Source organism: Branchiostoma belcheri, unplaced genomic scaffold, assembly GCF_001625305.1.
Source record: "Branchiostoma belcheri isolate BF01 breed outbred unplaced genomic scaffold, Haploidv18h27 scaffold1, whole genome shotgun sequence".
Classification (NCBI taxonomy): Eukaryota; Metazoa; Chordata; class Leptocardii; order Amphioxiformes; family Branchiostomatidae; genus Branchiostoma; species Branchiostoma belcheri.
The window spans coordinates 6,932,646-7,073,577 of NW_017802379.1; the positions used below are offsets into that span (position 1 = coordinate 6,932,646).

At 41.2% G+C, this 140,932-nt stretch overlaps 14 protein-coding genes and 1 long non-coding RNA gene across 19 annotated transcripts in view; 7 read left to right on the top strand and 8 right to left on the bottom strand.

Annotated features, from left to right (window-relative positions):
• LOC109462741 (serine/threonine-protein kinase 36-like) overlaps nt 1-17,311 on the top strand; it is an 18,003-nt gene extending 692 nt beyond the window's left edge. For both annotated transcript variants that reach the window (XM_019759310.1, XM_019759319.1), the window contains exons 3-35: nt 138-278; nt 2,262-2,339; nt 2,540-2,670; nt 2,785-2,833; nt 2,972-3,039; nt 3,149-3,281; nt 3,379-3,472; nt 3,817-3,995; nt 4,317-4,504; nt 4,839-4,965; nt 5,341-5,484; nt 5,877-5,956; nt 6,204-6,303; nt 6,434-6,531; nt 7,336-7,441; nt 8,002-8,152; nt 8,620-8,735; nt 8,956-9,063; nt 9,646-9,744; nt 10,224-10,382; nt 10,933-11,043; nt 11,348-11,422; nt 11,645-11,872; nt 12,655-12,758; nt 13,129-13,251; nt 13,818-13,903; nt 14,126-14,199; nt 14,315-14,456; nt 14,774-14,897; nt 15,322-15,382; nt 15,503-15,632; nt 16,068-16,140; nt 16,313-17,311. In XM_019759310.1, coding sequence (XP_019614869.1) covers nt 138-278; nt 2,262-2,339; nt 2,540-2,670; nt 2,785-2,833; nt 2,972-3,039; nt 3,149-3,281; nt 3,379-3,472; nt 3,817-3,995; nt 4,317-4,504; nt 4,839-4,965; nt 5,341-5,484; nt 5,877-5,956; nt 6,204-6,303; nt 6,434-6,531; nt 7,336-7,441; nt 8,002-8,152; nt 8,620-8,735; nt 8,956-9,063; nt 9,646-9,744; nt 10,224-10,382; nt 10,933-11,043; nt 11,348-11,422; nt 11,645-11,872; nt 12,655-12,758; nt 13,129-13,251; nt 13,818-13,903; nt 14,126-14,199; nt 14,315-14,456; nt 14,774-14,897; nt 15,322-15,382; nt 15,503-15,632; nt 16,068-16,140; nt 16,313-16,580 — 3,948 coding nt within the window. In that variant the 3' untranslated portion in view covers nt 16,581-17,311. The remainder of the gene's footprint in view (nt 1-137; nt 279-2,261; nt 2,340-2,539; nt 2,671-2,784; nt 2,834-2,971; nt 3,040-3,148; nt 3,282-3,378; nt 3,473-3,816; nt 3,996-4,316; nt 4,505-4,838; nt 4,966-5,340; nt 5,485-5,876; nt 5,957-6,203; nt 6,304-6,433; nt 6,532-7,335; nt 7,442-8,001; nt 8,153-8,619; nt 8,736-8,955; nt 9,064-9,645; nt 9,745-10,223; nt 10,383-10,932; nt 11,044-11,347; nt 11,423-11,644; nt 11,873-12,654; nt 12,759-13,128; nt 13,252-13,817; nt 13,904-14,125; nt 14,200-14,314; nt 14,457-14,773; nt 14,898-15,321; nt 15,383-15,502; nt 15,633-16,067; nt 16,141-16,312) is intronic.
• Nucleotides 17,312-18,359: 1,048 nt separating this feature from the next.
• Nucleotides 18,360-21,683, bottom strand: LOC109463077 (neurotrypsin-like). The gene is made up of 7 exons (XM_019759789.1): nt 21,568-21,683; nt 21,177-21,400; nt 20,797-20,888; nt 20,284-20,439; nt 19,725-19,849; nt 19,073-19,221; nt 18,360-18,533 (listed from the first exon to the last, which is right to left on the bottom strand). The coding sequence occupies exons 2-7, from the start codon at nt 21,231-21,233 to the stop codon at nt 18,360-18,362; spliced, it is 753 nt and encodes a 250-aa protein (XP_019615348.1). The 5' UTR covers nt 21,234-21,400; nt 21,568-21,683.
• LOC109468708 lies at nt 21,544-29,286 on the bottom strand. The gene is made up of 16 exons (XM_019767062.1): nt 29,160-29,286; nt 28,716-28,908; nt 28,125-28,265; nt 27,552-27,730; nt 26,738-26,882; nt 26,421-26,563; nt 26,103-26,216; nt 25,540-25,665; nt 25,336-25,387; nt 25,140-25,210; nt 24,788-24,971; nt 23,728-23,810; nt 23,333-23,464; nt 22,960-23,116; nt 22,290-22,479; nt 21,544-21,687 (listed from the first exon to the last, which is right to left on the bottom strand). Exons 1-16 carry the CDS (start codon nt 29,284-29,286, stop codon nt 21,544-21,546), a joined length of 2,181 nt encoding a protein of 726 aa, XP_019622621.1.
• A 1,115-nt stretch (nt 29,287-30,401) lies between these two features.
• Nucleotides 30,402-32,664, bottom strand: LOC109462969 (XK-related protein 6-like). 2 transcript variants are annotated; one of them, XM_019759618.1, is made up of 2 exons: nt 32,611-32,664; nt 30,402-31,643 (listed from the first exon to the last, which is right to left on the bottom strand). In XM_019759618.1, the coding sequence occupies exon 2, from the start codon at nt 31,563-31,565 to the stop codon at nt 30,411-30,413; it is 1,155 nt and encodes a 384-aa protein (XP_019615177.1). In that variant the 5' UTR covers nt 31,566-31,643; nt 32,611-32,664; the 3' UTR covers nt 30,402-30,410. The 2 variants fall into 2 exon arrangements, with proteins under 2 accessions (XP_019615177.1, XP_019615185.1); XM_019759626.1 differs by lacking the exon at nt 32,611-32,664 and adding an exon at nt 31,870-31,899.
• Nucleotides 32,665-34,529: 1,865 nt separating this feature from the next.
• On the bottom strand, nt 34,530-37,893 carry LOC109468797 (protein rolling stone-like). Its single transcript, XM_019767170.1, has 3 exons — nt 37,813-37,893; nt 35,127-35,375; nt 34,530-35,048 (listed from the first exon to the last, which is right to left on the bottom strand). The coding sequence occupies exons 1-3, from the start codon at nt 37,891-37,893 to the stop codon at nt 34,530-34,532; spliced, it is 849 nt and encodes a 282-aa protein (XP_019622729.1).
• Nucleotides 37,894-40,718: 2,825 nt separating this feature from the next.
• Nucleotides 40,719-46,882, bottom strand: LOC109462909 (alpha-2,8-sialyltransferase 8E-like). The gene is made up of 8 exons (XM_019759545.1): nt 46,510-46,882; nt 45,415-45,597; nt 44,623-44,770; nt 44,097-44,209; nt 43,686-43,826; nt 43,149-43,272; nt 42,258-42,408; nt 40,719-41,610 (listed from the first exon to the last, which is right to left on the bottom strand). Exons 1-8 carry the CDS (start codon nt 46,728-46,730, stop codon nt 41,375-41,377), a joined length of 1,317 nt encoding a protein of 438 aa, XP_019615104.1. The 5' UTR covers nt 46,731-46,882; the 3' UTR covers nt 40,719-41,374.
• A 1,220-nt stretch (nt 46,883-48,102) lies between these two features.
• Nucleotides 48,103-51,129, top strand: LOC109463203. Its single transcript, XM_019759926.1, has 3 exons — nt 48,103-48,191; nt 49,922-50,141; nt 50,570-51,129. Exons 2-3 carry the CDS (start codon nt 49,951-49,953, stop codon nt 50,790-50,792), a joined length of 414 nt encoding a protein of 137 aa, XP_019615485.1. The 5' UTR covers nt 48,103-48,191; nt 49,922-49,950; the 3' UTR covers nt 50,793-51,129.
• Nucleotides 51,130-51,933: 804 nt separating this feature from the next.
• Nucleotides 51,934-57,410, top strand: LOC109462949 (peroxisomal sarcosine oxidase-like). Its single transcript, XM_019759584.1, has 8 exons — nt 51,934-52,082; nt 52,367-52,515; nt 52,987-53,200; nt 53,644-53,826; nt 54,187-54,327; nt 55,815-55,976; nt 56,485-56,560; nt 57,097-57,410. The coding sequence occupies exons 1-8, from the start codon at nt 51,978-51,980 to the stop codon at nt 57,231-57,233; spliced, it is 1,167 nt and encodes a 388-aa protein (XP_019615143.1). The 5' UTR covers nt 51,934-51,977; the 3' UTR covers nt 57,234-57,410.
• Nucleotides 57,411-59,204: 1,794 nt separating this feature from the next.
• LOC109462960 (peroxisomal sarcosine oxidase-like) lies at nt 59,205-63,409 on the bottom strand. 2 transcript variants are annotated; one of them, XM_019759596.1, is made up of 8 exons: nt 63,305-63,409; nt 62,701-62,849; nt 61,969-62,182; nt 61,317-61,499; nt 60,998-61,132; nt 60,423-60,584; nt 59,986-60,061; nt 59,205-59,786 (listed from the first exon to the last, which is right to left on the bottom strand). In XM_019759596.1, exons 1-8 carry the CDS (start codon nt 63,407-63,409, stop codon nt 59,650-59,652), a joined length of 1,161 nt encoding a protein of 386 aa, XP_019615155.1. In that variant the 3' UTR covers nt 59,205-59,649. The 2 variants fall into 2 exon arrangements, with proteins under 2 accessions (XP_019615155.1, XP_019615165.1); XM_019759606.1 differs by lacking the exon at nt 60,998-61,132.
• A 1,198-nt stretch (nt 63,410-64,607) lies between these two features.
• LOC109463273 lies at nt 64,608-69,005 on the top strand. The gene is made up of 5 exons (XR_002139818.1): nt 64,608-64,643; nt 66,390-66,502; nt 67,033-67,139; nt 67,373-67,538; nt 67,771-69,005. It is a non-coding gene; the product is annotated as an uncharacterized LOC109463273 (long non-coding RNA).
• A 7,699-nt stretch (nt 69,006-76,704) lies between these two features.
• On the top strand, nt 76,705-77,688 carry LOC109468878. Its single transcript, XM_019767289.1, has one exon. The coding sequence runs from the start codon at nt 76,705-76,707 to the stop codon at nt 77,686-77,688; it is 984 nt and encodes a 327-aa protein (XP_019622848.1).
• A 134-nt stretch (nt 77,689-77,822) lies between these two features.
• LOC109462941 (peroxisomal sarcosine oxidase-like) lies at nt 77,823-84,557 on the top strand. The gene is made up of 8 exons (XM_019759572.1): nt 77,823-78,065; nt 79,487-79,641; nt 80,222-80,435; nt 80,824-81,006; nt 81,694-81,834; nt 82,269-82,439; nt 82,649-82,724; nt 83,209-84,557. Exons 1-8 carry the CDS (start codon nt 77,949-77,951, stop codon nt 83,334-83,336), a joined length of 1,185 nt encoding a protein of 394 aa, XP_019615131.1. The 5' UTR covers nt 77,823-77,948; the 3' UTR covers nt 83,337-84,557.
• A 1,148-nt stretch (nt 84,558-85,705) lies between these two features.
• LOC109463040 (neuferricin-like) lies at nt 85,706-89,431 on the bottom strand. Of its 2 annotated transcripts, none has more exons than XM_019759732.1 (6): nt 89,321-89,431; nt 88,893-89,026; nt 88,243-88,411; nt 87,581-87,721; nt 86,826-87,012; nt 85,706-86,340 (listed from the first exon to the last, which is right to left on the bottom strand). In XM_019759732.1, exons 2-6 carry the CDS (start codon nt 89,022-89,024, stop codon nt 86,133-86,135), a joined length of 837 nt encoding a protein of 278 aa, XP_019615291.1. In that variant the 5' UTR covers nt 89,025-89,026; nt 89,321-89,431; the 3' UTR covers nt 85,706-86,132. The 2 variants fall into 2 exon arrangements, with proteins under 2 accessions (XP_019615291.1, XP_019615299.1); XM_019759740.1 differs by having other exon boundaries at nt 88,893-89,029.
• A 3,419-nt stretch (nt 89,432-92,850) lies between these two features.
• Nucleotides 92,851-110,024, bottom strand: LOC109462931 (nucleoredoxin-like). The gene is made up of 7 exons (XM_019759563.1): nt 109,576-110,024; nt 97,804-98,064; nt 97,006-97,210; nt 94,519-94,613; nt 94,229-94,319; nt 93,976-94,097; nt 92,851-93,672 (listed from the first exon to the last, which is right to left on the bottom strand). Exons 1-7 carry the CDS (start codon nt 109,882-109,884, stop codon nt 93,484-93,486), a joined length of 1,272 nt encoding a protein of 423 aa, XP_019615122.1. The 5' UTR covers nt 109,885-110,024; the 3' UTR covers nt 92,851-93,483.
• A 21,596-nt stretch (nt 110,025-131,620) lies between these two features.
• Nucleotides 131,621-140,932, top strand: part of LOC109462842 (uncharacterized protein CG3556-like) — a 71,979-nt gene continuing 62,667 nt past the window's right edge. Inside the window, exon 1 of the mRNA XM_019759481.1 lies at nt 131,621-131,919. Within this exon, the coding sequence (XP_019615040.1) occupies nt 131,688-131,919 (232 nt within the window). The 5' untranslated portion in view covers nt 131,621-131,687. The remainder of the gene's footprint in view (nt 131,920-140,932) is intronic.

The window sequence follows — 140,932 nt, forward strand, 5'->3', positions numbered from 1 at the left end:
CGTAACCCAACATACTAACCACTAGGCCAAAAGGTCCGGACGGTGACGCTTATACCCACTCATAGTTATGTATGGATATAGTTGCATCTCAAGTTTATTATTATTTGTGTTTACTTCACACTTCCCACGTCCTACAGGTGGTTGCCCTGAAGTTCATCCCCAAGGTGGGCCGTCCTGAGAAGGAGTTACGGAACCTTCGTCGTGAGATTGAGATCATGCAGCACCTCCACCACCCTAACATCATTGAGATGCTCGACAGCTTCGAAACACCTAAAGAGGTACTTTTAGTATTATTAGGATATCAAGAATGAAAAAAAAAATCCTGTTATATGAACAATAGCCATGACGTCATGGTCTGGAAGTGGTAGGCAAAAGGTACTAATACATGTGTACATGTAGTTGGGTGATTTCCCTCCCAATAATTTGCATGTGCCTACCAATAATTTGCCTACCAGTAAAAAGCAGTAATTGATGTAAACGAAAACAGCGATTGCCCATAATTCCAGCATTTATAAAAGTGAATTTAACAGTTCATTTTGGATGTTTTTAATCTTAGATTAGAAGTTAGAATTCTAATAATTTATTCAATTTTTTTAACAAGTAGTTACAAGTCTGCATCCTTACAATGGTTATTAGAACCTTAAGATAAGTCTTGCCTTAGGAAAACAATGTCGTCATTACACCAGGGCCCACCTTTCCCAAAAGAGAGAAAGATTATCGTAAAATATATACTAGTACAGTAATTGAATGTAACCTTCCCACAAACTAACAAACACCCTTAAAGCATAAAACCTCTTTGGCAGAAGTAAGAAGAGAGACAAAAAAAAAAGAAATTTTTTTTATAAAAGAGGGGTCAAGCTTTGGGCGTGGGTGGTGATAGCAGCCATTACAGGATAAGCCTATCTGATGTCAACACAACACAGTTAGGTTTTTATTGAAGTGAACGTCTATCGCTAATCAGCCACGATTAGACACCGCACGCCCTCCGGACCCCTCCGACTGTACACCGCTTCTACATACACTTTTAAACACGGGAGAGGTCTGGGTAACACGGTTTATGGTATCATAGCATGTGTCACAAGCTGCGAATAACATTCCCATTTTAGTCTTTGTATCTGGCAGATCTGATAAAATGCGTAACCGTTGTTGCTAAGAATAATATGCCAATACTTTGTTTGTAGCAAGCAAGGAAACTCACTTAAAATGGTAAAAACCAAAGGGAACACTGCTTGATGCATAAATTATGGCATGAAATTGGCATATACTGTATGTATTTTTATTGTAGCAGGGTCAAACTCAATGTTCCAAATACACTGTAAATGGTGAAAGAAAGAATTGAAAGAAAATTTCATGACTTATTATGTAAATCTCGACATATAAATAAGTGTTAGATTGGAAAAAAAGTTGATACCCAAAATATTAAAAAAGAGATCTATGCAATAGTATAATGATTGGCCTTCAATATGCAGATAACATTTTACTCATAAGAAGAAATTCAATTTTATTACTGTAACAGTTATACTCTTTAGATACATATATTTTTACCATATGCTTCACTGGTAGCTATATATTGCTTTTATTCAATGGAAATTTCAAAATGATAAGAAAATTCATAGGCAGTAGTCATAGATAGAGTGATAAACTACATGTAAGTCTGCCAAAGATAACAGTGCAGTTTATGGGCTAGAATGACCCCAGTGCCTGATTACACCATACATATTTGCATGAGCAGTAATCCCTAGTTACAGTTAAACATGCCTGGTTTGGATTCCTGTAACTCTGCCCCTGGTCCCCATTCACTTAGGGTTACAACAGGTCAACCTTATCTCCATATGCTGCACAACTGTATACTATATAGTATATAGGGTTGGCACACAGTGTTTCATGTTCTGTATCGGTATAGCCGGTACAAGTGCCCTTTGGCATAACACATCAGCTTTTCAGGCACACCGTGCCGCGGTAAGTAGATTATATTACAAGGTCTTACACCCAATCTTTGCAAATTTAATTGCAGAAGATGTTGTCTTGTGTATCAGAAAAAGAGTTTAAAAATTAGCAGTATGACAACAATGTTTTGTGTGATTTTGATTAGAAGAAAATGGTTACCTGAAATAATGACTAATATGACTTTTGGTAAATGTTGTCAAATTTAAACCAAATTTTGAAATTACTCTCATCAGTCTTTAGTTTGGCAAAGGTATACATACAATTGTTTCATCTACATGTATGTCAGCTATTTTTTTTTAAATTGCAATTTTCAGGTTGTAGCTGTCACAGAGTATGCAGAGGGAGAACTGTTCCAAATCCTAGAGGATGATGGGAACTTACCGGAGGAACAGGTAATACATGTACAATAGCATCTTTCTGTGGATAAAAATCATGAGAAACAGGAATCATATAACTGTGTTTCCTAAACTTTGAAGCAGAAATGTTTGTAATAATTTGATTTGATCAATTAAGATACTATTCAGGCTGTACAGTGGTGAAGGAAGAGTGAATACAGTATCTAAGCAGGTTTTGAACTATTTTTTTCCTATAGGTCCAATCCATTGCTAGTCAGCTGATCTCAGCCCTGTACTACCTGCATGCCCACCGTATCCTACACAGAGACATGAAGCCTCAGAACATACTACTGGGGAAAGGAGGGGTGGTCAAGCTCTGTGACTTTGGGTAAGTGACTAACTTTTTGACGGTAACTTTGATACTTTACCTGAGGTGTATTGAGAGTAATACATGTATGATTCCCTCTAGATGTAACAATATATGTCTATTGTTTTGTTGCAGATTTGCACGAGCTATGAGTATCAACACACTTGTTCTGACATCGATAAAGGTAATATATTTTCATATCTCTATCCTGCTTACAGTGCATCTTGAAATGTCTTTGAACTCTAAGGGCTTCATAATACTTCATGTACATGAAGAATCTAAATATCATGTAAGTTTCCCTCCTTTTGTTTCTCTGTTCCAGGGTACACCACTGTACATGTCTCCTGAACTTGTTGAAGAAAAGCCATACGACCACAATGCTGACTTATGGTAGGGAGATCGCTGGCAATTGCACTGCAGAAAGTTGAAATTTCAATCAACATATTTCGTTATTTTAGTATTATTGGTAATGACATCATCTTTATTCTTTCCCCCCCAGGGCTCTTGGCTGTATCCTGTATGAGCTGTTTGTGGGCCAACCCCCCTTCTACACCAATAGTATCTTCCAGCTTGTCAGTCTCATTATCAAGGACCCCGTCAAGTGGCCTAAAAACATGAGCCCAGAGTTCAAGGTAAGTCCCATCTGTTACAGAAAGTCCTTGTCCTAATTTAGTATGTTGTGTCACTGTTTTCTTTTGTAACATTGTGAATTATGTTTTCTGTTTTCAGAATTTTTTGCAGGGACTCCTGGTTAAGGACCCCAAGAAGCGCCTTACCTGGCCTGCGCTGCTGCACCATCCCTTTGTGAAGGAGGGAGTTGTTGGTGAGTTTATAAAGAGTCGTAAACTTTAAGTTAAAGGTCTCCAGTGCAATTTCAGGACAGCAAAATTGGATTAAATCCATTTTTGCTGCACTGTGTTCTTGTAAAATGCAATGCTGATGACATAAAACAGCTGCTTGTTTTGTATTATAGGCTGGTTCTAGATACTTCATTGGTTTTCACAGGTCTTTTGTTACATGACCTCCTTGACAGCTGGTGTTCCATTGCACGTTAAAGAAAGACTTGTAGACATGATCGTGAATGAGAAGAGGACAAAGTCACCATACAAGATATTTCATGGAGATCTGAGATCTCTGAAGTCTTAAAATTCTTGTTTTCTTCATCAGTTCTTGATGAAACCAAGAAGCTGACAGCTGCTGAGATGCCCTTTACTGAGGAGCCCCCACCAGAAGTCCAGGCTGCCAAGGCCAAGGCTGTGAAGGAGCAGACTAAGAAGACTGGGCAGTCTAAGATCCTCAGCAAGGCCAGGGAGAAACGCAGAGAGGAGAAGGCCAAACCTGCCGCTGTAAGTTATGATGTCAGATGGCTGAAGGTAGTAGTTTTGCCAGCTATTCAACACTTTGGTAGCAAGATAGCAAGGATGAAAGAATAGTGTCAAGGAGAGTTCAACTGTAGAAGTTATCTTAAACTGTGGAGGTACAGGTATATCAAATACCTAGTGTAACAGTACATATTCTGTAAAGCCTTTTGTCTAGTACTGTACATAGATTGTAGTCTCAGATTTTCCATTTGAAGACTCACTCTTTGTTTCTCTCTGAATGACTCTTTATGCAATAACGAATAGAAACATACTGTCAAGGAAATGCAGTCTGAGATTTTTGTTCAGGACAAGCCCAATGGTAAGGGAGAGGCCTGGAACAAACACCAAGGACCTGAAAAGGGTGCGGGGAGCACTCCTACAAAAATCCCACGTGCTACGCCTGCTAACCCTGCAGTGGTGGCAAAGATGAAAGGTCAGGCACAAGCAGAAGATGACTGGGAAACTGAGGGCAAGGGCAAGCCTGTCACCCCAAGGTCAGTGTCAATGTCACACAAGTGAATAAAGAGACTCTTTTTACACAACCAAGGGTTTCATTCAGCAGACATTTTAGTGACTGTCTGTCACCTTTTTGAGGGCAATTCTAATTGGTTCACATTACACAGCACAGGTGTTGCTGCTATAGATGCATTCCCAAGCGCAAAGTATACAGTTACAGGAAACAGTATCTACAATGCGGTCTCCTTATTCAGTGACTTACCAACCTGATGAAACTATTCAAGGATGCCACACAAAAATTTGGTTTTTACAACAGTGACTCTGTGTAACAGCTGCAACAAAGTAGTCATCAATATTTCTACATCCCTGCAGGTCAGACAGGATCAGCCATGACTATGCCAGGGAGGAGGATGTGGCTACACAGAAGGCAGCTGCAGCAGCCAAGGAGAAGGAAAGGAAGGCAAAGAAGAGCTTTGAGAACGTCAACTTGGAGAGCGAGGTGTGATAACGTTCCTCTTTTGTTGTAAAAAAAAACAAATTCAGGCTCTGAATTAACTCCAAAATGCTCATACATTGGACCCAGAATGTAGGAAGATCCTTCTCCTTGTAACAGTTTCTTTCTATCAATGCAGTGGTTTGATTAAAAGTTTGAAATTCATTGTTTGAATTACAAACCAGCCTTCAGTCACAGTTTGTCCACAAATCCTATCCACAGTTACCATACATACATGTATGTTACAAAAACAAAATACAAAGTTACAAATTTATGCCTTCCATTTAGATTTTGTACGTGGACAATTGTAATAAAGAAATAAGTACATTGAGATAAAAACACTTCCCATAGGTCTGAAATCCCTGCTTTCTTGTTTGCCAGGAGCTGGACAGTGATGATGAGTGGCAACAGTTCATTGAGGCGACGGAGCCGTCCAACATGCAGCTGACGGCGCCCATGACCCTGCTACAGGACGAACACTTCGCCTCCAGGATATCTGCACGGCTGCAGGCATCAGGACAACAGGTGGGTCAAACCTGTATCCTTTTCAGAAATGTTTTTTTGAAATGTGAAAAAAGAATATACAGTTGACAAATGCTGAAATTGTGTACATGTCTGTGTTTCTGGTAATATCCGCATGGCCGTTAGGTCAGATTGTAGTGGATATGGTTGGGTTCATTCTGTTCCAGAGGGAGAAAGTCATTAATCACATCTACATCTATCACAACTGTTTTTTGTTACATGACCTCCTTGACAGCTGACAACAGGTGTTGTTTCCCTTGCTTGTTAACAAAAGACGCAGTGATGGTGAACGATAAGAGGACACAATTGTCATCACACAAAATCTAAATGTTTCATGGAGGTCTGACATCTCCAAAATTCATTGTATCGACTAAATTAAATATATTTTCTTCCAGGTTTTAGAAGGGATGTTGGAGGGAGCATCCAGACTCAGGCCTGTACTCAGGGTCATCTGTAACCTCCTGGCCACTAAATGGTAGGTAATCAATGTATAAAGACATGGGCTTTTGCCTATTTGATGCTAGGTTGTATTTAGCAATTTTGTACACATTTTGTTGTGACCTTAGCCCAGTGTGTAAAAATGTGAAATAATGGTTGTCATTCAATGGAGTATAATAGCATATTGTTCAATGCTAAGACAGTTTCAATCTGTTGCACAGAATTGTATCTTGTCCCATGAATGTTCAGAGTACTAAACGTATGTTTGTGTACCCCCCTCCCAGTGACAATGAGCTGCTGTATAAGTTGTGTCAGCAGATGGAGGTTCCCTCCTTCACTCTCCACCTCACTAAACAACTGCTGGAGAAAACAAACATCAAGAAGGTACTGCCAACTGATTTCATATTTCTTAAATGCCAAAGATTTGATTTCTCCATTCAAAGACATGTATATCATGTAAGCACCAGGGACCTTTCTTGATGATGTCTTAAAGAATATTGGATGTCTTTTTCAGCTTCCATGGTGTCTTCAGGTTCTTGGTGACTTGGTCAGTCTTCTCACTGCATACTTTTCCAGTGACTTCAACATCTCAGAGATCAAGGGGACAAAAAGGTGCACTAACACTATTAGATAACCTTCTGTGCAAAGTACATGTAATTAAACCATAATTATGTTTATTTACTAATTGTTTTAAAGGTATTAAAATAAAGAATTCTTCAACTTATTATGACATTTCATCTGTGTTCATTTTGGTAGTTACATGTTTCAAGTTTGACTTTATTCCAACACAAAGGATAATGTTTTCACCTAGAGCTTTTTACCAGTAACTCTGGTCTTCTTCTGAATCAGTAGACTAACCCGGTGAGACTTGTCACGTGGCTTCTCTGAAGTGTGACGTCAACACTGGGTAAAAGGTACATGTATGTGGCAACTTGACTACCAGTTAACTTTTCTACTGTTAGGCCACACCAAGTAAATTTTATGGATGACGTCCTTTGGAGACCCTAAATCTAATGCGAGAGGGCGAAAAAAAAACAAGAAGGGCCCTAAAAAACAAGATGCCTAGATAAGAAATATACTAAGAGACGACAAATGTTTGGGCACAATTTGAATGAGGTGACACAGTGTAACAAGCAAGAAGTCTTTTATTCATAATCAAAACAGCAATAAATCAGGTGGAACAGCAGTTGTCGTCCTGCCCTGTTCTCGCGTTACGGGTTTCACGTCAATCTGACGATTTGTGGCACTGTCGTGACTCTTTGGTCATAGTTACAGGAAGTGGAATTTCTTGTTTTTTTTTCTAGGAACAGGCTGAAATCAATGCGCGCGCGGACGTCATCCATAAAATTTACTTGGTGTGGCCTTACCTTCAACAAGCCACACTAAACAAGTATACAACCTCATTCTTCCCTGCAGCTTCGAAGTGTTTGAGAAATCTGCCCTGTCATTTGTTGAGGTTTTACCTCTGGTCATCAAGGAACCGACTGACCACGATCTCAAACTGAGAGAACAGGGACTGCTGGTAAGTACATGATTGTATAGGATGGTCTCTGCTTTGGAGAAATGCGTCCACCCCTGAGGCATTGCCAAAAAAGCTGTGTACTTTTAGTGATAGAAATGGATGTGGGTCAAAATGTCTGGAAGTAGCCTCCATATTTTATCCAGTTGTAGAGATCAATTTGATATCTGTAGATCATTGCTTACCTAGGTGAGTATCCAACTTTTATCAAACAAGCCTTCAATGCAATTACCATTTTCAGAGGTTGAAATACCACCTGCAGATGGTGTTAAGTACAGGCAAAATTGGAGCTGTGCAGATATTTGTGATGTCTGCCTGCACTGGTCCATGTACTGGGTTTATATATACCTTGAGGTATCAGTAGATATCTATTCGCTGCATTAATTGTTACCAAATATTAGCATATTAGAGAAATAATGGTAATTTTACTGTGACCCATACTGTCTGGTGCAGGTAACTTTCAATGTTACCTGCAGCAGTGCAGGTATGCAGAAAATGGTATTTTTATCCCTGATTATAATGTAACCTTATGGATGTTCTGTAATGTTCTGTAATTCCCCCAGTGCCTGATGTTCCTGTGTGATGCCATGGACCATAACCAGACAGACATCCCCAAGAGGTTCTACAGTCGGTTAGTAGAACAGAACCGTACCGTGCTCAACTCACTGGTCACCATGGCCAGGATAGAACCAGGGCTGCTCAGGAAACTGGAAAGTAAGTGTTTAATCCTGCTGCCTGTGTCTAGTGCTGTGTGCTAGTTTGCTGGACCGGTTCCGGACTTGTAAAAATGTTAAGGTTCAAGTAAAAAAAAACCTAACACACAGTAACAGTCAAGAACCAATTCCGGACTTATTACAATATCACATGCCCCTTTTCTTTCCAAACCACCTAAAACCTACCCTAGATTGCAAAATCTCTGCTGCAAAATGAAGAAAACATTGCCATCGGGCATCGTCAAGTGTCTGCCTCCATGTTATGTGGACAAACAACATTGTAAGGTTGCCAACATGCAATTTTGTATATGCCATGGGTTTGAGCCAAAACAATCTACAAACTTACATCTAATATACATTGCATAACACACAGCAAAACAAATTACCATACTATAAAAAAACTGACACAAATAACAAATGAAGAAGGTATCAGATTTTTTACCTCTACTAACTTTAATTTTTTTCCAGTTGTGCTTCCCAGCCCAGTAGAGGCCTCAGCACGGGTGGAACAGATGTTCACTATGACTACATCCGTCCTGGCCTCAATGATTCATATTGGGGGAAAAGACAATGGAAAGAAGATGGTAAAATAATCATCACTTAACAAAAGAACTAGAGCCCAAATTAAACTGATACATCAACAGCAAAAGAAATCTCATAGTTTATATTTTTTTCCTTCATGCCATGGCTCATAAATGATTTGTATATTGTAAAAACAAAAGCATGTGTGCTGTATACAGTAGTAAATTCAAACTTGTACAGGTAGTTGTGATGTAATGGTGCAATACCTTGTTTGGCTGCTAGGTGGCCTCGTACATCACCGACCAATTGCTGAGCTCCCAAAATGAGTACATCCTGAAGGAACTGATGGAGAGAATTATCGACCCAAACAACTGTGTCAGTGTTATCAAGGTACGTGCACACTTCGAGTCTATGTCAGGATGTGGGCTCTGTAGAATTTACCGTAGATATTTTATCAAGTATAGCATGATACAAAGCTCCAATGTGCATTTTTTATGCAAATACGGCTGTCCATGTAGAATAGATATCAGCTTGGTTTTTTTTATGGAAGCATCAAACAATCCCAGTTGTCTGGTTTTTGTGTCTGATTTTTGCTAGCCTGAAATGTTGTCAAGACTTTGTGTAAGTGCTCTAGCTTAAGTTAGTCTTTCTGTCTTCTGAAGGAATTTTGCTGCTCATGGCAGACAAAATTTTGCCCAATCTGTAATCATTGACAGACAAAAATCAGTATGTAAAAATATGGAAAGAGATGTCATGAAAGTAAGCTTACAATTTAGTCCACCAGCAAAATGTGCCCCTCAAAATACAAGAAATAGCATTTCGAAATTCAGAGAGTCGAAATTTTAATTTTCAAGAATTGCCATGCCTCGACCAAACAAAGTATGCAAACAAAGTGACAGAGAAAAAATTCAGGCTGGCTAGAACATTGCATCAAGTACAAATGATAAAAATGTATCTTGTTGTTCTGCCCAGGTCCTGTACACCACCTCTCAGGTGTCGAGGAAGATGTGTCGACTGGTGACGTCCCAGGAACAGCCCATGGCTGCACTACTGGCCATCCTGGAGGGACAGGTCTGTACTGTTTGATTTGAAGACTTTGAAGAGTTCTTACAAACTGCCTCTTCCTGCAAACAAGCAAATTGTTTGGAGTTAAAACTTAACATCCAACAGAAAGAAGTTCTCTCAGCCACTCTGGTCTTCCTCAGTAGACTGACCCAGTTAGGCTTGTCACATGGCATCTTCAAACTGTAACATCAACACTGGGTCAAAGCAAATTGTCCTGAACAGATGACTAACAGTGATTTAAAAAACAGTAAAGCTTGAAAATTTTTCTTCGGAATTTGAACATGCACTCACTGTATTGTCAACTTGACATTGAGTTGAAGGGACCAAGCAACAGGTGGTAATGATCAGATCAACCACTCTGTACCCTCAAAATGTCCCCCATTCATGTGAATGGGGGGAGATCTGTAAGCTTAAGTATGGTCTAGTAATATGAATTTCTTCTACTTTCAGTCATGGCTATTTCCATTGTTTGTTTCCCCTCGCAGGTTCCCCTGGAGGAGTCAGTTCTGCTGCAGGGGTTTGAGATGACCCTGCAGCTGCTGAGTGTGTTCCTGCTGCAGCTGAACAAGGTGCCCCAGGTGCTGGCAGACGCAGCTGGCCTGATTGTGGATATCTATGTCCAGTCACAGGTGCCAAGCCACGGGGTGAGTTATGTCTAGTTTTCAAATGATGTTGACGAATTGTAATTTAAAAACAAATTTGTATAAACTGCAAATAGAACATTTTTCCTGATCTGTGAACTCGAAATAGCAAAATTTATAAGATATTATGTCTTAGAGATGACACTGAGCTAGTTGTTTTACTCCTTCCTTTAACACTGATTCCTTAACTGTTCCCAGTCTGAATGATCTTAATCTTATGAAATCTTTCTTCCAGAAAAGAAAACGTTACCCATCGATAGAGGTGAAATATACCAGTCTTTTGTGTATGGCATAAGGGGAAAACTGTTAATGAGTTGCAATATTTTTTTACTCCAGGTGTGTAGAGAATATAGAGTCACTCATTCACCATATGAATTTTCAACCACCTGTCTCGATTGGTTTGAAAATTTGTATGATAAATGCTTCTTTTGGTGTTGGATTGACAGCATAAAAATCCTTCAGTATGTATTCTACCAACACATGTACAGATGAGCTTTCATTCTGATGTATACTTGTGATGTCCTTGTTTGACCTTGACGCCCCCCTCCCCCAGGCTGCTGCTGCCCTCCTCCTGAGTCAGATGAGTAACTACGGAGTGGAGATAGAGATGCAGATAGACGAGGTTCTGATGGCCTGCAGACATGTTCTGTCAGAACTCTCTGAGGTTTGTTTGTTTGCACCTTTGTTTATAGTTTTTTTATACATAAAATTGTCCCGTCGGATGCTTTTCATTGAGGTCATGAAGGTTATAATATAGGATCAGACAAAATATAACCAAAAATACACATAGAAATTTCAAATTCTACATGTTACATGATTGAAGTCCTAAGATATACATTAACATAATTATATGAAGCACATGGTTATATATTGGGGATTGGTATAACTGTCTTTTTTTTAAAACTGGTACTCACCCGATTTTTTTTACATGGATGGATGTTCTGATGTTCTTCCCACCCCATTCCTAGGTGACCGTGCCCTGTCCCCTGCAGCATGGAATCCTGGATGGCATGCTGGAACTACTGCTACAACTGGTGCATGAGGTAACTCCTAGAACCATTATGAAATCTACTGGTAAATACTATTTGGGTTCCCCCAAAAAACACTTGAACAAATCTCATGCATTTTGCTACAGGAAGATCTTAAGTGCAGATTTTTTAAAACTTCTGCTCAGCACTTTATTGTGCCAATAACTATGCACCGAATCTGGGTACTAAGTCTTATCCTGTTAGTTTAGCTTACTCCTAACATTCTCCTGGCCACAGGGTGATGTATCCGTGGTGCGACTGTTTATCGAGTGTGGCGTGTGGAACCTCCTGTGGCACCGCCTGGTCCAGGTCCTCCACATCAACTCCCAGACAGAGATGGCTGTGTACGACGTGGAGGGGGAGGAGAAGATCCTGTCACCACGGCGACCGCCGCCTGATTGGTCGGCCATGTCCCCCTCAGGACTGATGGTGATGATGCAGATGAGTACCATTGTGTTCACAAAGGTGAGTTAGAGGCAAATTATTGTCATGTTTGGATTTGATTTTGATTTGATTTATTGAAATTGCAACAGTGCAATACACATGAGACACAGGCAGCTGTTGTTGTTGTTGTGTCCCACACACAGAAACAAATACAGGACAGACAATACTCAATTTCACTTGAGTTAAGTGGGGAAAGTTGTATTAAGTCCCTGTCCCAAGGGCACAAGATCGGTGGCATGACAGGCCTCAAACCCAGGACCACTTGGTTCCAAGTCGAGTACTCTGGTGTTGCGCCACACGACCCCATTGAGATCTGACTATTTTGTGATCATATGCAGATCTTGCACCATCACATAGTACTTGGACTAGAAAGTTCGCCAATCAGAATACAGTATGAAACATAAATTGTTTTTTAGTTACAGAGTATAAAATGGAATTGTTTACACTATTTTTGTAACCTTAGAAACCTTTCTAACCATAAAATATTACAGTTTAACACAATGCCCATAAGGACACACCACTCCTGCCATACCCACTCGGAAAAACACACATTTCATTGGGAAATGTGCCAAAATTTGTGTCCCTAAACAAAAAAACTGTAACAAGACTTATCAATTCCATCATGGAACATTTGGAAGCCTGTGTGATAACCAAATAGAACCTTGTGTGATACAGTTATCACATGGGCCAGGACATCAGTATTGAACATTATCGCTGCCCAGGTATTACAATGAAATAAATGATAAATCTACAACCGTACCATTATATTATTATTAAAGACACTTTGTTTCCATGTATAACAGGAACCCCATCAGTGTGTGCCCCTGCTGGCCAGTGCTGACAGCGTGGTAGTGCTGTGCCTGGCCACTATGCTGTCTGACTTCTTCTTAGCTGAGCTGGCACAAAGGTAAAGACAGCTTTTATTTCTAATTATTCCTGTAAATTACTGAACTGGAAATACTGGGTGCACTATGCACCTTAGTACAGGTAAAATTGGAGTAGGTATTTCTGATGTCTACCTGTACCTTATTTGCCATAATCCATGTACATGTATTGGGTTTACATAGTACTAAAATGTAGGTGTACAGTGTTGACTGTTGACTGTATTGACTGTTACCACCTACATGTATGAGGTGTAAGAAAACAATGGAAATGGTTTCTGAACAGTTTTTAATGTGATCCATACTTCATCAATTCTGAGTGCTGCAGGTAAAACTTGCAGTAAAAGTATTTTGAGCTGTGATTATTATTTAAATAAAATGTTTTTATTTTGCCAGCCCTGGTGACGAAGACTCCAGCCCCTCGGAGAGGGTGATTGACCTGATCCTGCAGGTGACCCAGCTGTTCTGTTTCCCCTTCGCTGTGGACACCAACGACACCATTCTGTCAGAAACACTCAGGTGGGGAGATCTTCAGTGATCTTAGCACAAATACATTGTACGGTGTTGATGGCAAAACAATGCTAATGTATACTTTATTTCCTAGACCTACATTTTTGTAGAGAATAAATCATGTAAGTCAGAAAAAAGGGTCATTTTCATAAAGGCAAATACCGGTATGTTTACAATATTTACTGTGTAAAAATTCACAAGATCTACATGTATGTGAAATACTTACTACGAATGTTTGCTATCTTGCTGCTATTACATAATATTCCTCTGGATGGATAGCGAGTGAGTATTGAGAAAGCTTTATATGGGTTTTCTATGGTTGAGTTGGGGAATTTTGACAATCATCATTTTGGCTCATCTTCAAATGTTTTGAGATGTGGGGCAACACTTTGTGTGGTATACAGTACATGTACATGTATGTAACAGGAATCCTGCAACACAGCTTTTCCAGAACCTTAAAAATCAAGTATTTATTTTGTACATGTGCACTACACGTACTAAGAAAATTATTACTATCTGATCAAAACTGTAAAAGTTGAAGTCAAATCTTGACATCGACTTTTCACATGTTTCAGGTGCGTACGTGAGGTACAGCTGGTCCCGCAGCTGTTGTTGGTGTCCAGGCGCTACCTCAAGCTGCACTTACTGGAGATGCCAATAGGTGGGGCTTGAGAACATTTTACAAACAGTTACATTGTATTTGTTTGTGCTAACCTGTTTACATTTTCCTTTCCACAATGGTTATTGACTGAAGCGGATGAAACATACAGTCAGGATAAAGCTAGACAAGTCTTTGTCATCCTATTACATAATGTCCAGCATACAATCATGGGAAGCCACCTTTGGGTATCTTGATTGAGTATATGTATGTTTTAATTTACAGGGCTTGTAAGCAGGCTGATTCTGGGGGACTCTCAACTCATTCCACAGTTTGTCATCATGGTGCAAAATACAGAGGTAGGCGGACCATGTCATTCTGATTTGTAGCATGACAATTAGCTAAAACTGCTATACAGGATTGAATAGCATTGCCAGGAACAGCTAATTATGTCCATCGCTCTTCTGCCTTCAGTCCACAGGTTTCCTGGCACAGCTGCTGTCCCCAGAGGCTCCAGTGGCAGTGACAGCTGACGTGCTGTCTGTGTGCTGTCACATTGCCAGGAACTCAGCTGATCACATGGGCTTCCTGAAGACGCTGCTTATGGGACAGAAAGGTACTGATGTGCCAATATTGCACTTTTTTTGTTGTGCCTTTATGACTAGTATTCACTTGACAGCAGTGAAAAGGTGTTATTTTACTTTAAATTTGCTGACGTCAAGTAAAAATAAGATGAAAATTATTTCTATGATTATACAGGTATGTACAAATATGTAACTTAGCAAATCTTTCTCAAAACATCCTGTCTTTGACCCTTTGCTGGAGTCATATGCTTGTAAGGTCTCATGTTTGAAGTTATTGGTCATTTGCCTTGAAGATAGGCATAGCTATGGTTTGTAGTTGAATGAAAGGATGGCTCCACTTCTTCCCCAGGTGACTATGGCACTCTGCTGTCCCTCCTGAACCACACCTCTCCAGTGGTACAGTCCAGAGCCTGCAGCCTTATGGGTAATCTTCTCAGACACTCAGACGACTTCTACAAGGTCTTAAAAGCCAGGTAATGTTTTCTTAGCTTTTCCATGATACAACAGGTATGGAATTGGAAAGAAAGTTTTCACCACTGTATCTCCTGGTGATGAAGTACATGTACTTGTGACTACTTACAATTTGTATAAAGCAATTCGGAATTTCTCACCAACTTTTAAGTTAGATACATGTATAAAAGTTTTGACAGAATAGATTTCACAATACAAAAGGAAATTGTACACTTGCATTTAACAAACTTACAAGTTGCAAGACAATGTAGTGTCTTATCAGGGTGATCAGACTCTCCTAATCACCAGTGAGTGTTTTTTTTAACTTCCAGGTGAGCAGTGTTACATCATTCTGTATATATAACATCATATGTTCTATAGCTGTTGCCATACATTGTACCATGTGCAATTGTCTTGCAATGAAGTTCTTCTATATATTTTCTGCAGAAAGCAGTTGGTGGAACGACTGCTGACACTTCTTAAAGATAATGACACAAACGTCAGAAAGGTTGGTATGCACTTTAGTACATCTCCAAACTTCTGTAAATCCCCCCCCCCCCAAAAAAAAAGTATCAAAACAAATTATGGACATTTGTACAAAATACATTGATGTATGATTGTGTTGCAGTGTGCTTGCTTGGCTGTTGGGAATGCAGCCCATCACAATGGAACCCTGTACAGTGTACTGGGTACAGCTGTGCCACAGTTAGTCAGCCTGCTGAATGACAATCTGGCCAGGACCAGGGCAAATGCTGCAGGTTAGTAAAGCTATGTTTTCCAAAAACATACATCCACAGAGTCCACAATCTGCATTTTGCTTGTAGACTAAGCTTAGTTTAATGATATCTCTTTCCCTATCTTAACACACCAAATTTTGACCATGAAAGATGGCAACATTTTTCCATCATTCTGTCAAATGATGAAAAGACAGATGCTGGCTAGAACACTGTACAGTACCTTAGTTTTCAGTGTCTTATATCTCTCAAATGATGTGTAGTTTGAAGGTAATGACAATAGTTGTCAGAAGACAAGTTTGTTTTTCATACAGAATTTTAGTGGAGATATGGAGCATACATCATAGCATACAGTCACACCTTTGCATGGTATTGAGTTAAATACAGGCAGATGAATAATACATGTATGTCTTGTAATTCTTTCAAAGAACACATAATGACATGACAGATATTTTACAGCTGCACTTGGCAACCTGTCCAGACATTCCTCTACGCTCTGTGTGCCTCTCATCAAGAACAAGGCTCCACACAGGTAAGTACATGCAATTATCATACATGTATTTCCAAACTTTTATGCAATGTTTGGAGTTTAAATTAGATGTTCAGAGGTTAGGTGTTATTCGGTGTAATATATAGCCAGCTGCCACCAAGCCGCTTGCCTGGGAAGCCGTGTAAATTATATATTATGTTCTATCTCTTTCCAGACTTCTAGAAGCTGTTCTGCATGACAACCAGGTGACAGTACAGGAGTCAGCAGCCATGTCCCTCCGAACCATGTGTCACCGCAGGGAGCTGAAGGAAGTCCTCGTCTCTCTCAAAGCTGCGGACAAGCTCTCCTCCACGGTGCAAGGAGCGCGCACGTCCACCGTGTCCACCCCGGGAAGCCGCTACTCCGTCAGCTCTGGCAGCCACAGGAGCGCAAGCGCCGTGGCACAACACTGTCTGAAATTACAGAGACTGCTAACTTCTTAAACACATCCAATGCAATTTGCAAAACTGGATTTTCAAAATTTTCTGGTCATTCTTTTAATGTAGTAAGTTTGATCACACTGATATCTGTGAGGCAAAAATGCCCGGGAAGGCAGTACTCTGTCAGCTCTGGCAGCCACAGGAGCGCGAGCGCCGTGGCACAACACTGTCTGAAACTACAGAGACTTCTCAGTTCTTAGAGACATCCAATGCAATTTCAGGGTGGCAAAACTGGATTTTCAAACTTTTCTGGTCATTCTTTTAATGTAGTAAGTTGGATCAACCCTATCCCATATCGCACTGATATCTGTGAGGCAAAAATGCGACGTCACTGATTGTTTTCTATCCTAGGCTCGTACTAGCGATTTACATGTATAGGCAGTACCCAAAAATTTCCAGCCAAAGGGGCTTCTCATGTGGTCTATTATTTGACTATTTCCAATGCTTTAGTTATGAAATAATGATGATAATGTGAAAAGATATGGCAGTTAATGTCAATATCAGATAGATTTCCTCATCCAAAATATTGTTTTTATTTTGCTGCCCTGAAATTGCAATGGATACAATATCATTTGTAGAATACATAATATTATCGCATGTAACAGCATATCAAATGCAAGGCAGCTAGATATCACCACTTGCACCTTAATGTGTCTTTAGAAATGATTAGACCTGAAAAGTGATGGCTATACTTCTCAACAGAACAATCTATTAGCAACATTGTCTGATTGGTAAGAAAGCAGTCTTGAAACCAAAGTTTCTGTCCACTTTAGCATTATAACTTACAATGCTTTAGATTTATAGATTCAAGTACTTGACAGTATTCTTCGCGTAAGACAATCACAGCTCAGAATTACCATACCACTTGAAAGTCAGCATCATTGTGCTGAGTGTTGTGTATTTTGGGGTGCTAGCTAGGTATGCACTTTAAGTGTGATTTTTTCAAGCAATTCTAATGTGGAAAACAGAATTGAAGAATGTTTGGTGTTCTGAATTCACAAAAAATATTTGACTAAGTTATTTGGTGTGTACTTTGCTGTAAATATTGGTCGACACATTCAAGGAATAATATGTGCATATTATACAGGAATTTTGATGTTTTACCTAAGTTTGAAAAAATTACTTAAAAAGTGAATGCTATTATTTCTGTAATATCATAAGACTAGTGTGGATGTGTGTGGTTCCAGTATTCCACAAATGAGCTTATATGTATTGCTTGCAGCTACAATGTAAGCTAAACACGGTGTAAACATGAATTTCTTCCCAAAAATTTGATCCGCCTGAAATGCACCAGGATTTAAAATCACAGTTGTTATGGTCCAATTCAAGAACTCCTCTTCTTACAAACTTATTCTTACTTGTGTAACTTCTTCTGACAAAAATCTTTGGCTTCCTTTGGGATCTGTTTTTCTGGTCTTATAACCTGTTACAGATAGTAAACGTCTCAATTACTGAAGAAAAGGTGTTTACTAAAATGATGAAAGTCTGGTGAGCTGATGAGAAGCTAGCTCTACATCCCCGCACAGGGAAGCCCCCTAAGGTAGCTGTACAATTTTTCCGATTATGTTGTTACTGAGGAAAAGGATTTTACTTAGATGATAAAAGACCAATAATGACTCGTCTGACAAGAAGCTCTACATTCCCCCATAGGCAAGTCCCCCAAGCCACAGTCAGGTTTCCTCAATAACGTTACTGAGGAAAAGGATTTTACAAAAAATGATAAAAGACCAATAATGACTGTGGTCTGACGATAAGCTCCACATCCCCGCACAGGCAAGCCCCCTAAGGTAGCTGTACGATTTCCCCGATGATATTGTTGATCCAGGGTAGGAACTCGGTCACGCGGGTGTAGATGCCTGGGAAACCCGGGGAGGCGCAGCCGAAGCCGAAGGAGGTGATGCCCCACACCGTCCACCTGCCGTCCCGCTCACAGACCAGAGGCCCGCCGGAGTCTCCCTGGATTAAACATCGGTGATTTAAAAGTACGTTACGGTGGGTTTACATCTCTACCTCCAATAGATGTTTTGGTGTTATTTATACGTGAATGTTAATAAGGCCACACTGATTTTATTTTATGAATGACATCTGGGCGCGCATTGATTTTCGCTTATTCTCAAAGAAAAATCAGCTCAAAGGAGGCTCTGACCTGGGTGCCATCCTCTGTAGTCCATGTAAAGAATGGCACCCAGGCAGCCGAAGCTCCACTAACGAACTAAAAAAAACTCGCAAAAGGCCAGCATGTGCCAGCTTGTCGTAAAAGTCGCTATGTACTACCGCGAAGTCACAATACCAGCTTTGGCAGGATTTTTTTTTATATTACTTGCCCGTACGCACTTGTTTGGGGGATTTTCAGAGGATGCCATCTCTAAAATTAAGTCAATATTATGTCAGAAGGCCACATCAGCGGTGCTGCCTTGGTGGCCTTTGACGTTGCAATAAAAAAACACTTAATAGAAAACGAAAACTGTCCGTTAAGAGCATTACAGGTGACGTACGTTACAGGTGTCAACACCGCCCGTCTGCAGGTAGCCGGCGCACAGCATCCTGGGCGTCATCTTCTTCCTGTACCGACGGCTGCAATCCGCATGGGGGAGCAGCGGCACACGGGCTTTCATCAACGTGCTGGGGCTGAACTCATCTGAGTCTGATGGGGAAGAGGATAGGAAAGCATGGCAAGTTTATCATACCTCCGTTTCTCCACATGCATTATTATGATACTGTTGGTATCATATTGCTTTACAGAAAAGCCCTTGATCCTATATCTGCAATTGATTCAACAATCTGGCGTGAAAGGAGGACAAAACCTGATTTTTTAATATAGTACCGTAACCACTGTAGGTTTCTATATTTTAATTTGTCAGTGGGCATCGTATGGTGTGCAGCACTATCACGGTATCAATGACCACACCATGGGCATCTGTATAACAGTAGTAATGCCCTACAGGCATTTCAGCACCAAGGAGAGGGATAGGCACCGCCCGTAACCCTGTTACTAAGACATAGAGTACGGCTCCTTTTGTTGTTTTCTTTCCTTTTTCGTGACTCGATGAGTTTGCATTCTTCGTATGTTGAACACACACACACACACACACACACACAAACAAACAAACAAATAGATAGATAAACAAACAGATAAACAAGGCGTACTGGTGTTCCCCCATCCGCTGATGGCACACATGTACCCGTCTGGGAACTGGTTAGGAGAGGTTGGCAGACAGGCCGTGCGCACATGGTCGGTCAGCCGGGCGCAGCGCCAGTTCTTTGTACGGAGCCTGCGTGAAAATGTACAATTTCAGGAACAATATTTTTATAATATTCATAAGAAACCTCATAGAATGTATCAGTTTTTGTACATAGCGAAATATATCCTTTCGTTGAGTGAAATCATTCTTTTATTTATTTATTTCTAGCTAAACATGAAAATGTACAGTACAAAGTGGTGGACAACTCTTAAGGCTACAGATATTGGCCTCACCACGAAAACAAAGAAAATATAACTGACAGAGTTATAGAAGTTCCAAAACGAATAAGGTTTGGCAGTCCGCGATGCAAAGGCAACATGTATAACTAGATCGCTGTACATGGTAAAATTATAATATTGGTGGCAATCATGACCATAACTACAACAGACAACAGGCATCGTGTCCTTACGAAATGATTTCATTGGATGTACATAGTAGTAGGGGAAAATGGAAGAAAGCCCTACCGTAACAGAGCGATGTCATAATCATTGGAGTCTGCCACATCCTCTGTGTAATTCTCGTGAACATGGACCTCAAGAATGTCAAACTCCTGTTCTGTTCCCTCTTCCACCTTACTGTTCATCTCTCCAACCACAATGCTGTATGTCTTGTTGGGGTATCTAAAAGGAAAACATTAAAGCTGTGTCATCAGGAGGATACAGAAGCATAAATTATAGCCATTTACAAAGTAAGTTGAATCAACCGTACTCCATGGCAAACAAGTGTTATTCCGGGAGTGTATGTGCTAATATATGATGCATTACAAGTGTAAATGTCAGAGATGTGACAAAATTGCACAAATATGTTGAAACGTGAAAGTAAATTACAATCACATGAATGCTCCATTAAAATTTAAATTTTCGGTGCAAACTGCTGGATAATGCCCCTTTGAAAACTGACAACGTAATTGATCAAACGTAACGGACGAAATACAGTCACACAAAATATAACAGAACAAAATGATGAAGTCAGCTTACTGTTCAAAACAATGCGCGGCCGTCAGAACCCAGCACTTGTCGATCAGGACACCCCCACATGAGTGGTACTTTCCGTCTTCCCGTATTGCCACCTGTGTGAGAAAAAGAAAAGAAAATGTAGAGCAGAATGCCATTTGCGTTGCACCGTGAATTATCATCTTCTACTAAAATTGTTACAAATTTAAAGGAAAAACTCATAGGATATCAGGGTTTTCTTTTACACAATCAGACCTGCTTATGATTCGATGCCTTTCAGACATCTTCTGACTGGAGTACTGTTTCTTGTCGCTATAAGTAGCAGAGGTAGGTGGCGCTTTTGCGGCTAGAACACGATACTAAACGGGGGTGAAAACTCGTTTTTCTATACTCTAGTTACTGACCTGCCACGGGAACTCCCCTTTCCTTGCGGGCCAACCCCCCACGATGGAGGCCAGCATGGGCCCGCCTGTTTCCTGGCCGCCGGTTGGCTCAACAAACTCCCAGTCACGTGATCGTTTGACGCGCAGCCCCTGGTCTAGGCCCGGGAGGTGGGCCGTGATGCCGCACGGAAGGTCCTGGGAACGAGGTTCTGCTGGAGTGGGCTTCGGTGTAGTTGGTGAGAACCCTGCGATTCAATTTGTAACATCTCTTTATGATAAGAAAGCAACAACAAATCATTTAAGAAATCAAGAGGAATGATAATAAGTTGCATAGTACCACACATGCGACTTGAAGGCATTTCAGCACTAAGGAGAGGTATAACCGTCACTATGTTCTGGGAACGAGCCTCACCGCAGAATCTTTCGTCACTTCCGTCTCCGCAGTCCGCCTCTCCGTCACACAGAAACGACCTGGGAACACAGCCGCCGAGGATGCCGGGAACTGTGCATTCAAACTCATAATGAAGACAGCCTGCAAAAATTGAGATATTCAGATAACCACACGTCTAACTAACACTAAGAAGACAGAGCGCTCATCAGCACAGTCAGGTACAAACTGTGAAAAACTGTACGTTTGAAAGAGGGCCTACATGACTGAATAAAATGTACCTCAGTCGCGTATGCAGGGCTCGAAATTAAAGGTGGTCCAGTGGCCACTGACCACTAAAATTTAGGCTAGGACAACTAAAAAGACACTTTGGTACATTTTTGGGACAATAGAAAAATAATCAAAGTCAGAATGTCTGAGCCCTTCTTTTGTTTATCAGGCACACTTCCCGGCTTTTTTGGATCCGGAAAAGTCCTCTCGAATTTCCTGTCTACACTGTTATTATAGTGCACCTGGGAGTGAACATAAGCAACATAAAGCTGATTTCAAGTTGAAGTCCTACAATTCTTAAAAAAACGGGTTGGGACAGTTTATCCTCACTTCGGGACAATTGAAATTTATTTTTGGTACAGATCTAGAGTTGGGACAATAGTAAGAAAATAAATTTCGAGGCCTGGTATGACACCTTGCTGGGCATCAAATCCTCACACTAATCGACCGTCCGACTTCCCCAGCCAACCCCTGACCTTACCTTCCGGCTCCCCGATCCGACACCTGACCCCTGCCACCTCGAAGAAGCTGCAGTCGTGCTGTCCCCAGGGTCCGTGCTCACACTGTGTGAGGGACGACTCGGTCCCGTCACACACCACTTCATCCAGCAGGAACCCCAGGCTGTTCCCGCCAAACCGGGACCGTGTGTCCGTCCATTCCGCTCCTCTACAAATATCAAATTTTAAATGTGCACCAACGAATATTCTAACGGGCAGAAAACAGGCTTAAAGAGGGGGGGGGGCTACATGTGTGTGTTGGTGGGGGGGGTGTTCGACAACACTCTAGGCGGAATTCGGAAACCTCTCGCTTTCGCTTTACGATAAATTCCAAGTGGCTATAACAACGCATTACGTAGAATTAAAATGGCAAATACGCTCGACGCAAAATGCGCCAATTACCCTCTACGTTGATTTAGAGCAGTCCGTCTACGCTCTACGTAGAATTAAAATGGACCATTACGATCTACGGAAAAGGGTATGCGGGTCCCCTTAAAGACCTTAAACGGAAAGGTGCAGCGAAACCTCAAATTGATATTTTTTGAGTAAAATTTGCGTCTACATTAACACAATTGCAATGATACAAAGAAACAAAGCCATTGTGAGAAGAAACTTCGACAGAAAAAGTTGTTACTTCGGGAGTTCTTACAGAGGATAGCCCAGCTCTCGGCACACCACGTGACCGTCCTGGATATCCCATGAATCATCACAGATCAGTCCCCAGGTCCCGTTGTACCTGACCTCTACACGACCTTGCCAAGGCGCGAACCCTCCCGACAGACGGACTTCAAACGGTGCCTGCTCACCTTCAGGGAAAGAGTTTATTTTTGGTGGGATTGTTTCGACAAGAAAAGTTCTAGAAACTGAGAATAAGTCACAGAAAATTTGTCGTCCTTAAATAGGCTTTGTCTCATTTCCTTTTCAAGAAAACTTGAAGAAAAAATTATATAAAATTTTACAAAAATATTCACATGTACATACCATTTTGGTTTAGTGTACATCAGTGCATTTTGTTTTCTTACCACAAGTTTCCTCGTCGGTAAAATCGCCACAGTCGTCGTTCCCATCGCACACTAGGCGCTCCTGTATGCACTTCTCGTTCCCACACTGAAAATATGGTCCGTCGGGCAACAACGTGCAGTTGAAGTTACCAACTAAAAAGAAATAGAGTGTATTTTCGTTACAACTCTCAAAGGTGACAAAGATGCAAGTTGTAAATGTAGGACATTAGTTACGTTATCTGCTATGATACCTCAGAACGTTGTCTGTTGCATTGGTCCTACTTTACAGTGTCTGCAGTGTACTATGGTTTTCTTTTACCAATACGAAATCATACTTTCTACCTGATTTTAATACTAGTACACAGACTTCGGTCTGAAGAATAATTATAAAATCAAACAAAAAGCCGTTGCATCACCGTGTTCCAGCCGTTCGTAGTGGTCAAACTTGTCGAAGTCCGCGCCTCTATTCAACCCACCAGCAGCATCTGTGTTAAAGGCCCTGAAAAGGAAATGTACAGATTTTGGGGCCTACTGTTATGGCACTGTAACGAAATTTACACACTCACACACAACTCTCAGCGCCGTGCGTTGAGAATCATCTTGAGTGAGGATTTCACCTCTTACCACAAGGCATGCGCACAGTTCAACCTTCCAACACTCAAGTCACGCCGTGACAAACTGACAACGAACTTCGCTAGATCACTTGAACGATCTAAGCTGCACAGACACTTATTGCCACCTCCAAGAGTTGAAATCAGTGGTAGGACGACCCGCTCATCCCTTAAACTGGACACTGTCTTCTGTAGAACTGAAAGATACCGAACAAGTGCAATTCCTCACATGATACGGATGCTGAATTTGTAGCTACTCTTTACTTCGTTGCCCTACTTATAACTTAATGCTGCCATCTATTTGTATGTACGTGTACTCAAATGTTATTTAATATCCCCAGAAATTTTATTCAAATGTACATACTAGAATCTACTCGTTGCGCCACACCTAATCATTTTATCCCGATATGCTTTTAACTTAAATGTTCAATGTTTTAACCAACCACTTGTTATCAATTGTTTTTATTCAATGCGCTACCTACATACCTCGATTTTAAATATTATACGTTAGACTGCTTACTTGCGTAAATCTATTAATCAATTGTAAATGTATCACATAATTCAGCCATTGGCTGCGAGGTGTTACTTGAATTTGAAATAAACCATTATATATAACTTGAAGTCCCCCTAATTTAGGGTCGCCCGAATTTACGAATTTAGGGTCGCGTAAATTATGTTTAACGAAGGAAAGCATAATGTGCTTGCTCTGTTTCCTCTTCTTCTTTTTCTTCTTCTCTAAACCAATAAGGTCAATGACCTAAACCAGACGTCTGTCACCATGGTAACTAGTTTGTTGTTGAACTTTGTGGAACGGTAAAACGTGTGTCATGAACTCCATACGTCGAAGGTATAGAATTTTGCTCACGACAGTGCGCATGACCGGTGCTCCTTGTCGTAGTCGAAGGACCGACAGGTGAAGATGACGTCATTGGCGGCTGCGCAGTGCTGCATGCACGTCTCGGGATCCACGTGATGGTACACGTGCACCTGCGGACGGACCCGCAGCGCCGCCTGGCGGTACAGCCGGTAACCGCCAACCGTGCCGTCGTCTGGGCGAGGGGAAGGGAATAAGACGCTTTACTAAGAGCATGGAGGTAAAAGAGCATTTATTTACCGTCCTGCCATGCAGTGTTGTTCTAAATCTCTAGAACGCATCAAAAGGATGAATAAAAATTTGGGAAAAAATTGGAAGTTCTAGAGTTTAGGATATCACTTACCGCACCCATCTTCGTCGCTGGCATCCTCACAGTCTACGTCATGATCGCACCTGAACAGTGTAGGGATGCACCTAGCGGCCAACACAGGAACAGCAGTCAGTAATTACGACCATTTAACTGAATCAATGGAATGAAGATACATGTATATGATTAAGATGTATGCAATATACGAGTGAAATATATCAAAACTGCTTACACGTTGTCGGATACGCATCTGAACCGGTCTCCCTTGCAGCTCCCTATTTTGGCTGCCCAGAGAGAAAATAAATGGTCAGATTAACATTGCAATATAATTAACATAACTAATGCACGGGACATGTAATTTAGCCTTCGGGCGGCGAAATATTCTTCGAATAAAACCGATATAAAACCAATATATTGTATAAATCCCACTCATGACCTTCGTAATCCGGGTTACTGCACTTCGTGAGGCCGCAGGGCGAAGGGCGGAAGTCGTCATCACCCTGCCGGATGTAGCACCAGGGCTCCGCCGCACCGGTGGGGTTACGGCACTTCTTATGGTTACCTGTGTGTGGTCGGGGAGGGGGTGGATAGATAGATATAGATAAGAGGAAGATAAAAAAACAAGGTTTTTGTGAAGCAATTTCAGGGCGACAAGACAATATTCTTAATGAGGAATCTGCCTGATATTCACATTTACTGCAATGTCGTAGCACATTTTCGTCAGCATTTCATACTTTTAAGTAAAGCGTTTGTTTTGGGGCTATTTCAAACGCTTCAAGTATGAAATGATGACGAAAAGGTGCTAGCTACATGAGGCGTCTCTTTTTTTTCTTCGATATCGGCCACAAATCACTAGAATACGATACTAAACAAGCAGCCGTTTTCTGAGATATTATACCACACTGCTAGATGTAATATCATCAACACAAATCAACATACACATATCAACATGTAGAGCAACTTTGAAACCAGTCAGCCTGGTTCTCATGTGACCCTTACCTGGACTGCCGTGTGACGTGGCGCCCACCTGGTCCCACCTGACGCACAGGTTACCGTCCCTGTCGGTTCTCTTGTCTCCCTGGTACTCTCCTCCATCCCCGGTGTAACAGTCAACTGTGGAACAGATATGTGGAAAAGTTGAAGAGTTGAAGTAAATTACAATCACACGAAGATTTTTGTCAATTAATATATTTACGTTTTGCTTCTAAAAATGTTCCATAATGCCCTTTATTAAGGTTATTTTTAAAGCATTGACCTACTAGACGTTACATGGTACTGAAGTGCCTTCCACACGGTTGACTAACAAGTAACACTCACCGTTACATTGGAGTAGGTCACAATAGGCGAAACGCTCCTCTCCGGCCACGTAACACCAAAGGCGCGAGTCCCCGTCAGGGTTGCGGCAGTAGTTGTGATCACCTATTCCACGTTGTCCTTGGCCAAAACGGCGAGTATTAAATCTAAATGAAAAAAAAAAAAACACAACAGACGAATCGTTAGATACAGAGTTAAAAGAAACGTATTTTATGATTTTCATTATTATGATATACTAGCTAAATTACGTAAATAAGATGTTAATACTTATAAAGAATATTATGTACTTAACAAAAATGTATAAAAAATTGAATGGTTACGGCCTGTCATGTGTTTCACTCCATTTCAGACAGGGGGCGCCACTTTCCGTTGAGCTGTGGCTGCCACGATACGACTCCCCGTTTCCAACGTAACAGAAGTCGTAACTTGGCTGTGGAACCTCCGGACCTTCGTCTATCAGATCAACTGGAACAGAAAACAAGTTAATAACATGGCATTATTTGCTGATATAGTAGCTAATACATATAGTAGCTAATACCGTAGTACATGTACCTGTAAACTTGTAATGATAGACCATCCCCATATATGGTTTCCAAGTCGAGATGTTTTAATGTCAAATACTGTAAGCATCTTCAGTTCTGAGGTGAATGCATCGTCCAGCAGTCGATGCAAACTGGCTGGTTTCTCCATGATTTCTCATTAGTTATCATCAATAATCAACATGATCGAAAATGATGTGGTCGCCATGGGCAGGCATCGGGCCCAACTCACGGTGGTCACGGTCACGTTGGCCAGGTGGTCACCTTAGACAGGTCTCTTAATGCTAGCCAATGGGGAAATTTTTGGGGACCGAGTAAAAGCGGTCACCATGGCCAGCTTGAAGAGGTGGTCACCTTGGCAGGTTTGACTGCACATCTACGTGTACTCGTAACAATAGACCAACTACAACCGCTGTATGAATAACTCTATTCTTCCTTGGTTTTCATGTTTTAAGTTTTCGTGTTTTAGGCACTGTTACTAATTCACACACGCGCGCGCGCGCGCGCGCAAACACACACACACACACACACACACACACACACACACACACACACACACACACACACACACACACACACACACACACACACACACCTTCTTCCCGCAGACAGATGACTCCCGCCACTTCTCTCGGGTCACAGTCCGACCCCCACCAGTTGCCATGGCGACACTCCAGAAGACTGGTCTCGTTCCCAAGGCAGAAGACGTCGTCTGTGATGAAGTTGAGATCTCCGTGGCCAAAACGTGAGTTTTTGGTCGCTCGCTTCGCCTCGCTAAAACATCATTAACAATATCAATGATATTTACAAAAAACGCATCTTTGGGTACTGCATTAATTATGTTTACCTTCCGAGAAGGAAACATATTGTTTTTGCTCTGTTTCTTCTCTTCTCCAAAGGCAGAGGTCAATGACGTCGATCTGCACCAGACGTCTGTCACCATGGTAACTGGTGCTGTAGCAGACAGCCTGTGGTGTTGGGTTACATTATGTTGCCTCTCATCATATATCTGAATGTGTTTGAGTAGAGTAATAAACAGTAGTTTGTGGCATGTGAAGGTTAACATTATGCCTTTGCTTAGCAAATACTACCTTTCTAGTTAAATTCTATTTAGTGTAGTCGTGTAGAGAGACCTGTGTGATGCCTCTGAAGTGGAACGATGACGTACCTGTATCCTAGCAACCTACAGACGACATCTGCCTCCCGCTTGTCCCAGCCGTCGTCACAGATAACCCCCCAGTCTGTGACCTCTGACCCGAGCACCTTCAACTCCACACGGCCTCTGTGAGCCGCCTCGCCCCCGCGCAGTCTGACGTCACAGAAACAAGAGAGATATTCTATGACGAAAAGGCTAAATATGTTTTGATGTAATACAGATGAACTTTCATGCCTAGAGAGATATTCACTCACGGTTTCAAACTTCTGTGAATGCTCGATTTTATTTCTTATTTACCTTGCAACAAATACACACGAGGATACGTGAGCACGTTGGCAGAAGGTACTGCATCTGTGCGAAACCCGTAATGTATTGTGCATTGCACTTCGACAATTCGTCTTATTTAAGGTGGAATTCGCGTATTTAAGAATGGCATTCCGCCTATAGTTTTCTAACTTGTGTTGGAAAATATATCTTCTGAAAGCGGAAAAAGTGTAATCCAATGATGACTAAATATCCAGCAAAAACCGTGGAAAATCAGGGTTTTGCACATAATCAGTACGTTCTGTTGACGTGCTAGATGGATTGATACCACGGAAATACCTGAGTTCAAATCCTGGACCCTTGGTTTCCGCCCCCTCTTCCGTTCGGATGATCTGTACGGATGGAGGTCTGTCTGCCTCCTGTCGGCTTTCTGGTTGCTGTGCGACCAACAGGCGAGTAAGTTGTGCATTCTCCTCCTTGAGAACCCTGTTCAGCTCTCTCTGGCGATTTAGTTCCGCACTGCAGTCCTGAGCTGAGAGGACAGTACATGTCAGAACAACGTATACAAATGCTACGACGAATTCGAAGACAAAGAAACCGATTTACTAGCAAATTCAATTCTGTCTATTTCAGGCCCTACAACCATCTTGAGGAACGGTTGCTGAATTTATGATCATAAAAATATTATATATATGGTTGATATACGGGCGCTATGCATAGCATACATTTTGGATATAGAATGGCGAGAATGTTTCCGTGCTATTTTGATCAGCCCCTACGTACCGGTGTCGGTCACTTCCCGGCGGTATCTTGCCGCACCTTCCCCGGCTCTCGCCAGCCCTCCCACCACCAGACAACGGCCAGGTACACAGGCCCACAGGACGAGTAGAACAGCCCAGATCTTCTTCATTCTTGCTTCTATATCTTTAAGTCCACTGTGTGTTGCAGAAGTTTTTGTCCAGACTTAAAAGTCAAGAGCTTGCAAACAAGGCTTCGTGGGGCAGCTGGGACAAAATAAACATGTTTACGATCCGAAAACCCTAAATCAAAGGTCAGGCCGGTTTGCAATTGTATGGACAATGTTTTGTTATAAAGTCCAAAACGTCAGTTACTGAGAAACGGACAAGAAATCACTCATGTTTTGCTTTAATTTAAGTGTAAATAGAGGGATGTTTGGGTCTTGAAAGACCTATGTGTACTAATAACCGGAGTCAAACGTTCTAAATTGAATGTACGGGTGTACATGGGTCAAAATCCACCTCGTCATGAAAGTGCAGTTCAATTGTACCTTTAAAAAAAGCTGAAAGTTTGACTGTTATGTATATGAATTTGCCACTGCCGTTAACGTTTGTGACTCTCCTTAGTTTGGCCTGAGGTAACTCCGCCGGACTTTGTTATTGACAGTCTAAGTCTGGAGGACTGCTGAGACAAAGACCGGATATTGCGGGTCAGAACTCTACGAGAGTTCTGCAAACAATGAGTGGCTATCGTATCGTTTGTCGTCATTTGCGCTGACTGGGCCTAATTATGATGTACATTGTAATACCGTACCGATGCATAGACCTTTTTACCTTTAATATTTTCTATCAACGTTTGTTACCTCTTGCGACTACATGGTTGCGTCTAAGTCACGTACACAGCCACATACAGTCATTTCAATGTTTTAATACTCTCTGAGCTTTGGCAATCTATCCATCCAGCTCTACATTGATATCTATAACCATGTAAATCAACATATCCGGTTTGTCAAACGATGGATACATGTAAGATGTAATGATGTGGGAGACTTAGTTCTATATCTATAGATTTGAGAACAATAAATAATACATACCCTGGTTACTATAAAAAAAAACCTTGAATAGTATCATTATTTATTTGCGCTCACAGAAGTTAAGTACGATCTGATTTTACTAGTAAACTCAAAGATAAAATGTTCTTCTATATATAGCTAACCAATACATTCTGACGTTACATTTATGAGCAGATCGGACCACACTTTGACTTGATTTTTGTATTGCCCCCGTTTATAATGTTTCACACTGAATCCTCTTCTTCTTCATCTGACGGATTCTCCGCATCATCTTGCTCCTGTTTCGCCGTTATGGCGTTGGCCGTTTCATAGTCCTCTGTGTCGTCGGAACAGCACGTGATCTCTCCCCGTATCACCATCTCCACCACCCCGATCACCGCCCCCATCACCGACCCGAGCACCACGTACACCAGGGCCGGCATGTCGAACCAGTCCTTCCCGGCCCGCTGAGACACCCACACCGACGCCATGGCCACGTTCCCGATCAGAGTCAGCACGGAGTTCAACCAGAACCTCCGCTTGTGATCCAGGGTCTTTACCGTCGTGGCCGTGTCTAACGCCATGGCTAGGCCGCTGAAGAACACCTCCACGCACCCTTGGTCCTCTTCATCTGTGCAGAATGTCACAAACATCATGGTTAGCCATTGAACACCGATGGGAACTAGTACCCATTCACTGAAGGTGGATGCGAACAGTCCAATGGCAAGAGTGCGGGCGCTGATTTCTATCAGCTTCCAAATGACGATCAACACCACTCTGGCTACCAGTCCGCCTGTCAGCTTCTCCACCATGAGGGACGACGTGTAGTACAGCAGCACGACAGCTGCCTTGACAGCAGACAGCAGCGACAGCGCCAAGGTGACCTTCGTCAGGATGCTCACCTGCTGCCCAGTGCTGGCGAGGATGCAGATCTGTAGACACAGCTGAGGTACGCTCTCCAACATGGCGCCCATCATGTGTAGAATGGGAAGATTGTACATGTTCTTCAACACGGATACTCCGCGAACTCGGATAAACTGCCTCCTCCACACCTTCACAAACAAGTCCCCGTACTCCAGGAATATACCCAGCTGTAGGAGGTACAACACACACCAGCCACGCCTGATCATAGCAGGCTTGTTCTTAGCTTCGTTCCTGTTGAGCCATGCTGAGGAAACGTTGGTGATAATGAGGGACAAGACGACAAGTCCTAAAGTCCAGGAGGACCAGACAGTGTCCCCGCTGTTATAGTACTGAACCGCCAGCAGTACGTCTGTGATTATATCACACAAGTACAGTACGAGTGGAATCGCGACCAGGCGGAGAATCTGAAACCACCTACGGTCATAGAGAGGACAGGGGAAGAGATCCTCTTCTTTGAGCGGGACGATTTCTTCCATGTTGTGTTTCGAGGCTGTTTATATCGAAGAACACTCACGCGGAAGAAGTGACCAAGTAGAATTCGAATAGAACTGCACCTGTAGAAAAGATGAAGAAAACTTAGTGTCAAATTAACAGCTACCCGTCCCCTCACTAGACTACAAAACCCGTAAACATTGAAGGTACAGGTGGTGCTTTTGTGACCCTTGTGGGCAAGATGAGAACTGCAAGCATTCTGCATGTGTTGCTTTACAATTTACATACTGATACAGTGTTACTACATACAATTCAGTAATCCCCTCCCTGTAATTTCTCTGGCCTTACTTTTCACACACAAACGACGGCAGCCCTCCCTGGATAACCTCTGACCTTCCATAGATGACATCATATTCAGACGAGAACTGTAGTCGATCCGGTCAAACCAGTCTCCTGACAGATCACAGATACTGAGTATCCACAAACTAGCCAGGCGCTAGGCACACTGTCACAGCCTATATATGTATGACGCTATGGATTCTACACATTTGGCGAGTGGACGCAGCACATTGTGCAAACAACGACATAAGCACAAGACAAGATTCTGTCACTCTTTTCTCAAGAAATCTGGATGTTTTATAGACTCCTATTTGATGTTGTAAAGACTCAGTAAACTCCTGTTTGCCTTAGATACAGTAGCCTGTGGCGTATAACCAGGGCAACATTATGCGAACGTACATACATGTATGTGAAGTATAGGTAGTCGCAAGGTCTGACTAAAGACTGACTTCCCTAAAGAGAATATTATGAATAACATACATTCTGACCATTCTGACTTAACTCCCTGACTACAATGACAAATACCGGTGCATGTGTATGAGTAAAAATGAGCAAGCGTTTAGAAACGCAAACCCGTACAGACAGACGCTATTTTTGTCACCACAGCCACTTTCAACGCAGTTTAGAAGAAGAACTTCTGACAAGAGTATGGCGGTCGAGCAGCTGAAATATATACTGTCTATTAATAATTTTAAGTATGATGTGCCATACAAATGACCCCGGGCCCCTACTCGTACTCAGCCAACTCACCTGTCAGTAAGATGATTTGAAGTGTTGACAATGGAAAAGGAATGTCCAAACGTCTGTTAAATAGGTAATGAGGACGGGGACACGTTGTTATCACGTGATTGCATACGTCACTGGAACTTCAACTGTGTTTACAAACGGCGATGACGTAAGAAGGGGGCGGAGTCATACGTAGAAATTACATGTGAGTGGCAAGCAGATAACTTAAGATCATCTCTAGCTTCTAGTTACCTTCGCCAAGAAGGGCATGTTTTCGTGGCTGCGTCTGTGTGTGTCTGTGCGTGTGTGAGTGTGTGTGTGTGTGTGAACAACATAGCTCGAGAAGGCTTAGATGGATTATCTTGATATTTGCTAGGTGGGTAGGTCTTGATGAGAGCTCGAAATGATTATATTTGGGCCCCCTGGCGGCTTGTTTTAGTACTGCAGCGGAGCTTCCGGTTTTGATATCTCGTGATCTGGACATGTTTGGGTCATGATGTTTGGATGGTAGGTAGCTATTGTGCTTAGAAAGAAGTGAAGTAAGTTTGGGCCCCATAGCAGCTTGTTTGGGAACTGCAGAGCGTTTGTATGAAAATGTTTTAAGTAGGATAACTCAGAAACCGACCCTCTGTAAATCTGCTGCGTTCCATGATAGGACACAATTCAAACTTTTGACATATGTAATTAAGAGGAAGAGGAACCCAATTCTGCTGTTAAACTATTTAAAAGGTAAACGTTCAAGGGGCATCATTAACGTTCGAGAAATAAGTCTTTTATTTCTAGTCACATTTACTCAGGAGACTAAAACTACCTAGAAGTGCCCATTTACAGATATGAACGGGCGGCAGTTATTTGTCACAACATATTGGTTGTCATTTTAAAATACAAACAACATTGTATTCTGTCTAATTGACAGATGTACATAATTGAAGTAGGCGTATGATAACATACATCAAATATATATTCAAGAGCCAACATGCAAATATATGGGCATCTATACCGAATAACAGAAACCATATGCGCGTAATATATGTAATCGATAATAAAATGATAACAATAACATTATATACAATACAAAATGTATATGTATCAAGACAAAATGATACATATGTATCGATAACGATAACGATGACAACTCCATTCAATAGCTCTTATTGTGTTGTGATTAGTTTCGAGGTAAAATGTTTTGCATTTGTTACTGTTGTTTGATTATTGATTGACATTTTAATAGTTTGTTGTATACACATACTTATGATTATAACAAGTCTCTAGCTGAACGTACATTTACCATTCATAAGTCGTCCAACAGTTCTTTTCCTAAATCTATTTACATTATATAATCATCCATACAATATCACTACCGTTGTATAATATAGTTTTCATTATATATAATGATGCATTAAGATTCAAACTAGCTCTACGTAGCTGCGTATCAATTTTTTATGGCATAGCCATTGTAGAATTATTTCAACTATGGTCGTGCCACAAATCTATCATTCTATAATTATATAGATAAAACATCACTGTTAGATGCAGCTTACATTGCTGAAATGGCTTTAAGTTGCCTGTCGATATATATAAGTTTTTATCATAAAAGTTATGGCGTTCTTCGTCGCTCACGATCTATGTCGTGAGTTTTCGTAGGACATAGTTATATTTACTGGTTGGAAGGAGAGGGGGAAATAAATAAGTTCCACGCGAAGTTGATCGGAATGCAGCCTCTGTCAGGCTTTGGGAAGCTGATGGAAAGAGTACAGTTTGCCTAACAGTACTCTTAGCGGACCAACTTTCCCGGCGTGCTATCTGTCTATTTGGCCTATTTCTATTCTTTGTAGCTGCTTCCCGAAGCCTGGTAGAGGCTACTGGGAATGGATGATACCCCAGCTTTGTGAGGATGGGTATGTGTGAGTTGACAATCATAGCGCTATTTCCCTGTCCGCCATTCAGGCTTCCAAAGTGATACAGGGTTTTGTGGAGTCGGTGGAAATACTCCGCACCGCAGCGACCTTCCTGGCCTTGACGCCCGTCACGCACGTTACCATGGCAACCCGAAGCCTGTACAGTCCGTACACGAAGAGGTAGATAGCCGAGGTGCCGACGAGCGCGCTGCCGGCGATGAAGCACGCCGCCCGGCCGGGGTGCGAGGAGTAGTCCACGAACCAGTAGACGTACGGTTCCCCCTCGGCGTTGGTCCCGCCTGCCGCCCAGTACACGATGGTGAACCCCGCGTAGATCCAGCCGAACATGAAGACGTGTACGATATGAAGCAACCTCACGGGAATACCACAGATAAACAGGTCTAACGTAGCGAGGACGGTGTTCATGATATGTTCGAAAACGCTGATGACTTTAAAAGTGCCGGAGGAAAGGAAACCGCAGTAGGCCGTTGTCAGATAGAAAGCGAGCGGGATAGCGATGTTGAAAAGAACCCATTCTACTTTATGGTACCATTTCAGCGGGTCCTTTATTTTGTTCACGTCGTAGCTTTTGACCTCGGGCACTTCGACGTAGCCGTGGCTGAGCTCGGGTGGCGCTCGGACGTCGTCGTCGTCGCTCGAGGACGATCGGTCCGACTCGGAATCGTTCGTGCTTCGCTCGTTTCTGTAGCCAATCACGCAGACGATAGCGGCCCACACGGCGTGGCAGGTAAGAAGAGTGAAGCCCCAGTTGGTGTAGTAGATGTGCCACTTGTTGTAAGGTCCGTCTAGGAAGTCCCACACCAAGATGGCCACCAACACCACAGCTAACGTCACACGGTAGGCCAGGAAAATCCTCTGGTTCACCAACCACTGAAACAAAGGAGAAATATACGGCATTGGTTCAAAGTTCCCATTATACTACTAGTATGATTTTATCTTACGCGAAAATCTTCATCCACTACTAAAAAAGCAACAACAAACGAACAGGTCGAATTATTTCATATTTAGCATTTAGGCCACAGCAAGTAAATTTTATGGATGACATCCTCCTCAGACTTCAAATCTAATGCGACAGGACAGACTATAACTATGCACAGATTCACCAACCACTAGACACAAAGTAAAGGACATGGGTGTTACCGTTCTAACATTGTCTTAATTTTTACCAGACCGGGTCATTATTTCAAGAAGACCAAGTATTGATATTGGACCTGATTTCAGATGACAAAGTTAGGACTTTATTAGGACATCATCAACTTCATCATTATCATTATCACGAAAAGAAAACTACTCTCCTTATAACATCACAAAACCCACACATCATAGAAAAGTGGGATCATTCGTCTTCCCCTGTGTCGAAAAAAAAGAAGTCGAAACCTATAAGTTAGATTTTATTAGTGTTAAGTAGTTAGAGTAGTCACATACTATTGTCCATTCTTTATTTCCATGTACACGCAATTAGCCTACGGACAAGAACTTGCAATAAACCTTATTATTAGCTATGTAAGCCTGGAATTTTAAGTTTAAACAGTCTTTCAACACTTTCAACAGTGCTGGTGCTATGCGGAATTGGCAGAATTGTATTCAACTGACGATACAATGTGTCCACCGCTCTGTGAAGGCCTGGGGAGTCCTCCAGAGATTGCCCACTTTCAGGAACTTGAAAACCTTCTTTGATCAGAAGCGGAGAAGCAGACACATCAATATTACGACTCATTAGCGTGGCTGAGTTCAACGTCTCTCCCGTCCTAGCAACGTGTAATCGGGGGTAACGAGCATATCGGGATGCAAGCCTCTGCGCACTGCCTGTCATTGTTAGCGACAAACATGCCTTTGAACAAGGGTAACTACCGGCTGACACTTGATTTATGTCCGGGCCTAGGTAACAGCGGGAATTCTTCATAAAAGGAAGTCAAGGTTAGGTTGGAACAATGGGGGTGGGCGTGTCCTTCCGGCGAAGGTCGCCAGGGGTCCGCACTTCGAACTCCTGACATTTACCGTCAGTCAGGAAGACGACATCGCAGTCTGTTGCAAATCAACAAAAACTCGCGGGTTCGCGAAGCTTTTTTTCTAAAGAATTATCCGAATTATCTCAACGTACAGTGTATCTCATTGGTACATATCACAGCATCGTTGTTGGAAAATTATAGTAAAAGACACTTGGAATGTGAACTATCGCATTTGAGGGTTTTTTTTCGTAACACACTGCAAGTTGAAGAAAAAGCGTTTGTCTCTTGAAAGAAAGAAAAACTAGGCTTTCTAAAGAAGATAGAGATTTTGAGACAAGCTGGCTCTTTTCCCCTTCAGACTGTCTGTTTAGGGCCCAGTCAAACAACTACACCACATTTTCAGTGTGTGATTCAAACTTTGGTTTCTTGGTGAAAATACGTATACGTCCAATGCAGTATAAGTGCAGTAGCAGTAGGCCACACGCACTGCCAGTAAGGGTCACTTTCATGACGTCATACAAGGGCAAACTATCTCGTAAACATGGCTTAGCTTAGCTTTCTTTGACAGCTCGTTTTTACAAAGTGGGTGAAGCATTGTACCTGTCGCGAAAAGCGAAAACGTAACAAGATGGAAAATCTTTTCAATTAGTAAACTAGATATAACGAATACCACACCATTCTACCAAACAAACGAAATTTCCTTTTGGCTACTAAACTCTTTGTACAATGAAACAAAATATTCAGCATTGAATTTGTTTATAGGGATGCCTTGAATTTGGTGCAAGAGATCTAGAATATTTCGTCTTTTGCCATTTATTTGTTCTCCCCGGTCTGTAGGTTGATGACTCTTGTCAATTTTTTACGGTTTCGAATTCAGGCGATGCGGTACGTAAATGCATAACTAAGCATAAGGCTAAGAATAAGAATGCTGCACGAAGTATAAAATAATACAAAGACTAACTATTTTGTCACGCATACATGGAGTCGATCTTCGTTGCAAACTTGGAACATCCCCTCTCTAATCGAACTACTGCTGTATCAGACCATTGACGCAGTTTTTGGACAGCTCCTAACTTGACCCTGTCTCCTATCAGATTAAGCAAGGATTGTCCGAAGACGCCACTGTTGGAAGACATCCGTCTGAGTTCGGGATTGGGTTGGGATCGGGATGGATTCGGACTAAGATTGGGATCAAGATTGATTCGCGGGTTAGGATTGGGATCAGGATGGGTTCTGGCAAGGATTGGAATAGGGTAAGGTTTGGAATAGGGTCAGATCGTATTTAAGAACATTACAACAACAGCAATGTCCCAAATGTCCTACAAGTGTGCCAAGAAAGAGTTAAACTTGAGACCTACCGGGGACCTGTAGAACGCCCGAGGGTCCTCGTGGTTGAGGAGTAAGGATGACCAGCGAAACTCTCGAGAACAACCCGCCATCTTCTTCAGCAACTCGTTCTTCGCGTCGTAGAAAACAACACTTCTCTAGCGCTCCACATCTCAACACTACCTCCTCCTCACGTCTCCAAACGTTTTTTCAAACGTTAATTAGTGTTGATGTTCATCACACCAACCTTCAGTCAACCGTGTAATTGAGTTAGGAAACGAAGTCGTGAGGTGCTACGCAGGCGGCGCGACCATTTTGCCGCCTGGGTGAGGAGCGAACTGAAGTGAACCGCCCGAGAACATCTGGTACGGCAGACGGCTTCCCTCAGGGGACCCCGACAATACGTACATCGTTTCACGTCATAGCAGACACGTGCGTCATACGTAGAAAGTGTAAAGAACTGAAATTACAAATTAAAGTAGTACTAGTAACTGTCCAAGTGTAAAAACTCAACGTTTGATAGACATTCTCTATAAACAACCTTCAGAATATGTACGAATATTTCATATTCAGATATCAACTTTTCTCAACGGAAACGCATCACATGCTTCTTATAGAAATTTAACGGCTAAATGTAAAGATTTTCACTCTCATCATTCTTAAAAAAAGATTACAAGAGACAGGGAAGAGCCATATGAAATCTTTTCTGTCCAAAAACATTAGTTTAGTGCTGTTGTGATTCTTTCTTTATAGTGAAACTCGAATGTGTCTCAAGATTCTAGAAGACCATACGATGTCAGAGCGTAGATGCTAGTACTAACAAGTATTGTGTTATTGACCCAGTGTTGACGTCAAACTTCACAGAAGCCACGTGACAAGCCTCACTGAGTCATTCTACTGAGGAAGACAAGATTGGCTGGTCGAAAGCTCTAGGTGAGAGAACTTCTTTGTGTTGGAGCAAAAGTTTTAACTTGAAACAAGTTATTGCGTTATTGAGGCCGATTCTACGACAGCGTCTTTAAGAATGAATCTGGTGAATGTCAATGGACTTGGCAGAGAGGGAGACAGAGGGAGAGGTGCGGGATCTTTTATCACGTTCCCTCGGACCATCCCTAAAGGTCAGCATTCCCGGACAAACAGAACGCGGTGTGTTCTGTGTCCAGGCGGGGAGAAGACAAACGTTATTCCCATGCATGCTTCTCAAATGTCCCTGTCTTCGGCTTGCGTGGGAAAAGCACACTGTTTTCTCGTGTTTATCGTTACCTCCATGAAAAAAGGAGGTATTGTTTTTCATCTGTCTGTCTGTGTGTGTGTGTGTGTGTGTGTGTGTGTGTGTGTGTGTGTGTGTGTGTGTGTGTGTGTCTCTCTCTCTCCTCCCCCCCCCTCTCTCTCTCTCTCTCTCTGTGTGTGTGTGTGTTTCTGTGTTTGTACATGGCCCTCGGGTCCGGTTGCAATGGATATGGTTGGGTTCAGTCTGTCCCAGAGAGAGAAAGTCATTAAACACGTTAACATCTGGTAGCACTGGCTGTTTTACAGGTGTTTTTCGTTACATGGCCTCCTTGACAACTTGTGTTGTTTCCCTTGCATGACAAAGAAGGGGATTGCAACATGAAATTGCATGGGGGTATGAGATCTGCGAATTCTTGAGCCGCGGCAAGGTTTGTCTTTGAACATGTAGGATGCACGTGCACTTCCAGTGACCGCGTCAAGCATAAATTGTCATGCAGACCGTTTCCTCTACTTTAGTGTACTGTCACCCGGGCTAGCTACCCTCTTCTAAACTACGCCCCCATCTGTACATGACGTCACATACTGTAATTCTTGTTTTTTTCACGGTACTTTAATGTTCACGGTTGTCACTTATTTTACCGTGATCTTTATCATTATCGTTATCAAATTATTTGTCTTTGGCCCTCCTCCCCCTTTCCGTGAAGATAAGTTCTGTGAACACGTCCATTTTCCTCAGATCGTGATGAAATTTTGCTACCGCGAAGACAAAGCGAGTTACAGTAGTACCCGCTGGAAACGGTAGCCACAAACCATCACGACCTTGTGTTGTTAACTCCGCTCAGATCGTGTTGTCGTTATTTGTCGAGCAACTGTCGTCGTGATCGTGCTGAAAAGCTGGGTCGTGTCGGATAAAGTGTTTGCTCTTCTCGCGGACTGTATTATGTCGTTAGAACAACTTCACGACATTCTTACAACGTCTGTTAGCAACGAGTCGTGTGCTCTTTGTCCCTCCAGGCGTATGTGTTGATTTGGGGAACATAGTATGAGCGTCATGAAAGTTATGTTGGTAGTAATCATAGTACAATGTTGAACTTTATTCCAACACAAGGATTACACAGAGATCAAATTTTGAATGACCACTATTGCCTTCATCAGGATAATGAATGACCAATCACTTCAAAACTTAGTCTCCGTCCTTGCATAGAGTATTGCTCGCATCTCTGGGCTGGTGCCCCAAAAGATTGCCTACATATTTTAGACCGCATTCAAAGGAGAATCTGTGTTGCCATCGGCCATTCTCTGACCGCAAAGCTGGATTTCCTCTCACACAGACGCAATGTCGCATCCCTATCCCTCTTTTACAGATATTTTCACGGTCGATGTTCAGGAGAACTTGCACTTCTTGTTCCGCCGCTCAGAACCTTTCAGCGTGCCACTAGGTTCTCTTCCAGCTCTCATCAATACACCGTTAACATACCTGTCTCCAATTCATTTTACAACAACAGCTTCTTTCCCCGGACTGCAAAATTATGGAACTCTCTTCCAAACAGCTGCTTTCCGTCCGATTACAATCCACAAAGCTTCAAAACAAAGGTCCACCGCCATTTCCTGACATAACTACATTATACTCACTTAAGTACCTCTAGCTCTATGCCTAGAAGTGGCCAAAAATAATTGGCCTTGCATTGAGCGACACCGTTAAAAAAACTCTGTATTAAAACTTTATTTTTCAATTACTAGTATTATATTTAGTCTGTGCTACACTTAGACGCATGTGTACAGACTATACGTTCTATTCATCACTTATCTTACTTATTATATGTTTACCGAAGGAAAACATATTGTTTTTACCCTGTTTCTTCCTCTTCTTCTCCGAACCAATAAGGTCAATGTCCTTAACCAGACATCTGTCACCATGTTAACGGTGTTGGGTTACATCATGTTGCAATTTTACAGCAGGAGGGATTTAGACTCCTGTCTGAACATATATATGGATGTGAGAAACAGAGCATACCATATGCAAAGGTAAACATTATGCATTTGCTTTGGAAATGTTACCTTTCTAGTTATATACGTTTTATTTCATGCCTACTCGTTATATGTATTCGTGGCAGAACTATAACGTGCCAACGATGGCTCAGTTAGAACTCACAGAGTAAAATATTATTCTATAACAACTGTTGGTGCAAATATTAACTAATGTTAGACATGACATAAAATAAAGATCATGTTGCAGTACTATATCTCTGGATCCACAGACGTTTGGTAACAAATATAATGTTTCTAACATTAAGTCATATTGTATGCCTAAGTCATATTGTATGTCTTTCATATTAAGTTAACAAAAAGGACTAAATTTGTGTTTCAAGCGCTACACGTCCCAATGTGTAGTTTTAACAATCCTCTTTTGTGTAATATTCGCAAAAGGTCGAATTCCTCTTGAAAGTCGTACTCTGAGTTTTCGCGCATCTGGTCGGAATCGCTTCCGTAGTAGTAGCGGTAATGTACCTGTCGGCCTTCGTAGTCCACCGGGAAGGGCCAGACGCCATAGAGGTGGGTTTCCTCGCACAGTGCCATGGAAATGGCTGTCATGATCAGACCTGAGAATCAAAGATATAAAATATCATATTAGCTGAACAAATTTCATAAAGAGAGCAGTTTGCTCTCAAACGAGAAATAGAATATCACTCTTATCAGGCTGAAATATTATCTTCAGTCTGCATGTTTTTTTTGAGAGTCAGAAAATGATAAGTAATCTCACATATGTCATCTTTATGTTTACTTTGTATTATGTTTTATGAGTAGCGGATTCACATAAGCACAACGAGTGCTTCCTGTCTAATGCTCAAAAATCCATGTGAATAAAATAAAATAAAATAAATGAAATAAATCTCTCATATTTAATGTCGAACATCAGTCGAAAAAGTCATACATTCAGCATTTGTAGTTTCTGTTTTGACAACCAATCGACCATGGTTGGCTGAAGTTTTGGAGCAACATTTTGCGAGAAGTATGAATTGGGAGGTGTTAATAGAAATGCAGTTTTTTGTAGGCTGGGAAGGTGAATAAAGCTAGGGAACATTTTGGTGACCATTTCAAATAGCTTATCTCTTTCGGCGCTATAATGAGGGCAATGGCAAATAAAGTGCATTTCATCCTCCACTGCGTTTCCTGTACAATATTTACATACTCTGTCGTTAACAGACAATTGTTTGCATCTACCCTTTTCTATTTCATAATGACTCACCATGTGACGCGCGTGGACTCCTGAGATTCAGCTCCTTCCAGAAGCCCTGCACACCTTGTATGAACCTGGGGTGTGACGTTACCATGGTACTGGCCACGCCCAGCCTTTGGAAAACCGTACTGATGAACATGGAGCGTAGCGCCCTCAGAGCCTAGCGGTTCAAAACATATTGCAACACATTATTCATTGGCACAATGCTCTCTTTAAAACTCATCGGAAAAAGGTGAATACTGCGTTTCATGTTTTACATGTCTACTGCTTTGTGAAACCTAACTGCTCGACTAGTGAAGACATGTAGTTCTATGAGCCTTGAATTTAAACTTGAACGACATACCATGTATAGAGGATGGTGCATTTAAATTCGGGGAGGGGGAGTCCTTATGCATATGATAAACTAACGATTTTGGGGGGGATTGTGTACCTTTTTTGAGCTTAAAGGCATCCGATGCGATTTCAGGGCAGCAAAACTGGAAATATTCTGAATAAGGCAATTTTTGTGATATTGACACATACTGCTTCATATTCGCACATTTGCTTCAGCTTTTCATACTTTTGGCACTAGAACTGCAGAAAGAAGCCCCAAGATGAGTCCATCATTTTCTGGGTGGTACCCTAAAAATCAGCCCAGCGCCCTTCCATTAACCATTTTTCGTCAGAATTTTGGGTATTTTTCCTCCATGAGGGTCAATATACTAGTACATTGGACACTGTGGTTTCAACTCAGTATGTAGATATCCCGATAAATGACTAGAATATTGGCTTTGAAGAATCGAGTTTTTCACATTCCTAAAAACTGCATTGGATGCCTTTGACATGGGTGGTATTTTGAAGATTGATGGCTTACAGTGTGTACTGTGTGGGACGAGAGAACTTCTAGCGGAAATAACTCACCAAAGTCTCGGATTCGATCGGGAAGAGGTGGGTCCAGATGAGGCTCCCCTGTTCCTTGTACTGTTTCAGGTACCGTCGATACACTACAAGATATGTCTCTGCAGGCTGCATGTCTCCTTTAAAACTGTGTTTAACAGACCAAGAATAATGTCGGTATTTGACTACTCTCCAAGCAGAGGTTTGGCCAGTTTTGGCTTATTTTTGGCGCGTTTTTTCTATAATAGGCTTTTTTATCGGGGTTTCTTTTTTTGCATTGAAATTTGTTGGGTTGGGTGAAAAAAAAATTCAGGTGCAAATAAGAAACCCCGATAAAAAAAAGCCTAAAACACGCCAAAAATAACCCAAAACCCAAGCCTCTGCTTGGAGAGTAGTGTTTGACCAAAATGACTTTGACAGACATCATCATCATCATCATCATGCCTCCGGATTTAAATAAAAGACGAAAAGACGGAAGAAAAAATAACCTGCTGCCATTTGTGCCACTAGAGGGGGATTTTTTTTAGTAAATTATGGGAGAAATCTAATCGTCCGACTCACTAATCGAAGACGACATGTGACATATTCAGTGCCACAAAGTTGGTCTTGTTGCCGACGTCTCTGTAGTAAGTCACGTGACGTTGATCGAAGTCGCCATCTTTGTTTCTGAAAGCTTGATACGTTACAGGTGGGATGTCGTCCCTGCATTCAGCAAACAAACAAACACAGAAATAAACAAACATGACAAAAGCACAAACTTGAGAAAACAGACTTTCGTAAACAGATTACTAGTATTCATTTTACTATTAAACGAACCCCAATTCAAGGAAGGGTATTGCGTCCTTGATTCAAGCTACAACAACAAAAAACGCTGCAGCTACAATTAGAAAACCTTTCCTCTTTTTACTCAACTCAGTCTTTTACAATCTTGACAATCCTAACAATCTTATGTGTAAAACGATTTCTTCTCACCTGAAGACATAGTCTGACGAATCTATTTCCTTTCCACATCGGCTTCCTCGCAAAATTCCACCATTTAGAACCACACTACATTTCTGCATAGGGGAATTCGGCAACTGGATATCCTAGAGGAATAATGTGTTAGGTTTTTTTTTGTTGTACGACAAGATTTAGGCCACGCCTACTTTTCTAAAAGAATCGAATTTGAGTAAAATTTAGATCAGATTTGACCCCAGCCACGCCTCTACCTACTCATGAATGCCAGACAACCGCCTGCTAACCATGACCGAACCTCCCGTCCACACCCGAATGTTTAAAACCAAGAGGAACCAAGAGGCCCCGAGTTCGAATTCCTCACTTATTTCAGGTGAAATGAGTATGGCTGTTGTTGTGCGTTTGTCTGCGTTGGTGGCGGCATAAATATTTAAAAAAATAATAAAAAATTGAGTGTGGCATCGCCATGTGATAAATGTTGAAATATAAAAAAAGATAAAGATACTATTGCAGATATCTGACTGCTGTTATGTTAAAGCCGTACCTCTGGGAAGACCGCATGGTGCACTGGTAGGATCTGTTTCACCGTATTGTCTATTTCCTGTAAGGCAGGGATGGTGGCTCCAACAGGGAAGTTTTTCTTGGTGGCGTAAAGATACTCCCGGAGTCCAGTCTTCTTTAGCAACTCAGTCCTAAAATCAATAAAAAAATATGTAATGCAATATTGAACAGTCGAAAGACAGGTTCAATACAATGTTGAATTTTTGCATGTTACTTTAATATGTTTCCTCCTTCTCTGTTTAACATCTGTGTCCATAATATCACCAGGGTCCATAATATCGCCACCTTGAGAAACAGTGTGCTTTAAGATATTTTTACTGTAACGTACTTTTGGTATGCACTCCTTCACACATCAAATGTACAGTAAAAATATTTTTTTATAAAAATAAAAATATATTTTTACAGTAAAAATATCTTTAAGCACACTATTTCTCAAGGTGGCGATATTATGGACCCTGGTGATATTATGGACACAGATGTTACATCTCATACATGTATATGTTTGAATAAAAATTGTGTACAATTTTTGTTTCTGTTACGTTACTGTATGTTAATTATATACTTCTCACTGAAATCAGTATCACTGAACATGTTGGTTTTCCCCCACCATAAAATCACTTTTCTTAGCAGGAGGGATTTAGACTCCTGTCTGACCATATGACATGAATGTGTTTGAGTAAGAATTAACAGAGCAGACCTTATACGAAGGTAAACATTATCATTATGCATTTGCTTTGCAAATGTTACCTTTCTAGTATTGTATGTTTTGGCTCACCTCATTTTTTCTCCGGCTTGTGGATCAAACTCTCGATCCGGAAGCTTTTCCAGAAGACTGGGATCGTTCAGCAGTGTCGCTTGAGCTTCTTCTTTATCCGGGAAGTCCCCTGTCTCTGTTGTTTCGAAAAGTCTTCTCAAGCTTCTTCTGTCCCAGTTGTTGGTATTGGCGCCTTTAACAGATCTGAATGGAATTGGCAGAATAAAGATATGATTGAAAGTTGAATATATCGAGTTATTATTATGCTATAAAGTTGCGTTGGTACTATACATAGAAAAGATATGCATAGGTAAACAGAAGTATTCTATTTATCATGCGCAGTCCTCTTCCTCCGGAATGAGTGATGGGGATACTGCCGTCTGGAGCCCTAAGTATCATTAAGGTCATGGCGCCCGCTGCCCCCCCCCCCCCCGAAAATGTCGAGGGTTGGGCGGACGGAGAACCTCTGGAATGCTCACTGATAGAGATCTTCCTCCGCTTGCCCTATATAGAGCTAGAGTGAGATGCATCACGTGATTCCTCTAGACCAATCACCGCGCATGACAAGTAGGGTACTGAATAATCTAAATAGGTTGTGACATTGTGTTCATTTTCTCATACATAATATTTGAATGGTTCAGTTAATCAATCATTATACTCTGATTTGAACCAGTAGTTCTCGACTTTCCCCTTTTCAAATGTTACAAGAGTTCTACAGAAGTACATTTTAGAATTCCCTGAGGGCTTTCTTTTCCACTTTGCAATCAGTTTAGACAACACGTACAGCATTTTACGAAGTGTGTTAGATGGTTCAAAGATATCGCCATATAATTCTGGTTTATAATCAGTATGGTAAATTCAGCAGCCGAGGAGTTACGGAAACGTCGGCCGGTATACATGTTCAGAACTTAGGGTTGTGTAGCGAAAGAAACTCAATATATAGTCGTATTTCCATCATGTGTTTTGACTAGAAAGTTTGACTAGAATATTTTCACCTCTTATCACATAGCAGACAGACAAGTCAAAAACAATACTGTATAGGATGAAGTAATTACACATGTACATAGCGTCGTCCATAGTGGTGAAATATGACAGAAACACATTTCTAACACTTACCTGGCTCTTGATAATGTAGCACAGTTACAGGCTGTGTCCTCTGTGACTAGTCGGGGTGCCCAGAACATTTGTCCGGCCAACAGCAGCCACCCGAGCACGTTCACGACATGGCGACCCAAGCGTCTCGCATTGGAGACAGCCATTTTGCGTTTCCACCGTCTGTAGTTGTTATACACAAAATCCAGTTCTGTGTGCTTCGGGTATAGCTCAGGACCTGGCATAAGTATCAGTGGGGTTTGCCTACCCAAAAATCTATTGGTCTTACGTCCTAATGTTGGCCTGTGGTAGAGTTGCGACGACGTTTGGTTGTAGGTCTTGATGACTAGATGATCCAAGGTTTTCCTTTCACACTAAACACGTAGCACATCATAAAGGGTGATAGACACTAGGTTCCCTGTGTCCAAGCGTAACAGATTATCACGAGCAGGAAGTCAGATTATCACGAGCAGGAAGTAAAATTCCTCGGGTTTAAACCTGTTGTCTCTAGGCGGATCTGTATGCCGATATTTCGTTCACCTCAGGTTGGCTACATCGGATTTCCTCGGCTCCGATGTACTTCTAGAGAGGCATCTGCAGTCCTTTTGGTGTTTCCTAGATCACCTGTATCATAGTCCCCCTTTCCGTTGTCATTTGCTTCAACGTAGTGACGAAAGAAAGCGGTCTTTGATGACGTCTGCATAGAAGCGTTTGACGCACAAAGGTGTGGCGTTACGGGTCGTTTCGCAGACAGTGTGCCACATCCCAGGACATTCCTGAATACTAGTAATTAGGTCAGAAACAGGTTGTACCGGTGGTGATCTGCCAGTACAGTGCTGTTGCTATTTTGGTTATGTAGACAAAAAGAATAGGGGAATTGAGTGTAACGTTACTGTTGGTGGTTCTAAAAGTGGGCAAAGACAACAAAGGTAATGTTATATGTGAACGCGTTGAGTGGCGGAAAAAGTACAGAAATTGACAAGTTCGACAAAATTAACCACTTGGTAAGAAAGTTACATTGCTAACGGACGGTGCCACTTTAAAAGAGGGGTGTATTTCATCCAAGTTGCGTGTGCATGAGTATATTCCTACCATAATTGCCATGATCCAACCTGAAGACTCAGAAACCTTAAGTGTTGCCCGTTGGGCAAAGGCAACAGAGGTCATATCCACCGAGAAGGAACATTGCTCCTCTCTAAGCAAAGGTTTGGGTTTTGGTTTCTTTTTTTCGGGTTTCGGGGCCTCTTTATATATATATTTTTTCTTGCACTGGTATCTTTTTTTGCGGGTTGGCGTAAAAAAAAGATACCAGTGCAACAAAGAAAGCCCGATAAAAAAGCCTAAAAACACGCCAAAAATAAACCTAAACCCGAACCTCTGCTTGGAGAGTAACAAAAGTGAAACTATAGAACAGGGATGATATTACAGTCGAGAAATAAAGTCTGTTAACACGCGAAACAAGGTAACTGCCAGGTATCAGTGATTAATACTGATGATGACGTGAAGAACAGAGTCGTAAGATGTGGGTAATCAGGATACAGTTAGTGCTAGTAACCCTTGACCTATCAAGTCACCTTTGACCCAAAGGTCGTCTGCAACTTCTCTCCCTGTGTGTGAGTGAGTTGCATGCATGCCTCGTATTCTCCGGCTCTTGTTTTCTGTTCTACATTGAATGGATGTTGACCACAAGGTGTATGTGATCAGCTGTAAGTAGACTTCAAGGTTTTGTCATACTTGGGGGGCGCTTACACTTTCCAAGGCGACGGAGACCTTCCTGGGGAAAGGCTAGCGATACCCCCCTCCCCCGTGTACACTATATGACATCCAGTAGATTTCTAGCGGGGACCAATTATAGGGCTGCATGCTGACGCGTCACCGACTAGCGGCTATTAGCACCTTGTTTCTTGTAAATGCCTTGAACTCAACCAGAGCGCGTATATTGTTTCTTGTTTACTTCAGTACTAAGTACTAGTACTTCCACAATCAGTTAGTAAAGTCATACCTTAGTAAAATCTACTTTGATGAACGAATCAAAACGGGACTGTAGACATTAAGTTTTACACATTCAAATGTGGCTGCACTAGCGCTAATGGAGCGACCACTACGTACGGGAAGGAACGGATCTTAGCGAAGCCGAGATCAAGTTGTGAACCAAACCCAACCCATCGAAGACGGGCCGCCAAACATAAAAATGGAGGGAAATGACAGACAACAAGCCAACAAAGACAACATCACCAGACCAACAAACTTGGAAAACACCACTTCAAGCGCTAACGTTGTAAGAACTGTGGAACCTCAAACTAATATGTTTGCGTCAGCGGAAAGGCTGTCGAAGTAACCACTACATGAAAAACTGCGGCGAAAAAGTAACATGGGTTCGTCCCAAATCTAGACGCAAGTGAGCTACAAAAGTAATAGAACCTATGCATCTTGCTTGTTGCTGTCAACTTACCCGTTAAAGATTGAACCGATACATGTACGTACTATAACTTGCCATACCCGGCCAAAGACGACTACATTACTGTTACTCTTTATTTTGTGCTGTATAATGTTTATCCGTTACATTATCTATCATTGTCATTTCTGTGAATTCCTTAAAACATCTACTGTTAGTTTGTGTAATATTACGTAGTGCTACAATCTGCGTAAAAAATGGGCTTCATTACGTGTTATCTGCTAAGTCGTGTTGGTATTGAAAACTGTTTTATTTTGCCGTTCTTCTACAAACAACCAGCAGAATTATGAAGATACTCGTTCTCAATACACATGCTGCAAACTAAAGTAATGGCAGTCCTACGAAAATTCTGCTTGTAATGTATAAGCGCTTTATGTCGACGTACAATGGGTGTGAAATACATGTTTTCGCCCATCGTGTGCCACCGGCTCGGTGGTAATTGGCTAATTTACAAGTGAAAGAACCGCGTCTGTGGGCCTTGATAAATTATTCAAATTATTCAGCAGCCCTCTGATTGGTCCCCGCTAGAAATTTACTGGATGTCATTCAGTGACGAGCCCCCTCCCCACACTTGGTGTCCTGGTATACGCGTATGTTATGATAAATTTTCTAGCCACCGATTCTTTACAAATCATGTTACCAGAGTCGATACTTACGAGTTTTATTACAGTATTATCGATTTAAAAAATCATATTATCCACCTCTATATAGAGAACGAATAATTATATATATCATGATTATTAATACACTACCATTGCCATGTTCACTTGTTCATCTACGTACTGTACAGAAATTGTTGCATGTTACATCTAATAGTTATGTAAAATACTTTGTTATAAGAAAAGTATCACAACTCGTGATTAGCCTAGTAATTAATTATATAGGATGTTAAATTTTATTCTATACTTAATTGTGCTACATGTATATTCAATACTTGTTGCCTTGTGCCATGTCCTGCAACGAAGTTTTCTTATCATACAGGAACATAATTTCTTACTACCGAGCTAAGTATGGTGAGTACAGAGCTACTGAAAAGGATAGCCCTGTACGGAGGTGCCCTGGCCCTGGGGAGCGCCTTCCTCATGCGGAACCGGCTCCAGAACAGCCTGGCAGCCGGGGAGTACTACAAGAAGTCCCTGGAGGCCTTAAGTCAGGACTCTGCAGCCATGGTAGCACTCGGGGCACCTCCTCTTAGAACCAGGTACGTATGATAGAGCTATAGACTCCCCCCCCCCCGGGCCTGTGTGCCCTTTTTTGTAAGGTGTAATCAGGCCTTTTTAGACTTTGTAATCCATAGGCAGCCTCCCAAAAAATCAACGTAATTCATAATACATGTAGTACATTAGTTGCAAATAAAGCTCTGAGACTTAAACGTAATTCGTAATCGGCGGTGAAAATTCTGCATAAATGGTAATGGTTCCTCATATTAGAGACCACCTGTCTATAGTGACCAAATTGCTTACCGGTAAGTCCATTGAGTGGTCTTTATAGACAGGTTTGACTGTATATGTATCATGCATGTGCTATGTCCTTACCATCTGACCTGAGCATATTTTTGGAAATCACCATGAAACAGTTTGTTCCTGTTTGTGTTACCTCTCCAATGTCAAACTTTTCCAACCTCTACAGGCACCTTGACCTTGGCGATACAGAAGTGAATAATGTGCAGCCGCACCTCGGATACGCCAAGCTGGATATTCCCGTGGTCGGCGGTCGGGAGAAGGGAACGTTACGAACGTACTGCACGAGAGACGCCACCACTGGAGTATGGACGGTTGAGAATTTGCAACTTTTCATAGAAAAAACTGGACAATCACTGACAATCATTCCTCCTCATAGTGAGAGGAGGTAACCACAGTGGTTGCATTAGCTGTGAATAGAAAAATATACAGGTGTACCTATGGCAAGGATCTTTCCTCCCAATGATCATGGATCAACAGATTCTATTACAAAATGCACTAGGTACTAGTAGGTAGTTTAATAAATTGTGATTATTCTCCACAGAAAAATAGAATGAACTGGACTCAAAGCATCTTGATATAAAGGTGTCAGATAGTGTCAATCAATTCATATTTATGTATGAGCAGTGCATAACTTAGTTTATGTAATATGTTGTCAATTCATAGACCTGGAATGTACAGTGAAAATGTTGCAAAGCTTTTGTTGATGTAATAAAACTTCTGTTGCTAGCCCAGTAGCAGCCTTTATTAAATGTTGTAAATGCACCTTTGGATATTTGCAGGTACACAAGAATTAATCATTCAATTGAAGAGATACTCTAGATCATTTGCCAATATCATGAACCCAATAATCTAGAAATCATAACTGAACTATTTCCGTCAACATAACCAATACCGTTACGTTATATACATCTTATACACATTGAAAATATAGCAGCACGCCATGGATCAAAAGCGCCATTTAGCGGCAACAAAATATTATTGCAGAAAAAAAGGGCGTGTGTTAACTGGTTGAGCCGGTTGTCAATCTTCCCCAAAATTTATGTTTGTCAGAGGTTTGTTGCGTGACCTTTGCTTAAGCTTAGTTGTCACACTGGTTGGAACCAGACCTGACCAGTCCTGACTAGTCCTGAGAGGCCTGAGACAGTACGGCACCGATCACAAATTGTCCACGCAAAAGGACAAAGATCGCAAAAATAATTACAAAGGACTACCCTCTACCCTGCATATCATTGTTGTTTTTTTTAAATATAGATACTTTCATAGCCAGAAATACCAGAGGTGGACTTGGGAAAGTTTTTGAAAGTTAAATGTTTAAAAGAACGTTACATGTCTGAGAGGCCCGATGCCATGTCGGGAGGTTTGATTTAATATCAGGTTTTGCAAAACGCAAAGAGTTAGTTTAAACATCGATTTCGTAACTTCCACTACGTCTAAAGAGATAGAAAAGATGGGAAAAATACAGCCAAGTTTGCATGAAGAATTTCTTTCATATGAAAGATCAAAATAGGAGAATATATTTTGCGGCCTCCCCTACTATTTCAGTGGAAGGTCCCAATTAAGGTTAGAAGGTAAAGATGGCGGAAGTGTGGGACGCAGTAGTGGTGGGGGCGGGGATAGAAGGGTCCGTCACGGCCTTTCACCTGGCTAAGAACGGCTGCCGAACACTTCTCATCGAGCAGGTAAGGCAAGGAAGCGTTCTTGAAACATGCAGTAAAGTTTAAGTCTCTTACTTACTTCCGCAGAATACAGCCTTAATGATTGATCATGATTGACTCCAAGTTACGTAAACAAACCAAGGACAGTCAGTTTACAGTTTGCAATCTAGGTCACATATAGGTGTTACTGCTACTGCTACAAAGGACATGCTTAATACAACACTTTTTAACTCCACCTTTATTGTAGATCAGAGAATTATATATCAACGTTTTAAAGCTGCTGAATTTGCTCCGTTGCTTCCCTGCAGTTCCCCTTGCCGCACAGTAGAGGGAGCTCCCACGGTGCCAGCCGGATCATCCGAAAGGCGTACGTCCAGCAGCACTATGCACGGATGATGAACGAAGCGTACCCTATCTGGGAACAGGTGGAGCGGGAAACAGGCACACAGCTCTACATGTAAGGTGGACACAAATGTCAACAGACCGATCCTATAGTCCTGCCCATCTTCACCTAATGTATACATGCAAAGCAAAGCATAGAAATGGAAACAGTTGATCTTACTTTTGGATTAATTTCTATTATGATTGACATTCAGGGTTGGTCTATTCAGGTGGTATATACGTGCTATTCCCTTGTAGACACTGCCCAGTAGTACTGAATGATAACTGCACTTAACTGAAAATCATAATTTTTTTTCCTGGTACTTATATTCGCGTTTTTTTGCGGTAACTTCTGTATGGTGAACAAACAATTCGCCAAATCATTTTTGCTGCAAAAACGGATTGTTCTGCTAACATTCCATTTTTCTCAGACCACAAATGTTTGTTACTGCGTGTGTAGTGTGTAGTAACTAGTAACAGCCTCTAAGGATGAAGTGGTTCAGCTTTGATAATATGTTGTTTCACGGTTTGTTATTTTTTTCACAAGGAAAACCGGTGGTCTGATGGTAGGACCGCGGTCATCCAAACAGCTGGCTGAGACAGAGCGGAGTCTGTCAGGTGCAGGGAGTGAGTTTGAGAGACTCAGTTCTGATGACCTGAAGCTGAGATTCCCAAACCTGAGCTTCCCTGCAGACTACCGAGCAGTTCTGGACCCTGAGGCAGGGGTGCTGAAGGCTGACAAGGCACTCAGGTGCTTCCAGGTCAGAAGTTACAAATTATCTCATTGGAATAGGAAATCAAAAAATATTTTTTAAAGTTAGGCTAAAAGCTTGTAGATCTACCTTGATTATTATGTTTACCGAAGGAAAACATATTGTTTTTGCTCAGTTTCCTCCTCTTCTTCTTCCGTTCCTGACCTCTGACCCAGACTGTCACTAACTGGTGTTGGGTTACATAATGTTGCAATTTTATAGTAGGAGTGATTTAGACTCCTGTCGCCATATATGTGAATGTGTTTGAGTAAGAATTAACAAAATAGACCATATGCAAAGGTAAACATTATGCAGTTGCTTTGCAAATGAGTAAGAATTTCTAGTTGTCATTACTCATAGTTTCCTTGCATCGGGTATAAACTTCCAAGCGTCACTTCCAAGTAACAGACAATAAGTGTAAACCTTTGGAGCTATTTTCTCTCCTGCGTCAGGATCTGTTTGTGAAGTATGGCGGAAGGATACATGATGAGGAGAAGGTGGTGCGGATTGACCCAGGTGATGTGGTGACCGTCCACACGTCCAAGTCCGCGTACAAGACACGCAAACTTCTCCTCCTACCAGGGCCCTGGGCGGGGAAACTGTTGGGACCTCTGGGACTTCACCCACCTCTTAAGGTGATGATTTTACACAATCTTAAACATGAAATGCTTTTGATATTGGGATTTTCTTTAATTTACAGAACCAGTAATGTCTCTTACACAATCAGAAATGTCTCTTATGTTTCAGTGTAAGCAAGCTAAGAGACAGTACTGGTTGCAACATTTTTTTTCAATGGGGTGGAAGGAATATGTACAATAGCCATGTGTTTTTGCAGCCATGTACTATACATGTTTTAGCTCAATTATGGTAATTTGTTATGAAATAAAAGTTGCCCTACAGTATTTCATGATAACAGTTTTATGATAGTAATGTAATGTATCTATACTTGTATGTCATTGTGTCTTCAACTTGAGATGATGTTACCGTTTTCCTAGCCTGTACGCATCAGTGTGCTATACTGGCGAGAGAAGCAGCCAGGCACGTACGCCCTAAAGAAGGGTTTCCCTGTGTTTGTAGACCACACCACTCTCCATAAATATGGTCTTCCCTGCTTAGAGTACCCAGGAATATTCAAGGTATCTTTCATCAGGGGCTGTGCTGTGTAACCATCATATCACTCTCAAGAAATTTATCACACTGTACTAGAGACTTCAACAGATGAACTCAAAAGATGAATGAGTATTGAAGTTTTTTATTCACAATCACTTGTTTTCAAGAGCCAAAATTTTGATGACCGTCTGTCACCTACATCTGAGGGCTATAATGATTGGTTTGCTGTACACTGAGGCTTAAGGTGTTGCTGGTTCACTGGGCAATGAAGCTAGTAACTGGTTCACAGTTCACAGCAAACCATCATATCCGGATCCTTGATGAAGATGACAGACGGTCATCAAAACATTGGCTCTTGTAAACAAGTGGTTGTGAATAAAGAACTTTGTTATTCAATCATTCACCAACCTTATGAAATTATTGGCTCAAAAGTTTTTACGTACGGTCTTTAAAGATCTCACCATGACAATACTTTTCTTAAGAATGAAATGTTGGTTACCTGCACAGTCCGAAAAAAACACACTATCTGTCCACATGTTTAACCATATAGACATCATCTTTACTTCACAGGCAGTTAGAATCACTGTACCATACTGGCAGGAAAAAGTGCCCGGAATGTACTCTTCCTCCCGAGGGTTTCCATGGGTTAAAGTCTGGATACCAGACGAGTCATTCCGAATGTCTGAACTAGAACTGTACGGAATGCCCAGCTGGGAATACCCTGGGAAATTTAAGGTATAGCAGGAAGTGTGATTGTGATTTTCAGTTTTGGTGAGAAAAAAATGGGCATAGATGGTACTAACAGTTAATTCCAAAATGAAAAAAAAAATGAGAGGGATGGCACATTGACTTATGGCAGTGGCTGTAAAAGGGAGGAGAAACCCCTTTGCCTTTCTTTCTAACAGGTGTAACAGTGGGGGTTGATAGGCGCTACCAACTGACCTGGCCGATGGGTCTAGACATTTTAGCCAAATCGTTACAGCGTCAGCATGTGGACTGGTGCCCAGTTTGGTCGTGGGTTCGAACCCTGGCCCGGGACCAGGAGTGTCTTTCAGTTTCTACTCTCCTAATTCTTACACTAGTGCTATAGTGTAAAGATTATTAATTAATTAATGATAATATCTTCTTAATAGAGTTAATAACATGTCACTATCGATGAGACTGAATTCTTACTTTCATAAACAGACTCTTATACAACCAATTCACCCGACATTTCGGTGACCTTCTTCAGCACAATTCTGACTGGTTCACATTGCATAGTGCAGGTGTTGTAGCTATACATTTGTAGATGCGTTCCCAGTATTTTACATATGTACATGTGCATGGTTACAGGGTATCTACAATCTATAACAGCAATACCTGGGCAGTATAAGGTGCATTGATTCAACTTACTACATTAAAAGAATGACTAGAAAATTCACTTTGAAAATCCAGTTTTGCCACTCTGACATTGCACTGTATGCCTTTCAAAAGGCTAAATTTTCTGCTGTTTTTTCTGTTTTTTTATCTGCAGCTGTGCTACCATTCTGGTCCAGTGATTGATCCAGACGACAGAGATGGTGTTGCAGGTAGTCGAGGTAACCAGGAGATTGTGAGGATGATGTGTGACTATGTCAGGAAACACTTCCCTGGGTTAGAGAGTGTTCCAGCTATTCAGGAGTCCTGCATATATACTGTAAGTTTTCAGTATTATTTAGTGATTTTCAATATAACTAAGTACAGTGAACATTTAAGTATGATTTACGAATCCTTATGTAAAACTAAGGACAGGACCATGTACTGTAGCAGGGGTGGTAGGGTAGGATCACATTTCAGCACTAAGGACAGGACCATGTACTGTAGCAGGGGTGGGAGGGTAGGATCACATTTCAGCACTAAGGACAGGACCTTGTGTAAAATGTTCAATTTAGCAGTAGGTTTCAATTCATTGATGTGGTTTTAAAGTCTTACATAGTTGTACCTTAAGTTTGCATGGTCAGATGACTGGTTTTGTGTTCACATTGCAAAGACAAATTAAATGTATGTATCATTTTCTGGCTATCATGTATTATGGTGTACGTCCCTGAAAGCTTTATGTTTGTGTGCACACTTAAGACAAAAAAAACACTAGTCTTTTCTTTATTTGCTAATGTCATACCGTATGCTGACAACTGTTTGTGTTTATCTTGTGAATTCCTCTGTAGAACACCCCTGATGAAGACTTCATCCTGGATCGTCACCCACAGTACAGGAACATCATCATAGGGGCCGGCTTCTCAGGTAAACATCAGAAATACTCACACTGGATACATGTATGACTTATACCTTCATTCTGAGATTAACCTTCAGCCTGCTAAGGCAGCCTTCAGGCACCACATTTATATTGGTTACCAGGTTAAACAGCAGGGAGAAGGTCAAGTAAGAATGTGCACCGTGCAGGGCTCGAAATTCATTTTTGGGAATAGTTGCACTGGTGCACCCCACCTAAAAAATTGGGTGCACAATTTTTTTTGCGTGCACCATATAGAATAAAATAAGTAGAATGTCACCAATAACTAATCATGTTTCATTGTTTTAAAAAAGTACTACAACAGTCAACAATAACTTTCACGTTACTTTTCTTACACTTAGATGTTAAGAATATGCTGTATACTACTATACATTCAACATCTTTATATACATGAACCTACGAAAATATTTGAGTGCACAGCTCCAATTTTGGGGGCACTAAGGTGCACATGCACCCAGTATTTTGAACCCTAATGTGTGACAATCCCTCACTGACTTGTGCAACTGTTTCTCTTCTCACCTTACAGGACATGGCTTTAAGCTGGCACCAGTGGTGGGGAAGTTACTGTGTGAACTGGCTATGGACAAGCAGCCATCTTACGACATGACACCGTTCTCCCTAGATAGGTTCCACAACACGGCAACTCCTCAAGCCAAACTCTGAACTATATTGTTTGATGGGCAAAGTGCATATAGATCATTTTATATGTATAATTACCTCAAATACCTACTACCTTAGTCTTGATAAACATATGAATAAATCTTTAATTGGATATAAAACTAGAAAGGTAACATTTGCAAAGCAAATACATAATTGTTTACCTTCGTATATGGTCTGCTCTGTTAATTCTTACTCAAACACATTGAATTTCATACATGGTCAGACAGGAGTCTAAATCTGAGGTAAATCAGAGGTAACGTTACCACAGCATTTGGAAATAAATAAATCCAAACATTGATACTTTGATAAACTAAAATCAAGTGCAATTGAGATTTAATACACGCACAATGCACATGTATCTGCTCACTGTCAATATCTGTCTGTAACAAACAACAGGTCTATGTATATAAGTCAGATAAATGTTGTGTACCTTGCTGACTACCAAAAACACTTGTGCAGTGATGATTTTCATGGTATCATTATGTAACATTAAAATGTTAAATGTAACATTAAAATGTAACAATAAGATGTTTTTTCATCAAAGAACTTTAAAAGTCCACTAGAAAGAAGCCTTTGGACTTTATGCTCTAATATGAAATATTAGATTGGGCATATATATATAAATTAAGGTGCTACAATATGTATACATTCTTAAAATAGCCATCAAATTATTGACTAGTAGAATTCATTACCAAAACCTTTGTTGTATATTACAGTATATTCCAACTGTTTGTGACCTTTTTTACTCTCGTTCCTCGTGCCAGTCATAGTTTTGAACAGATCTAGCTGTTCACAAAATGTTTTATATTGGGATACAAAATGGTATACATACTGTACTTACAGCAAGGAGTGCTTACTGTAGAACATATATACGTCCATCCTCTCATTTCTGACATAACTTCCGCTGGATACAGGTAGCTCTGCTAGCCTGCTTCTATAGATTGTCGTTATCACTTACCTGGTTTCCTTTGCGATGGTTTGAAGAGTTTTTAGATGATGGCCTAAACCTGAGTCATGCAGACATTTTGAGTAATAATTGTCATGCAATAATCAAAAGGTCAAGCTTATTTTTATCTGATCACTCAGAGGCAAAAGGAAAACAAAGTGATGAGGATGAGACATTCACTTGGTACAGTAATTAATTATTTTATTCACATAGATATGAGAGCATTGGAATAAAAGCACAAAGCTTATGAGTTTTTGTTGTTGTATATCTTAATCCAAATGGGCTGCATGTGGGCATCATAGTTTAAGTCTCTACTGTATTCACGAGTTACTTTTATAAAACGCACAGCTTAAAACTGTACAAAGTTAACATCTATACCACGCACGTTACAACTACATGTATAACAATGTCGTGAGATGCATGCCCCTTTTTGTTGCTAAATCAATAAACTGACTTACTAACAAAAAGATAATTGATGTGTACCTTGCTGTAAAAGATTCACATGATCTGCACACTGCAAGCAATATATAAGCATACATCCTAACAAAGGAACTATCACAAAACATAACCATGTGAAATGCCTCCACTAAGATTCTCCCTTATTGAATACAAAATTCCTTACATATTCACCCATCCAATACCAAAGAGTAAGTCTTGGGAATTCTATGGATTTTACATGGCATATGGCACAACATATTCAATGACAAATTAAGATTAAAAAAACAATTCTGTACAAAGCACACATTATTTCGTTGTTAAGGATGCTGTAGAACAACTTTACATCCTCCGCGCATAGAATTAGCAACTCCTTACACAAGGTAGGAAAATAAGAGAGAAACACAAACTCGCCCCCGCCATGTTGTAAGCTGAAAAGAACAGTGACACCTGATTTATATATAGATTATCAATCAATCATCCGCGTGCTTCAGGGAAGAAGCATGGCGGCCGCAGACAGCTGTCGCCAGAGGCTTCTGTCGGCAGCGAGGACTCTCCAGGAGTCCTTGGTGACGCTGACTCTCCTCTTATCAGTCATGTTGAAAAGATGAGGGTCGTTAAGGTCAGGAAAGATAAAGGAAAGTTAAGGTCAGCGAAAGTTACCGGGTATAATCGTTATGACATATATTTATCATTTTATGACACACTTCTTCATTTTATTCCCCAGTTTAGACGCAAACAAGGGTTTCATCCAGCATTGCCGCACCTGCGTTAATTTGCATGCACAAACCTGGAGGAATACCTGGCGTCAACAGACCGATCCCGAATGTCCATCAAAATTAGAAGTTCAACCAATGAGAGAATGGCAATTAGAGGTTCAACCAAGAAAGCCTGAATTATCTTTTGCTAGGTTTTGGAGGGTAAATTGCACATTTGATGCCAATTAATAACATGATCTAACGATATTAACGTTACATCATAAAATGCTGGGTTTCTGACAGGTAACATTTAAAATGATAACATGTCAAACAATGTCATTCAGAGTTTGGCTTGAGGAGTTGCCGTGTTGTTGAACCTATTTAGGGAGAACGGTGTCATGTCGTAAGATGGCTGCTTGTCCATAGCCAGTTCACACAGTAACTTCCCCACCACTGGGGCCAGCTTAAAGCCATGTCCTGTAAGGTGAGAAGAGAAACAATTGCACAAGTCAGTGAGAGATTGTCACACATTCTTACTTAACCTTCTCCCTGCTGCTCAACCTGGTAACCAATAACAAATATGGTGCCTAAAGGCTGCCTTAGCAGGCTGAAGGTTAATCTCAGAATGAAGGTATAAGACATACATGTATCCAGAGTGACTATTTCTGATGTTTACCTGAGAAGCCGGCCCCTATGATGATGTTCCTGTACTGTGGGTGGCGATCCAGGATGAAGTCTTCATCAGGGGTGTTCTACAGAGGAATTCACAAGATAAACACAAACAGTTGTCAGCATACGGTATGACATTGGCATATAAAGAAAAGAGTCATGTTTTTTGTCTAAAGTATGAACACGAACAGAGAGCTTTCAGTAACATACACCATAATACATCAAATATCAGAAAATGATATCGTTTTTTGTTAAGTGAACACAAAACCAGTCAACTGAACATGTGAACTTAAGGTACAAGAAAGCAAGACTTTAAAACCACATCAGTGAATTGACACCTACTAATTATGAGGATTTTACCTATGGATTTGTACGTAATACTTAAAGGTTTACTACAATTTGTTACTGTAAATTGGAAATTACTAAATAATACTGAAAACTTACAGTATATATGCAGGACTCCTGAATAGCTGGAACACTCTCTAACCCAGGGAAGTGTTTCCTGACATAGTCACACATCATCCTCACAATCTCCTGGTTACCTCGACTACCTGCAACACCATCTCTGTCATCTGGATCAATCACTGGACCAGAATGGTAGCACAGCTGCAGATAGGAATCAAAACAATGTTACATGTATATATATGGAGTGGACTAATCCTTTAAACTAAATGCGGTCCTACCCTACCACCCCTGCTACAGTACATGGTCCTGTCCTTAGTGCTGAAATGTGATCCTACCCTACCACCCCTGCTACAGTACATGGTCCTGTCCTTAGTGCTGAAATGTGATCCTACCCTACCACCCATGCTACAGTGCATGGCTCTGTCCTTAGTGCTGAAATGGGATCCTATCCTACATTGTACCACCCCTGCTACAGTACATGGTCCTGTCCTTAGTGCTGAAATGGGATCCTATCCTACAAACTCTGCTGTAACAGTAAATGGTTCTGTCCTTGGTGCTTAAACATCAAACTCAAGAGAAGTCCAATAAGACTTGATGTCAATGTATAAAAGTACCTTGAATATTCCGGGATACTCTAAGGAGGGAAGAGCATACACATGTGCCGCGTCCATGAAGATAGGGAAACCCTTCTTTGGTGAGTAGGTGCCTGGTCCCTTCTCTCTCCAATACAGTACACTGACACGTGTAGGCTACAAATGAACAGAGACATGGGAGATGCTTGTATTACATTTAACAATTGGTCATATGCAAGCATAAGCCATATGTAGATGTTTACTGACTGTGTACAAATTAGTGCTATGGAATGACAATACCTTTTCCTGTATTTGTACTTGTACGTTATCTCTTGTTTGTTTAAAGTACGAAAATCACCACCTTAAGAGGTGGGTGGAGCCCCAGAGGTCCCAACAGTTTGCCCGCCCAGGGCCCTGGTAGGAGGAGAAGTTTGCGTGTCTTGTACATGGACTTGGACGTGTGGAGGGTCACCACATCACCTGGGTCAATCCGCACCACCTTCTCCTCATCATGTATCCTTCCGCCATACTTCACAAACAGATCCTGGTGCAGGAGAGAAAATAGCTCCAAAAGTCATGTGTGTCTTAAAGGACCACAGGAAGAATAGTTACATTTTTTAAAAGCTAAGTGTGGATCCCAATAAAGTCACGTCAAGTCAAGTTTACACTTATTGTCTGTTACTTGGAATTGGTACACAAACATTCTTTAGTGCCAGACTTAGTATTTAGAACTTTAGACCCGTTGCAAGAAAACTATGATTTAATGACAATAGTCAAGGTAGATCTACAAGCTTTTAGCCTAACTTTCAAGATATTTTTAATGGTTCTATTCCAATAACTTGTCCCTGAACTTAATCAAGGACTTCAAATGCTTTTTAAATGTTTTTAATTTGTATAAAAATTTAATTGTAAAGGAACTGTACCATCCCATTGTTATGCACAGTTTAATGTCATAGTCTCCATTATACTAACTGACTTTATATATTCCAATGAGATAATTTGTTAGTTCTGACCTGGAAGCACCTGAGTGCCTTGTCAGCCTTCAGCACCCCTGCCTCAGGGTCCAGAACTGCTCGGTAGTCTGCAGGGAAGCTCAGGTTTGGGAATCTCAGCTTCAGGTCATCAGAACTGAGTCTCTCAAACTCACTCCCTGCACCTGACAGACTCCGCTCTGTCTCGGCCAGCTCCTGGGATGATCCTGGTCCTACCAACATCCCACCAGTTTTTCTGTGAATAAATAGAAGAAATTTTGCTGACTCACAACCCTTAGCGGCTACAACTACAGCTACAGCTATATGTATTACACTAACTACAACAACAACAACTACTACAGCTATATGTATTACTACAACTACAGCTACATGTATAACTACAACTACAGCTACATGTATACTATAACTACAACTACAACTACACTAACAGCTACATGTATTACTACAACTACAGCTACATGTATTTACAACTACAACTACATGTACATGTATAACTACACTACAGCTACACGTATTACAGTACAAGTCACATGCTCAGTTCAGTATGGGTTTGTATCATCTTACAGTGTCAAGATTTAGGCAACAGGGTGTAGGGCAAATATAGCACTGGATTAAACTAATCCTGAATGTCAATCAGAAGTTAATCCAAAAGTAAGATCAACTGTTTCCACTTCTATGCTTTGCTTTGCATGTCTACATTTGGTGCAGATGGGCATTGTAGGATCGGTCTTTAGACATTTGTGTCCACCTTACATGTAGAGCTGTGTGCCTGTTTCCCGCTCCACCTGTTCCCAGATAGGGTACGCTTCGTTCATCATCCGTGCGTAGTGCTGCTGGACGTACGCCTTTCGGATGATCCGGCTGGCACCGTGGGAGCTCCCTCTACTGTGCGGCAAGGGGAACTGCAGGGAACAGGTGCGAAAATCCAGCGTCTTGAAAACGTTGTGTAATTTTGGTCTATAATGAAGCTCTAATAGTGTGACAAGATTTCAGGGAGTGGTCCGGCGTGGTAAAGAATACGCTCAGGGACGGGTCGCTGGTTACTATCTTCAGGACAAGGACGACTCGTACTCGAATATGCCAGTCCCTGTATATGGGCCGTGCTCGGGGCTCATTCATAAACTTTCACCGGCTGAGTATAGTCTTTCTCTTATAAGCCTGCGTTATAAACCTTTTCCGTGTGTTATATATACCATTGTACACATTGCGATGTGTCTCAGTTCAACTTTGCGTCCTCGAATATAGCAACCTTAACAATAGATATTTCTTGTACAACATGAATCAGTGTGATACTTTGTAGGTGTAAGTACGAGGCTTAATTTTCTCTGCATGTTTCAAGAACGTTTCCTTGCCTTACCTGCTCGATGAGAAGTGTTTTGCAGCCGTTCTTAGCCAGGTGAAAGGCGGTGGCGGACCCTTCTATCCCCGCCCCCACCACTACTGCGTCCCATACCTCCGCCATCTTGACCTGGACTTTGGCACCGCAAGGACACAGCATGTAAATTTTATGGATGACATCCCCCGTAGACTCCGACTCTAATGCGATAGGGCGAAAAAAAACAAGGCAGGCAAAAAAAGAGCCCTACATTTGACATCACAGACTTTCTTCAACAAGAAATTATACCTACATTGTGCTATGTTTTCAATCATTGCACAGATGGTTTTGATTCAGTGGGAACATCACGTATAAAAGGAATGAAATACATCACTGCATCAAAGTAAAAGACAAAACAAAAAATCAGAGCCTTGACCTCCTCTCTTCATATTTATCTGCCATCCACAATCCGGCATGGGCCATGGCAACAGACATCTTTGCCCTTTTTCAGCATTTCAGAAGGCAACAATTTTTTTTCAAAATCAGACGAAAATCAATGCGCGCGCTGATGTCATCCAGAAAAATTACTTGCTGTGGCCTAACTTCCAAGCGCATGTAGGTGCCGACTTTTGAGTTTGAGTCGAGTTGAGGTCACCAGTTATCTCAAGGACGATCGACTTGTGCACGAATATGCCAGTCCTACATTTGGGCCGTACTCGGAGTTCATTCACAACGTACAACTTTCACCTACCGAGTAGTCCTAATTGATATGAAATCACTATCGGCTGTATGCCATTAAAGCGCAGAGGATAATGTCGCAATGTTTGATGGTGCTATGGTGAGAATAGTCTGGATGTAGGATTTTGTTTTAATTTTTCGATGTTCAATCCTGTCACAGTTCTGAACTGTACTGTGGTGTGAATCTTTATGTTGAATTTCGGTGCCATGAGCTCTTTAACGCAAGCATTTCACCAGCCAATAAGATTGCCCGGTTGCGAATGTAATTAATATGCGTATGCATATTACTTCATTAGACCGTTTGCAACATGTGTTACGCGCAGGTGACACAGGTGAAACCGTGATGATGGATGGAACCATGGTTCACGTCCACATAGGGGGATTGAATTAGTTATTGCCCCTTAAAAACGAAGAAATTAAATGTAGGATTGTGACCTAACACGTCTTATATATGTTGCCAGGAAAATAAATACTAGGACATCAGCCAGAACTTTACTCGCATCATAGTTTGGGCAGTTACATGAAATTTCTTTCCAGGTGTGACTTCGGGATTTACCTGTAGAAATGAATGGAGCAGTCCGGAGCCGGGCTTTCTTCTCGTGTGCTCCAGTTGTCTGGCATAACAGTCTTCACGTCTGAGAAGGTAAGTGTTTATGATTTTCTAGCGCGGCGCACCCCTCCCCCAACAACTGTCTTCTCCGTTGAGACGGCGGGCTGACAATTGCCTTACCAAAGAGAATATGCGTGCGTTGTATAATTGTAACTCGTGCGTTATATCTGTACAAGTAAACTCGTGCGTTTTCTTGTATTCTTGTAGTATGTGCGCTGACGTAGTGTTGTGCCTTACCAAAGAGAAGATGCGTGCGTTGTATAATTGTAACTCGTGCGTTATATATGTACAAGTAAACTCGTGCGTTTTCTTGTATTCTTGTAGTATGTGCGCTGACGTTGTGTCGTGCGATGTATACTTGTAATTCGTGCTTTTTATATAGTGTCGGATTCGTGCATTGACGTTGTATAGAGTATTAGAGCCTAGTACAGTGTAATTCGGAATTCTCTTTGAGTTGAGGCGACGGCGCTAAAGCTTGCGGCGCGGAAAACATTGTAACTTGACTTGTTGTATGAATCAGTGTCATGTACTATGTCAAAATCCATAGAATTCCCAAGACTTTCTCTTTGGAATTGGATGGGTGACCGTGTAAGGAATGTCACGTGAATGGTTCGCGACATTCCTTACTATGTTACACGAGTTAGACTTATTTTAGCGGTGGCATTTCACGTGGTTGCTTTTGTGATTTAGATTTAGTAACAGAATTTAAGGGGCATCTCGCGACGTTGTGTGTGGTATATATGAATGTAAACGTTGTATAGTTTTAAGCGCTTTTGAAAATTATTTGCGAAGATCATTGAGTTTTTAAATGCCCACGTGCAGCGCGGTTACAAAAATATCACTGTGAGCAACAATGTAGTGGTGTCGTTCTTTTGTAGTGGTGTCGTTCTTTTGCAAACACTCGCACACACTTACACAAACATGTTGTAGAATTTCAGTTAGAACCCATGTGAATTGGCACCGCTAAAATCCATAAGAATTCCAAAGACGTGCACTTAGGAATTTGATGGATATTAAATATTAGTTGCAAGGTTTTATTTAGAATCCATTGATGGATTCTAATGATTTGTTTAGAACCCAGTGATGGATTTTTATGTAGGAACTTTTGTGAAATCTACACAAGATTTCTTACATCTCTACTACTCTTCACTAGTATATTCAGTTGTCCAATATGCGTTATTAACATGTTTTCCTTCCTCCCATGCCTAAAAGGGGGGTCAAACTTGTTAACGTAGTTTTCCTGGGGTTAGGCCCAACTCATGACTTGCTTTTCTGTTTTCCCCATTTGGGAAGGGATGGGTAGATGGGTAATGTGTTTGTAGATAATGTAATACAGTTTTGTTGAATAATACGCGAACGTTAAGGACTGATAACGTCTGTTAGGCTCGTACCGAACCCCCGGGGTGCCTTATGGGTGTAAGTTGTACAGTAGTTACTTTAATTTCCCTAGCCCCCCCCCCACGTGGCTATATCGTACCTATATGCTACTGCTTGTTTGTTACCCACGCACGCACAACAAGTCAAATTGTTAAGTGATGTTCTACTCTGTACTTGAGCAATTGTAACCATTTGTACATTGAATAAAGTACTGTACAATACAAAACAATCGCAGTGTTGGTTGTTCTTGGTGGTTCTTTCTTCGCACACACACAGTAAATTACTTTGCAAAGTGAGAAGACACAAAATAAGTTTGCAATGCACATGTCTAATATGTAATATAGTATAGCTTGCAAAAATACTGAATCAGAATTTGTTTCATGCCATTCTTTTCTGTTTCAGGGTCGCTTCATTTCCATCGATTAGTCCACCACCGAGTCAAGTTCATCCGAGAATAACGGACTGGTTGGCAAGACGATGGCACAATGACTAAATGATAATGAGTGAATCTCTATGTAATGCTCCTTGTCTTTCTTGTATGTTAAACTTTGTGTATCCAGTACAGGGTAGGCATAAATGTTTGGTATCGCTTGGGTCTCCCAGGATAGGTGGAATCAAGACGTATTTTGTATCCTATACTTGCCGTTAACGTGTGTCATTCTTTATTTCTTCCAACTTTACAGTTTACACCTTAATCTGGCCAAAGAACGAGAGGTTCTACCAACCCGAAGACATCTCCTTACTGAAGCAACTGACTGCCAGAAGGAACTAACTGCAATTGCACCTGGCTCAATGGTTCTGAAGACTCTGCTTGATGAAAGACGAAAGTACCAGGACAGGACTGCAGCTGTTCAATGAATAGATTTGTGGGGTGCTCCTCATATATGTAAAGTAAATGTTCTAGTTTCCCTTCCCTGTACAGGGTAGGGAAATACTAAGTCGTCAGGTTCCCATAGTAGTATTTAAGTACAGTACTAAGTGCGAGTCAAGGTGACTTTGCTTTCAACTAAACCTTCTTCCTGTTGTTTCTGTTCTTACAACACAGGCCCCCCTCCCCCATGTACTGGAAGACTGTCTTCTCCTATGATATCCTATAGACCGGCTGGTAGAAGGACGTGGATTGTCTCCTGGTTACCACTGCGCCAAAGATCAGTCTGTATCAAAAATGGATGGATGGATGGATGAATGAAAGATGGATAAATGGATGGCCGCAAATGAACGAATGAATGAATAAACGAATGAATGGATCCGGAGTGTATTGTTTTTGTATCATGCTCCTTGTGTAAAGTACATGGTGCAGTTTGTGCTCCAGTGCATTGTTGTAAAATACCTTAATGTCTTATCATCCAAAGATTAATCATGCCTCCTTCTTCCATTTCTTATAGCACTACAGGTGCATCACGAACGGGAAGTCTTGAGTGAGGACATCAGCGATGTCAACACGGGAGACGATGGGTTCATCTCCACTCGTCTCTGTCCTCCATCAGTGAGCGTAGTTCTGCTGTGGTGATGTTTCTGAGTCCAGCAGCCTACTTCAGTGTGTCGATGAAGGTGCTGATCTTTTTATTACTAGAATTTCACTCGGTTCTTGCCTTACTGCACGTCTCTTGTTTTGTCTCCACGATTCAGGTATAGCTGCTAAATTGTTTAACTGTAAAGTAAAAGACATTAATTTTGTTCTTTGCAAATTGTTGCTTCGCTATAGCCTTCCTGTGAGTTTTGTCAGGTCATGTTTGTTAATTCTTTGTACCTTTTTTGTTTTTATGTTTGTCCAATAATACAGATGACGCCCGTGACTACCATCGTACTTTGCTGGGTGAACATCGCCAGTGAACATCAGGACCAAAAGAAAATAATCTATGGTCCATGGAATGTGTTGTCCATTTAATGATGCTGTTTATGTGAAGAATTCATTGTATTTCATATTGTTTTGTCTGTTGACACGGACGGTATAGATGGGATGGGTGGTAGACGGACTAGGACTTAGCGTTAAACGATTTGGGTCCTAGGCACTAGTGGTGAAATTAGCGCACAAGTAGTTTTGGCAAACCGACGCTCATCCTGACACAACTGCCGGTAGTTTAATCTTAATATATTTTCTTAAGAGTACACTCGGCTCAGGTATGTAACGAAGAAAGACACAATTCGATTTTAAAAGATTGTGAACAGTGAAGAAAAATGAGGCTTAACAAGACTAAATTAGACAGTCCTAATCCATAACTGTAGTCAGGACTTAATCAATAAACAAATTGGAACATTAGATAGGCAGGGACAAAAAAAAAACTTAGCAAGACAGGGCAACAAATAACTTTGCCTTCATCACTTCTGGCTGTTCACATTCCGTTCCAACATCATGAATTTTCGAATTACAAAACAACTGTAAGCTGAGTGAAACTCTCTGAACCTTTCTGCTTTGTCGTCATTATATGGAGACTGTGAGTGGCTGTTGTCAGGATGGCGTCTCAATTTACCTCGGCAATGGAGGCAACACCTTGACGCGGTGCCGGGGCTTCTTGTACCAAGTTTGCCTCTAGCAAATTATTGTTCACGTACGACTGACTCCCAGTGTGGTCACTTTTTTCTTAGCTTAACCTTTTGCTTTGAGTATCTACCCAAAACAGTTACTATCTGGACTTGACCTTCGATACAACATTGCATTAAGTTGGGGCATCTATGTTTATCATTTTGTTACATATGTATTTTCATCTGTACTTCCTTTATATTGGATTCACGTTTAGCATCAAAAAAGTTCATCTATGTTGGTATTATGACAAAAAGGGCTAAACGTAGACCAACACTGAGTAAATTGGGACTTACCCTAATTTGGGAAACTCCCAATTTACTCAGTGTTGGTCTGGACGTTTAGCCCTTATTGTACATGGATTCACTTTTGTTAATTTATCCTCCGAGTACTGTTCATATAATTGTAGTATGTATATATTCATGTATACAATTGATATACCATGACAACATGCTATTTTGTATGTCTGCAATGTTGGTATGGAAATAAAGAATTGAGTGCGCTACCACTTTGTGTTGTACTTTGTGAATCATGTACTATAAAGAAGTGTAAGGTTTGGTGGTATAGCTTGGTATCTTAGCATCTATATATCTTAACATAGAGAGAGATTCCCAAACAGATTACTTATGCTGAGCCGTGTTTATTACTCCGTATGTTAACTCTATATGAACAGATACATGGTCTAACAGTTCACAGGGAGTTTAGCACTTAAATATACAGAGAGTTACCAATGGTCTAAGATAACACAGATAAGGTACTTATCTACAGAGCTACAACTACTCATGTACTCGTATCTGTATGTGTGAAATGTTCTTCCATAGTTTTCCTATTATATTGAAATACTATTCCAAAGAACATGTAGCACGTACAGATTTAGGTTGTACGGTTTTATAAATCATCTTCAACAACATTACACCACACACATTGAACTGCTAACATACACTGCAGATAGAGAAACACTATCTACAACTTTAGGGTATGTGAATTCCAGTGGCAGTAATACAGACTTTGTCATCTAGAAAGTTCAGAGTTATTAGATGTTTGATTCTGCAGGTTTAATATGAGTATACCCGGTAGTATGAAGATATGTAATCTCCAAGATATGTAATATCCTATAGTGGTAAAAGACAGTATCAAATTGGCCAGGCAGTATCCATTGGCTAGAGAGTCCATACGCCACAAGGGTGTCTTTTGCCACGCTAGAATCTGCTTGGAGATAAGAAGAATTATGCTGCTAGAAACGAGCCTGAGCCATAGAACAGGAAAAGGTGCAAAGCTATAGTTTAACATGAAAGGTAGTCCTCGGAGCTCTCCAGACAAACAACGCAGACACGCCAAAAACAATACCTCCATTTTTCATGGAGGTAACAAATGGCGATGTTGTGGTGCTGGTTTTGAATCCCTAGCAGGTCTGTATCCTATATAGATAAATTCAACTAAATTCTCAGGGGAGACAATTACATATAGTTACACCCTTATAGTTACTGCATGCATATATTCTGTACGCAAGATGACGTTATCCACACACGTAATAGCTTTGTTAGATCTTTAGTTGTAGAAGACCATAAAAGTCCCTGTACTTTTTGTTGTGTCCATAAAGAATCTTTATAAGACATAAAATTTCTACCATCCCAACAGCAGAGATTTCTTTATGTATCTTTAAGCTTATGGTCGACAATCAGCAAATAGTTTACTATCTATTATATCTAGTGTGTACAGAGGCATACCAATTTCAGCACTAGGGACAGGACCCATGTAGTGCAGCAAGTACATGTTAAGTTTCATCCAACATTGAATTGGTATCATAGACAGAATTAGTATTTTGACTGATAGTAAGAGAATACCTTTGAAAGGTTCTGAGGTTTTCACAATCATGATGTTCCCTATTCATTTTCGCATTTCATCTGGAACGGTCCAGATATTAGGATCCAATGATATATTTTATCCTCTTCCTGTGCCCTACCCGAATCAGGAATCTAAAATGTGAAATATCCCGTCACCAAGTTTACACTCGCCACAAAACACAGAGCCAAAAAAGCTACGCAGTCAAAATACGATTGCGCCATTAGTCCAAGGATTACGGCGAAAGCTGTTCAAAATCTGAGCCTGAAACTTACCAAATGTTTTGAGATGCTTGATCGAATTTTTTTTTTTTTATCCTTCAGTCAGGTGTAACTTTATGGCAACTTTATTCTTTGAGTAATTGTAATATCCATGGCCCAGAATGTTCCTTTAAGTTCTAAATCCATGAAAGATAATATCGAATTTTGCCTTATTTTCAAAGCAAATTGTGTTTGGCCTTAATTTACCTAAAATTGTATGTTTCTCTTTCGCTATCGAAAATGCCTAAAATGTAGGTCAAACACAATCAAGATTATATATGATATTTTGCTATGCAGATGATTTGAAAAAAGGGCATTGATAGGCATTCCATTGACTTTTAAACAATTGCAACATGTGTAAACTTGTGTGAGGACACTTTTATTTTCATTGTCAATGTAGGAAAACCAATTGTACAATGTTTTATCACTCAGGTGTCAGATCATGGAGATAGAAAAGGTTGATCAGCTCAAAAAGTTTGAATTGTTGCAAGTACATTAACAGAGTTTGAGTCTATATCGCTGCATGATAAAACACAATTCCTGTTTTCAGCATGTTCTATATATCCACTTCTTGTCCCTGGGCTTAGCCTGGAGGAGGAACTTCTGTCCCAGGGTTCAAACTTACACATGCCTCAAGTTTTGAAGTCAATTGTTGCAACTACATTTAGCATAGATAGCTTTAAAGGGCAGTTTAAAAATAGATATCATTAAAATTGTGTAAATATAGGGAAAGAACTTTTGAGTGAATAATGTGAGGAAGTAAAATAGTGTAGTTTTGTTTCGCTGATTTCTTTGAAGTCATGTAGACTCCAGACTTTGTTATCACTGTTGATGAACTTGCAGCAACACTATTACCTTCTGTTGCAAAATTCAGGTCTCGTGTCGTGTTCTCGTGTCGTGTCTCGTTCAAGTTTGACGGCGATGTTTTATGCTGACAGACTTTATTTGATGAGCTTGAGACTAGGCCTGGATTTTGGAGCAGAGTTTTGAATTGTTGCAAGTACGTAAACAGTGGTAACAAAAGTTTGATAGGAGGTTTCTATCACTGCATGACAAAACATAATTCCTCTCTTTCTATATGTTCTTACCTTGGTGCCAGACTCGTTTCGGGCTGCTAGCTGTTCCCCTTTTGGCAGCCAGAAGCCCTTCACCTGCCTGTGTAAGTTACTGCTACGGGCTAGACTTCCCCTTAGCGGTAATTTAGACAGACGGGCAAAGGGCTTCTGGCTGCCTAAGAGAAACATCCCGAAACGAGTCTGGCACCCAGGGTAGTATGTTCTATGCTTCCACTTCTTGTCCCTGGGCTTAGCCTGGAGGAGGAACTTCTGTCTTATGGTTCAAACTTACACATGCCTTGACTCTGTGTAGTAGACTTGTTGACGGACAACTTTGTCCGTCATCAGGCCTACTACGCTAACGGAGAGGGGCTTGGTGTATTTTTGTTAGCCTGGCCCAGAGGTTTTCTCCTCCAGGCTTCGACGCTAGGTTTGGTTGCTTGATATGTATATAGGCCTGTTTAAGTTCACTCACACATTCTGTCACACTTTTCCAACAAAAAACTTGACACCTTTACTTAGTTAATCGTTATTGTGTAATTTGCAGGTTTAATTCCCCCAAAATTGGACCTGAACACTTCATTGATGAATTGTGTAAAAAAATTTTTGCCAAAACCCTGCCTGCCAAAAAACACTTAGCATACGTGGGACCCTCAAGTAGATAATTAATTGGATTAAAGTTTTCCCGCCAAAAAACTTAGTATATGGGCATCCTGACCTTTGACCTTTACTCATTTCCCACCACACTTCTACTTGCTACACCCAACCAACTCACACTGTTCCAATGGTTTGAACCTTTACGCTTAATTTCTCCAAACACTTGTGATACTCATGCTATGTCAGACCAACCTTCCGAAACACTTAGTTACTTGAGTGAGACTTTTCTGCCAGAATGATTGTCGCTCTCTACTGGTTAGTCAATGCACAGAAGTTTGCTCCCCTGGGGATGTCTTTGCGGAGACACGGTGCTTCGACACACCAGCATTCCTGTGCAATTGACTGACCAGTAGAGAGCGACAATCATTCTGGCAGAAAAGTCTCACTCAAGTAACTAAGTGTTTCGGAAGGTTGGTCTGACATAGCATGAGTATCACAAGTGTTTGAAGAAATTAAGCGTAAAGGTTCAAACCATTGGAACAGTGTGAGTTGGTTGGGTGTAGCAAGTAGAAGTGTGGTGGGAAATGAGTAAAGGTCAAAGGTCAGGATGCCCATATACTAAGTTTTTTGGCGGGAAAACTTTGATCCAATTAATTATCTACCTGAAGGTCCCACGTATGCTAAGTGTTTTTTGGCAGGCAGAGTTTTGGCAAAAAATTCATCAACAATTTGAAAGTGTTCTGAGGTCCAAAGTGACAATTTTGCAATGAATTCAAGATAAAAATGTGGAATTCAAGTGGCCAATTACATTTTGCAACAACAGTGATCGGCTTCTCAAAAAAGGCATCCAGACCCTCAGAGTGGAGTGTTGTCTTGTGTTCAAGGTGGAAGAACTGAGTGTGACTAAGTGTTTGGAAAAGTTGACAGGAAACGTGGAGCACAAGAAAGGGTGACGTACCGTGCAATTAAAACCAGAGTTCAAGGATGAAAGGCAAGTAGCCTGGGTGCCATCCTCTGTAGTTTTTGCCCGCTCCCTAATGTCACTGGACCGTGGTGCCCAGTGACATTAGGGAGTGGGGAAAAACTACGGAGGATGGCACCCAGGCTAAAAGGCAAGGAAAAGAGTGTCAGAATGTAAGTGAAGCATCAGAGCACAGAAAAGAGTGACGTACCGTGTAATTACAAGCAGTGCAAGTTAGAGTGCCCCATTCCCACTACGGTAAAATTGTCCGGATAAGCCGAATTGATTCACTTTGATCCGGCTTGAAGCAGAAGCAAATCAATTTGGCTTGATCCGGACAATTTTACCGTAGTGGGAAAGGGGCCTTCGACCGAAAAGTTGAGCGTGCAAAAGCAGAGGAAGATTTTAAGTAAATAGTTAAGGAGTGGTTAGGGAAATACCGGTAAGTGTAATTTTTGTCCAAAGCGTCAGGAAAAGGGCCATGCAAGTTTGAGTGAAGGGTGAAGAAAGATGTTGTGAGTAAAGGTCCAAAGACAAGAAGTTCAGAATGTGAAGCCTTTAAAGAGTTGTGAAGGTTAACAAGTATAAAAAAGAAATGAGCATGGTGGTCTGGTATTCTTTTCTGTGGCTGGGCATGTTCAGCAAAGTATCAAGTTACTTGAGAGACAATTTGGGGCTAACTGTGAAACTTTTCACAATAGTCTGGACACAAGAGTTTTGTTAACTTAGTGATTCTACAAAAAAAATCCCTTAAAAACTCAAATCTTTTCGTTCCAACAAGTTAATTGGATGCTCCTTGATATTTGAATTTGCAATAGCATTTTGAATTTGCAATATAGCATTTTTACATGTTACATGTCCACACCTAAATGACTGAATAGGTGTACTTTCCAGAAAACAGTTTATTTGTTCAAAAATTTCTTTCTGATACAAGGTACTCGTGAAAAAATGGCCTGAAGGCGCAGGTTTTCTGTAAATAACCGCAAGTGGAACATGCATTTGGTTCAAAGTACGTAAATTCAAGTACATAAGAGCAAATAATAATTTGAGCCAAATTTAACCACCGTGAAAGTTTGACAGTGAAGGTTACAAGTAAGTGGAAAAGGAAATTGTGCAGAGCAGAGTTAGAGGGTATAAGGATAGAAATGTATGCAAGTGTGTGTACTTGGTTGTGTTGCACAAATAAACTATACTTACAACTTCATCCCAGCCTGTGTCTTCTCTCACTGCTTTACTGGTAAAAGTCTAGTCCTTCCTTCCTTCCTTCCTTCTACCATGAGCCATGTGGGGAGAGGAAAACAAAAGTCAGTATATATTGGAGCAATTCACCTGTACTAAGAACTAGGATATTACAATTATACTGCCTACAACACAACTGTTTTTTTCTTTACTGGGGAACGTTACATAAACATTGTAAAAAGCCAGACTTTCTTCTGATCCAAAAGTTTTTATCTTGAAAGAAACAAATCTGAGGTAAACTGCTTTGTAAGTTAAAAGCATTGTCTCACCTGTAAAATCTCTTCATTCCACCAAGCTTTAAAATTATACATACTAGTAATACATCGCCAATAATAATGAAGAACTAAAGTATGGTCAAACGTTTTAAATCGTATTCATGTTGGCGCCTTGAACTAAGTTGAAGCATTGAGGACCCCATCTTGTTTATGTGAGTTTTTGGCGGGATCATCAAAAATATCAATTTTAATTATGTGCACGGGTACATTCCGACAGGTGCTTTGAACCACGAGGAGATAAAGAAAAGAAAATGCACAAGTTTTTTTCCAACAAATATAACCTCAAAACACTGAACAATTGGCCAAAAAAGACGTGCACATAAATTTACTACTCTACAAGCGCACCGCACATTGAAAATGTTGTCGAAAATACCCTTAACTTTTTCAAAGCCTGTCTAAAATTAGGAATGGTCGCTCTCGAATACAGAACTAGGTCGTTTCTTACGGAAAATAACTTGACATGTTCGTACTATGGTTGCTAGGGAATAATGTCAGCTAAACAATTTGCTGGTTTACCTGCAACAATACTTGTAAGCGAAGTTCGTCTCCATGCCACGCTACTCCTCCCAACTGTCTCGCCATTTTGTTTTCTATGTTCTCCAAAATTCGCCAGGTCAGGAAATCCGCATTTTCTCTTCAAAACATAACCAGAACGGCACAAATCCACGACTGAAACTTCCTAACATTCTGCTGCACACTTAGAAAAACATTCTACCGACGAGAACTCCAAAAAGTAACCAAAAACTTGTAAAGAAAATCACACTAGAATATTCCCGTCGTACGAAACCGCCATTTTGAACAGATAGAAGATGCCACTTTTACACAGGTGTGCAAAACGGCCGTGTTTAATTAATGTGAAGCTGGTAATCTAATTATGACAACCAATGACGGCCTGTCTCGGTGATAGGCACTTATAATTATGTGGCGAAGAAGGTGGAAGATAATCTATATAATTACAAAGACCAATAATCTTATATCAGGGTAAAAAAAATGGATGAAAATGCATCTACCGCTGGGTACTTGAGTGGTATCGCCAAATAAACGTTTTCACGAATACTTGTTATGTTACCACAGTATGAAACATAGCACTCTTGTCCAATTTTCATATACTGTAAAGTCGTTTAATTGTTTTTCATATTCATAATTACATTACAATGTATCCAGAGCGTTAGAGAGAGTTCTTAGCCCATGTACACTGCATCTTAGGCCAAGACGCGGTCGGTTGAGGTGTTTAGGCATACCCATAGTAGGCCTGCCGAATCCTGTCCTTGGTGCTGAACATGCCTTCCACACAAAGTAAAACCTGTCCTTGGTGCTGAACATGCCTTCCACACACAGGAAAACCAATTTATAGCGTTTAGGATAGCAAAAAAATCTTGATTTTTAACCTCCGTATCAATATATTTTTCTCGATGCAAATTTCCACCGCTACATCAAAATTGCCCTTCCAGGTTTGTAATATATATCATTTCTGCCTTTCTCTTATAAACCTGTGTTATATTCTTCTGGGTCTTGTCGTGTAGAAAGAAGAGATCAGGGGCACTGCAGCACGTAATAGGACACCACTGACTTCTGAACATTGGCCCTATAATTATAATAGGGTATTTTCCTTCCAGGCGTGACGTATATATGATATGAATCTTTATTGCATGTTCTTGCCCAGATGGGCTAAATGCATAAGAGGATATCCAGTATACAAAACATGAGTATTTCATACTGGTACGCTATATTCTAATGCAAAGTGCTTGGAATCTATACATTTCAATAATACTATAAACTACCTATCATCTACTGTTAGTTGCCCTTTCTTCTCTCTTTTTGAAACATTTGGAAACATAATTACATAGTTTGTCTACTGTACATTCGTTCTTGTTTGACATCAAGTGTTTAAACATGTCCTGCTTTGATATTTTCTTACATACATATCTTGTCTAATTGTAAAGTATCGAATAACCTCCGAAGTGCGAATGGTGCATGCTCTCTTGACAGACACCACCCTCGCGGTACGCGTCCGAGGAGAAGCAGCCCCTCCGTTTGAAGCAGTTGTCGGCTCACCCCAGGGTGACAGCTTAAGTCCACAGCTCTTCAACATCTACTATGAGGCAGCCCTCCGTGATCTGCGTGAGACCTACCCACCAACCCCTGCCGAAGACAAGCGGCTCAAGCTACCACCAGAGACCCAATATGCTGATGATCTTGATTTCATAAGTACATCCCACCAACATCTAGAAAACATACACGAGCAGGTGATAAAGGTTCCGCCAGAATGGAAGCTACAGGCCAATGCCACCAAGACTGAACGAATACATATCTGTTGGAAAAGGGAGAGGGAGGAGGAGACATGGAGTAAAACGAAGTCTCTGGGCTCCCGGCTAGGCATCGCTGATGATATCGACGGGAGAATGCAGTTGGCCAACGCAGCAGTTAGGAAGATGTGGTACATGTGGGGAGCACAACCTGTCTCCCTGGAGCTAAAGCTTAAACTCTTTAACGTTTACGTCTTACCTGTAATGCTATACAACTGTGGTACATGGGGGTTAACGGAACAGTTAGCCAGCAAGATCGACACCTGGCACAGGAAGCAGTTAAGACGCTTAGCTGGGTATGTCCACCCACACCACATCAGTAACACCAACCTGTACAAGATCTGTAACTCCTCTCCCCTTCAAAATGAAGTCCACCGGCGCAGATGGACTTTCTTCGGACACATTCTCCGCATGTCACCTGACTCACCTGCACAAAAGGCCCTCAACATCGCCTTTAGCAGAAAACTCTCGCCAAGGAAAGGCAGGCCCCGAGGAGGTCTTCTGGACTGTCTACTAGACGACGTCAAGTTGTACTTCCAGCAGAACATTAAAGCCGAGGCCTACGTTCTTAAGTGGCTACGAGACCAGGCAAGGCAGAAGGAAAAGTGGAACGGACTGTACAAGAACATTAAGGACTCATACTGATTTGTTGTGCCGATCCGGCTTTACCTTTGGGCAATTAGCCGCAGATTGGTACCCGAGAACAGTTATTTATTATATTATTATTATTATTATCGAATAACCTATAAAAGTTATAAACCTGCGTTAAAATATAAACCTTTTCTGTGTGTTGTCGTGTACAACCAAGAGACCAGGGGGCGCTGCAGCACACTTAATGGGGCACCACTGACGTCTGGACATTGACCCTTTAAGATCGTGTTTTTCTTCGAGGCATAACGGGGAACATGGCAGAAGAACGTGAGGATGTTTGGGACGTGATCGTGGTTGGGGCTGGGGTGATGGGGTCGTCCACGGCGTTTCACCTGGCGCAGGGCGGCAGCAAGACCCTTCTTCTGGAACAGGTGAGATAAACAAAGCGGGCATGATACTGTCGTACAGTTTGTATATGTGCATTTGAATTACCCGTTTGGCAACCTTAAGCCAGACGAAGTCTACAAAATCCAGACGCCATATTATAATTGTGTTGGTGCCTTTGACATTCAACTCGAAGTCTACCAAAGTACAAAGTACAGAATCCAAACGCCACATATTTGTGTTGGTGTATTTAACATTTAACTCACTCACGTGCACTGTTACGTACATACAATGTATGATGCAATACACACCGGTACCCTGCATGAAGGTCCAAGGTCATGAGTGAAGGTCATGACTTCCGGGCTCGCAGCATATTGTAAACAGACATATGTTTGAACTCAGACGGGAGTCTGGTACAAACTACAAAGAGCAAACTCAACATGTCATGTCAGTCTGCATGTTGTTTTCTTTCACAGCGATTGTGTCGCATGCCGCAATATCGAAGTGTTTACATGGATAGCAGGCAGTGGTGTGTCAATGGGACAGGCGCGGTAATGAATATAGGCTCGAGGAATTACGGGTCGCTAGTTATCTCAAGGACGACTTGTGCACGAATATGCCAGTCCCTGTATATGGGCTGAGCTTTGGACTCATATCCACAACATGCATAATATACTTTTCACCGACCATGGAGTCTTATTAAATATTGAATCACTATCAGTTACATGCTATTCAGGCGGCAAAACTAAAACGCATGTCCAAATTCTGCTGTGAATAAAAGATAACATGAAACGATTTTGAAAAATACAATTTGGAGCGTGCACCACAAGCAGCGTGTTTACGTTTGCAGTAGCGCCAGTTCAACGACCAAGGTCACTCTATATATTAGGATAGACCAGAAGTTAGATGTAATGCCGGTAGATGGCGCTTTTAGAAGGTAATTTTTTCCTTCGTGGATTCCGGGTCCCAAGTAGGGCTGCGGACCGGTACACTGTACCGGTCCAGTACCGTAAAAATCGTTTCGGTACAGGTCCAAAATACCGGATCATGAAGTAACGAGTATATACCGAAATAGCTAGTTTACACCATGTATATGACTAAAGATAGGTAAATCCTACCACAAAGACGAAAAATTAGCACTGGAAAAGACGTAAACACCGTCGATTGATTTGAGATCCTCAGTCTCACGAGACATCGCGAGAGTGTGGCTGATCCAGGGTTGTGATTGGAAGATACTGACAAGTTGTCAACACTTTATTATTGTTTGTGTCATGATTGAAAAAGTGAAGAACACGTGTTAATTTGTCAAATTGTTCAGGTACAGGTACAGGTCCGGACCTGTACCTAAACCTCTGTACCGGTACCGGTACCTGTACCTGATGTTGCGTTTAGGTACGCAGCCCTAGTCCCAAGTCTTGAATTCGCTAATGGCGGTTTGGTAACTGTTCTTCGTTGTTCCAACGCGCAGTTTTTCCTGCCACACACACGGGGAAGCTCCTGTGGTCAGACCCGCATCGTCCGAAAGTCCTACATCGCCGAGCATGCGCACTACGCAGACATGGTGACGGCATCCATCCGAATCTGGCAGCAGGTTGAAAAGGAATTGGGAACTACGCTTCTGGTGTGAGTAAAAAAATGTATCATTGAATGTAACCGCCGCTTTAAACAGCAGAATTTCACATCAGAACTTGTTTTCAAGGAGACGAATTTTGCTATCACGAAACTTCATCTGTGTTGGCAGTTACGTGTTTGAAGATAAAACTTCACCTAGAGCTTTCGACCAGTCACTCTGGTCTTCTTCAATAGACTGACCCAGTGAGACTTGTTACATGGCTTTTCTGAAGTGTGACGTTAACATTAGATCAAAGGTACATGTATCTGGTAAACGATGTCGTCCCCCGTCGCTGTTGAGGCAAATTTTGGTTTCTCTGATTGGTCTATGTACGTCCCTCATCCGTTCATTCTTTTTTTTGTTAATTTCGTTTATTACAACATTTCATGACAAGACATGGGTACGGCACACTCAAGTACTCAAGTTTACTGTTATATCAACGCGAGAGGACAAATACAGGATAGACATGAGAGGAAAGTCGTGTAAAGTGCCTTTATCAAGTGCATGACAGGACTTGAACCCGGGACTCTGCCGTTACGCCACACGACCCGATCATCCGTTCATTCTTTCAACTTTTTTTGTCTTGAACAGCCCCACTCCCCGCCTGCTGTGGGCCCGTTCAGAGAACCCGAAGATCCACGCCATTGCCGACACGCTGGACGGGGTGGGCGCCCGGAACAGCCGGCTCCAGACGGGGGAGCTGAGGCGGAGGTTCCCGATGCTGCGGTTCCCGGCCGGGCACGTCGGTGTGCTGGAGGAGGACGCCGCTGTCATCAAGGCCGACACGGCCGTCAGGTGTCTGCAGGTTCGCGCTAGTTCTCAAACCTGATTTTCTGTCGAGGGTCCTTTTATTACTGACGTTGGATGTACATGTATGTCCGTATCTAAAAGGAGCTTTTTTCCTATATCAAAAAAGTAAAGTTTAAAGTTTTTGTTTCCACACTAAAAGGATCTGACCATGAATTTTCGTTCGATCTCCTTCGTCAGAAAATAATGATCCACTCACTGATTCACGAAATGCCAAGGGCAAAGTTTTAGTTCTAGACCAAACACTGCAGGAGCTATATAGCCAAAAACACTCAAAACTGAGGTAACATTCTCATTATCTTCTCTAATTTGAGGTCCTTGTGGCACGTCCTGTCCTTGTGGCAAAGTTGTAATAAATAAATAAATAAATAAATAATTTGGTTCAGGAACTTTTTGTGAGGAGAGGCGGCCGCATCAAAGATGGCGAACGGATCGTGAAGGTGGTCCCAGGACAGACGATAACCGTTACCACGGCAACCATGACGTACAGGACCAGGAGACTGGTGATGACGTGTGGGGCATGGGCTCCCGGCATCCTCTGCGACTTGGGACTCAACCTGCCGTTAAAAGTAAGTACATTTATATCAAACCCTAATCTCCAAGCAGATATTGCAAAGACAGTATCGTGGGGTCGTGTGGCGTAGCGGCAGAGTGCGCGACTCGGAACTTAAAGTCCCGGGTTCGAGTCCTGACATGCCACCGATCTTGTGCCCTTGGGAAAGGCACTTTACACGACTTTCCTCACTTCGCTCAGGTGTAAATGATCCTGTCATGTATTTGTCCCCTGTGTTGGTGGCGGCATTAATATAAGTTGAAAAAACTTGAGTGTGTCGTCACCACGTCTGGTGATTACATGTTGGAATAAAAAAAAGACAGTATCAAAATGGCAAGGAACCATTTGCCACCCAGTTGTGTTCGCATAAAAAAAGGTACCAGCACAGAATTCTAGAAAACAAAGCCCGATATATATAAATGCATAAAAACACGTCAAAAAAAGGCCGAAGGCAAAACTTCTGCTTTGAGAGTAATATAAGACAGCAGTTCTGTTTTCTAGCCCCAACAACAAAAGTGGAGAACGTCAGTATTAGTAACTCTTACAAATCAGCAACATAATTGAAACGTTACAAGGAGGTTCAAAACCGCCTTTGACTTAATATAAATATAAGCAAAAAGGGAATTCCATTTATAAGGCAGACACTCATTAAACTCCAAAGTCTAACTGTGGACACCCGATTCATTGGAAATATCTTTCCCAGCCTCTCCGGATCAACGTGTGTTACTTCAGAGAGAAGCAGCCGACCTCTACTCACAGTCTGGCGGCTAACTTCCCGGTCATCAAGGACGAGGATGATGACGTGTACGGCATACCTAGCCTGGAGTACCCAAATATGGTCAAGGTAGAAAAAATTTACCTTTACCCTTACCTGTAGATTTTGATGTGTTGCCTTTCGGGTCCCACTGTTGTGTCCTTGGGAAAGGCACCCATTTTCTCACCCACATGTAAATGAAAGTAAAGTATGTACATGAATACCTGGCTTCGGTTAGGGACGTCCTCTAAGATATGACGCAAAGCCAGAGGTCCTGTCTAGGAGATCTACACCTTGAGCACGTTAAAGATCCCACCACACTTACCGAAAAGAGCAGGGGTCCTTCCCGGTGTGAGTGGTTCAGACCTTACAGTCTGGTCTCAGGTTTGACATCTTGAAGAGGTGATAGTCACCTGCTACGTCTGTCAATTCTTCTACAAATGCGGTAAAGCTTCCTAAATAAAAACAACAAAATTACATTAGTTATATAGACTCTTAAAGATCTAGGCATATCTTTTTCTCAGATTTGTCGTCACGTAAACTGGAAGACAGGTCACGTCGCTAACCCCGAACAACGTGACGTCAACATCCGGGAACATCTGGAGGAGGATGTACGTTACCTGAGTAACCTCGTGAGGCGCCACCTACCGGGTCTGGAGGACAAGCCAGCCGTGGTCGAAACCTGCATGTACACGGTAAGTTAGGCTGCTTTTATGCAATACTATGAAGAGAGAATGTTAACATTACTCTAAAATATTACTGTACTTGTGGTTGGATTACAGTATCATTCAGATCTCGCGCATTATAGATTGCATTGTGTTAACCAGAAATAGAAAATTTAAGTCTAAATTTTGATGACTCATTTTGATGTAATTATAGAATGAGTATACTTTGTGTCTCACAGAACACTCCGGATGCTGAGTTCATACTAGACCGGCATCCAAGGTTTCACAACATAGTCATTGGCACTGGATTCTCAGGTCTGCAATTCTTCCTTTTTCCTATCCTCTTAGATGGGTAGAATGTCTGCTTTGCTAATTAGCTATAGATACCTTAAATGTGTTCTATCAAATAGATCAATTTGAGCCTTTGCTTACCTCCTTGAAAAATGGAGGTATTGCTTTTGGTATGTGTGTGTGTATGTGTGTGTCTGTGTTTGTTGCTGCATGGATATGGTTGTGTTCAGTCTATACCAGAGGGGAAAAGTCATTAATCACTTGTACATGGTAGTGCTCGCTGTTTTTACAGGTGTTTTTCATTACATGACCTCACTGACAGCTAATGTTTTTCCCTTGTATGATAATGGGGATTACAAAAGGAGACTGTAAACTACATTGCATCAGTAGTTGTAAACTTAAGGAGCCATTTTTCCTGAGATTTTCACACCTTCCTAATATGTTAAGACAAGTAAACAGCATGGTTTTATGGAGGTCTGAGATCTCTGAATTCTTGTTGTTTTTGCAGGCCATGGATTCAAACTGGGGGCGGCAGTGGGAAGACTCCTGAGTGAACTGGCCACAGACAGGCCGCCTTTCTTAAACATGGGGCCCTACAGGATAGCACGCTTCACACCTCCTAAAGCTGCACTTTGAACTTTTGCTACATATCAGTTGTCTGTAATAAAAATAAATACAGTGTCTTCAAAATTCCCTGGTTCCAAAAAAAAAGGCAAAATACATGGTACCCATTTTACAACATTATGTCATGTGTATCTTAATATAATCATCACAAGAACTTGTATACCACAAATGTAATATGTACATTAAATTGTATACCACAAAAATAATGTACATATTACATTACTATGAACCACCTGCACCATATAATCATCAAAGACAGTAAACTAAAGAAAGCCAACAGTATTGGAATGTCTTAAAGTTTTCTTTTTCTTGAAGCTATTACAAGTGCTGCTCCAACAGCTGTATGCTATTTTACAACTACATGTAGTACATACTACTACAACTTACGTTGCTAAATATTTTATCTGCCTATTTGCAATGCTTACCACTATATAATAATAAGAGTGTTGACTACTAAGTATTGTTCTAACTACATACAATGTACTACATGCAGTGTTTACCAACTTACAAGGATTTTTAACCATGATCTGTGGGGCTAACTTACAGTATTGTCACTGTATTGTCCTGACAAGGGTAACATCTCACAGATTTACATCATCTCACCACTACTTTCTGTATGACTTGCATATCTTAATCATTATCATCCATGTACAAATTTGAAATAAAAAGCATGATTTTAAACTATAAGTTTGTGTTCAATTGTTCACAGAATTATCTGTGTGTAACAAACCTATGATATTCAATAAACATTTACATTCCATATTCCTGATGAAAATACAGATTTGTATTTTTAACATTGTAACTGTTATTATGCAGCTATAGAAAACAAATTTAAAATGAAATAAAATGATAATCTATGGCACTTCTGCTTTGTTACAGTACGTATTAGAAGACCTTAAAACTCTGGGACCAAAATTAAGTAGACAAAAATATCTAATACACCAGTGTTCTAGCCAGCATGAATTTCTTTTCCATCATCTCAATTTCATTTGATGTACATCATGACATCATGCTGAGCGCCATAGGAGTAACCATCCTAGGGTGATCCAGGGGCATACTCCCCTAGTAAAAAGTTTGAAATGTTGACCATCTAAATGCTATTTCCTGTATTTTGAGGGGCGAATTTTGCTGGTAGACTAATGATATCATTTTCCATATCGTTACACACTGATTTTCATGTGTTAAAGATGGCAAAATTCTGTCAAATAAAAGAAAGACAGATGTGCTGGCTAGAACTGGAGTATTATGGAATCCAAGGCCCTACGCTGAATTGGTTAAAGGCTTTCCTGACCAACAGGGAGCAAACAGTAGTGGTTGAAGGGAAGGCGTCGGCTCCAGTTAAAGTAGCGTCTGGGGTCCCTCAAGGAACCGTCCTGGGGCCATTGCTCTTTCTCTTGTATATAAATGACCTACCAGATCAGCTTGACTCAAATGTGAGGTTATTTGCCGATGACTGTCTATTGTATGTAGAGCTTTCTACACAGACCGACTCACAACTTCTCCAAAAAGACCTGAACACCCTGGAAGAATGGCAAAGCAAATGGCTCATGCAGTTTAATCCCGAAAAATGCTACATTATGCACATAACAAACAAACGAACACCACATGCAACTAGCTACCAGTTTTGTGGTCAGGCTTTAGCAACCACAAAAATCCATCCGTATCTGGGCGTCACGCTGACAAACGGACTGAAGTGGGGTGCACATGTTAATAATATCACAACTAAGGCGAAACAGACATTGGGAGTGATTATTATATATAATAAACGTAATCTGTGGGCATGTCCAACGAGAGTAAAATCACTTGCATACACGTCACTTGTAAGACCGAACCTAGAATACGCTGCGACAGTATGGGATCCATATACAAAGAAAGACAAAGACAAATTGGAAAGGGTACAGAATCAAGCTGCAAGATTCTGTATGAACAACTATGTAAGAGGTGCTAGTGTCACGGAAATGAAAAGAAACCTACAGTGGACCTCACTTGAAGACAGAAGAAAGATGTCTAGACTATGCATGATGTACAAAATGACTAATAAACTGGTGGATGTCCCAACTACTAAGTACCTAATACCAGCTCAGAAGAGAACAAGAAATAGCCACGCATTCAAGTACCAGAGTTATCAACCAAGGATTGAGGTGTTCAAGAATTCATTCTTTCCTAGAACTATCGCAGAGTGGAACTCACTGTCACCAAGTACAGTAGGGGCACTGTCAATAGATAGCTTTAAACAATGTCTAAAGCTAGAAGTTCAAGGGTTAGGTGTAACAAGTCGATCGGTGTAATATAGCCAGCTGCCGCCGCGCCGCGTGCCTGCGAAGCTGGTGTGTTACGCCGAAAGGCGGTTATACCGGCTATACAGATACAGATACAGAACAGGGTTATACATCTTCATTTAAAAACAATCACATTGGCAATTCACAACAGTATAAGAAGGTTTAAGGCCTGAGTACATATGGGGAAAGGTCACATTTTTCCAGGGCTTGAAATACTGCAGGTAATGTTGAAAATTACCTGTACCAGACAAATTTTATCTGCACTACTCTGTCTCAGAACTCAAAAGTTTGCATCACACTAAAAACTGTTCAGAAACCATTGCCATTCTTGTATACGGTCAATGAAAAAAAAAATCCACAATGTCATACACCTACATTTCTATATAAAGCAGCAGTATATGGACCAGTGCAGGTAGACATCACAAATTCCTGCACAGCTCCAATTTTATCTGCACTAATTATAAGATGCATAATATGCACACAGTATTTCAAGCCCTGAGTTGCACATCACCTCTCCCACTCCATACAGTTATGTCCTACACACAGTGTCATCTGAAGCACACCCGTCGTACTCCTTGACTAGAGGGTTGTCCAGGTCCCCCCTGTCCTTGTGTTGGTCTGCTCCAGGGTCCCCTGCAGGGGGTCCTGTGTTCTTGACGCAGGCACAGCGATATCTGTCCGAGCCGGGTTTATACAGCTTCCGGGGCACCCCAACCCAGTCCCGCTCTATACCACCACTGGGAGGCAAAGGGGAAATAAGAAATACAATGTATGTTTACAGTTAAAACTTTTGTTCCAACACAAGAGAAATTGTTCTCACCTAGAGCTTTTGACCAGTAACTTTGGTCTTCCTCAGTAGACTGACCCATTGACTAAGTGTTGACGTCACACTTCAGAGAAGCCACATAAGTCTCACTGGGTCAGTCTGGTAGAATGAGGAAGACCAGAGTTTAACTGATTGAAAGCTCTAGGTGAGAACAATTTGTCTTGTGTTGAAAAAAAGTTTTTACATTTAATTTGACATTTCTCAACAGCAAACATGTACTAGCAGGTGCTAAAACATTTTGAACATTCTGTCAAAGTAGACTTTCAATACTCTTTAGTATTGAAAAAAACAACTGTTTACATCTAGAGCTATGATTTACGAATTTCTCGTGTCTATTCTAGGATCAACTCAATGTGTACATACATATAGATATTTAAGAATATAAAAAAGAACCACCTTTTTTTGCTACAAAAAACTTTAGCTCCATCCTCCTTGGTGTACATACTGTTGCATGGTGGGAAGGTTTTCTTGAGTTCCTCCTCAGCGTTCTTCTCAGAGTGAGCAGCCTTCATCTTGTCTTCCACATCCAACAGCTCCTTAGTAGGGTTCCCTTCATCATTATAGTATCTGCCAATCAATTTTCCTGAACAGAGAACAGTATATAGTGCAAAATGTATATATAGTAGAGGAGCTTCATTCCTCAAGCTAACCAACATCTCGCACACACAATCGTTCCTCAGTAAGACATCTGGAGCCGCATAGTTCCTGTCTAGAACTTTTATTCAGTCTGTCACAAGACAGGTTTAACCTGTGTGGCTTCTTCAAGTGTATAGAGGCTAAATGACACAAATGAGATCAATATACATGTGTACAGTTCTTCTGAACTTTCTCAATTCCGATGTACTGGAACTTAGTGATTCGGTATTTTGTAGCTGTACCTAATTGATTTTCACACTACCGTACTGGTACTGGTACTTATGTACCGGTACGCAGTCCTAGTATAAGATATCAAATAGAATAAATAAACAAGTCAAGAGTGAGGAGGGAAAAAGATTTCAAGAGTGCTTGTCTTCTTTTTGAAAAGTCATGCCCTTGAGGTCACTCAATATAAAGCTCAAAACTTTGAGTGTCTTTAATTCACATTAGTTGAATGTAAAGCCCAAGCTTCTGTACAGTATAGAAGAACATTATATAAGGTGTGGCCTGCTTACCTACATACTTGTACTCCTTCTCATACATCTGTATCCACTCCTTGATCCCTATCAAGTCCCTGGGCACCAGGCCGTCCACGTTGTCCACCAAACCTGCCTCTGTAAAGTCTCCTGTGACAAACGCTCTGGTGCCGTCACGGCCTGGGAACACACAGAACATGGAACAAATCAAATATGTTTTTTCAAAACCTTACTAATTTTAGGAAGTTGTTTATAATGATTTCCATGACATTAGCAACTTATATTTAGACTTTTATCATCTATCATCAATAAGTGTGCTGGGATAAACAGGTTATTCAACACCATTTTTGATACTTGACATACATCATTTATTTCTGTTTTCATTTACAATAGGTGATTCAAAATAGCAAGGCTGTCTTCTTTTTTCATACTATATAGCTAACCAAATTGCAATATCAAATTGTTCAGCAGATTGCATTTGGGTATTTTGAGCCTTGATTCTTCATATAAATGGCGTCAAAAGATGTATTTTGGCATCAATAGAAAATAAATGTTAATCCTCCATTCCCTGATGCAGCAAAATTTTCTAACTGAAGTATAACTGTTACAGTCCCACAGTAGTAATATTAGTAATACAGCATTTTTTTAGTTTTAAATTAAATAAAGGTACAAAAGAACAAAAAAAAGAACCTTATAATTACCTGCAAAGAAGCTGTACCCCCCCTTTGGCCCGTAGTGTTTCTTGCCCTTCTTCACATCAAACACTTTCCCCAGGATGCCCAGGTACAGCCCAGGACTGCCTGACTTTCCCGTGTATTTACTCAGCTGGTGTGTAGTAAACAGGCGCTCAGGAGGTTCTTCTGTGGACACCTTCATTGTAGTGCATGAATACATTATTACTGCATTGTGAGTTACTGTGAATGAATGAGCCCCATAACTTGTTTAAACAATTTTCAATAAGAAGTAACTGTAACTTAATACCAAATATACTTAATACCAAATATACTTAATATATTCAATCTATACAGGCCAGTATTTCACTGTTTATAACATTTACACTGAATCTGTACTACAGTCTTATTGAGTAAAAATGTCAGAAGTTTTGTATTAAAACTACAAAATAGGGATGTGCATGTACAAAGAATCAACCGCCTTAAGTATTTGATATTTTATCCATAAATATCAACGTCAATATATTGAACACATTGAATGTCAAATGTCTGAAATTTAAACAACAATAAATATATGGAAGGGCTGATAAATTTGGGTGAGACATAGAATCGTGCTGGGACACTTAAAGGGTTAAAGCTAGGGACAACAAAAATACACAACACATAATAGAGACTCCTACCTTTTCCAGGTAAGGCTTGACCATTTGTGCCAGTGGGTTGAGTGGTCCGAGGTCCACTCCTGTCCACACCAGATATCCCAGGACAGCCAGTAACACGCCCAGCAAGGACACTGATGTCCCCAACAACCCCATATCTTCTAGATCTGAACGTAAAGTACACTACAGATCAATCAATCAATCAATCAATCAATCAATCAATCAATCAATCAATCAATCAATCAATCAATCAACGAACTAACCAATCAAACGATCGTCAATTTGTTTACAAGCAACACACATGAAAGAGGAGGAAGTAAAACTTGTAACGTTATATCAACGGCCACCTGTTCTTGCATACCATATGCTCAGTATTAAAAAAAATTCACGTAACGCCATATTAAGCTAGGTAAGAATAATTCACTGTTACCTAGTGTTGAATTGGGTCTTACCTGCAAAGGCTGGCGTATGAAGATGTGTAGAATTTGGACTATTTTTGAGAAATTTACAAGATAGAAGCGTGAAGACGAGAATTTTTAGCTCACGGCGGCCATCTTGAAAGGTCAGAGGTCACTCCTGAATAGCGGGAAAGAGAGCCACGCCCATCCGGTATCGATTGCAATTGCGAACAAATCTTGTACGTCACAATCTGGCCGTCGTTTTAGATGGGATTTTCGCAGATATGTAAATTGGAAAAAAAATTATCACAGAAAACCCGACTTAAAACTGTTGACTTTCTCAGTTCACTAGGCGATACGGCATTATAAGTATCAATCTAGGAAGTAGGAAGTATACGTAAAAGCTTCCAGTGACGAGTTTGACACACAAAAAATGCGTAAAGCAATCACAGCTAGGAAGGTAATTATCATTAGTCATCAGGTAATACCAATTTTATTCCTGGAAATAAAATTCCCTAAGCTTAATCAATGTGACGTTCCTTCAGTGAGTTAAGGTCCCGGCCACATAAGTGTAGTATGGTTCAGACGCTCATATTATTACATGTACACCAAGCACATGAAGCCCCGGTATGATAGCCAACTTTACAATAAACAACGCTCATCCGGCAATAGTCAGCTTGGGTGGATCAAAACAAAGCTCCTGTTTCATATATAACTTCATTTGTCTGCGTTTGTATCCCTTACGCTGCTTTTATACAACTTCAAGTATTACGAAGTACGGGAATAAGTAAATGATGTCCAGGAGGACACCCAGGATCTTGGTATGGATGCCAGTCGTTGGATGTACCCTGATGATAATATACCTTTGGTACACCGTGGCTACAGACTCAAGGCAGAGGAAGGTGACGTGGAAAGAACCAGTGCCATATGCATTGCCACGACCTCTCGCAGTGCCTGGACTTAATGCAGAAAAGCTAGACGGAAACTTATCGGAGGTGCCTCAACATGCAGAAAAGGACGGAAACTTTGTCGTTGTGGCGCCAGTGCTTGAAATCCAGAACCAAAGGTCGGTAGTATTCCACTCTTGATAACGCTAAACATCGGGCACACTATGATAAGTTAGTCTAGTACAGCCCCAACGAATACTTGTCGGAGGCGTTAAGTATATACATGTACTGCGTTTCTAGAGATACTCAAAGATATGTAGAATAAAATTGACGCTGCGACAACATTGACTGATGCATAAAGGGAGAAAAACGTAACGTAAATGTGAGAGAAAAGCTATATAACATGCAAGAGTTGTTGTTAGACCATTTGCGATATGCACCTCTTTTCAAGGGTAACAGCGACTGTGCATGACATGAAATGATCATATCACCAACATATCCTGCTCACATATTTGAGTAAACACTACGCTTTGCTCTTGTTTGAACAGGCTAGGGATGCAAACGTTTATAATCCACACACTGCACGTATGCATATGTTTCAGTTTGTTGAAAGGGAACGGAATACAGCGGCAAGAAGACGACAAGCAGATGGCTAAGAGTGGCAATGCTACTCTTTAAGACTTTGCCTCCTATATCAGTGCAACGGATGTGATTCCAAGAGCTACTCTTACGAAAGTGGGGCAACACCTTATATTGAGTTATATCAGCCCACTGAAAGAACTTGATCCAAAGCTTGTCATGTCCTTGGTGCTGAACACCATCCACACACAAACATATCCTTAATTATTGCTGAACACCATCCATACACAAAGACATCTGTCCTTGGTGCTGAACAACACCATCCCCTCACCCACATATACATATCTGCCCTTGGTGCTGAACGCCATCCTCACACCCATACTTATCTCTCCTTGGTGCTGAACACCATCCAAACTCACAAATACATCTGTCCTTAATGCTGAACACAATCCACACACAAACACATCCGTCCTTGGTGCTGAATCGAAGACCATCCACACACAGACGTGTCAATGGAGCTGAGACCCATCCACACACAGGCAAACACACCTGTCCTTGATGCTAGACACACAAATGCAACTGTCCTTGGTGCTGAAGACCATCCAAATGGTTGGAAATACACTCGTTGACGACAAACAACAAACACTAAAAAAAATCAGTGTTGTGTCAGAAAGTACACATTTGCCAAATCACCTTTTATTTCATTCAGCTACAAACTGTAGGTAATTCATTATAAGATTATACACATAGTCTAAAAACAGCAAGGGGCATCATATACTTTTGTGAATCACAATAAAAAGAATAGAAGCCAGTTTATCTGTAGAACTGTTGAATAATCTGCTACACCATAGCTAGCTTTAAAGTTCAGTTATGTTGTATACAGCCAGAATTGTCAATACCATTGTGTACAAACTTCAACCTTCACATCATGTCATACACTGTAAGAATGTTGATACTAAATCTCTTGTGTGAATCTTCACAATTTCAAACATAATTGGAAATGATAGTATATATATCCTTCCACTGTTCACATTATTTTATACACAAACAAGTGCAATACATTCTGAAGACCTGGCTAATGTAAAAGTTACATGTGTGTCCAAATGTGATATCAATAAAAAAATCCATACATTCAAGAAATGAACCTGCAAGCTCGTACTGATATGTTAAGGAAGCCAAATAAGTATTGAAGTACTGTGGCATTTATATTAAGTTGTGTACAATATCAGAACCTGGGCTAACTGTAGGAAAAGTACAACCAAACCTCACAATAATTACCTCTCAAAAGCAGTCAATTTTATAACTGCAGTCACCACGGCAAGTTACATACAATTGGCAATTTTTGTACAATTAACAAAAGCCTTTGTATCTCATATTACTACATGTAGTACCATTTTAGAGATATTTTACATTGACATGTGATTATTAGAAGACAATTAAAAAAGCCTGTTTCTAGTGCTTGAAAACTTGCCAATTGCCCTGTGAAAAGACACACTGCAAATACCACTACCACAATCAATCACAACAAAGTTGACACATTTTCAACGATTACTTACACCTTGAACATACACTCAATCAACACCAATTTATAATGTGCATTAACCTAAATCATCATCTTATAATAAAACACCGATTTCTGACACAAGTATAAAGGTTTAAAAGGTGATTGTGTTGCTGTGTTCTACACTCTTTCAAAGGCCACTCACAGTCAATAACCAATGACATGTACTTTATTCTTATATACTCTCTTATCTATTTTTGTATGCTGTGTAATATGGACTACACAATGACTGTCACCAGGTTTTAAATTCTACAGCAAAAAATGCTTGTAATACATTGTTTGTTTCCCTTCAAACATGACCTTCTCCAGGTTAACTTCAATATATGCACATTGGCCTGTGCATTTAATTTATGCAGCAGTAAAGGGTATCTGAATATATTAAGTGTGGCTGTTGACTTTCTCAGTCCCTCTTTGGTGGTAAAAAAAGTTTAACATAGAATATCTTTCCCTTCAATGCATACGCGCATACATACAAGTAAATAGTTTTCCTTTCTCAATCCAAATTTTGACAATTTCATATATCTTCAAATTCAAAAACAACAGAATGCTATTGTAATATCTGTATCATGACTGTTTTATTGAGAAAATAATGATTTATAGATTCTAAAATGAGTGGTGTTGGTGGTAGATAATACAACATTCTTCAATTCTCACTGTTTAAAAAATAGCTTTTCTATAACCATAGTTCTAACCCTTTAAAACCTTACTGCTCTTTATCATTCTAAATCTTTAAAGAAGCTTCAGATATGGTACTTTCATTCTATTTTTGTTTTTGCATGATTTGATCTTGTCTTCTGAAGCTTTCAATGTGATATAAGGCACCACACACTGTTTTGCATGCAAGTACTAGTATATAGGAATGATTGACTTCGAAATTCCGGATACTGTATTTGACATCTATCAATGACTAGTAGTTGCTGTTTATCTTTAATGCTTATTTGAACCCCTTCATACCATACCACTACTCCATGTACCAAATATTAAAAGGACATCTAAAGGCTTTATGATGATGCAAAGCAAATGCTGAGCCACCATGATCCATCAGCTAACCATTTCTCTTATACTTGTAGCATACACCAATGTAATACAACACAAAATGTCACAAAAGTGATTAAGTGGTACAAAATTGACCCTTGACATGTGACCCTTGACCTGTAACCCCTGTGCCTGCTGACCCCTGACCTCCTGACCTATCCCCTGAGAGCCTTGGGCTCTAAGGAGCCTGCCTGGTACTTTTCTACGAAGTCTTTGGCCACTTCCTGGGTGACCTCTTCCTCTGGACAGACGTAGATCTTCTGGTCAGGGATGTCCAGGATGACCAGTAGGGGATCGCGATCCTCCAGGCTGGCAAAGTCTCGAAGAGAATCCACAATTTCATCCTGTAGGAAAAACAGATGATGAAGATTCTTATTTGATGTATTTTATGGTGGATTTTCAGCAAAACTAAAGGCTTGGATTCCATGCTCTTGAGGCCATTCAATTTCTTTAGTCAATTTCTTTATTGCACTAATTCAAATGTACATCAGCAGGGGGAGAATAACTACTACCCCCTGAATTGAGTACCATTTGTCACACAAAAAAAATTGAGAGACAATACATGAACATCTAAATAAGGTATATACTGTAAATTGTAATGTATGAGAGCATAGCACTTAGGAATGTTGGTAGTATCAGAGTCTTACCTCTCCTGCATAGAAGAAGAACAAGTCAGGGTCTTCGCCCTTTTCTGCTGTCTTGGCATGTGATGCATCTGCAATTGGCTGGAGAGCCTGCTTGGCATCCTCCATTCCCTTGTCACTTCCATCTACAACAGGGAAAATATAGGTTATATAGGAGCTCAAACTCTGCTTGAAATAGTTTCTTTTGTGCATCTGTATGCTAAATGTACATGTTTGATGCAAAAATACAACTGAACAATCATGCAATATTTCTTACCTGTGAAAAGAATGACTGATGTCTCTTCGTTCAGGGTTCCTGCATACTGTTGTTCCAGCATGTTCAGAGGCTTGGGGATCCAGGGGAACTCCTGTGGAACATATGTACACATTTTACATGTAGCACTGATCACTATATCAGACAAGAGTGCTGCTCAGAACCAAGAGGTATCAGGTTCGAATCCCGTCGTTCGAATCACCAATCTTGTGCCTTTGGGATTAAGGCACTTAACATGAATTTCACACTACATTTTGTCTCAAAACTCAAGACCTCAAAGTCTGCAAACCTACCTTTCCGTCTGGGTCGGCCCCGACTGCCCCCCTCCCATCCTTGGTAATGATCTTGCCTGTCTCCAGGTTTTCCACAATTATCAGTGTTGGGATTCCTGTGAAAGGCATGCATCAGATGCAATTTGTCAATAATACAATATCTTTCTTTACAAAACCAGAGAGTACATATTTTGCATTCTGCATAGTTGGGAACCGACAAATAAAAGACAGCTGAAGCGTACTTGTTGTCAGCCATGTAAACTATTGTAAGTACAAGTAAAGCCACTTGTGTATACAGAAACAGCACAGCGCTTTTTGTTTACCTCAATATAATTTTGTAATGATACTCAATAGAAGCACACAATACAATTCTTTCTTAAAGCTACCTTTTCTGTCTTGTGTGACCTACATGTACATGTATGTGAACACTCTGGAGTCCATTAAAATGCCATACACTTGTTCTAGTGCTAATGTTTACACTGTACATGTGTCTGAATAGCACTGGGGTCGCCATGTTTGCATGTAAGCAAACACAGGGATGAGAAATGGGGACAGTGATTATTGGCGGCACTAGCAAATATGCAGTCTTTGCATTCTCTTATAATGTTCCGAACTTATGAGGTATGACAGAGAAAATGTTAATATTTACAACAAAAGGAAGAAGTACTAGCAAAATAGTAATAGTACTTGTCTAGTATATCAGTCTCTTCTCTTCAATACCATTGTTCAACTAAGTGATAGAAGCTCCTTGGTTCAACTGTTTTCAAAATGTTGTGCATGGAATGTTCAAGTTATGAGAAGTATGACAGATCAGAGAGAATGATAATTCTACAACAGAAGGAAGTACTAGTAATAGTAATAGTACTAGTATATCAATCTCTTCTCTTCAATGCCATTGTTCAACTGTTTTCAAAATGTTGTCCATTGTATGATTGTGGTTGACTGTACAGAAAATGTTAACAGTTTGTGAGAGTCATCTGGAACATTTCCACATCTATGGCGAGGGTCCAGATGTCAGCTAAGGTCTGTGTTGACGTTGTTGCTAGGACCCATGACCGCTGTCTACAAGCCAGGGTGATGATTAGCCTGCAGCAGACTGCCCAAGTCTGCTTCACATCAAAGATGAGGACGGAATGAGAAACACTTTTCGTAATGCTAATGGAGTTTAAAATGTGGGCTGAGACTTTTAAACGGTCCTTGACTGGCACCTTAAGAAGAAGTTTTGAAGGTTATGTGCTCCTGGAAACTGGCCAAGAGAAGGAAGTGCATTCCTTATGTCTTGTTAGGAGTCTTGTGGATTGGAAGAATATCAGCAGTGGTAGAAATCCTTTTTTCTCAGTGCTCTGCAATATTGCAGAATGCCAAAATTTTGTTCTGCAATTCGGAAATACGTTCTGCAAATACACACTTAAAAGTCCGGATCTAAACCTGTAGTGTGTACAAAATTGCATGTTGGCAAACATTTTACATGCATAATCACTCGTATATTATGTAGAGTCAGTAATAAACACAAAAACTCTTAAACACCATTGAACCCCTAGCTTGCTTTTTTCAGCCTGCAAAAAATGAAGGCTGCATAATTTTTCTTCAAAAATATTGAAAATGTCTCAGTCTGCAAAATGCAGACTGCAGATGGGGATTTTGAACACTGCTATGAAAACATGCTATGACTATGAACATTGCTATGAAAAGCACTTGGAAAGTGGTACTAATGGTTTATAAAATCGGGTAATTGGTAAGGTTCAGAAAGGTGCCAGCATGGATTTTCCTCTGAGCTTTATCTCATTATCCTGTTTCCAAGCACACCAGGTTCAGGGCTTTAGGCGTAACCTTTGGGATTGTCCAGGGAATCAAAGGGATTGCTATTATTAGCCCTCCTTAGTGAGGTATGTGGGCTAGCTCCTTTGTTGATCTGATCCTTATGACAGTCACTACAATGAGTACATTTTGTACATTAGACCTTGAAGTACATCCCTCAACATTAAATTTTGGTATGTTCTGATCAATAAAGTTACCTAAAATTTTTTTCATGATAAAGGCCTTCTGTGGAAAGGCCCACTAGCTGGTCTATCTGAACCTGCTTTCTATGAGCAGCAAGGCCTGAAAGGCATGACTGTTCCCAGGTTTGGAACAATCATGACCTAACAGTAAACTAAAATGACAGCTGGCATGAGGTACTTTAAAAGGGTACTGCTTGGACTTACACAATCAATGAACATCTGAAACAGTCCCTATATGATCTGTATCCATAGTCGGTATAACCACCCCTCAGTGTAACACACCAGCTTCGCAGACATGTGAATGTATGTGTACCAAACAACTTGTTACACCTAGCCTTTGGAAATCTTAACTCTTAATATTGCTTACAGCTATCTAGGGATGATGCCCCTACTGTACTTGCAATTGGTGGGAGCAAGTACCACTCTGCAATAGCTCTAGGAAAAGTGAACTCTGTATCAACACTATCATCATCACCACCAGTACAAAAAAAAAATGTATATCACCCACCTGCAATGCCATACATCTGTGACAGAGTCTTTTTTCTGGGGTCTTCGTAGGGCAACGCCAGCCAAGGCATGGTTTTGAAGTAATCGTTGAAGGACTCCTCGGCACGGTCTGAGCTGGCGAAGATGATCTCAAAATCCTTGTTCTCATCCTTGATCTTCTGGTACGTCTTTGCCAGTACTGGGGTGAAGCTACGACAGGGAGGACACTGTGTAAGGAGGAATAACTTGGTAAGTACAAAACGTATGGACATGTAGTGTGCAAAATCTTTGATTTCTTGCATTGGAACAATACAATGTATCAAGTTCACTCTTCTCATTCAAAATCAAGGCAATAAACTGTTTACAACATTGATATCCTTTTCTAACATTGTCATTGGAATGCATGATGCACTGTAAAATGTTGTCTTTCTCATAGAGTAATAGGTGAATATTGCTGGTTTGATAGTTTATAATTATATGACAATAACATTGGCTAAAGGAAGAGCACCTATATGGATGTTCTAGCCAGCCGTCATCTCAAATCTCTTTGACGTAACATCATGTCAAGTGCCAAAGGTGTGGCAATCCTAAGGGGAAAATTTTTACATCTTGGCCCCTCCAATGCTATTTCCAATGCACTTTGAAGGGCAAATTTTGCTCCTAGACTAACCTTAATTTTGTATCTTTACACACTGATTTTTGTCTGTTAAAGTGACACGATAGGGTAAAAATTTCTGTCTGTCATGAGCAGCAAAGTTCCGTCAAATGACGGAAAGATGGACGGCTAAGAACACTGAACTACATTACTGTATACCCTTACCCAATGAGCTGAGAAGTACAGCCCAACAGGCCGCCCAGCGAGTGTAGAAACGTCCACCTCCTCGGTTGACTCCCCATTACGGCGAAGCAGCTTGCCCTGCAGGATCTCTGACAGAGGCTTGGGGTGCCAGGGGAAAGACTCGGCCTTTGGGTCCTCTGAAACGCGTAATCTGCCGTCCTTGGTGATGAGTTTGCCAGTGGAGGCATCCAGGATCACAAACGTGGGGATACCCTGCACCTTGAACTTTTTAGACAACTTGGCCTGCAGATAAAGCAAAGAACAGAATTTATGATAAATCATCATTTGTTTTCATATTTTTTCCAGTTTGTTATCAGCCAAGAGACAATGCTTAAGTGTAAAATGCTTGAAATATTGGGTGCAACATTGTGCACCTTAGTGCACCCAAATTTGCAGCTGTGCACCCACTTTTTTTCTATGGGTGCACCTGTGCACACAAATATCTTCGTAGGTTTACGTATGTAAGGAAAATACATGTTGTACATGTAATACATGAATTACTAGTCTAGTAGTATACAGTACATGTATCTGTCAGAAAAATAATAAAATCATTGTTGTAATACTTTTCTTTAGAAATGCGATATAATTATTTTTTGTTGACATTCTACTTATATTCTATTTCATATATGGTGCACCCAAAAACTTTTCGTGCTACATTGTAGTGCACCTATTCCCAAAAATGAATTTTGAGCCCTGCTTTTGCAGTTCTGTTTAAGGCTTTGACCATATAGTTTTACATGACTATACATGTAGTTGGATCATTCCTGACTCACAAAACTATGACAGTTGTTTGAAACTATATACAGCTACATTTTGTACCAGCCTAGAGTCTTCCATCTCCTGCCCACCAACAGACATGTCCAGTCATAAAATACCGGATTTTTGACCCAATTAAAATACCAAATGTGACCCACAGGTCACTGGCAAGTTCCTGAGACAGGTCAGTCTAACTGTACTGATCCTAGCCTATCATATCGTCATCGTAAGTTACTTGTATTTTTATATGAAAGTAATATATGGTATTGAGGTACTGTATAATACAATCATGTCCTGGTCATCAGTGGGTGGAAAGAGGTATGAGTTATAATGAGAATTAAACTGTTCTTCAACTAAATAAAAATTGACTCACTGGAATTTTCGCAACCCGTGCTTGATCATGATCATCATCCTTCATTATGCTCATGGTTAGAACAAGCTGAAATTATACTATCCCACTGACAACTGCAATTCCACCATACAATGATTCAATGTGTACTTCAATCTAGGTGAAATATTTTCCATCACTCTAATGCTTGAACCCTTGAATGGTGTACCATACTGTATGTGCCCCCTGGCATCCAATAGGCTCACAGGTCAGTCAGATAAAAGCTTTAGGATCATGACCTTGTTGGCCATGTTCATATCAGGGTCACCTCATCCCTGATAATTGGGCACAGGCTTTACCTCCTGAGGAGAAGCTCTGCTTGTAAAAGCCTATAAGAGGATTCTAAAAATTGTAAATCACAACCTAAGGCTAGTCAGGGTGGGTTTGATTCTTGAGAGACTGACTAAACCACTCACTACAGCTGGTACATATACAGAATTCGAAATCCTTTTTTTCTCAGGTTGCTCACTGGGCAACAAAAGCCCCAAACTACATGTAGCTTGCCCACCTATATATATTTCAGGTTGCCATCAACGTAACACCGGCTGTTAATTTTAAAGGGTTAACCATAAGCCAGGCCACCTGTAAATAAAAAGGGATTGCTCACATGCTTTCTGAGGAGGACATACATAGTGCATTTTTTTCAGAAGCCATATGCTGGGCCACTGTAAACTCTTAAAAGGTCGCTTTAAGGCCACACCAATTTAATTTCTTGGTTAACGGATTCGCCTCTTCATTTTTTTCTGATTTGCAAATAAAAATAAAAATTCAGAATTAACTGCAAAATGCTCATATTTTGCCCTGAACAGTTGAAAACAGTCCTTTTCTTATTACTTGTTACAGTCATTCCATCTTTCAATGCAGTGCTACCATTAAAAGTTCAAAATTCATTGTTTAAATTTTGAACCAGCCTGGTGTGTTGACTTAATGGCTCCAATCGTACCATTTTGGGCCATTTTGGATGCCTAGGCCTGTTTTTATTTTTTATTTTTTTTCGCCCGCCCGCTCCATTATTTTTCTAGAAAAATCCGTTAACCAAGAAATTAAATTGGTGTGGCCTAAGTAAAAAAAAAAGATAACTTGAGCGCCGGTCAACCTAACATCTCCATTAATTATAAGGCTCACACAAAAACGATGACTTGCGCGGCTAGAGTGTGAGAGAATTTTGAACCCTGTATTATATGAATGGTACAATTACAAATTTTGCATCTAGATTAGTGATTATAACATGTTATCTAGTATATGTAAAGGAATTATTCTTCTACAGAAATACAGCTGATACATGTTTCCCAGACCATTCTATCTGCTATTCCTATGATTTTCTGGGAACTCGGATCAATCTCTACAAACTTAATGGCATGGGCAGGGCGGAAGCATGCTAATACTGCTGGTGACACTGTGACTGCAGTTCCAAATTGAAACTTGATCAGATTTGCATTGACTGATGGAAAGAAGGAATCCAATACTTTCAAACAGTCTTATTTTATCAGCTGTGTCCTCAGGATATTCAGGGAAAAGAAAGGAAAAGTACATGTAATCCTAGGAAAAGTATAGCTCCCATGAAGTGTTGTAAAGATGTGTATATAATATAAAATGTTCTGAAATTTCATTTATGGATTATCATTGTTGCACTTTCAAAGTTCAGGAACAAACATTTTTATGGCAAAGATTTTGTGGTCATAGGAACATAAATCGTAACTCTGGTGAGATAGAAATTAAACATTTCAGCAACAGGACACAAACTAGCTTACTAGGGTGTTCTTTGCTATTATCAGTAAAAACAAACACTCTTGACAGGTCCACTTTGAATGTGGGCACAAGGGATTGTCACACTCACAGTTGAGAGATTGGGTTTCTCTATACCTCCCAAGGTCCTATCTCTCATAACACAGAAAAAATAAACCATACTCTAAAGCAACCAGGAAGAGCTTACAGAGGGTAACTACTTTGGACATACCCTAAATATCCTTTTATTTGATTATAAACAAACAGAAAATTGTTGTAATATTTTGGAGGTTGCCCCAAACACTTTGTCTGGCAACAGGATGTGATAGACATAACAAAGCATAATACAAGAAAGATGTGACCTGTAGATGTAATGCCCTAATGACCAAGAAATGCTGGGGTCACTAAGGGTCATAGTGGTCAAGGTGAGGTCAACAAGGTCACCACGTACAGTGTTGAGGTACATGTATAACTACTAGTACTGGGATAGTGGAAGAAAATGCTCCAAAATATGGTAAGAAAAATCTGTATGATAAGATAATGTGGTTCAACACTGGAAAATCCATAAACTATACATACTTATCAATCATGAACCTGCATTTTCAATGAAGTTGGTAACTCAAAAATTATGTTTTGCTTGGAAAAAAATATTGAACACAATAATGTGCCTGCATGCACACATATACATGTATATGGAGCTCATCTGTTTTTACATGTAGCAGCATGCATATAGATATACTATATGGACTAAACATTTTTTAGACAACTTCCGATGAAAAATGAGGTCTGTGGTGTTACTTAAGAGATTTATGTCAGAAATAAACTGTCTGCTTGTCAACATGTGGAACTAGAGTAACTAAAGCAGTGGGAGGGAGACTACATGCAGTTTTGAGACAGTGAAATCTGTCTGCTTTGATTAACATTACACATATTCCTTCTACATTCAGCTGCATATAATGTATATTGTAGAAAATGTTATTATAAAATCATTGATGTACCTGATTGTATCCTAAATGATTCTTTGAAATGCTAATACATACTGACATTGAGATAATCTAAAAACATCTGTCCAATAATGAAATTCACTCCAGAATTTGAACAAAATCATCTCAAAAATCTATACAAAAATGATTTTGACTACGATATTTAACACCGTGAGTTCGATTTCCAGACACATTTGCCAGACATGCGATAATATGCCAGATGTCTGATTGTGTGCAAGTGACTCAAAGTGCCACAAGAATTGGCAACAGCCCAAGTCTTAATGGTATCAAGCATGCAAGAAAGGCATTACGATTTCTGTGACCCATTTCTGCAACAACAAATTCCAGATGACATCTCGCCAATCTTATTCTTGGGTAAATTTCACAGAAAGGATTGAAAACTGGACTTTTAGATATGTCTTAGGGTTTAGATATTTACAGAATTGTGTTGAATATCCAGTAGTGATAGTGTGTTTACAGTTATTGATACAATAATGGATTGGGTCAAACAACTTTTAGGTATAATATTGCAGGCGAGATTATATAATAATCTCTTAGCCTCTCTTCTTTATTTTAGAAACTTAAACATTGAAAATACATGTAGCTTATGTAAGTCATGGCCTACATGTATATAGAACATGGCCTAGAGCTGACTGAATTAACTGTTTCATCTGTGGTATGTTAGAGGAACAATGAACGACTGTTGGTTACATAGCAGGAATAACTCACATATTTCTAAACTCTATACATGCAGGTGTGCTTGGCAGCGATTCTCTTCCAAAATTCCAAAGAGGTTGATAGCAAGGTTTTGTAACATTCTAATAGAAAAACTTCGACAAGTCACATACAAACACTTAATTCTAGATGTTTTCAGATTCTTAAGCCTTCTTTCTCTGGTTCATTCATTATTCACTAGTACATGTATCATCACTGTGCACGATTAATAATGGATGAAGGACTAGCAAATAGTTATTAGAGAAATATATAGAGAGAAAGGAAAAACTCATCCAAACATTTCAAGACTTGATAAATGTAGACAAGCTCAATGAGCTGTCAACTGATCATTATCATAACAAATTATATATAGAGTAACTGTTGTACTAATTTCCTAACAAAGCTGAGGCCACACCAATTTAATTTGTTGGTTCTCGGATTTTTTCAGAAAAATATGAAGCGACAGGGCGAAAAAATAAAAACAGGTCTAGGCATCCTATTATAGCCCCAAATGCTATGATAGGAGCCATAAAGGCAACAGAAAAGGCTGGTTTAATTTTTTTAACAATGAATTTTGAACTTTTAGTCAAACCACTGCATTGATAGATGGAAAAATTGTAAAAACTAGGAAGGAAAGGACTTTCCTCAACTGGTTGGGGGACAAAATATGAGCATTTTTGTGTTGCTTCAGAAGCAAACTTTTTTTTGGCAAATCAGAAAAAAATGAAGAGGCGAATCCGAGAACCAACAAATTAAATTGGTGTGGCCTTATACAAGAATGACATAGACCCGGTTTACACGACGACAAAAACCTGGCGTACGATAATGGCGTACGCACGCGATCGTACGACAATTGCGTACGACCATTTTTTCCAGCGTGTAAACCGGCCCCACCTATCGTACGCACCTTGCGTACGCCACTTTGCGTATTTTACGCAATTTGCGTACGCCACCTCGAAGGCAGGCGTACGATCGTGTACGATCGCCCAGCGGGGAGTCAGGATGCCTCCCCGCCTCGTGTAAACGCGACTGATCGTACGAACGGCGTTCGCAAGCACTTCCCTGTTGCAGGAGGTCAGGGGTCATATGCAAATTCCATTCTTCTTCCCGCGCCTGTGAAAACCCACGCCGTGTTTAATACTGATCTTTACTCTGCTTTCTCTGATCCGTTTCGGTTTTCCTTTTGTTTTTTTATCGTATTTGATTTGTTTGTTGTTTTGCTGAGCCTGTTTGCTCGCGACTGCCGCAACTGACCATGGCAGAAGTGCGCAATAGCTCTAACTGTCACGTTCCCACACTGACCGATCGATCCCGCCTTGAGCTTGAATGGTTGCAATGACTGCAAAAATTGCTGCCCGTTGGATCTCATGGTACCGCTCCCTGCGACGTCCAACCCTTCTTCTACGCAATGCCCGGCGACGCAAGTACATCCGCGAAAAGAAGAATAGCAACATGTGACGCATGAAGAACAGAAAAAGAGCCTGTTCTCCTGCCATTTTGAAAATAGCGCTATGTCAAAGCTCGCGGCGGGTCAAATGGGGTCACGATAGTGTGGAGCGCTGCGGGAGTCCCGGCGCTGTCCGTCCCGCTCCGTGTAAACCGAAACGGACGTACGATCGCGTGCGTACGCCATTATCGTACGCCAGGTTTTTGTCGTCGTGTGTCGTGTAAACCGGGTCATAGTACTAGCATTTTGAAGAAGACTGCCCCTCCCCACAACATGTTCTAGACAAGATGCCCCCCTCTCTAATCACTGCTGATGGACATGATAGACTAACTGCTGACTGAGTAATGGTCCCTTCTGTCTCCTATTGTTTATCTGGCTGTCAGACAAGAAGTGATATAAGCCTGCTGCTGACCCCTGAGGGATAGGTTTGCACTAGACAGACAGGAACAAGTTGAGGGGGGATGGACATGTATAAACGCATTAGCAATCTTGGTAATTTTAGATGCTAACAGCTTTTGGGCTTGGATGACTGACTACATTAGTCATTACTATGAAAATTGAAATTGAGAACAATTAAAGCTGTCACATTTATACATTGTACATTAATATTATTAATGTTGAGGAGAGATGGACTAAGTGTATAAACGAATTAGCAATCTTGGTAATTTCAGATGCTTAGGACTAGGGCTACATTACTATGAAAATTGAAATGGAAAACAGTTGAAGGTATCACATATGCATACATTTTATAACACAAATGCTGATCAAACGAAAAAAACAAATAAAACTTATCAAATAGGGAAATGGCTCTGAGTCACAGTATTTTTATTGGTTTCAGTACAAATATGTTAACAGTCGATACTATATGCTCATCATGGCCTTAAACACACATAGGCCTTTCCTGCATGTGTCCTTGGATTATCCCATTCCATGTAATAGGAGATGTGGTAGACTGAGGCATGGTAAAAATGTGACCCACAGTCAACCCATGTAAGGAGGCCATGCTCAAGCTACAGCAAGTCCCAATTCAGCACTAGTGTTTTCAGGCTAGGGGCAAGCAGGGAAAATGATTTCCCATTGCTGCAAAATCACATCACGGCAATGGTAAAACATGCTGGAATAAGTTGTTTTTACAGTAATATCAGTAGTAAAAACCCATTCTAGAGAATAATATGATTCTAATCATGCAAGAAAGCAATGTCCCAAAATCAACCTTATCAAATCTAAGAGGATATTCTTAGAGCAAGGAGGTTATCCAAATGGAAGTTACATGTAGTTTGCTTGCTGAGTTCTTTGCTAAATATCTCTGGGGAAATATTGCTAAAGCTTTCTGATCCTTTTTGCATGTTAACTTAGCATGTATCAATATAGATTTTGCATATTATTTTATAGGAGCATACATGTAGGAAAATCATTTTAAAAATATTATTTATACAATTTCAACTTCAAGCAAATTTATTCTGTTGCAGAACTGATTCTATTAGTATGAAGCTACAAAGTTATGAATATGAATCAGATTGTATAGCAAACCAAAGGAAGGATAATTTCAATTTCCTTCTTTCCTCTCCTTGACACCCTACTGCTAGTATCCGGAGTAATGATATCTGCTGTGGCCTTGTGGGGTAGCTTATATGATAACATTGCTACGTGAGGTAGACAACATACAACCATTCAGGCCAAGGCTGCAGGCAATATCAGATTAAATACTTGTTTCACACTTCCTATTTTTATGTAACACTGGTCACTTTTGACAGACAGAGCAGAATTGAGAAAAAATACATTAAATTCAAAATGAAATATTTCTATGTAAATGTTACTCTTTGACATGCAAAACTCAAATTTACGCAAATTCAAGTTTTTCAAATAAGGGGTGTAAATGTATATATCATATCATTATTAATAAACTTTTCTATTTTTGTTTCAAAATTTTATACTTCACCGAGACCTCTTTGTTCCTTTTCATATATTTATCACCTTATCTTCAGAATCAGAACTCATTTTCTTCATCCTCCCTCCATCCATCCTTGCATCCATCCTTGCATCCATCCATCCTTGCATCCATCCATCCATCCTTGCATCCATCCATCCTTGCATCCATCCATCCTTGCATCCATCCATCCTTGCATCCATCCATCCTTGCATCCATCCATCCTTGCATCCATCCATCCATCCATCCATCCTTCCATTTCCTTACCTTTACCCTAAAGTCCTGCTCCTATCTCCCCCCACCTTCCTTTCCCCTCTGTGTGAACACTTGAACCTGATGCTAAACTCTACACAAATCTGCTGACCCTGTCTAATAGCTATGGCTTCCAGCTGGGTCCCAGGCAGGCAGCTCCTGACCTGCTGACATTTCTGCACAGTCCTGCATGTTTCTCCCTGGGAGGTGTGCAGATTCGTGATGTCTAGCTCAGCTAGATCAACATGTTACTACATTCTACGCTTCAGGCTTTATCCTACTACTATTCCTAGAACAACACTCAAAATTGCTGTAGTTCTAGCCTGGAGAATTGCTAGTTATTCAAAGGGTTAATATTTATATTCAGCAACAACACATGTACTCCAGTACTAGAATATTTGCCCCTATCAGGGCCAAATTGAATTTGCAGTCACTGTCTGTTATTGCCAAGAGGACAGTGTGGAGGTAAAAGTTTCAAGCTTCCAGATGGAACTTGTCTGACAAATATGAAGCTTTTCATGTTACCAAGCTTAAGGTAGTGAAAATAAGTGACCATTTAGTGACCATACAACTAGTGCACTCCCAGGCTGTTGTGCTCTGTGATAAATTGGCCTGATAGCATTGAAATTTACTGCTAGTAACTTTACAAGGTGTGGGACAAAAGCTAATCTACAGTTTAGTACAAACACTCCGAGTACGTGTTAAGCTGTGTATGGATACGTGGGTCAATGCTTACAAGTGTACATTACCTGTGCCTACAAAAAAGGAGGTTGGTTGGTTTTACAATCTTCAAGCTGTTTCATGAAGAAGACACTAACTACTTAGTCTAGTGCTTTAGTTAAAACGTCAATGTACCTTGATTTTCTACCAATCTGCATGATTCAATTCAGATATGTTTATACAAGGAACTATGATTTTAATCGACCAAAATTGATAATATATCAAATGAAAAACAATAACACATCTGGCCCCACTCCATGTCTTGATAACTTTAAAGATATCATATTTCATGCATGCTCTCAAATGTCCAATTACAAACAATATCTGTGGGCAGGGTATCTGTCCAAAATTATTTTTTCAATTAATCATGCTTACATACAGGAATTACCAAGAATCTGAGGCATTCTTAGTTTGGTAATGCTGAATCACTAAAAAACAACTTTCCAGATGTTTAGAAAAGATAGCCTAAGGATAAAAACTTGCTGGGGTGGGGCATTGGCCTTTTAGAGGTCTGTTCAAACACCAGGTGGTCTGTTTGCTATGAATAAATGACATTCAGACAATACATGTAATATGTAACCTGCCGGAAGGCAAAGATACAGACTACAGGTATGTGAGATTAAATTACAGCTGTATCTTACATCAACTTGATTGAAGATGTTAGACAATAATGCATGTATTTATAGTCCACATCAAGCAAGATTCAAAAGAGAAACTTAAACCAGTAGCTATCACATTTCCTTGATCAAACAGCGTTTAAAAAAGAAAGCTCCTAAAATACACATTGTGACTGTGAACCTGACTCAACCTTTTAATAACATATCCGTTTCAGAGGCCAGTGTTTGAACTGTGGAGGCCACACACGATGGTAAACATTTCACAAACTGGAAGCTGTCTTTAATGTCAAAGGCAGCATGGGATATGCTCAAATACATCTTTGTACGGCTTGGGAATTCCATGCCAGTAAGCTTGACCTGCACATCGCTAAATGTCACTGAAGCAGAAAATCAAGTCTAACTTGAGATATTTTTGGCACACGATCACATTATGCATGAATGATTTTGTATATAAGCAGTACTGTTACAACTACCATACTATGTACACAAATGTTTCTCTAAACATTGTTAAGTAAAGACACTTGAACACTGTGTACTACAAGAACAGAGGTCCAATGTGTGGTGTTGGGCACTTAATTGATCTCATACAGTGTAGTTATCACACTGTAATTTTTTCCAGCACATACTTTGATAAAACTTAATAAGGCAGAGTGGGATGATCATGGTAATTTTCCACCTTGTTGCTTGCTGGGTGCAGCAGAAAAGATCTACTAGTATCAGAACAGTGTCAGTAGCAGTTACTAGCTAGCTTTTCAAAGTAGAAATACTGGTGGCTATGAAAGTCAAATTATCATGTGCTAGAACAAGACTAATGCCTATTCTCTAAGCAGAGGTTAGGAGGGAAGACTTTGAGTTATAACATACATCCTTTTCGACAAACAAAAAAACCTTGAAAAGAAACAATGATACAATCTTCCCTCCTAACATCTGCTTGAAGACTACAGTGCTAAGGTGTCAGTGCTTAGAGTGTTAATTGCATATTGATGACTCATTGTTGTGTTTGCACACATGTGTTATTGAACTGGTGATAAACAAAAATAAACAAACACTTTGAAAGAAACAACACAAGGAGCATGTACATAGAATACACATGTCAATCATTGCCATTTAATTGTGTTACTGTTAGAATGACTATTAGTATTTTCATTTTCATTTCCATAGTTCTGATTAAAGCAACATCAAGCTGTGTTATGTCTGTGTTATGGACTGTACAATGAAAACCGTGGCTGGGGGCAAGTCCACTATTTTCCTGCTGTCACAGGCTATTGACAGAAGCTTGGACATGTTGGAATGAGTCAGCAAAAGAAGGTAGGATTAAGGAGAAGCTTGGCATATTAAAATGTACCTCATAACGATGACATAAGCCCTTACTACAAGAACTACATCACTACCTTGTGCGACATATTAATTTCCATTCAACAATTGTTTAAGGAAAACAGCAAAAGAATGCAAATTTGTACAAAGTGCTGACTGTCATCTGATGACACCACAAATAATGACAGGTCACCATCTGTGGTCATCTTCCCAAGAAAGGCTATGAGTCAACAGGTGTGAACATCTGACATAAAGCGATGCAATACCCTTATCCTTCGTTGCTATAGGATTGGATAACAAATAGAGTATACAGACAAAATGAGCCATTTTCTGACAAATTTCAAGAGCAAAGTTCACTTAACAACATCTGAAGAGCTGAAGAATGAAATTATCGATCATGAATACATTAGTCAATATTTGTGTTCTGCATTTTTGATGTGCAATGCCTTGGTGCGGTTTCCATCACATAGACGTGTTTGTTGACATAGTATTAAACCGACTATTATATTCCGCATGCAAGCTGTCAAGCTATCTTCAAATACGCCTACATATTTTCTTAAGAATTATGAAGGCATATTTGCTAGTAAATTTGCTTTCTTTTTGAGGGGATCGTGAGGGGGTGGGGGGGGGGGGCTTTCTGTTCTGCAACTTTGTTCCGGGTCACAGTACGTTGTCAAGGGAAGAGACTACACACGGATATCTATGTCTACATATCCTAACGGTTCATCAATTTATCATGATAGCAAAGGCTATGAACTTGAAGGTTTTTCTTCAGTGCTTCAGTGTAGATCTAGGATGAAAATCTACATTAAAGAGCACACAGCCAGAGTTACCCTTGAGGAGTTAAAATAGGTGCAGGACCAGGAAATTCTTGCCACAAAAGGTCTAGATCGATCGAATGTTTTTCTCACCTTTCTGTCCCGGTCAGGATACGGCAGTGCTAGCCACGGCATCTCCCCGTAATACTCATCGAAGCTGGCCTGATCTCTGTCAGACGACACGAAGATGATCTCGAAGTTCTTGCCCTTCTCGGTGGCCTTGAACTCCCTGTAGAAGTCGGCGAGTTTAGGCGTGAAGCCTCGGCAGGGAGGGCACCAGTGCGCCGAGAAGTACAGCCCCACGTACCGCCCCTCCCCCACCAGCGACTCGGTCGCTAGCGACTCCTTCTCCCCGACCTTTTCCTGCAGCTTGTCGCCCAACAGAGCCTGTAGAGAAGACATGGTTCCGACTCTCCTATCGACGTGTTGTTTCTGATGTTTGAAAGCAGAAATCCCAGTTTTTATACCGCACCGAAAGGCCGGGTTTCCTCACTTTCCTCAGATAGACACTGAGTCATCTGTGACTTCTCGTCTGCCTCGTACTCCCGGCATGCTTTGCGAATTTTGGTCTCGCGGGAAATTTAATTTTCACTTCATCCCCAAGGCAAAAATATACTGTTTTGGGCTTGTCTGTGTACCTCTCCATCTACCAGTATCTGTCTGTCTGTCCATCTATGTCTATGTCTATGGTCTATCTCCGTTTGTTCCTGCAAGTCCCAATATACAATATACAGCGTTGATATGGCAACGGTACAAACCATGTCGCATGTCCTGAGCACCACAAAAGAAGAGAAGGATGGAGAGGTTAGTATGCTAACCCTAATTTAGGGTTATGTAACCCTAGTTTTGGGTTAGCTACAAGACCAACTGAGTTTGGTTTCAGAACAGAAACAGAATAATTTAAACTAATCCAAACATTATTTTTATTAAAAAATTTATTAAAACATTATTTTCACTCCAAAATTAATGCGCAAAATTTGGAATTTTCGCGAAGGACAATATCATAGAAAAGAATCCGGTACCGGTAGAAATGATTGATGCTGGCAGAAAGACCTAAACCTTGACCCAAGTAATTTTTTAACGCGCACTACCACGGAACGCGGGTGCGGAAGAATTGGGGTGTGCACGGTTAACCAGCAAGTTATCAAAACCTCCTTGAGTAAGGCCATACTGATTCAACTTTATGGATGACATCCACGCGCGCATTGATTTTCTCCTGTTTTGAAAAAAAAAACGGTTTTGATCCCCTTTGATCCGGTGCTGATCCGGTTTTAAGAACAACTTCACTTTCTAACATCGTCAGCAGATGGCGCTTCAGCACCAAGGATGGGTATTACGATGTGTTACCTGTGCTACGATTATAAGTCGCCAGAGGGCGCAAGTGCACCATGTGTGAAGAATTAAAACAAGATTGACTTGAACGTGTCAGAATAGATAGATTTGCCTACTTTGGAGAATTTGTTGTTTTCCCCCAACGTATTCTTTTTTTACCAGCTATATTGACTGCGTAATACACATCGTTAATAGTCTATATAGCCTTTATCCGTTAGAATACTAGTTATCAAATTTTGTAAAAAAATGAATTTTTCCCCAATCACTCTCGTCTCGCAAGGTATCAAATCTGTTTAGACAAGAAAATAACAAGCGGAATATGACATTCCAATATCTGGCGTGGTATTTCATCTGCCTTTACTTCTGTGTAGTGTTCCAAGTGGAAGTCACCAGTTATTCGTTTTCTGTCGTCTTATCTTTTTCCTACAGACGTGACATTTGGTGTGACGGGACATACGTATTGCATGACTGAGTACATTGTCTTACTGTATTAGATATAGAACGTGGAACTAATATGTATGACATTCTGCATTTTGAAATGTAATACATGTATATGTATATGTATCAACGACAAAAGCGCTATGAAAAATTCGTCATTCCCGTCGCTACATGTATCATGTTCACTGTTTTATACCGATACGTACTCAACCATTTCTTTATATACTTCAGACGTATTAAACATGTTAGTATATAATTTCGTATGTTCTTTTCCATCGTCTATAGCTAGTTTTTTTTCATTCATCTTTGAAAAAAGCCGGTTGTTCCACCAGTCATTATAGACTGGTGGAGCCCACAAAAATACAAATGATAGATAACAAATACATAAGTCAAAGTACAATGTACAGGTAACATAGGTATGTGAATCATGGATAAATCATAAATTAGCATACATGATAATTGGGGTTATGTGAAAGGAATATACAGTAACCAATAAATAAATAAATAGGTACATAAAATAATGAATAAGAATCATGCAAACAAACACAAACCATTGTCTAAACTCAAAGACCATTTCCATTTAAACCAAAGATATTTGCTCAGAAGTCAGGGGTACAGTCATTTGTTGGTCAGAGTTTCTTTGAATATTGTAATTGGTGATGATTGCTTCTTGTAATACGTCTGGTAGCATTCTCTAGCCTCTACCAGGCTTCGGGAGGCGGCTGGAAACAGAACAGTAGAAATTGGCCAAATAGAGTGCCGGGGGAGTTAGTCCACTAGAGAGTACATTTCGGCACACTGTACTCTCTAGTGGACCAACTCCCTGGGCATGTTATCTTTCTATTTAGCCAATTTTTACTCTTTCCAGTCGCCTCCCGATGCCTGGTAGAGGCTAAGCATTCTCCACAAACCCCCCCTACTACCAACGCCCCCCCCCCCTGATCCGGGATTTTCTCCCTGCAGACTGATTATAACAAAATGTCATCGCCGGATTATTTTGCGGTGAAACGTCATAAATATTTTACAAAGAGAGGGAAGCGGCAATTATTATTTCATGGCTACAAATGTCACGTTCAGCTGGGAGAAGGTGGAATTTACGTGCCAAATATCCCCAGTGATCTGTAAAAGCATCCAGAAGGAATAATTGTACAAAGTAGCCGTCGATGTGTGATCAATTGGTGGTTTGTTAGAGTTAGAATAGTGACGGGGAGAGAGAGTCATGCTCTCCAAGTAGAGGTTGGGGTTTTGGGTTATTTGGGGCGTGTTTTTAGGCTTTTTTTATCCGGCTTTCTTTTTTGCACTGAATTTTTTTGGGGGGTTGGGTGAAAAAAATTTCAGTGCAAAAAGAAAGCCCGATAAAAGCCTAAAACACGCCAAGAATAACCCAAAACCCAAACCTGTGCTTGGCGAGTAAGAGTGTCTGGGTTTGTGAGATTGATAGCATGAAAATGAGAAAATGGGACATACAACTCCACACATGTACAGTCGTTGTTTTACCTTTTTTATATGATGCCCTAATGAGTACGTGCTATAATCTGTACATTATACGGTACATTCGGCGGTTGGTCGGGAGGGTCGGACATGGTTGGCTGGTGTTCGGCTGTAAGTCGGCAGAACACCAGCCAACTAGTAAGTCAGCAGTTTTTCGGGTGCGTTCGGGTGTCAAATTTGACTCAAATTTAACTCAAATTAGTTTTTATCCGTATAGAAAGGTAGCGTGGCCTAAATGTGACCAGATTGCTCCCGACGAACGTCAGCCAAATGTGGTCGGCTGGTATTCGGGGCAATGTCGGGGAAAGGTCCTAAATGTGCGACAGGGGCTTACTCCGTGGATATGCCACATTCAAGGAATAGTACGACCACGCTGATTGGTTAGACGTTATGTTTATCAATTATGCATGTTGAAATAAATGATTTATCAAGACTAAGGTAAGATGATGGTCTGAAATGTCAAATATAAGCCTAGTGAATATTCCCTTTATGAGAATAAAGATTGATAGGTGTTCGTTAGTGAAGATAGATGGTTTGTTCAAACACGTGGAACAACCCTGTCCTGATTTTATCTTTCAGGGATGAAAAGATCATGGACTTTTTAAAAATATAAAATGGATTTCAAGATGTTGTACATAGTAATAAAAGAAATTTACAAAATTATATCTCAGACCCCATATTTTTGTTGCGATTGTATATTGTTAGATTGTGTATTAGATATTATATCTCGGCTCAATTCGTTTTGTTGGATGGTGGCGCTGACATAACTTGAGGGCGCCGTTATCTTGTCTGTATTTCTTTATTTATGTTTTAATAAAATATATATCGTAGACTCTTTGGATCGATGTATTAGATATAGACTATGACTAAAAGACTGAGTTCAGAACAAAATTCAATGTACCAAGAAATCACATTTCATAGTTTACATTTGACAGATAACAGCTATTTTCATTTTCAATTCGTCTGCAGAATGTCTCCATGCTCAATGCAACTGTTCGAACAGATTTATTCCCACAATTTCCATGCCCCAGATGTGACATTTACCAAACGCTCCCCGGTATTGGGACCATTTACATGGTGTATCTTGTTAATTCAGCCTTTGATGATAAATGCACGTTGATGCCATGTTCACCCGAGGGAGTCGTAAGAAAGAAAAACACCCATCCTTCCTAAAGATCATCTTATTTCAATCAGATTTTCTCACATATCGTATTACGCGTACCCACCCTGTGTTACGGCCGCTCAGGGACACGTTAATGTGAAGATGATGTTAACGTTTTATTCCTGTCTCCCCCGAGGCTAGAGATGTGCACAGCTGTGACAGAAGGAACGGGGACAGGTGTATCTGCAGGGCTTTTAGCCAGAGACATGGTTACCTCCTTGAAAAGTGGAGGTATTGTTTTTGGTGTGTGTGTGTGTGTGTGTGTGTTGTGTGTGTGTGTGTGTGTGTGTGTGTGTGTGTGTGCGTGCGTGCGTGTGTCTCCGAATGGCTCTTTAAAAATAGGTCAGGTTGTAATGGATATGGCTGGGTTCAAGTCTGTCCCAGAGGGAGAAAGTCATTAATCACGTCTACATTTAGTAGCGCTCGTTGGTTTCACAGGTGTTTTTTGTTACATGACCTCCTTGACAGTTGGCAGCTGGTTTCCCTTGCACGATAAAGAAAGACTAGATACATACACAGTGAATGAGTCACCATCACACAAAGTAGAAATATTTCATGGAGATATTTTTGTTTCTACTGTGGTAAAATCCTTCTTTCGGCAATATCGATGAAGTAAAGTCGTGGGACATCTGATGAAAAATGTTATACCTGGTTGACTTTCATCATCTACATCATTTCACCTGCATGACTGTCTTTATCTTAAAAGAAGAAGTCAAACCCAGCAAATTAGCGTCTCACAAACCATTGTATTTTCGTTCTTCATACGATTTGTTTGTAACTGCACCTAGCCCTCGGGCATGTATTTGCAATAAACATTCTCATATATATATATAGATCCGTCATCGTTAAAGCGCATATGTCGATTCCTGAGACTGAGTGTAAAATGGCAGTGAAGGCTAAACTACATAGTAACGAGTATTCAGTGTACGATGAAGGAATAGCGAATTCTTCAGCGTGCTTCATTCCGTAGGCTACGAGGCTACTTGCGGCTCTCTGTAATAACCGTTCAAGTATATGGCGCCATCTTCACAACATTGCGAATGAGCACTTTTCCATCGACCGATCGAGGTTTGCCATTAAAGGCTTTCAAATCCGACTCAATTTGTGACCACTCTGAAACCTGCAAATTGCGTCCCCCCTCACGACGGCAAGGTTGCCTTTTCCATCGGCACTAGAGGTCTTCGATTGGTCGCAGCAGAGGATTGAACTCACTGAAGAAGCAACTGAAATGCAGTTTTGATTGTATACTGGAGGGATTTCAAACAACTTCACCTTGTGATGAATGCGCACATCGTACATCTTTCTAATTGGCCAACTCTATTAGTGGCCCTCTACTAGAAACTACTCCAAAGCGTTTGAACAAAATTCATTTATGTGAAGAAGGTCGGAAAGTACATTACATACTACTGCGACTGCTTCACTTTCAATCAATCTTATCTCTTCAAGTTCAATAGTTATGTTTTCACCGCCAAATTTTACCACCGTAGCTATCTCTGAATGTGTTAGAATAATCAACCGTTGAGAAATGTTAGGATATTGTGTACGTGTCGTCAGAAATGTTACAACAGACTGGAACCTTGAAATACCACACAACTTTTGTGTGATGCTTCTATCTATGGAGTAAAGGTATAAAGTCACGTACTGAAATTGTCCTATGAAAATCATCGAGTCTAAGCAATGGATGTCACGTTTGAGATTAGATAATGTGAGAAGTTAATTGCAAATTCATGCCCGGAGGCTAACTCTAAATCACAAACATTGAAAGAACATTGAAACATTGTATAAAATAACTACAAGTCTACATGATGAAAGGTAGCTGTCTAGAACTATAACTATGTCTAAAACTATGTCTGAAGGGTTAGACTTCTCTTCTGTAAACCATGGAAGACGTCTAGTCTTGCTAGATATATAGCCTTGCTTGAACAGCACACGTCTAACCCCCTCCCCCGTAGATTCCAACAGCTTGACTTAGAAGGTTAGGCCACACCAAGTAAATTTTATGGATGACGTTTGCGCGCGCATTGATTTTGGCATGTTCCTAGAAAAAATTCCGCTTCCTGTAACTATGAACAAAGAGTCACGACAGTGCCGCAAATCGTTAGATTGACGTGGAACCCGTAACGCAAAGAAAGTGTCTATTACCATCCTGTTTTCACTGTCCACTGTTCCACCTGATTTATTGCTGTTTTGATGACGAATAAAATACTTCTTGCTTGTTACATTGTGTCACCTCATCATTCAATTTGTGTCCTAACATTTGTCGTCTCTTAGTATATTTCAATCTAGGCATCTTGTTTTTTAGGGCCCTATTTGTTTTTTTTTTCGCCCTCTCGCATTAGATTTAGGGTCTCCAAACGACGTCATCCATAAAAGTTACTTGGTGTGGCCTTATCCATTTGCGTCAGCAACCAAGGGCACTAGCGTATCTGTGACATCAACATCAAAAGGACGTACGGTCACTTGGTAAGAACTTTGTAAACCCGGGAGCACACTGCGTTTGCCCAGCCTGCATTAACCTAACGACTGTCGCCATCAAATTTGTAAAGCACCGGGGAACCATTGAAGCCGTGAGGCCTGCATTGAAGGTGTCAAATCGACGAGAGGGAATTTTCATTAGGGCTTAATGGTGTTGAGATAGAAGAGTCATTAATGAAAACGAGAGATTTATGGCTATCTGTGTGTGTGTGTTAGGGCAGAGAGGCGAGGTGCAAACAGAACACCATACACTATCGCCCCCCTCCCCCAGTGTCAGGGCATCGAACCCTAGCCTCTACCACTACAGTACCAGGCTTCAGGAGGCGGCTGGAAAGAGTACAAATAGGCCAAATAGAAAGATAGCATGCCAGGGGAGTTTTTCTGCTGGGAGAGAACGTTCGGGAGCAGCAAACTGTTCTCTCCAGCGGAAAAACTCCCCTGGCATGTTATCTCTCTATTTGGCCGATTTCTACTCTTTCCAGCCGCCTCCTGGTAGATGCTAGAGAGGCTAGATGCAAACAGAGCATCATACACTAACGCCCCCCTCCCACCTTCACATACGCACACGTTCGATGTGTTTTTATTCTCACCACTCAACTCATAAATCTTATTAGGGCATTTTAGTTTTCCCCGGGAAAGTGCAGGATTAGCCCCTGAAAGCTTTCCTGGTCCCGGCGGGGCTCTTGGCTTTGCTCCGTCAATGTTGATATCCCCGATAATGTTGGCGATAATTCCAAGGTAAACTCCAGCAAGCCGCCGGCCTTGGCAAGCACCAGGTGGACTCAATGTCGGGCACTTATCACTGTAAACCTGATGTGTACGGTGTGGGGGGAGGGGAGAGAGAAGGGTTGTAGTGCAGGTTTGACATTGGCTTAGACCCCAGTATGTAGTATTAAAGAGATAGCCATTTTGGTTTGCTAGCCTGGTTTCCAGCCCTTTTTTAGGCACCGATTCTCTTTCGTCCTCTCCGTAGATATATCCATTGTCCACCCTTTACTTCCATGTTACATGTACTTGTATTAGCCTACGGGCAGAGACTTGCAATAAACTTTCCTATTTCCTATATTACCAAACTATAGGCTTGCCTATCAATACTGAGTAGAAAGATGTTGAGAATAAGCTTAATTTAGAAAGGGAGACAAACTATGAAATGTTTTCTTATGCACAAACTATATTTCAAGGCTGTACCCTTTCCCATTGAAACTCAAGCTGTAGAACAAAAAAAAAGGTTTGGTGTATTGATATATAGTTTCAGTTCCAGTGTTGCCATCGTAATGATTTCCAGCAGGGCTTAAACTTGTCCCATTGAAATGTACAACAGCATTTTGTTTCAATCCTGTATGATGAATCGGTCTAGAGGTCATGACAGAGAAACTCTCCCGTGCCGACTGACCTAGTTTCCGGTATGCCACGGAATCCATCTCAACTTCCCTGACCTTGATATTCTAACCGCCTTACAAGTTTTGAATCCTTGAATAACTTCTATGTGATAAAATCTCAAGATATGCCCCAAAAATCTGACCACTCTTTCCCTAGGGTACAGCCCACACACACACCAAAAATCAATTATAGCCTTCTTAGTAACACTGTTCACACACATATAGAATCGATACAATCAGAAATGTTTTAGCAAAGATGACAATTTGTATTTTGTCTCCGTGTTGAATCTCAAAGTTATCCTTGATAGGCTTATCTGAACACTGGCTTCGTCAGGCCTCGAAATTAACTTTTCTTCCTACTGTCCCAGCACTGTCCCAAAAATAAATTTCAATTGTCCCGAAGTGAGGATGAACTGTCCCAACCTGATTTTTTGGAAGTATTGTATGAAGTCAACTTTTGCTTATGTTCACTCCCAGGCGCACTATAATTGCAGAGCAGACAGGAAATTCAGTAGGACTTTTCCGGATCCATAAGCCGGGACGTACGTGTGCCTGATAAACAAAACAAGGGCTGATATTCTGATGTTGATTATTTTTCTATTGTCACAAAATGTCCCGAAGTGTCTTTTTAGTTAGCCCAGCCTAAATTCTAGTGGTCAGTGACCATTGGCAGGGGTACCAGAGTATACAGTGTAATTTTACGGAAAACAGTGCAATTTTACAAGTTTACTAGTATACAGTGCAATTTTACGGAATACAGTACAATGGTATTAGTATGCAGTGGACTTTTACGGAATACACTAGTAAAATTGCACTGTATACTACGATTGCATACTACGATTGCACTGTAGATCCGTAAAATTGTATACTAATACGATTGTACTGTATTCCGTAAAATTGTACTGATTCCGTAAAATTGCACTGTATACTCTGGCACCCCTGATCGGACCACCTTTAATTTCGAGCCCTGAAACGTGCCTGCTCCTGATTCTTTCATCTCCGACCTTTCAGCCCCACGAACTAGGCCAGCCCAGCAAACACGCACTCCTGTCATCTCACAGATAACCAAGCTTTATCAAACATAAGCCGTAAAGGGCGAAGGTCTACCTGGGTTTAGCGGGGGCTCTGCACGCCTCACAAATCATAGTCCACGGCGGGATAAACAATCAACATTTCCATCTGCATTTTCTTCTTTGTGTCGTATATATCATGGAAATGATAAGAATCTGTGGACACTCACGCGATGTATTTTTATCGACAAAATTGAAGACATCATGTTGGAACTTTGATGTTGGAGCGATTCAGAAATGCCTGAAATTAGGTCATGTAAGCAAGCTTTCAGCTGCCCTTGAATGTTCATTGTAGAGGAGATGGAAGGTCATGCGCATCGGTAGGGTTATTATTTGCTAGAAAGGTCAGTGACCTAAGGTTTTTCTGGCGTATGCAAAATTTTGATCGCGAATGGGTAGAATTTCATGACTTCATATTTCATAATGGCATGAAAAAGGTATGAATAGGGTTTGGAGTTACATGCAAAAAGATCTAAATATCTGCGAATTATTTTTTTTAGATGGAAATAGATTTTGTTTTAGCTTTTCCTTCATTTTCTTCTAACATTCTCTTGCGGTCCGATCTATACTTATGGTAGAGGGGTCAGAGGTCAGGAAGAGGGCAGCCATGGTTTTTAAAGTTGGGGACTGGAAGATCTAAAATCGGTAAATAATCGTACCTAAACCAAACCATCCAGTGCCCCTTTTGTGTTTTTATTGTAGATGACTCCGTTCAGAGTCGTAATGAGGTTTTATTTTAGAGTAAGAAATGATTTTTTAATGCTTAAATTCTCACTTTGTTTACCAACGTCGAAAGTGGGAGGGGTGCCACTTCTTCCAACCTCTGACGTCTCCCAGCATTTTACTTTAGTTTAGGATAAGTTGACATACCACAGCCTTTTTTTTTTAGACATTGATATCAGATTGTGTAGGTTACTTGATCCCTTGTAGGCTCTGTGGTTGTAATAACGAAATTTTGTAACTATTAGCGCCGGGTCAGCGGCAGCTACATGTATGTACTTGAACTATTTTGAAGGCACTTGTATTCATTTCCTTTGTTTTATTGCTTGTACCAGTTGTAGTTGCATTCCTCTTTGTTGCCCTGTTGTGAGTTATATGTAGTCTTGTTGGATATTTGTAGCAATTTACAATGTGTCATGCAGATGTGTCGAACGTGAGGTTCAGAGGAAACCGTGGTGGTCTTGGTAGGAAGCAAAAGTACTGTAGAATCAAACCACTGGTATCGCATAGAGCGGACACATCTGTTAACGATTACCTATGCCGTAGAGATACAAATAGAGTCAGTGTACTTCGTAAGATCCAGTTTGTTCCAAATGTACAAGCTAAGACAGCACAACAGAATTCAAGGGCTCTTCCCAGCTTGTTCTTGTCTAATGTCCGCTCGCTTCTCAACAAAAAGTATGAGCTGGAGGCCACTCTGGCCAGTCACTCTGTACAGTTAGCTTGCATCACTGAGACATGGTTAACACCCCAGGTCCCGGATGACGTTTCATCCATAGAAGGGTACAAACTGTACAGAAAGGACAGACGTCTTGGGAAAGGCGGGGGTGTAGCATTATTCGTTGCCGATGACATACCAGTAAAAAGACTGCATGTGCTTGAAGATGATACTCTAGAAGTAATGTGGTTACAAGTCAGACCTAAGTGGCTGCCCAGAACTATTCCAGTTCTTTTCTTTGGCCTTGTATACCACCCGCCGTGTAACAACGACAAAGTGGGATCCGACAACATGTTACAACATCTCATAAACTCGTGTGAAAGTCTGTATCGGAAGCAACCTCACGCTGGTCTCTTGCTATGCGGTGATTTCAATAAATTACCACTCCAGAGACTGGTCACAGCCCATCCCCATTTGAAGCAAGTAGTGAAGCAGGCCACACGGGGTTCTGCTACATTGGACATGATCGTTACCAATATGGCCCAACACTACAATGACCCACTCATTCTTGCACCGGTCGGAACCAGTGACCACTCCAGTGTCCTACTCCGACCCCACAAGTTACAACCCCAGTGCACCAAGTCAGTCAAGGTTGTGCGGAGGGTGGTCACTGCAGTGGGGAAGCTGAACCTTGGTCTTTCTCTCGCCACAACAGACTGGTCACCTGTCTATAGTGAGGCTTCTGTGGAGGAGAAGGCTAACGCGTTCTACGGTTTGACCAGGGCACTGGTTAACCAGCACCTCCCGGTGAAGGTCGCGTCAGTCAGGGCCTGTGACAAGAAGTGGGTCACAGAGCGAGTTAAACGTGCCATCAAGAGCAGAACTGCAGAGTTCAAGCGTCATGGGAAATCTGATCGTTGGAAGAGTCTCAGAAACCGAGCCCAGACCATCATAAGGCAGGCAAAGTTCTGGTACTACCGGAACTTTATCCAGTACCTCAAGCTGGAGAACCCACGCAAATGGTGGAGTTTTGTCAACCGAGAACTTGGCAGATCTCAAGAGAGATCTAACCGCACCACCATTGAGAATGTGCCAGACCGGGATGTTGCTGATGTTCTGAACCAGCACTTCTCTGAGGCGTGGTGTCCTGGCCATGATCTGTACCTGTTTCCTCTCCAACGCCCCACCGAAACTGTGGACCTCTGTTCAATCGGGGAAGTCAAAGCCCTACTCAAGGACATAAACCCTAACAAGGCTAGTGGTCCGGACGATCTTCCTACCTGGACACTTAAGGAGTACGCAGAGGACTTTGCTCCCGTCATCACTCACCTCTTCAATGCTTCCTATGGAGGGGGTACGGTACCGAGTGTTTGGAAGGCAGCAAATGTAGTCCCCATTCCAAAGTCAAAGGGAGCAACCAAACCCAGCGACATGAGACCTGTGTCTCTCCTCCCTGTCCTAGCCAAGTTGTTGGAAAGGTGCATACTGAAGAGACTCCTCCCGTCTATCACACCTGTCATCACCAACCAGTATGCCTACCTCAAGGGCTCGTCCACCGTCATCGCCGTCATCAGGATGATCCATACATGGTTGAGCGCTCTCGACTCCAGGGATCAAACCTGTGTTCAGACCCTTTTTGCTGACATGAGCAAAGCGTTTGATAGGGTGAGCCACGCAATACTACTACAGCGGGTGAACGACGTTGTGCCAAGTCCACGGATGGTAGCGTGGTTGCAAAACTACCTACAGGGTCGCACTCAGCGAGTGGCTGCCAACGGCGAGTTCAGTGGCTGGCGGCAGCTTACGTCAGGGGTACCGCAAGGTGGAGTGTTATCGCCTTATCTGTTCCTTCTGTTCATGAGCTCACGCGAAGTGGTCCATAGCGACACTTTAGACGTGGGCTACGCAGACGACATGAGTTTGTCCAGATCAGTCTCCCTGAAGAATGCTGTCACGGACACTACTATGACAGAGGAAGCGTCGCAGCTTGACACCTGGGCGGACCGCAACGAGATGCTCCTGAACGGCAAGAAAAGCCAAGCGATGCTGATCTGCTTTAGCAGAAACATACCAGCTCTACCACCTCTGTCTCTCGGTGGCGAACCTGTTCCAGTCACTAACGTGGCCAAGGGGCTTGGCTTCATCTTTGACGACAAGCTCTCCTGGCGTGAACATGTGAAGTCTACGGTGTCTAAGGCCTCGAGCAGGCTTCACTACCTCCGTCTGCTAACAAAACAGGGCATGAGCGTGGAAGATCTCATCCAGGTGTACCTGAGTCTCATCCGCCCTGTTCTGGAGTACGGACATGTCCTGTTGGTGGGTTGCAGTGAGGACCTGGCAGCTAGCATGGAGAGAGTTCAAAGGCGCGCCCTCCGGATTATCTCACGCGGCGGCAGGCGTTCCGTTCCGGACCTGCCTTCCCTGAAGGAAAGGAGAGAAGCCGCTGCAGTGACCCTCTTCAAGGCCATGCTAAGACCGGATCATCCACTGCATGACCTGGCTCCTGTCCAAAGACACTCAGCCACAGGCAGATCCCTGAGGAACAGCCACGACTTCACGATCCCTCACGCAAGAACCAAGCGTCTGCAGCAGTCCTTCCTGCATTGCGCGATCAGACTGTACAACGACTCACTGCAGAAATCGGCATGAACTGTGTATATATTGTAAATAATTCTTGTATGTGTCTTTGTATATGTTTTTAAGTAGATGTGTTGTGTAAAAATTTTTTTTAATGAGGGAAATGTGAAAATTTGTACCCAATTCAGAGGGGGTGCTTTTTGCACTCCCCCCTGCTGATGTACATTTTTTGAGTGGAGAATAATAAAGATTCATATGTAGGTCAGTGTTGTTCAGACGTGCACAATTTGTTTTTTGCTGTCTCCATGCATGAAGTAGCGAGATAATGACGGTGGCTACATCGATCAAGTCAAAGGTGAACTCTTCAAAGCTTTTCTAGGGCATACCTGTTCAGTCTATTGCTGTTGTGATGAGAATGTTGATAATTTTGATATGTAGAATAAACTGCTGATGGAGGTAAGACAATACCCATTCGTGCGTTGTGTCAAATGGCACCGTTTCCAAAGGACTAAGGATACAGAAGAATAGACTCTGATGGATAACTCGATATCAATCAGGTAAATTCATTCTTTCTATTGCTGCAGTGCAATGCACAACGTACAGGTGGCGTTGTTGGTTTCTCTCAATTATCAAACGACTGTGGCCCATAGGCGACAATTGTTCGATATATGGCACTAAATAGAGATTAGAAGAAAGGAAACGTTTGTGTACATCCCCTGTCACACATAGCCGAATATGGCCTCCCGATCACAAGCCTAACTCCCCTCAACCATTTTTAGGAGCAAGGTCGGCCGGTGTTCGGCCTGGTCGGCTACTGTTCGGCTGTGCCTGCCGAACGACGATTTCACAATGTTTAACGTACTGACAATCAGCTGTGGACGAGACATAGTTGATAGTAGAATTTGACTCAAATTTAACTAAAATTCGATTCCATATTAAAGGTAGCAGTGGCCTAATTTGGTCACACCGCTCCCTAACTTCAGCTAACCTTGATCGGCTGGTGTTCGGGCGGAAGATTCTTTATACACCGTGTCCTTCAGAGACAGCCCCCGACTAGAGACTATCTACCCGCAAATATCCGCCACGGATTCCTCTGGTTACAGGGTTACAGGAATGCCAAGTACACCTTGGGCAGTCTCCGGGCTTTATCTGATCCAGGCTGGGGACACACACGGCGGGCAGGATGTACCGATTAGCCGTCAGACCAGCTGGAGTTTCCTCACAGAACCGTGAGGCAGATAGGAGGGCCTGCATGGGGGGAGGTTGGATTTGGTGGGGAAAAAATTCAGTGCAAAAGAGAAACCCCGATAAAAAGCCTAAAAACACGCTAAAAATACCCCCCCAAATCCCAAACCTCTGCTTGGAGAGTAGTCCCGACAACGCCCTACGCTATAAATTTTGAGAGCTGGCTACGTATTACGCTGATTTCAGGAAGTCTCCCCATTACGTTTTACGATAAATTCCGGGTAGCTACAACGCATTACGTAGAATCAAAACGGTGAATTGCACTCTACGCAAAACGCTCTACGTTGAATTTGAGCGGTCTGTCTAAGGCTCTACTTAGAATTAAAACGGCCGATTACGCTCTACGGAAAATGGCAAGTGGGCCCCCAAATAGATAGTAGATTTTCCCTATTTGATGTTTGTCTCCACGTTTGTATTTTTGGGTTATCTAATACCAGTCACCACTGCCTTGATAACCTGTGTATTGATCTGTTGTCATTGCCAATAAAGAACGAAGAAAGAAAGAAAGAAATAGAACTCCTGCACGTACACGGGGTTTAGGCCAGGGAACACACATATTAACAGATGGGGATCAGTGAACAGTCATAGCCATGAACAAGAACGTCAGATGATATTTTGTGCGTTATGTGAAAACAGAAAACAGCACATACGAACCACTTTAAAAAGGGGGAGATGTATGGTAATGGCTCATACGGCAGACAACAACTAGAGCCTGGCTAGCGTTATCTTTGGTGGAAAGTGTTCTCTATGGTAGGTGGGCGTTTGGAGAAGGTCACAGCGTTTCTAACATTCCTTTTCTATCGCACATTGTTTTAGCGGCACAATCTGTCCAAAAATCGGGATTGGGATCGACTACGACTATCATCTCTTGGGGGGTATTTGAGCAAGATGCAGATAAGAGCATAGGAGGACGTCTCCGTCTAATTAAGCCATTTGTCGCTAATTAATTAAGACAGAGTCGTTTCATTCTGAGACATTTATTGTGACACAGACGTCATTGTGCCAGGTAGAATGCTGAGATAAAACAGACCTTGTCGGGTCCGTAAATGTGTATTAGGCCACAGCAAGTAATTTGTATGGATGACATCAGCGCGCGCATTAATTTTCGCCCGATTTTGGAAAAAAAAATTCCCATGCCGAAAATGGGTAAAGATGTCGTTGCCATGCCAAAATGTGGATTGCAGATAAATATGAAGAGAGGAGACGGGGTTCTGATTTATTGGCTTGTCTTTTCCTTCGGTGCAGTGATGCAAGTTCATATTATTATTTTGGCCGATTTTCTACTCTTCCGACCGCTTCCCGAAGCCTGGTAGAGGCTATGGTATTAAAATTATCCGGCAAAGGATGGTCAAAAGTAGTCTCCACCAGACTCCTTCGCAGGCTCGGCCTAAAAAGAACGTAGCTTGTCAGGGGAGTTGGCGGGCCATAGAGGGTCCAGTACTGTTTATTTAGCCTGCAAATGAGTCTGGTGGAGACTAGGCCGAAGGCTAGAAAGCTGAACATGTCCTGGTGCCAGATAATTCGCCCCTCTCGAGCAAAATATCTCGATTCTATCTCCAGCCTAGTTTCCGAGGAGTTCTGCAAACCGATTACCACATTTTACACCGCTGATTCTGTTTCCTGGCACAGAAAATCGAGTCAGGAAGACGAAAAATCACCTCCCCGACTGTCGTGCAGATAACACAGCGGGCCGCACGGTAAAGTGATTTTCACGCAGACCAGAGTTTTTCTGTGCAGACTGGAGGAAGTTGGGAGAACTAACGTGGTTATGTGCTTATAGCCGCACCTAGCCTGAAGCTATAGATAAGGCTGTGGGGGTTTTTACACGCCACGCATTAAACGGCTTTAGGAATATTCCATTTGGAAAGGGGAAAATGTCTCAAACGAAGAAGATAATCCTTTTAGAAGGTGCGGGGGTGTTCTATTTTTACATTCAAGGCAGGAGCAAGGTGTTTTGTAAGCAAAGGTTTAGGATGGTTGTGGTGGCGAAAATGAAACAAAATGAGGGACGTTGATATATTTTGATGTGTAGGAGTTCACATTATAATGAGCAAATATACATTGCAAAGTTGAAATTAGACAACAACCATAGAGAGTACAAGTCGCCAATACGAAATAGGACTGTTAAAACATCCATTTGTCACTGAAACATGTTTGAAACAAGACTGGAAATGAAAACATACATTGCCATGGCGACGGTGGTTTCTGTTAGGGTTATTGTTTGCATGGCACTGACATGATTTAATGATTTTGAGAAAGACTTGGTACCTGTTACAGGGCCCCAGGGTCACAGCAAGTAGGGCTATCCGGGGCAGACAGCTTTCCCCAAGGGTTTCCAGGAATGTGGGCATAGATGTGGGTCAGAGACATGCATGTGGACATTCCATTCCTGTGGACAAAATGTCTGTACAATTCCTAGAATTTTTGCAAACTGCACACAATACTGTACCATTAGGCTCCTCCCTAAGACGTCGCCAAAAAAAAGTTTTCAATCATTGTACAAATGGGTTTGATTCAGTGGGAATACAATTGACAGCATACCAGGGGAGTCGGTCCGCTCAATAGTACAGTTTTCCGCTCTGGCCAATTTCTACTCTTCTCAGCCGCATCCCGAAGCCTGGTAGAGGCTAGGAGCAGATCATCCTATATTACAATCAAGAGATATAAAATTGACGTCGTTTTTTCCATCCCAGATTTATGTATTGGCTTTGATACAAGCTCACAGATACGTACATCATATGCACTTTTAATTTTGCGTCTCTTCATATTCGATTTCTTTGATCATAATTAAGATTGATGGACTAGGCCCCCACGCTGTCCAGATCATGTTATAGTTTCCATTCCCTCAATTACTTATTATTGCCAAATTGTTATTCACTGAATTTTCTCATCCATATATGTCACAAACTGGGGCAAGTATGACAAATCACTTCTGAACAGAGCCCGTCCTCTTTGAAATTATCGTAATCCTTTTAAACCATAAAATTGACAACATACCGTCTTCAATTTAAAGGCATCCAATGCGATTTCAGGGTTGCAAAACTGGAAATATTCTGAGTAAGGCAATCTTTGTGATGTTGACACACACTGCTTCACATTGGCACATTTGAGTCAACATTTCATACTTTGGGCTTTTAAAACTGCAGAAACAAGGCCAAAGACGGGCCCTTTATTTTCTAGGTGGTACCCTAAAAACCAACCTAGGACCCTTCCAGTAACCATTTTCCGTCAGAATTTTTGCTCCATGAGGGTCAACATACATTGAGACAGTGTATTTTCAACTCACTATGTAGCTAAATGACTAGAATATTGGCTGTGAAAAATCGGGTTTCCAAGCCCTAATAGGACATCTATATCAACTCCAACGGTTTTATCTAGTCTTATGTGAAAATTGAAGACACATATTTGATACGCGTACGCTTCAAGAACGACTATATCCACTCACAGAGTGATGCGATTATTGTACTAAAACATGAGTCTTATCTTTTCAAATTGAATCAGCTACTTGCAATTGGTGGCACGCATAGTGCGTGGGTACTAATGATATAAAAGAGTCCTCTCTGTCTATTACCTTGGTCCCCTCCCAGTCTATTACGCAGTTGTTTCTATATGGTAATAAAGTAACTCATCCTGGACAAATTTTCTCCACACTAGACATCATAAATTCTTTGGAAAAACTGATGATGATTGTATGTTGTATGTGAATCAAATGTATTACATGTACACGTATGAATATGTTCTTTTTTTCAAATTATCAAATATAAAATCACCATCAACATCAATAGGCCTATATCAGCCGGGACCAAGCTTGTACAAATGTACATATTTCTCTCCACAAAGCCCTATCAAGCAATGTTTTTCTATGTTTCCAGTATCTCTAATAACTTAAGTGTCATTAAAAGTCAAACTTCTTCTATGCGGATGAAACTATAATATTTCTTGCTTGAAGTCTGGAATAAAATTCGTTATGCAGTACAGTGAGAACATCTGACCGTATCCCTCACAGTTACACCGAGCTATGTGGCCATGAACGCCGCGACCGAAGTTGTTACAGCAACGCCGTACAGCATATCGGCCTTGGCCGATGACTCGTACTAGCTATAGAATGTGGGGTCTGTATTCTAACGGCTGGTGTGATGTACATCATCATTGTTCCATGTCAAAGAGCAGGGGAACCCTGCCCGAAGAGGTCGTTACAAAAGTCTACGTAACAGACTGTGAAACTTTAAACTTTATTCAGAAACCATTAGCGGTGGGCCCAAGTGTCCACCGCTAGCCTTCCTGGCATTCGGACGTTAAGCTAGGGACAATGACCCCGTATAAATGGCCTCCAAGTACACAGTAACAATGCGATATTCAAGAAACACGTTGCATTGCCATTGGTAACGGGGAATATACTATTTCCCGCTGCGTTGACGACGTCGTAGGCCCTCTTTAGACTGACGACGATTGAATAGTCGTGCGGATGTTATTGTCAAGACACGCCTGTTTCAAACCCAGCAAACGCGGCGATGTAATTATTTTTTGGCCGTCTGAAGAGGACTACATTTGTTGCACACAGCATCTGTCAATGGCTCATTAGATTCTCATTATGTGATTATACTTTGGCCAAATTTGGGCCTCTTCTTTCCTTCCTTTACTTCAGGCACGACATACTTTATGAATCTCTAGGCACTACGTACAACAGGTGTGTTTAGAATGTGGAATTACGTACTTTTCTGTCAGTGCCGTGGTTCCTATCGTGAGAGTACAGAGTTAGTGGGCACCGTTGAGCTTCATCAACTGAAATACCAGACATTCTTCACGAAGGAGGACATACTTATTTTGGCAGAATACTTGTGGCATGGCTGGGCGTATCTTGTGCTCTTAGACTGCGCATGGAAGAACTTAATTGCACGACAATTTCAAAGTACAATGTATGGCAACGACTATTGAACACAGTACACATTAACATATATGGTGGCAGCAGTCTAAATCCCTTCTTCTATAAAATTGCAACATCATGTAACCAAACACCGTTAACAGTCAAGTAGGGCTAATCATGATATACTCTAGTATATTTTTTTGGCTTGGGTAACTCTTCGCTATCTGCAATCTGACATTAGCCAGGAATGCCAGGCCAACGTTAACGCGTTTTTGCAGCAATAAATTTTGCTCCCAGCGGAGTCTGTGTATAGACTAACCGGAACAAGTGGAATGTGGCTGGATTGACGCTATCAAGTGGGTCAATCGGGATCGAGAGCGGGGGGAGGGGCGGTATGCTGGGCACGAGAGCGGGGCAGCACGCCGCCGGCTTTGAAGACCCTAACTGTGCCACCCGATACTCATCAAAACATTCATAGATTGAACAGGGTATCTCTGTTCTCTTTTTCACAATAACAATCCCTAATATCTGTCTTATCTGTAACTCTGTGTACACACAACATCTTTGTAACAGCTATTAAGATTACTACATTCGGAAACGTATCAATTTGTACAATCAAACAAGCAATGGAGAGAGAAAAGTGTCAATACTTGGTGAGGAGCTCAGTGCATCATCATCAAATCTTGTCGGCATCTGTTTATGTTTTGTTTACATGGTATGTTTTTATTGGAGGAAGTATTAAAAGAGACCGTGGCGATATGGCTATAGTATAACAACCACGTGTGTGATATTTGATATTCCAAGGACGATACAGCATGTACTACAGGAGATGCTATTGGAAACTGATTTATACTCAAATACTACAATAGTATATATACTGAGTACCTCTAAAAGGGTAAAGCAAGCAGTGGGATATAAAGGTATCGGTAAGTGATGGGAATGGTAGGTTTTTATCGTACCCACGAATCCCCGCATCTGCCATTTTTCAAGACGTTTTTTTCACCGGATAGCTTTCTAGACACAATTTACGTCAGAATCCAAATCTTTCTGAACTTCAAACTTTCAAAGGACGGCCGTGGACACGACGGCATGTATCTTTGATGTATTCTTAAGTCCTCGTTTGTCAAATACGTCTTGGAGTAGACGCAAGGCCCAGGGTTACATAGCGATTTTTTCTGCGGAGTAGCTTTACGTGCAGCTTTACGTGCAGCGAAGCTTGAGATAGGCCAAAGCAAAGAATTTTTATGGATGACATCAGCGCGCGCATTAATTTTCGCCTGATTTTGGAAAAATAAAACAAGAAATTTTGTTGCACTCTGACAGTGGTCACCATGCCGAAAATGGACACAAAGATGTCTGTTGCCATGCCGGAAGGTGGATGGCAGAGAGGAGACAAGAAACGGCTCTGATTTAATGTTTTGTTTCTTACTTTGATGCAGTGATATGTGATGTTGGCTGTGTATATGTGATGTTCCCACTGAATCAAAACCATTTGTACAGTGATTGAGTCAAAATGTAGGAACCTTGTTTTTTTCGCCCGCTCGCATTAGATTTGGAGTCTGTGGAGGATGCCCTCCATAAATTTACTTGCTGTGGCCATAGATATAGAGTGAAGAGACAAAAATAGAACGCTCGGGGAAGGCACCAGTCATCTTTAGCACATCCATAAGTACAGATAGTTGTCATTCTGACATCTGTGTGTGTGTGTGTATGTGCTGGATTATAGGCTCACATATTTGCACCGTGAATAGAGTAAGTAGACTAAGCTACGTTCCAAAAAGCCTGGAATAGACCGTCTGCATTTTCAGGCCTTTTCAGCATTTACTTGAAATCGGAGTATCTGTTGCTTACCTGTCCATTGTATCTGTATCTGTATCAGTATAGCCGGTATAACCTCCCTTCGACGTAACACACCAGCTTCGCAGGCACGCGGCGCGGCGGCAGCTAGCTATATCACATGAACGACTTGTTACACTCAATCTTTGCACATTTAATTGCAGGAGTTGTTTAAAGCTTTCTAGTGATGATGCCCCAACTGTGCTTGGTGGCAACGAGTATCCACTACGGTTCTGAAGAATGAAAACAAGTGTCGACGATCAATAGATAATGTGATAGTATCCAAATCCCTTCGCTGCTATCAATCATTTAGGGATCGTCCCGGGTAAAACCGAAAATCTTCTTAAATGTTATCTCTGACCTGATGTGCCTCTAAAGGCTGGAAGAGCACGCGATCGCACGTCGGTTTTATGTACGTCAGAAACGTCACTCAAACCCACTGGGACATATGATGGAAGATTCTGGAAGGGGTTTCAAGATATGTCAGATATACAGTGTGTGTACTAGTGCTACTCCTTCCGATCGTACTTGCTGCATTGCTCTTGTGTCTTACTAATTATTTCTGAGAGGGAAATATACCACTAAGGAAGGCACTAAAACCCACAAGAGACCCTCCAGTCTGCAGGTCTCTCAGTAAATTTGTCCGAGCGGCTGCCGACAACCTCAGCAGCCTGGCAATGATTAACGGTATGATTAACCACCGGTCAACTCGCATTATGATTGGTCGCACGCGCTGGGAGGCCCAAGATGGGTATTTAGGGATACCGTACTATGACTCTTATTTCTTGTAGGTGTGATAGACTTTTGCATCGTTAATAGCCTATACCTTGGTGTATAACGTGGCGTTATCGCGTTTATCTTACTGTCAGTCGATAAACGTGTGGCACTGGGATATCTGCGCACATCAGGTGTTCTCGTAACCGCCTTCAGACCCAATGTTTGAGAAGTTCAAAGGCCAATGAATTGTGGGCCTGGCGGAAAACCGGAGTTGCACGAGCGAGTGCCGAACACTAGGGAGACCGAGTCCCACGGCAGGTCGGACCGTAGCGTAGCAGGAGACCTCTCGGGGAAAGATCGTAAGCACCACCGAGGAAAGACGGCGAGGATGGCGGCGGCCAAGATTCTGCTGCCCGTACTATTGGTGTTATGTCTGGGCGCGGTGGCGACGGGGCTGTACGAGCGGGTATGCGGTAAGTCTCGTCCGATGTTTTCTCGGCCAGGCGTGCTAGGTTGACAAGCGCACGGCTTTTTACCAGTACAAGGGGGCAGGCATGTCCTACATAACTGTGTATCAACCAAACACTTTATCAGCCGCATAACTAGATGGCTTAGCTGGGGGGTCAACAAATCAAAATTTCGCTGAGTAGACATCTAGACATTTATGTACACATACTTTCCCGTATATACTCATGCACTGAGCGAGGGCAATCGTACTACAGATTTGTATGTAGTGTTCTCTCGGCCAAATATTGGTCTGCTTGCCAAAAGGACATTCTCTCTCGCACGCACAGCTAACAGAAACAGACCGTAATGTTGTGGACAGGCGTTTGGCAGGGAAGGTTACATTTCTGGACGGTGAGCCATGTACATGTGGCAGGGCGCCCCGCGTTTTCGCACGCCGGGTAAGGTTCACGGAAGAACAATCTGGTCCCAACATCTCTTGGCTGAGGACCAACGTTTGGTGATGTATATCCATAGTTACCGCACAATATCATGGAAAACTCGGATAACGGTCCCTTGGCGTGAAGCAGTTAGCTTTCAGGCAATTATATCTCTCGCAGTCAAGTTAATGGAAGTAACTACTTCATTTTGTACGCGAGATTAGCAAATTGTGTACAGTGCCTCTACGGTATCTGATGATTGTTTGAGGAGGCAGGGAAGAAAGAAATGTGGGTTGGGATGAAGGCGTTGGTCTTTCCAAAATCCCTAAATGTCTGGGTCTTTCGACCTACACGTAGTAGGAAAAATTAAGATTTGGGCGGGGGCGTCACTATTTTCAAACTGTCAAAACATGTTGGAGCTAATATCATAATGATTGTGCGTAGCGTACGGGTGAATGTACGGGTATATTTAGACGACAGTCGACCAGGGTATTAAATGCGAAGCCATATGGCAGTGTTTTGATAGTTTGCTACGCAGAGACAAGAAAATCTGTGTTCGGCATTGGTTGAAGGTTTGTGTATAAGACACAAGGTGGCGTAGACTTGTGATGGCCGTAGATTGTCTGGCCCATTTGTACTTATTGAACACAGCAATGTTTTTGTTCTGGGTTTATAGAATATTAGTATAGAATTTGATCGGAATGCTCGACTAGGCTATAGTAGTGGATGGCCATGTGGCTTGCATTGTAGATGACCGCGTAGGGGTTAGAGTTTTTTTTTACGATGCCGGCGTCTGTGTAGCCATGCGTGGTTACCCAGGGGTAGGTAATCATTCCCCTCCATCTGTGCTCGCGTCGTATCGGCGGACATGAATATGGATGCAGACATAATCGTCTGCTGTAGGCTTGAGTCCAGTCTACGAAAACACGATTATATCAAATATTCAAATTGGCTTGGCGTGGGAGAGATTGCGTGTATGAATGCACAGGCGGGGGTCGGAATCTCCAGGGAGTGGGGAAGAAATATCTACACATGGGACGGCTGGGGAGAACCACCGCAATGGTGTAGTACTACTTCATGTCAGTTGAGGAGTATATCACTGTCTCCCACGCACTAGATGTTAGAATGGTAAATCATTATGTGGAGTTGTTGCTAGCTCCATAATTTTTGCTGACACGCTACTACTATACGTATGCTGAAGAACGGCCGTGAATAAAAAGAAAGGGAAAGGAAGAAAGCTACGATCTTCCCCTCCTAACGTCTGCTTGGAGAATAGAATAGAGCCGCATGCACATGTAACAGTGGGGTTTATAGGCGCCACCAACTCATCCGGTGACGGATCTAGACCTTTTAGCCGAATGGTTAGAGCGTCGGGGTGTAAACTGGTGCCCGGGTTTGGCGTGGGTTCGATCCCCGGCCCGGGACCAGGCTCGCCTTTGCTGCTTCAGCCCGTTTTTGCTATTTCCTTCCCAACGTCTGCTTGGAGAATAGGGCCCTGCATGTATTGAAGTCACAGACGGCGCGCCTTTGCTTGCTGCTCCAGCCCGTCCGGCTGGGCTAATATTGACGGAGAAGCTGCGGTAACCGCGGCCGGGCGCCCAGGCATGCAGTCAGTAGGTAGCCGGGTCGTTCATTCAGTAAATGGAAGATACTGAATGGCAGTACTAGAAAGGACGTGCGAGTCATAGCAATGTGAAATGTAGTCTTCCATCATAACATGTACATTTATTGAAATTCGACTGCGACTGCCATTTTCTCTGACTAAAAACGTGGATGCTCCAACACAGAAGTGTCGTAGAATTGATAAAGTTATATCTGATCTTTTAACTCCATGGTTAGATTAGTACGCTAGTAGAAATAGTTAATAGTTATTAAATGTTATTTGCCATACATTGTATTCGATGCAACTGTTGCGCAATAAATCTTGAATTGATTTGACTTGAGTAATCTCCAAGCAGATATTCGGTTGGAAGATCGTAACCTTTTCTGACTGCTGGGCTTCTCTGAGTGAAACGGTTGTCGCAAAACGTTACAAACTTCCACCGTAACATCTGCTTGGAGATTAGCGGTCATTGACCTTTGCTCACAGTGACCGCCATAGGTTTGCTACGTATAGCTGCAAAAATATTTAGGTAATCTTTTATAATTTCCTTTTCTGGTTTCAATAGAAATGCCAGCCATTTTTCCACTCCACTTTCATGTTCATAATGTAAACAAAAGTGATCGGTATTTGATGCTTCGGTTGCTTATTTTATGGAATCAGAATTCAGAAAAGTAAACGCTTTGACGGCCATATATAAACCATGTGGAGCACCTAATGTTTTTGCATTTTACTGTGTGGTAAAAAAGTAGCTAAATGTTGCTTTTACACCACAACAGTTACAACACATTCTATTCATATCTCAGCAAACCGTCCGCACTGTTTACCTCCAAAGCTAAAGATAAGAGGAGTCTTTCGACGGTTTAGCAGAAAAATAATAAACAGGTTGAGTTAGATGTAGGGTTTGTTTGACACGGAGTGCAAGCACATGTCCACCGTACGGATGGAACTGTCGCGGTTTCTGGTTTGGTTGGGCGTTGGGAACATGTTTTAATGAGAAAAGAGTCATCTGGGAGCCAGGCACACTGGAGTGGAGGGTAGTGTGATTGGTAATGCACTTGGGAATGTAAACCCCCATGGGGGAGGGGGGCGTTGCGGGCGGGAAATATGTACTCCAAGCAGAAGTTGATGGGGGAATATAGTTACCGTTTTTTTGTCGCTACCCCCACGGCGAATTGGACCCTCTCTGGCCAATGCCTAGCCAATTTGATACTGTCTTTTTGCCACCCTTGGATCTGCTTGGAGATCATGAAATATGATCAAATACATGCATGTCTGTCCGTATAATAGGGGGTACATGTATGCAACGCCATGCTAGATATGCAATTCTAGTTTGGAATAGATCTTAAAAGCCAAACTACGTACCTAAAACGTAATAACAGCTTTGGTTTGGGTAAACAATACGTAGATGATATTTTTATCATTGGTTGATTGGCATGTGTCATATGCTATATGGCGTGTATACCTTACATGGCACATGTCTCCGCTATTATGAAAATGAAATAGCGCGCGCAATATTTAGCCGAACTCAAGCCTCTTTGCTTGCCACAAAACATCAGAAATGGCACGGTGATATTTGTAATGTATTGCAACTGTATAGTAAACTATAGTGATATAAACAGTTGCTCTACAAAATGTGACATACGACGGACTACGTAGATCTACTACACTATAGTAGAGTATAGCACAGTTGTTGTTGTCCTACCGTCTCCGGTTTCTATCGGCTGGTGCATGATTGCCCAGATTAGCTGCAGTGCGTTACCGATGTGGACGTAATCAGCGGGACTCTTCACAGTTATTGAAGTGCGGGGACGTTCGTAAGTGGTCTCCGAGGCTATGTCAGGGGGAACCTGGATACCAAATTTCGTTCCATTTGATGCATACGTTCGGTAAACGCTTTAGATTAAGGGTACTGGCTTGCATCCGTTGATTTATACATTTATACCATTTAAAAGTTTTTTTATCAACATATCCGTACGCACGCACCAAGAAGAAAGCGTACATGCATCCCTGTGCACTGAACAGTTGACTGGGAAAATCCTTTTGATACAGTGCTGACATAGGCGATAGATGAAGTACCAGTGAATATATTGATACGAAATACCTGCTATTCTTCTTCAAATCGATTTGAGAGTGACCTATCGATACTATCATTATTGATACTTAAATACGAAAGGCTCTCGCCTACGAAAAAATGTTCGGCCCCAATTGCAACTTCGGTTTATTGCTGTATTCTCCAAGAAGCAGTTGTTTAGACTTTGGTTTTCTTTTCGTACTGGTATCTTTTTTTTTAACGCCGAAGCCCAACGGGTGGCAAATGGATACTGCCTGGCCAATTTGGTACTGTCTTTGCAGCCACCAAAAGATCTGTTTGAAGCTTAAACACCGTCCACATTATTTATAACGCATCCTCATCAACTGGTGTTCCTTAAACCCCCATACGACCCTCGCCCCCCAATTCCAGCCGGTTGTTGTCAGGCAGACGTGAATGTTTTCATCCCGGCGCGAACACCGGTAATGTGTGGAGAGTCCACTGAAGGGCCGCCCGTGTAAATACACCATGCTCGACTGGACCGCTGCTGGAAAACCACGCATGCATATGATCAGCTGCCAACCGGTTGACAGACGTAGCCTCCATAGCATGCCAAAAACTGGGGGTTTTGGGGGTCCTCAGGATCTTTGAGAGCCTTTATGTGCTATTTTCTGATTGCATATAGACAACATAGCCGGCCTGGTTGAATTACCCCCGTTTTTTAAGAACTGGGCTGACCAGAAAACAGCCGAAGACCACCAGACCTCCAGTTCTATAAGCCTGCTACGGAGACTATGACAGACGGTGCTCAAAAACGTATACGCACTCTTTTTATCGTATATTGAGATGGAAAATGAAATTAATAATTCACAGGATATTTTTCTGCCATGAATGACTAGTAATGGATTCGTTTTGCTATAGAAAGTTGATACAAGAATTACTTCAATCAGGTGCATTGAACATTACGCATGTAAATGATGTATGCACAATTTCACTTTGATCATATTATTATACCATCTATACTGCTGATAGATGTCATATTATAGTGTATATCAAGTTGCAGCGATATATTGTAACATCTGACAGGTAATAACTATAATCCCTAAATGTGCATGAAAAAGACCATCTCTGATATTTATGATAGACACAGACAACCGCCAGACCGTGTAATTATGATATCATATTTGACAAGCGTTGAAAAACTAGACCTCCTTTGGGAGCAAAGTCATTTACAGAAAGGTTACCTTTGATATTCAAAAGATTGGCGGGGAAATACGTACCGTGACAAGAAAGGAAAATAATAAAATTCTCAGCATATTTTCACGTCAAAGTCAGCCTCTAAATGTCAGGAAATAACCTGTTGACAAAGGCAACTGACAATGAAATAACAAAACTTTACACCATATTTTCACGTCAAAATCAACATGTCATAAAAATAACTTTAGACAAAGAACCGACAAAATCTTTGTAGAAAGGAAAATAACAAAAATTCACACAAAATTTTCACCTCAAAGTCAGCCTTTAAATGTCATGAAATAAACGTGTTAAGAAAGGGAATTGACAAAATCTTAGTAGAAAGGAAAATAACAAAAATTCACACCAACTTTTCACCTCAAAATCAGTCATGAAAATAACTTGTTGAGAAAATGAACTTACGGACAAAATCGTTATGCTGGTATTACGCTGAAACAACCACAGATGTTGAGATGAACTTGGGCTGTACATGTGTGAAGTACCACAACCTAGTTTACTCTAGCGTAGGACCCCATAGCACGATACTTCAAATGGCAAAGCGCCGTTATCTCTAAATAAGGATGCATAAATAACTTATCTTGAAAGTTCATCTGTGTCGGTAGAAGGCTTTATGAAAAGGTTTACACTGTAATTCCCAACACATTGGATTGGTGTAAGCCCGATCCATTGTGTTGGAAATTACAGTTTAAACTACTTCATAAAGATCCATAACTATTCATAACCTGGTAGTCAATCTAGCCTAGCATTTTTATTTCAATGTAAAATCATACGTACGCGTGATATGGTGTAAACAAATACAGCGTGTAAACAAAACACTTATCATAAAGAGTATATCGAAAGGAGTAAACAAACCTACTTATCATCAAGACAAGAGAAATGACATCTAAAGTTCATATTAATTTTGTTCAAAGTTTTGTATAAAGTTCAAAGTCCATATAAATTTTGAAGAGACTCCATTGGTAGTTGCAATAACGTTGACAGGGCAGAATCGCAAAGTTTCATCAGCGCAAATGTCACATATAATTTTAACGACGAAAGTCAAGTACTTCCCATAATATTTACCCTGCTACAAAAATTCGCCGATGCTATATATCGGATTCTCCAATGTCGTATATTTAGAATTCTGGGGATGGCAACTTTAGCTACCAATTCAGAGCCACTACGTTTTAACGATTACTTGTATAAATCCATGTTGTTGATCCCGGCTATCATAGCAGCATAGGAGATGAAACCAGAAGCCGACATCAAAGTTCTGGAAGTCGTGTCTAGTGAGATGGCGTTTCCGTCGTTAAAATCTTACATTTCATCAAAGGCCATTTTATTTCCGGCAAGGCTGCATCATATTTAAGCTATAAACTCCATAAAACCTGTCTTAAAAGTTGTAAAACTCAGTAAAATTGCCAGTAACTGCCAGTAAAATTCTTCTGGAGTAACGAAAAGAGCCAATATTTACAATATGTGCAGGGAAACGGCTGGTACGATATGAAGTTTGGGAACCTTATAGTGCACATATGACACAGGCAGCAGGGATTGCAGTGGTCTAAGTGCCGTATCAAATTTGTACACGCCGCGGAATGCCGCTTCTGCGATTGGCTCATTTTCAACAGGCAAAGCTCAGCGTTACTTATTGCCTTATGAATCAAGCCAACTGATATCTTCATGGCCTGTTGATGATTTGGGACGAAACACGAGGTTTCCGAAGGGTTTTTGGAACTACATGATTGCACGAATTTCTAAGCAGATATTTTGGTGGCTGAAAAGACAGTATCAAATTGGCCAGGCAGTATATATATCCATTTACCAGACAGTTACCACTAGCCACCAGAAAAAAAAATACCGGTACAAATAAGAGAGACCGACATAACCGCCTAAAAACAAACAAACAAACAAACAAACAAACAAACAAAAAATACCTAAACCTCTGCTTGGAGAGTGTAATTTTACCGTGGACAATGAAATACGAAATTATGCATTACTTTGAATGACCAGCCAGGATGATTACGTATGCAATAAAGACTGAAAATAAATTGAAAACGGTTGTTTGCGATATTATGTTTTCATTATGCCACGTTATTTTCTCCTTCGCCCCTTTATGTTGTACTGTATATCACCTTCATAACTGCCTGTTATTACCTCCATGTATCAGCCCATGCGTGTGTTGTGAGTAAACTGGCGTATATTGATTTTTCTGTGCGCACTCAACGGTATTAAACTGGAGCTCGTTCTCCTTCAAAATTTTATGTGGGTGGAACAGTAAAATAAAAGTTCACAGAACTGGAAATGATTGATTCTAAGTTTGGTCGCAAGGCAATATTTTGATGCTTTAGCGAACCAGTCACGCCATATTGTATGGTCAAAGGTCAACAAGTTTTAATTGTTTTTTTTTTTAGAGGTAGGGAACGAGAAGGCCAATATTTACTCTGGACACGTGCAGGAAAATATTGACTTTTCAGAATTGTAGTCACGTTCGGGAAAGTCAATTTGAAATGTAACGAAGGGTTAAGCAAACGCCTGTACGTCAAGGTCTACAAATAAGCAGGGATGAAATGGAGCATGTACCATGACCGGCGATAAGCCTTCTTGGCAAACATACCACAACTGCACAAGTTATCCGCAGGTTTTGGGCCAGTCTATTTAGCTAGAATATGGAGGGGTGGTCAGGACACCGCGACGGCGGCCGACGTCGTTTTCAGGTTACCTTTGACCCAGTGTTGACGTCACACTTAAGAGAAGTCACGTGGCAAGACTCACTGGGTCCTTCTATTGAAGAAGACCAGAGAACAGTTCCTTGTGTTGGGATAAAAGTTTTAACTTTAAACTTGACACTTTGTTACTTGATAGGAGGGGGCAATTCCCCTCAACGTTGATATGAAGCCACGTGACGTCCCACTGGGTCAGTCTCTTGAAGAAGACCAGAGTGACTGGTCGAAATCTCTAAAATGAGAATAATGCCTTTTGTTGTAACAAAAGTTTGAACTTTAAAACGAACACCTTTTACTTAATAGAAGGAGGGCACTTCCCCTCAACTTTGATTTAAAGCCATTTGACAAGTCCCACTGGGTCAGTCTCTTGAAGAAGACCAGAGTGACTGGTCGGAAGCTCTAGGTGAAGGAACAATCCCTTGTGTTGGAACAAAAGTTTTGACTTCAAACACGTTACTGCAGGACACTTTATTAGTTGAAAGGAGGGGGAAAATCTCCTCAACTTTGATATGAAGCCACGTGACAAGTCCCGCTGGGTCAGTCTCTTGAAGAAGACCAGAGAGACTGGTCGAAAGCTCTAGGTGAGTCACCTAGAGCTTTCGACCTGAGGACAATCCTTTGTGTTATAGGAGGGGGCAATGCCCCTGAACTTTGATATCAACCACACACACATAACACCTGAACTCAAGAATCAGGTAAACAAATACATGTCGGAGGGAAAATACTGGGGAACGTTCGTAAATTTATTGCCGACAGAAATTGATTTGGGGCACGCCGGATTTCAAGTTACTGCTGAATCAAAATTGTTTGATATCTGATTCCCGTTTATGGTTCTAACGAGATGAGGAGAAGCAATATATCGCTATACATCGTCCCTTGGCGTCTGACCATAACACGCAGCGAATTGATTCACTTGACCGTGAACTTTCAGTAAAGTTGACCCTTGCCAAGTCTCAGGTTGAGGATATCGGGTTCCTCCGGTATATTAGTGCAGGGTCACAACCTGCACGGCTG

Bases quoted from the DNA above. Each gene is read 5' to 3' on its own strand.
- LOC109463077 (XM_019759789.1), bottom strand. From the start codon at position 21,233: ATGCTGGCCTCCATCGTGGGGGGTTGGCCCGCAAGGAAAGGGGAGTTC. The intron at 20,440-20,796 runs GTAAGCTGACTT...TTTTCCTTTTAG, and splicing joins GCCGCGCATTGTTTTGAACA to ATACCCCAACAAGACATACA. The intron at 19,222-19,724 runs GTACGCCTTGTT...CTTCCCCATCAG, and splicing joins CAGCGGATGGGGGAACACCA to ACTCAGATGAGTTCAGCCCC.
- LOC109468708 (XM_019767062.1), bottom strand. From the start codon at position 29,286: ATGAAGAAGATCTGGGCTGTTCTACTCGTCCTGTGGGCCTGTGTACCT. The intron at 26,564-26,737 runs GTAACCATTCAA...TTTTTCATTTAG, and splicing joins AGTGAAACACATGACAGGCC to ATTTAATACTCGCCGTTTTG. The intron at 25,666-26,102 runs GTAAGGGTCACA...GACCACACACAG, and splicing joins CACGTCACACGGCAGTCCAG to GTAACCATAAGAAGTGCCGT.
- LOC109462969 (XM_019759618.1), bottom strand. From the start codon at position 31,565: ATGGAAGAAATCGTCCCGCTCAAAGAAGAGGATCTCTTCCCCTGTCCT.
- LOC109468797 (XM_019767170.1), bottom strand. From the start codon at position 37,893: ATGGCGGGTTGTTCTCGAGAGTTTCGCTGGTCATCCTTACTCCTCAAC. The intron at 35,376-37,812 runs GTAGGTCTCAAG...CCTTTGTTTCAG, and splicing joins GGGCGTTCTACAGGTCCCCG to TGGTTGGTGAACCAGAGGAT. The intron at 35,049-35,126 runs GTCCGAGCGCCA...AACAAAATAAAG, and splicing joins CCTCGAGCGACGACGACGAC to GACCCGCTGAAATGGTACCA.
- LOC109462909 (XM_019759545.1), bottom strand. From the start codon at position 46,730: ATGCCAGGTCCTGAGCTATACCCGAAGCACACAGAACTGGATTTTGTG. The intron at 45,598-46,509 runs GTAAGTGTTAGA...AATTCCATTCAG, and splicing joins GCTACATTATCAAGAGCCAG to ATCTGTTAAAGGCGCCAATA. The intron at 43,827-44,096 runs GTGAGAAGAAAT...TGCTGAATGCAG, and splicing joins TCGTCAGACTATGTCTTCAG to GGACGACATCCCACCTGTAA.
- LOC109463203 (XM_019759926.1), top strand. From the start codon at position 49,951: ATGGTGAGTACAGAGCTACTGAAAAGGATAGCCCTGTACGGAGGTGCC. The intron at 50,142-50,569 runs GTACGTATGATA...CAACCTCTACAG, and splicing joins GCACCTCCTCTTAGAACCAG to GCACCTTGACCTTGGCGATA.
- LOC109462949 (XM_019759584.1), top strand. From the start codon at position 51,978: ATGGCGGAAGTGTGGGACGCAGTAGTGGTGGGGGCGGGGATAGAAGGG. The intron at 53,827-54,186 runs GTGATGATTTTA...CCGTTTTCCTAG, and splicing joins GACTTCACCCACCTCTTAAG to CCTGTACGCATCAGTGTGCT. The intron at 56,561-57,096 runs GTAAACATCAGA...CTCACCTTACAG, and splicing joins CATAGGGGCCGGCTTCTCAG to GACATGGCTTTAAGCTGGCA.
- LOC109462960 (XM_019759596.1), bottom strand. From the start codon at position 63,409: ATGGCGGAGGTATGGGACGCAGTAGTGGTGGGGGCGGGGATAGAAGGG. The intron at 62,850-63,304 runs GTAAGGCAAGGA...TGTTCCCTGCAG, and splicing joins AAACACTTCTCATCGAGCAG to TTCCCCTTGCCGCACAGTAG. The intron at 61,500-61,968 runs GTCAGAACTAAC...CTCCTGCACCAG, and splicing joins AGGCACTCAGGTGCTTCCAG to GATCTGTTTGTGAAGTATGG.
- LOC109468878 (XM_019767289.1), top strand. From the start codon at position 76,705: ATGGTGCATGCTCTCTTGACAGACACCACCCTCGCGGTACGCGTCCGA.
- LOC109462941 (XM_019759572.1), top strand. From the start codon at position 77,949: ATGGCAGAAGAACGTGAGGATGTTTGGGACGTGATCGTGGTTGGGGCT. The intron at 80,436-80,823 runs GTTCGCGCTAGT...AATTTGGTTCAG, and splicing joins CGGCCGTCAGGTGTCTGCAG to GAACTTTTTGTGAGGAGAGG. The intron at 81,007-81,693 runs GTAAGTACATTT...TATCTTTCCCAG, and splicing joins GACTCAACCTGCCGTTAAAA to CCTCTCCGGATCAACGTGTG.
- LOC109463040 (XM_019759732.1), bottom strand. From the start codon at position 89,024: ATGGGGTTGTTGGGGACATCAGTGTCCTTGCTGGGCGTGTTACTGGCT. The intron at 88,412-88,892 runs GTAGGAGTCTCT...ACTACAATGAAG, and splicing joins TCAAGCCTTACCTGGAAAAG to GTGTCCACAGAAGAACCTCC. The intron at 86,341-86,825 runs GTGGTTCTTTTT...TTTGCCTCCCAG, and splicing joins GTTTTTTGTAGCAAAAAAAG to TGGTGGTATAGAGCGGGACT.
- LOC109462931 (XM_019759563.1), bottom strand. From the start codon at position 109,884: ATGTCTTCTCTACAGGCTCTGTTGGGCGACAAGCTGCAGGAAAAGGTC. The intron at 94,098-94,228 runs GTAAGAAATATT...TCCCTGTTGTAG, and splicing joins ATCAGTCATTCTTTTCACAG to ATGGAAGTGACAAGGGAATG. The intron at 93,673-93,975 runs GTAAGACTCTGA...TTTTTCCTACAG, and splicing joins TCTTCTTCTATGCAGGAGAG to GATGAAATTGTGGATTCTCT.